The sequence below is a fragment of the Crocuta crocuta genome, unplaced genomic scaffold, assembly GCF_008692635.1.
Source record: "Crocuta crocuta isolate KB4526 unplaced genomic scaffold, BGI_CrCroc_1.0 scaffold87, whole genome shotgun sequence".
NCBI classification, from domain to species: domain Eukaryota; kingdom Metazoa; phylum Chordata; class Mammalia; order Carnivora; family Hyaenidae; genus Crocuta; species Crocuta crocuta.
In genome coordinates this window covers 5621547-5759295 of record NW_027532166.1, presented here as the reverse complement: position 1 = coordinate 5759295, position 137749 = coordinate 5621547, and the positions used below count along the sequence as shown (strand labels likewise).

The following is a 137749-nucleotide window of genomic DNA, read 5'->3' as shown; positions in this document are numbered from 1 at the left end:
GCGTTGGGCTCTGTGCTGACAGCTCAGAGCCTGGAGCCTGTTTCAGATTCTGTGTCGCCCCCTCTCTCTGACCCTCCCCTGCTCACGCTCTCTTTCCCTCTCTCTCTCTCAGAAATAAATAAAACATTAAAAAAAATTTTTTTAAATAAATTCTAGTTTTGTCTAACTAAAAAACCTCACTGAAACTGTTCAACCAGTATATTTTTTAATCTTTAGAAGTCTTTGTTAAAATAAAAAGTATATATATTTATTTATTTATTCAAAAATATCTTCCCAAAAATGTCAGGGCAGTTTATTTTTACAGATATTCAAGAGAAGAGGCTTGCAAACCTTTCCTTGCTGATTCAAGTATGTTTGGCACAGATCCACGAAGTGGAAGGCAAAAGGTCAGCTCTGTATACAAGGTGCTTCCTGTGGAAAGTTACTCACTTTATCCCCAGGGCAAAATAAGGGTAATGCGTTTGAATCCATTTAGAAATCAAAAAGAGAGAGTAGGAGAGGATAGGGTTGCTGATCTAAGTCAATCAGTACCAGGCTTCTCTCCAAACAGTTCTCACCCACCCTCACTCCCAGTCCCTATCCCAGAAGGGAGAGAACAATGCTTCAAAAGGTAAGTAAGTGATCTGGGCTAGCCAAATCTTCAAGTCCAATGACCGGGCTTCCTTCATCTAGCTATTAGTCCCTGCATGTGGTTTAGAAAAGATAAGCCTGATCAACAATACAAACATCTAAACTCTGTTTTCTAACAGGCTAAACAGATGAATACACTTAAGGAAAGGTTTGAGAGGAAAGGTAACCAAAAATAAAGCCACTCAACATTGTAAAGACAGCAGTCCACAGCACTGTTACCCTTTTTGCCACTAACTATATTCCAGGAGGAGCTACTCCTGAAAGCCTCTGGTTATAAACGTTTGGTTATATATCTGGGTGTAAAGTCCTTGACAGAACAGACCCGGTCTTTCTTATGCAGGCATCTTCTAGGGTATTAAACAATAAGTAACTATTGAATAAATGTTTAAATAGCAAGAAAGGATACTTCTGCTGGATTTTCTTGGGATCATATTTTCATACATAATCATTTGTATGTGTGTATGTGAAATCAGCATATTTTAAGCACACTTTAACCAACTATTAAGTTTTATTGAATAGTAAATACTGAGTATCTTCACTGCCTGGTGCTAGTCCTTTCATTTCTTTCAAGGATTTCAGCCCCAAACTGGGTTCTCAAGGTTCCTTCTGACTCCTAAAGGCAGAAAGACACTAGCTGTTAATGTTCCTCTTTTAACATGTCTTTTTAAAAAAAATTTTTTTAACAGGGGCGCCTGGGTGGCTTAGTCAGTTAAGCATCCGACTTTCGCTTAGGTCATGATCTCGTGGTTCGTGGATTCGAGCCCCGCATCGGGCTCTGTGCTGACAGCCAGCTCAGAGCCTGGAGCCTGTTTCAGAGTCTGTATCTCCCTCTCTCTCTGACCCTCCCCTGCTCATGCTGTCTCTCTCTTTCTCCTACAAATAAATATATATAAAAAAATTAAATTAAAAAAAATTTTTTTAAACATTTATTCATCTTTGAAAGACAGCGAGAGACAGAGCATGAGTGGCGGAGGAGCAGAGAGGGAGGCACAGAATCTGAAGCAGGCTCCAGGCTCTGAGCTGTCAGCACAGAGCCCAATATGGGGCTCGAACTCACTGACCATGAGATCATGACCTGAGCTGAATTTGGACGCTTAATCAACTGAGCCACCCAGGCACCCCCTCTTTCAACATTTCTAAGTAGGTTTTAGGTTCCTTTAGTTTCTCTTTCGGTAAAAGAAAATAGTCATAAGATAGAAGAAAGTGTCTAGAATCACCACCATCACACACCTATTTTTCCTTGGGAACAGTTTTCAAGTCTCTGCCTCTGCTACTATTAAATCTTTAGATAGTTTATACTTAGCAGTATCCCTGCTACTTCTTCAGCTTAAGCCAATGGTTCCTTAAAAAGGGTGCACCTAAAAGTTATCTAGGAGTTTCTGAGTCAACAGGAGCAGATCAGGGCACAGGGCTTGTGAATTTTGGAAAACAGTTCTCAGGTGATTATAAGGTGCACCTCTGGCTGAATGTAGCCTACATCTATATTAAATCCCAGTCTACTAAATTCAAGGTACAATGAAGACCTGTCTTATTTAGGATATAACATTAAGATCTACAAAGGTTGTTGAAGTAAGGAACGATCATGATCATTACTGGGAAGATCTAGGTTTGCAAAACTATTTTTCCTTTGAAGCTATAAGAAAAATGTGGTCTAATAGTCTAAGAGATACCAATTTAGTTCGGTTTATCTTATAACAATGTAGACAGTAGTGTTGGATTTTACAGCCAGTGAACTGATTACTGACTTATATATACCTACACATTTCAGCAATAGGTCTTTCTAATTTGCATTCATAATAAAGTTTTAGGATTGAAAATCAAAACTATGTGCAGTCCTAAAAATGAGTAGGCTGGCAACCCAGATCTCATTAAGTGCAAGGAATGAACTGTAAAGCGTTCGTGCTTTGGAGAACATAAAAGACCTAGACTCTAGTTTTAATTCTACCAGCTATCTTTTCTTAATTTGGCTACGTCTTTTTTTCACTTCATTGTCTGTCCATTTCCCAGCGGGGGTTGGGGAAATACGATACCTGGGACTAAAGCAGATCCAAACACCTGTTCCTCTTTCAAAAGTAATAGTATGCTGAAAATGAAAACCTCACATCTGAATTCTAAGAAAGACCCCACATGGATTCAGATTGTTCTTGACGTAACTGGGATTCAAAAATACATAATCAGGTCATATATCCAACAGACCTCAATTGGGTATCTGCTATCCACAACTCCCAACATATGGGCTATTCCATTCCGGCTTCCATTTGATAGTTTACAAATTCTATTCGTACACCTGTCATTTAATTATCACAATGACTCTCTGAAGTAAACTAAGGTTCAGAAAATTAAGGACTTGCCCAAGACCACACAATCAGTCAAACACCAGGCTTTCTAATTCCAAAGCTCTTGCATTTTCTTTTACACACAAATGAAGTGCATAGGAATCACTCTCACTTTGTCTCAATAAAAAACAAAAAACAAAAAAAACCCCTATGATATCCTCTAGTACTGATGAATTTGTGCTAATTATGACAATAGCTGTAGCACCTTTGTGGTCAACATGAAGTCCAAGAGATGGTTCTGATGCTCCTAGAATTAGCATTTTTAAAAAATCACCCTTTTTATTAAGATAGGCTTGGCACTAGCCAACACTTTATACAAGCTGCCTAGGAAAAGAATAAGAATACGAACAAGGAAACTGTGTACAAATGTTGAGATTCTAGGTCTTTAAAAATAATCAATAGGTATAATTATACTTTTAAAGAACGCCCCTCATCCCACATACACCTAAACTTACTTATTTCACAAAATGATTCACTATGGGATATCTTTAAATAACCATGTAATCTAAAAACCACTTAAGTATGTCATGTACACACAGAGTAGATATACCATACTATATATAAAATCACAAAATATGTTATAGATCTTTTTATAAATTAAAAAAGTGAAATCCACAGAGGATTAATGTATTGATGAATGTTAAATGTAGCTGAAGTAAAATACATGCTAAGCAGGCATCAGAAGAATCAAAATTAAGCCTCAGGACTTTCGGCCTAGAGTATTTTCTACTACATAGTGATAGTTCTTATCAGCTTGAAACAGGTTCCTTATCTATCCTTTTTTACAGCTCAATGAGGAAGACTAGCTATGTATGAAATTCTAAAGAGGCAGGAGAGAGGTGAAAGGGACAGAAACCAGGGCCTCTATTACTGTTATATTGGTACATGACTTTGGCATTATCTCTCAGCTATTATTAAGTTAAAAGTGGCAGTGTGATATAGATGTTGGGCAGTGGGAAGGGTGGGCAAAAGGCAGAAGGAATCTGCATGGAACCAGAGGTATCCAGATCGGTCCTGCTAACTTACCTTGGAAGTCATTCCGTACCTAGAGGCCTTAGTTCATTTATATATTCATTTAATTAACAGTCCTCTGTTGAGCACCTACTATGTGACAGGCATTCTTATTGGTCCTGGGAATATGACAGTAAGCAAAGCAGAAAATTCTGGGTTTTTTTTTCCTATTAGAAAACCAGTATGTTTTCAAAATTTTATCTATTTTTTAATTTAAATTTTAGTTAACATACAGTACAATATTGGTTTCAGGAGCAGAATTCAGTGATTCATTACTTACATACAACACCCAGTGCTCATTACAACAAATGCCCTTCTTAGTACCCATGTTTAAAAAAAAAAAAAGTTTATTTATTTATTTTAAGAGAGAGAAAGAGAGTGAGCAAGCAGGGGAACGGTGAAGAGAGAGGGAGAGAGAGAATCCCAAGTATGCTCTGAGTTGTCCCCCATAGAGCATGATTCAGGGTTCCATCTCACAAACTGGGACATCATGACCTAAGCCAAACTCAAGAGTCAGATGCTCAACTGACTTGAGCCACCCAGGCACCCCAAACAGAAAATTCTTACTTTCTCAGAGCTCACATTGTAGTTGCAGTAAAACAATGGAGAAATAAATACCTAATATGCCAGCAGTGATGTTGAGAGTAGCCACTAGCCCTATGTGACTATTAAAATTAAATAAAACTAAAAATTCAGTTCTTCAGTTTTACTACTACATTTCAAGGGCTCAGTAGCCATATATGGCTAGTGGCTAACACAGTGGAGAGTGAAGGTACAGAAAGTTCTACTGGATCGTGCTGGGACAGAGTGATGGGGAAGGGATGCTATCTCAGATGGAATGCTAAGGAAAAGCATCTCTCATAAGGAGACTATGGAACAGAGACCTGAATGAAGTGAAAGAATGGGTTAAGTTGCTATCTGAAGAAAGATTTCCAAACAAAAGATCATTTATTTGTAGTATAATTGTATACACATAACTTAAGGTCTCTTTCAGCATTAAAATTTAGATTTACAGTTCTTTAAAAAAAAAAAAGGTCTGAGGTTTTAGTAGTATTAGAAGCATGGTAATACAAAAGAAATAGCAATAATTGTATTTTTCTTTTGCAGAAGGCAATGATTCCATGTACTGCCTACTCCCTATTTAAAAGCTCTTACTAAAGACCCACATCAGAAACAAGGAATAAAGAATATTTTCCTTTTAGTTCTTTTAAGTCAGACAACTGAATATTTTGAACTTCCTAAACCATTATTCCTTCCAACTCTAAAGGCTTTTATCAAGCCCCTTTTTGAAAGATACATTCTCCCCTCCCTAAATCCACTGAATGATTCTCAATTTATTAGCAACATTTACTCCCTACATTAGAAACTGAAAATTAATTTTTAAGTGATACTTAAGCATCTTAGATTAACCACGTGAATTACTTTTTGTATAGAATATTCTCTGGTGACTGCTAAATCTATAAAGCACAAATCTGAAAACATAAGCCTGTGTATTACCTTCCCAATCAGAAAGTATCATGCTCACCATTTCATATCTTAAATCCCAGGGCTCTCATGCATTCTTTGTGGGCCTCAATTAGGTGTCCACAGTGCTCTTCCCCTTTCTCAATGATGCTATAAAACAAAATGTACTTGTTATCTAACAAAGTAGTCATTAGCATATTAATAGTAAGTATGCATGACAGTAGGGGGTGTGTGTGTTGAGGCAGAACCTGGATCCCATGGAATGTGGAATGTAGCTGGAGTTAAATAATTATGTGTATCAAATATTGCGCTAGTTAATATCCAAGGAACAATACAATTCTCTAATGAAATTAATCATCTGAATACAATACTTATGTTAAACATTTTTTTTAACATTTATTCTTTTTTGAGAGACAGAGTGTGAGTGGGGGAGGGGCAGAGAGAGAAGGAGAAAGAATCAGCAGGCTCCAGGCTCTGAGCTGTCAGCACAGAGCCGCATCCATGTGATCTGCATCCATGAGATCATGATCAAGGCAAAGCTTAACCAAATGAGGCACTCAGGTGCCCCTGAATACAATACTTATATTAAATGAAGGACAGAGAGAGGAACTGAATATTTTGCCTATCACAGAGGAATTAAATTTTTCATCCTGCTCTACAAATAGATAAATAAATCTCCTTCTAATCATAATACACCTAACGATATAAACAGCAAGATCTGGCAGTCAACAGCAGCCTGATGAGCCTCCCTCACGATGATCAAAGAACTTTTTACACAAAGTAAAAACTAGGACCACACATCTTTTATTTCTAAGGCCTGAAAATTTACTTTTAGCAAAGACCAAGTTAAGCCAAATTTAATTACAAGACTAACTCCTGACTATAGATATTTTGGCATAGTAGTCTGAGATAATTAATGCAAAAGCAATTTGAAGGATAGGTTCTCCTTCTTTAAAGATCTAAATAAATCCTACACATCCTTCAATAGCTCAATGAATAGTTCATTCATTGCAAGTGAATGAATGTTTGGTGAAGATAATAGCTAGTATTCCTTGATCATCTTTTGAATACTCTGTTAGGCTTGTATCATTAAACCTTACAGGAATCCTAGAGGTAGACACTTTAATTAGGCCCATTTTACAAACATAGGAGGCAAGTGTGTTAAATAATTTACTCAAGGTCACAAAACTGATGGACCAGATTCAAACCTTGACTCTGGATTCCAGGTTCTTAGTCATGACACCATTTCTGTCTTTAGATTCAGTAAGCGTTTACTGTTAACTACGAAAGCAATTTCAGTATCAGACTGTATTTTTTCAATTCTCCCTTCACAGTATTATTTGCAAAGTACTGACTATTAATAAAAAGCACTGTGTTCCTACAACTCTTAACCCCATTATGCCACTTGTGATTATTTTATATTTGAGGACAAAAGGGTTGGAGGGAGGTGTACAATTCACATTTTCTGAGCATTTCCCCCAATGAGATTTGTTCCACAACAGTGGCTGTATAGAATGAAAACAAAACCTTTTGTGGGTTGACAGAAATTCAGATGTACTATTCTGAACACGGTCACCTATGTCACAGACTGTCTGATTTTTAATCCACCTCGCGGAAGGGGGGAGGGGCGGGCGGGGGCGAGAAGTAAGGGGAGCTTTTCAGTACTTGAGTAATGTACCGTGTCCTACTATGCCAAAATTTTACCAGAAAACTTTTACATTTTTTTCTTGCCAAATCTTCTACCATAGCCCATACATACCACGTGGTAATAGCAATCATTAGTATCTCCATTAACTTTAAGCTTCTTTAAATCAAGTAGCATCTTTATCTGTCTTTAGTGACCTAAGGCAGTGCTTGACACATAACAGATGCTCAAAAACCCTACGAGTACGTGTACGAAGCGAGCCCGGTTCAATCGGACCTCTATCCTAACCCCTCATCCATCTTTCGGGGCTGGGCTACGGAGTCGGTCAACAGACAGGAGACCCAAAGGGTCCAGGGCCCTCTAACTCTCAAAACGGCAGTACCAATGAACGCCCAAGGCCGGGCAGGGCACGGAGGTACCGGAAGGCAGCACATGGGCCTGCCCGCCGCCCCTTCCCCGCTTGCGCACTGACCAAGCATCGCGCGCCTTCTTGGTCTCCGGACAGGCGCAGCAGGGCTTCAGCGGCTTCTTCTCCTGTGACTCAGACGGGGCAGGGCTTGCAGCCGCCAGACCAGGCATCTTTCAAGCCTAAACCAGCAACTAGCACAGGCACCGTAATCTCTACCAGGTTCGGCGAATGCCGATTTGCCTTCAGCCACTTCCGGCAGTGGCTCGCCAAGGGACAGGAAGTCCTGCCTCTTTCAGACGGAGGAGGAGTCGGGGAGGGGGGAGAGGGAGGAGAAAAAGATTAAAAATGGCGCGTGCGCAGAGGGCCTAAATGAAGGGCGCTTCTTTCGCGCAGGCGCAGGGGCGGGATGAAAGGGCAAACAGAGTTCGTCAATCAACTGGGGGAAGATTGGAAAACGAGGCCAGTAGTGAGATAACTCATATCTTTTAACCTCTCAATGCACCAGTGGGAAACCGAAGCCCGAGAAGGTGAAATGACTTGGCCACCTTAAACAAGAGAAACACTAGTGAAAGCTAGTTACCCTTGAGTAACAGATTAGTTCTGCGTATTTCATGCTCGAGTATTATTTGCCTTCCCCTCCCTCCCCGCCCCCACCGCTATCTCTGATTTTTTATTTTTCTGGTTTAGTTAAAAATTATTAGCAGAGAGCTTTGAACAATCCAGTCCACTAGTTTGGGGGGAAAATTCTCATATACCTATCCAATACACTATTTTATAGCTCCCTTTCTGATTTTATTTCAATAGGAATTGTTCAGTCATAGGGCAAATATACCAGTTAGTAAAATTGAAAAATGGCTTTTCCTTGGCATTTCTTGAATTCAATTAGGTATATGAGTAAACTGGCGCCTACTATTTGCAATTGTGGGGATTTCTTTCACGCAGAGAATTGTTGGGGAGAAGGAATGAACTTATTTTTTATCTTATTTTTTAAAATTTATTTATTTTGAGAGCACAAGTGGGTGGAGGGGCAGAGAGAGAGGACAGAGAATTCCGAGCAAGCCCTGCGATGTCAGCACAGAGCTGGAGGTGGCCTCTATCACACCAACTCCTGAGATCATGACTTGAGCTGAAATTAAGAGTCAGTTACACAACTGAATGAGCCACCTAGGCACCCCTGAACTTATTTTTTAAAGCAGGAGTTTAGTTCATAGTTAAACAGTTCAAATAGCTTCCTTGTATATTTTGGGTAATCAAACTTTCAGTGTCACCTAACCAAGGTTTGTTTCTGTATTTCAGAGATTTTGCTCAGGGAATCCATATGTATGTCTATGAACTGGTACTACTATATACTGTTTTGTTTTTGGTGGTTTTTTTTTTTTTTTTTGAGAGAGAGAGAGAGCATGCACGTGGGGTAGGAGCAGAGAGAGAAGGAGAGAATCCCAAGCAGACTCTACACTTAGCGCAGAAAACTAAGGCAGGGCTCACACCAATGAACTGCAAGATCATGACCTGAGCTGTAATCAAGAATTGAATGCTTAACCATGTGAGCCACCTGGGGCGGGGGCTGTGAACTGGTGCTATATAGTAGTAATTTCTCTGTGTGTATTTTCCAAGTTATAAAACATCCCCATTCTGTCATCCAAAAACTTAATAAGCATGATTTTTACTTCATTATGGATTGATATGTTTAATAAATGCAACATGTTGTCCTTATATTCTCCTAAACTCACCCTTATCCACTATTGTCAGTTCTTTCAACTAGATGTTTGCTACTGTTATTTAGTATCTTACTAGTGAAACAGTGCTTCTTGGACTAGCAACATCAACATCCCTTGGGAAGGTAATGTACAATAAACATGGCTGAACAAACTGAAGAAAAAGTGTGGGGCTCTGGATGCCTTAAAGGTCTACATGGGAAAGGTCAAACTAAGGAATCAATGAAAGGTAGTGACAGCAGAGGGGCTTATCTCTTTTTATGAAATAATCGTCCCAACTTTAAGGGTGCCTGGCTGACTTAGTTGGTGGAGTGTTTGACTCTTGATCTTGGGATTATGAGTTTGAGCCCCACATTGGATGTAAAGATCACGTAAAAATAAAATCTTTAAAAAAATCATCCCAACCCTAATAGCATGTCTCTGTTACTTAAGACTCCAAAATACATTAATATAAAGTTGGTAGAGGTTATCTTTATACTGAGGGGTGGTGTGCATTTGATGACACTTCAAAAGCACAAATTTTGTCAACACAAATTGAACAAACTTTTAGAATCTCTAAAAGGAAAAAGAGTTTTATTTGAGCCCTAGTTAGGATAGCTGCTCAGGAAACACGTTCTTCATAGGAAACAAAGTACTCTGGAGAATGAACAATTTTTACGATGTAAAAATTGATACTTCTTTCAATCCATAACAATGTAAAGGGTAGATACTTCTTTACATCTTGTAAAAGCTCAAAAGGTGATAGATTAGCATATAGGCAGGAATCATGAATTTTATTTTAAAGGAATGCAGAAAATAGGAACCTTGATATCTCAAGAACAAGATGGGTTTTCCTTTAGGCTACTCATTCACAAAGCAGATGTACAATGCATGTATGGCAGGCTATATAAATCAGGCTCTTGGTTTGAACAAAGTTTATATACCATCATGCTAACTTAGAAAGAAATCTAAAATGGCTTTCCTTGTCTGTCAGTTCTTTAGAGAGTTTTTCTCTCATCATAAGTGAAAATCTTTATCTTTAAAAAAGATTTTTATTTTTTTAAAGTTTATTTATTTATTTTGAGAGACACAGAGACAGTGCAAGTGGGGAGTAGCAGAGAGAGGGGGGAAAGAGAATGCTAAGCAGGATCTGCACTGTCAGCACATAACCCACACAGGACTCAATCTCATGAACCATGAGATCATTATCTGAGCTGAAACCAAAATTTGTATGCTTAACTGACTGAGCCACCCAGCTTCCCCCAACCCAGATTTTTTAAAAAGTGCTCACTTAGAATACATGAGCAGTTAGAATAACAGCATAATCTTCAGCTGCAGTGTCTTCCATATCTGATGAATTTGTGAACCACTGTTTAATGTTCACAGCCGTTGAGCTCATTATTTACATTGTAGATGAGAACACTGAGATATGGGAAAGATTTGTTCAAGGTCACCTAACATGTAAGTGGCAGGCCTAAGACTCAGCATCTTCTCCCTCTAAGATCTGTGCGCTTTCTGCTATCCCACTTAATTTGTCAAATGTATGGTGAACATTTTTTTTTAATGTTTATTTTGAGGGAGAGAGAAAATGGGAGAGGGGCAGAGAGAGTGGAAGAGAGAGAATCCTAAGCAGGCTCTATATTGTCAGCACAGATCCCAATGTAGGGCTCGAACTCAAGAACCACGAGATTACAACGTGAGCTGAAGTCCGATGCTTAACCGATTGAGCCACCCAGATGCCCAATATTTCTTATTTTTAAATCAATCATTGATCTATGTTTAATGTGCTGCTGAACTTTTGTGCCTAGAAAATGAACAAGGAAGAAAAGAGAAGGAAATATCTAAGAGAAGTTAGGGAGTTGAAGAGGATTGAGGTAAAGTGTAGGCAAATTATAGATCAAAATAATGAAAAAGCTTCTGCAATTGAGAAAAGATTTTTCTTGACCACCTTCCTTGCTCGTTTCAGTGAAGAAAGGGTACTGCAGGGACAACACTCTCTCCAGGGTAAGCTAGTATTGGCAGGCCTCAGGCAAAGCCACTGGGTGACAGCCCCTTCTTACCCTGCCCTCACTTTAATGAGCTGTGTTCAAGATATTAACAATCTCTTAGTTTCCTCCATGAGCACTGTGACTCTTAAAACCTTCCAACAACTGCTTCTTCAGGATGGAATATTCTCCTGCCCTTGAAAAAAAGGACCAAAAGGTATTCCTTTCCAAGGTAAAATATTTAGTTGTTTATGTCCGGCTACTTGCCTCTCCTCTTCTTTCAGAATGGTACAGCTACCCCACACATGTAGGTTACTTTTTCTTCTGCCTTTTAATTTATGAAGAGGTAAGCTTTAAGTTTAATGATTGGTTTTATATTAACATCATTCTTTACTTTTCTTACTCAGTCTAAATGTCTTTAGACTTGTGGGATTGTTAGAATAGGCAATTAGCTAGGTTCTAACAGGGCACCTGGAGGCCAGCACGGAGGAAGTCATGGCCAGCTGTTGGGAAAGTCAGAGGCCTGTCCTGGCAGCAACCCGCAAGAAGCCGGATCTAACAAGACTGGCCCAAGGTGGTGGATGTGTTTCGGGAAACCCCTGACCAAATTAGGAACAAAAACATGAAACATTGTTTCCCATCCCAAGTAATAAATATCTGACTACTAGTTAACAAAGGTTAATAAAAAGACACTCAAACCCACAGGGCACTCATCGCTCTCGCTTTCTTTCTTCCTCTCGCATCTCCAAAGTGTACTTTTTGCTTTAATAAACTTTCCTGCTTCTGTTACTCATCCACTATGCTGTGTGCATGTCCTTGAATTCATTCTCATGACAGGACCAAGAAACTTCGGCAACTCCTTCAGGTCTGGCTGGGTCAGACCCAGGGCGCTGGGTCCGGGAGTCTACCCAGCAACAGGATAGATAGCCTTAGTATTAAAGGAAACGTAGGTGTATAAAACAATGACATTTAATGTTTCCCATTCTCCCCCGAGAAAAATCTCAAAAACTCACTTCCTCCAAGAAAAACACAATTTTAGAGAGCTGTAATTAGAGATTAAATTGAGAGTAGGTAGCATGTGGAAACTAAAATAAGATAAAAACAGAGAGGGAGGCAAACCATAAGAGACTTAAATACAGAGAACAAACTGAGGGTTGCTGGAGGGGAGGTGGGTGGAGGGATGGGTTAAATGGGTGAGGGTCACTAAGGAGGGCACTTTTTGGGATGGGCACTGGGTGTCTTATGTGAGAGATGAATCACGGATGAATCTTGAAGCCAAGACTAAAGACTACACTATATGTTAACTAACTTGGATTTAAATTGGAAAAAAAAAAAGATTAGATTTAACCATCTGTTTTACAGAGGCAACTCAGAGGCTGGTTTGATTAGTACCTTTCATATCACATTCTCGCTTCCCAGTTTTGATTATAATCAGCAATACATTACTATTTTAAGCCCCTGGGGCTCTTTGCCAGTGCTGTTGTAATTGCTCTATTAGTAGGCAGAAAGAGTTGAAATGGTGACTGTAATGGACTTTTTTATAGTACAGTGAGTATGTTATTGTGAAGTACTGAATGGGAACATCACCTATGAATGGCACCAAGCAGTCATTCCGTGGATGATAGCTCTAGTAATGTAACAAGCAACAACTAAGGAAATACTTTCTAAAATACCTCCATGATGAAAGTACTTTTCACACCTAACTAATTCCAGGTGTGGAGACTTCACCAAACAAGGGTGGATAGTTGATGTTGGTAGAGGAGTGACACCATATGCCGAGAGAGAAGAATTACAAGGCCTGAGTTCTCACTTCCCTAGTTAATAAGTTCAGAGGTGATTTTGTATAGTATTTACATTTCTTCCTCTGGGAAGCAGGGGGAGGGGAGATTTCCAAATTTCACAGCTAAATATGAGCTATACATCATGCTCTATAGCTTTTCAAGAACTCTGAAGGGTTTGAAATTTTACCCTATTTTCCTACCACAGTCCCACGAATGCTAATAGAAGCCAGCCAACTGCTAGGTTGGAGATTAAGGATAATTTACTTCTTAACAGCCGTAGCAGCAATGTATCAGCATTTCTGTGCCAGTTCTCTGAGCCCCAGTTGCCACAAAGTGATGTAAATAAGGCCAGATGACATCTGCATACACACTGGGTTGCATTACAGGAAAAAAATAATGAGATTAGGAAACCCCAGTCTTTAATAGTGGGCAGTTAGAATGTCTGCCCTTTGCTCAAAGGGAGATCATCTGAATTCTAAAGCTGTTAGCAAACCCACCTTTTGCTCCAGAAGTGGACACTATCTCTATTGTCCAAGGTTGTTTCCTACACAAAGGAACAGGGCAGACAGCATCCCCCTTACAAGACAAGCAGAAACACAGCCAACTTTCTCCCAACATGGATTTTTTTTATTAACTTACACTTCTCTGCATTATCAAAGTTACCACAAGATGCAGAATGTAATTTCATAAAGATTCCACATTAGTTAATTCTTGCTGTGTGGCAATATTAGCAAAAATCTAGTGGTAATAAACATTTTATCTCAGGTTTTTATAGTTAGGAATCTAGGCACGGCTTAAGTAGCTCCTCTGATCAGGGTCTCACAAGACTACAGTCAAGACCTTGGATGAAATTGTGGTCTTATCTGAGGTTCTAATGGGGAAGGATTTTTTTAAGTATGTATGTATGTAATTGTTTTTAAATGTATGTATTTAGAGAGTGTGAGCAGAGGAGGGGCAGAGAGAGAGGGGGAGAGAGAGGATCCCAAGCAGGCTTTGCACTGTCAATGCAGAGCCTGATTCTGGGCTTGAACTCATGATCCATGAGATCATGACCTGAGCCGAAATCAAGAGATGGATGTTCAACCAACTGAGCCACCCAGATGCCCTGGGAAAGATATGCTCTTAATTTCACTTAAATTGTTGGCATAATTCTATTTCTTGCAGTTGTAGGATTGAAGGATTTGGTTTCTTGCTGGCTGCGGGTTGGAGGCTGCCCTCAGCTCCAGGAGGCTCAGTTTCTTTCTATATGGGGTCCCCAAATGGCTACTTGCTTCCTCCCAGCAAGGGAGAGAGTGAGCAACTCTTGTAAAATAGCCAGTACAGATTATATAAGATAATCACATAGTCACATAGTCACACATCTCATCACATTTGACATATTTCTTGGTTATTGTCTTCCAATGTATTTATGGCGGGGGCAGGTTGTTGGCTACCTAAGATTAATTTATGTGATTCAGTAAGGAAAGTCTTTCTGAGGGAACATTTTAGCTGAGAACTCAAATGATTTGGAGTCAGCAGGGGGAAGATGGAGGGCCAGGGTTGAGGAGCATTCTGGGAAGAATGGACAGAAAGTAGAAATATAGTAATGACAGAAAAATATTATCATGCCATTACAACATTGTATTTTATTTGTTTCTGTGTCTGTTTTCTCCATCACCCAATGAGCTGTACAAAGTATCTCAGAATCTTTAATACCTACTTTATAGTAGACAGTAAACTGTGGTTTTTTAAAATTTATTTTTGAGAGAGAGACAGAGAGAGAAAGAGAAACCAGCAATAGGGGGGCAGAAAAAGAAGAAGACACAGACTCTGAAGGAGGCTCCAGGCTTTAAGCTGTCAGCACCCAGCCTGATGCCGGGCTCAAATCCAGAAACTATATCATGACCTGAGCTGAAGTCAACTGCTGAGCCACCTAGGTACCCCAACAGTAATTTTGTTTAATAAATGGATGGATTTATTCATTAGGAATCCTTTTATTAAGCTTTTATTTACCAGGTGCTTCAGAGATACAAAATGACCATGTGAAGGCCTGTAGCCACAATGAACTCACAGCTGTGTGCAGGAGACTTGCAAACAATTACTAATGCCATGATATTGGTGTTACTATAGCACTTGAAGAAAGGATGAAGACACTCACTCTATTTGGGGGATTTGGGGAAACTACATAAATATAGTAAGGTTAACACTGAGTCTTCACAGAGACCTAAATTAGTTGGAGTGCCTAAATAGGAAAAAGCATTTTAGGCAAAGGAATCAGTTTGAGCAAAGACTTGGGAGTGACAAAGTATATGGCTAGTTGGCAAAAACCCCAAGATGTTTAGGAGTAAACAAAACCAGGAGTATGTGCAGAAAGAGGGATAGCAGGCCAGAAGGTTTATAAGTGTCTATGGATCACATCAAAAGGACAAAGAAGTCAACTCTAAAGTGTGCCACTAGCCTAACAGGATAATTTGAGCATCATAAATAATAATGGATTAAAACACATAAATAAAAATAATGGATGTAAAATGTATGCAATGCTAATGATACTAAACAAAACCTTACTGGTTAACATTGGAGATTGCTAGGGGACCAACTAATTTCTCTGACATTTTATAATTAAAGTGAAAAACCCCAGCATTTATCAAGCCTTTCTTCTAGGATCCCTGTATTTCATGATAACCAATGAGTGGTGAGAGAAAGTTTATAGAAGAATCCCAGGTAATAAAGAAAATCATTGAAAAGTATAAGAAATCTATTGTTCTAGGATAAGACTTAAGAGACATACCAAAATGCAACGTAAAAACTTAAATAAAAATCTTTTAATCGGATAAAAAACCTAACTATTAAATGACATTTTGGATTCAGCCAGGTTAATTTGAATATGTATCGAGTATTAGATGATACAAAGGAATTACTAATTGTTACTAGTGATAATGGTGGTGAAATTAAGAAAATCCATGCCAGTTTGAGATGCAGATTAAGGGTAAAAAGTCTGGGATTTGTTTCAAAATAGTTAAACACAGAGCAGGCAAGGGGATAAAACTAGATGTTGGCAAAATGTTAACTGTTGATTCTTGGCGATGGTGCATGAGGGTTATAAAAGTGGATTTACTTTTGCCTATTTAAAATTTTTCCTTAATAGTTTCAAAAGCAGAACAAGCGCCGCGGGAAGGGGATGTCCGAAATGAAAAACCCTAACTATTCTAGAAGGTTGAGATTTCCCAGGGATTTCCGAAAGAGTTAAGAATTGTAATTATCAAATCGCTGCTGGATTTGAAGAGCAGCCTCCGGCCGGCCTCCAGGTGGGGACACAAGGCTGGCGGATAAGGGCTCACGGTAGTCTTGGGAGTGCAGTGGGAAGTGAGGACGCTCTTCCCCAGCCGCCGCCCTTCCTCCTCAAGACAGCCCTTTCTTTTCCAGCTTCCTTTTCTCTCCGCCTCACACAACCTCAAGCTCCTCCGCCCTCCCCTCCCATTTGCCCCCTTGTTCCCTTCCGGCGCCTCGCCCCACCCCTCCCTTTCCTTCACCTTACTGGTTCTTTCCCACACAAACCCCGCCCCTTCCGTTTGAAGCCCCGCCCCGTGCATTCTCACGGACCTTCCTGTCCTGCTCCTCGCACCGCCCCTTATCTCAGCGCTCTGGCTGAGGTTTCCATAGTTACCGTGCACACAACAGCTAGGCTTTTCTAGGAGGTACTCGGCTGACCGGAGGGAAGAGTCGACACCATGAGCCACGCAGTGACTATCGAAGAGCCCCAGGTCAACCCGCTGGTGTCTCAAACCCGGTGCGGGGTGAAGTCGGGGGCCTGGGGCAAAGTCTCCTCCAGTCGACCGTATGATTTTCTGTACGGTAAGGGCGGCACCGGACCTCCCTCCAGAGTTGTCGACTGTGGCCTAGGTGTGCCTCGGGTCGGTGGGACCTGGCTCTGGGGCGAGGTGAACGGAAGACGAGCCTCGGGACGATCCCCTGACTGCAGTTAGCCTTTGTTGGGGGAGAGCGGCGCGGAGCTCCCCAGGTGGCGGTGCTCTTCCGCGCGCGTCGGAAGCCGCAGGTGCACTCTGCGTCTTCCAACACCGCGCGCAATCGCCTTACTGTTCGCCACCACCTTTTCCAGATACTTTGCACAACTTTAAGCAATCTTTCTGAAACCTGTACTGGGTATTTTGTTATCCAGAAATGTATGCAACGATTTGCAGACTTGGAGATTCACTCAACATTTCTTCATTCCAACTGTATGAAGTGCCAGACAAAAATGACCTTCCCTCTCCCATTTTCTGGGCAACTCCAAATTTGGCTTTACAGATAAAGAAGTACCAGTTTATCTCACCTTTGTTTTTAGTTTCGCTCTCTCTTTTTAAACTTGTTATTAATCACAGCATTGCTTATAAACTAGGTCCACTGGGTTCTTTTGGGTCAATATAGCCCTAGTTTATTTTATTTATTTATTTTTTTATGTCTTTATTTTATCTTGAGAGACAAAAGCAGAGAGTGAGCAGGGGAGGGGCATAGAGAGAGGGAGACACAGACCCTGAAGCGAGCTCCAGGCTCTGAGCTGTCAGCACAGAGCCTGACACGGGGCTCGAACCCACGGACTGTGAGCTCATGACCTGAGCCGAAGTCAGACACTTAACTGACTGAGCCACCCAGGCGCCCCAGCCCTAGTTTATTTTAATGCCCAGCTTGTCCGATTATGTTCTGTCTCTTCTACTGGGCCCGAAGCTCCTTGAGTTCTTTAAGTTCTTGTTTTATATATTTTTTGCAGCCTTCTCAGCACCTATTCCAGTGTTGGTACATATGCCAGGTGCTTCATAAATGTTTACTGAATTTACCATTACAAGAATTTTGAGTCAGTTAAACATGATTTTTTCCCATTTTGCCCTTAGCAGTCCCATGCTCTTCACCTGAACCTTACATTGCTTTTAACCATGTGTTATCTCCTCTGGGATTCCCGGGATCCTCTTTCATTGGCAATCAATAGGTTGCCCATTTCCTGGTATAGGGACTTTATAATGGTTTTTTATGTATTCTGGCCAGTGGTTTTCTTTATTCACTCTTGGTTTCATCTTGTGAAATAAATCCAGTAAACTCCAGTAAACACATCACCGTATTTGTTTCAAAGGTAATTTGGGAATGGGATATACTTCTTTAGTTAAGACAAGCAAATTTTTTTTCTTTTTCTTTTGCAGAGGGATTACTAAATGTTTCCATGTCCCTTGCAAGGAACAGAAACCCACTCAAAACAGGCCAAATAAAGTTTGGATTGTTCCAATTAAACGGCAGTCTCACAGCTATTAATAGACAGGAACCATAATATAGCTAGGACAAAGTAGAACCAAGACAAAGAAGGTCAGGACAAAGGTGTAGTGTCCCTTCTGCTTGATTTCTTGGACCTGTGTTTTTGTTTCTTTAACCTTGTTTAGTTTGTCAGATTTAGCAAGTAAAAATACAGGATGTGCAGTTAAATTTGAATTTGAGATAAATAACTAATATTTTAGTCCCATGCAATATTTGGGATCTATTTATATAAAAAGCTATTCATTGCTTATATGAAATTTAAATTTAACTGAGCATGCTGTATTTTATCTGGCAACTCTAACCCTGCTTTTTCCCCGTGCGTATGTTTCCTTCTTCGATCTGACAGAAAACCAATTGTTAATGGATTTTTCTTACTATGACAGGGACTGGGGTGGCAGTCTACATGGCCTCTTATCCTAAAGCTCACCACCAGTTGTGAGTCCTTGTGTATCTTAGCTGAAAATTGGAGAAATAAGATACGTTGTTGACCAGCCAATGAGTTGACTGGCTTGGGTCAGATTTCCACCTTGACAAATAGAACGGTGGTGGGTAGGTGTGGTGATCAGTGATACACACATGAACACCTTCCCAAGTTTTTTCCTCACACACCCACACCCCGCAAACCCAATGGCCTTTTCACCATAGTTAATTGTCTGCGAGGCTTTTGCTTCTCCACGAAGTTTTGGGTGTCTTCACTAAATGTAATTTTTACTCCTCTGATCACTCTAGCTGTTAATATTAATCATATACCTTAAATTTGTATAGTACTTTAAAGTTAACATTTTTTAGTAGGTCTTCCTTCATGTATATACCATTTGGCAATTTACTCAATTTTTTTTTGTAAATCCTTTGTGTCTCTCAAGTGTCTCTCGAAGTGACCACCATATGTTATGACTTTCTTGAATCTACATTTATTGATGGATTAGTAGCTACACTACTGCTGTGATAATTAAAGTCTTTTAAATATATATTTATTTTTTCTAGCTTCCAAAAATGTTTTGGAATGCTTTCTAGGTTTATCATAAACTCTTTCCTCATTTCTCCCAGAATATGCAACTTGTTATACTTTTTCCTAAAAGTAATCATTATGTCTTGAGGTTTGAAATACTTCCTCTCTCTTATGATTACTTCGTGTGACAACTTCCTAGGCTTGTTAGAACGGTTTCTACAAGATGGGTAAATTGGCTGAGGGGCTTTCTCATGATTTCCATGAGAAACTTTTCCCTATAAAATTCATGGGCTTTCAATAATATAAGGCCTGGGAGCCAGAAGAATTGGAGTTCACATTCTAACCGTCCTTCAGTAAGTGGTTAACTTCTTGAAGCCTCAGTTTCCTCACCTGTAAAATGGAGGCCTAGTGCCTACCTCATTGGGTTTTTGTGAGGATTAAATGGAATATTGCACATAAAGCACTTAACACCTGTGTAGAAATAGGTAAGTGATGCTTGGTGAGTGCCATTACCTCGGCATCTCAGGGTCTTTATTGACTTTGAACAATGATTATGATCACAGTTGTAGGATATGTTACAGAATGTGTAGTCATAAATCATACAGTATTGTGTCATTATAGATGGCAAGAATGTTTCTATAGATCATGTCTTCATACTCCTTATAGGAATAAGAGGAGAATGGTTTATACTTTATTATTCAGAGTCAGGGGACATGCAGGCTAAATTCACTTAAGATGAACAACACAGTTGGAACCATAGACCCAGTGACATCTTTTAAATCACCTGAGTATGAATAGAAGTTTACCTTCGTCCAATACTATTCTCAATATATCAGACACGTTGAAGCTATAGCCTTCTTTCCTTTAAACAGGCGCATTCATCTTGCCTTCAAATTCACTAATCTCTTATTTGAGGCCATAAAATCTGGCCTTGTCATTCCTAATCAGCCCGTTCCTAATTCTCAACTTGAATCATAGAGGTGGATTTGAGTGGTACAGCTAAAGAAGATAATGTCTACAGGTGATGATTCCCAAGTTTGTATCACTGGTCCAGACTTTTCTCCCAAACTCTAGATTTGTATATGAAATTGCCTACTTTGTATCTCCACTTGGACATAATAAATACCTAAGGCATGCTTTCCTAATGTTCTCCCTACACACTTGTTCCACCACAGGTTTTCCTTTGTCAGTTGATACCAAACCCATACTTTAGCTGCTGAGTCCAAAAATCTGGGAGCCATCATGTTTCCCCTCTCTCACTCACACCATTCCAACATGTTAAGGAATCCTTTCTGCTCCACCTTAAAAATATATCTAGAATCCTGCCCTATTTCATCACTTCTGTTGCCACCACCATGGTTCAAACCAACATCATCTATTTTCTGGGCTTATTACATGAGCCTCCTGATAGATCACCCTGCCTCTTTCGTTGCCTCCATGAAGTCGTTTCTTCATGGACAGCCACAATGAACATTTTAAAATGTAAGTCAGATTTTATCACTTCTTGGCTCCAAATCTTGCAGCGGTTCTCCACTTCACTCAGATTAAAGCCAACTTCTTTTCAGTGGCCCACAAAGTGCCATATGATCTAGGTCCTAGTAATTTCCCTGACCTTTTATTTACTATTTTTTTCCCCTCTCACTCTGTTTCAATCATGTTGGTCTCTTTGCCGTTCTTCAAACATGTTGGGCATGCTGCTGTCCCAGGGCATTTGCTCTAGCTGTTTCCTTTGCTTCACATACTCTTCCTTCAGATAACTGTATAGTTAACTCCCTATTTGCAAGTTTCCTTAAATGTTAACCTTCTCAGTGAGGCCTGCCTTAACTTCCATGTGTAAAATTGCAACCTAATACCCATTTACCTGCTCTTTCCCCACTTTTTTTTTTAGTAACATTTAATACCCTCTAACTCGAGCATTATATAATATGCTAATTTGTTATGTTGTTATTTATTGTCTCTCTCTCTCATGAAGTTAGGGATCTTTATCTTTTTGTTGATGTGTTCCAAGCACCTTGAACATAGTAGCCCGTCGTTCTTGAATGAAAGAGAGTTTGAGCCTCTTGTAGCTTTTCAACCTTGGAGGGAATATTAAATGTCTGTATCCAGTATATCGTTTTTGTTGGGTAACTGAGGAATTATTAGACTCTAGGAACTGACATTATCTAAGTTAAATTTAAATTATATTACTTATAAATCACAATACCAATTATTATTTTTTTTAATAGTTTATTGTCAAATTAGTTTCCACATAACACTCAGTGCTCATCCCCACAAGTGTCCTCCTCCATGCCCATCCCCCCCTCCCCCCACATCCATCAGTCCTCAGTTTTTGTCAGCATTCAAGAGTCTCTCATGGTTTGCCTCTCTCCCTTTCCCCCACCATTTCCGCCCTTCTTCTCCCCCTTGTTCCTCCGTCAAGTTCCTCCTAATCCTCCTATACGTGCAAACATATGATATTTGTCCTTCTCTGCCTGACTTATTTCGCTCAGCATAACACCCTCAAGGTCCATCCATGTTGCTACACGTGGCCAGATTTCATTGTTTCTCATTGCCATGTAGTATTCCATGGTATAGATAAACCACATCTTCTTGATCCATTCATCTGTTGATGGACACTTAGGCTCTTTCCATGTTTTAGCTATTGTGGAGAGTGCTGCTATGAACATCACAATACCAATTATTAATTTCTGTGAAGAAATATGCTACCAAGTCATCTAGACTAGTTGGTCAGGGTAATTGTTTCTCAAGAGATGTATACTTGGGAAATCAAATCTATTTCTGAAGGTCGTTTATGAATTTAATGTCTTGTTTAATTTTAAGGGATGGTACAATCAGTCTTGAATATTCTTCATCACTTTAAAGATATGTCTAACAAGCACATACTTACAATAACGGCAATCTTTTGTTAAACTTTGGAGAAAAAATTTAGTCCCATCGTCAATATACTTACAGATTCAAGGAGTGAATTATAGCTGATTTTATTTATCTCTTATTAGAGAATGACATTTTCTTATTATATTTATCAATTCTGAGGTGCCATGTTATGAAGAGTTTGTATCTTTCTTTTGTCCTGAATAGGTGAATTAGTGCCCAGATGTGGTTTTTTTTTTTTTTTTCCCACTCTCAAATGGATGTAGTGGGTGTATACGTGGTCTTTCATCTTAGAGTATTTACTGAGCTACCCAGACCCAGAAACTGGTTTGTTCATTGGAGAGAATACAGCATATTTAGGCTTTGGTGCTTGAGAACATATTAGGCCTTCTTTTTGCCTTCCAGTTTTATAAACTGACTTTGGAATACATTGAAAGAGATGTATCTAATAGACTCTCACTGGTGGTAGAATAAGTAACAAGGCTATGAGTTGCTGCAGAGTTAGGCAGTATCTAATTTTTATAATTTGTTTCCCAATTAATCATTGTTTTGCTATTATTCTCACCCCAGGAGTAGGTATGTTCTGTTCTTTATACTACCTTATGTTTATTTTGCAGATCCGTTATTTATTATCTCAAGTGAGAAAGACCACACACAGGCAAATATCCAAGCTAACCTGATTCGAAACAGACTGGTAGGTCTAATTCATTCGCTAAGGCAGCCTGATGAACTTGAACCATCTAGTTTTGCTAACTGCACTGATTAGATTGACTAATCATCAGATTTCCAGTGGATTTTATATTCTGCAGAAATTATTTTGCCATGATTACTAGGGACAAGGGATCTTGATACTTGTGGCTCAGTCTGAAGATTAATTAACTAATAGGAAATAAAAGATTCATTATAACCTAATTTATTTCAGTGCAAAAAGTTACATATTCCTTTTTTTTTTTTAATATTTTTATTTATTTCTAGGAGAGAGAGAGAGAGACAGCGTGAGCAGGGGAAGGTCAGAGAGAGAGGGAGACACAGACCCTGAAATAGGCTCCAGGCTCTGAGCTGGGAGTCAGCACAGAGCCCGACGCGGGGCCCGAACCCACGAACCGAGAGATCATGACCTAAGCGAAAGTCGGATGCTTAACTGACTAAGCCACCCAGGTGCCCCGAAAAGTTACATATTCCTGTGTTAAAAGAATTCAAGTAGTTCAAAAGCATACATAGTATGAAGTAAATTCTGACCCCCAGACCCCTTCTTATAGTCATCTGTTATCAGTTTCTTGTGTATCTTTCTAGAGATAGTCTGTGCATATACAATATCCCTTCTTTCTATGCCACAGTCACTGTTTTGTACCTTTTTAAAAATTTTACAGTAATAAATGAAATGCTTTAGGAAATCTGATGGTAAAATTTTGTCATTTTCTTCCCTACCTCCTTGTCTTAATATTAGAGAAAAGTTCCCAGGTTTAGAAACATGTTCAGTAACCTGATCCACTATCCAAGATATTCTCTGTGTTGGAGCAAGGCAGACCCTGTCCCACGATTCATCTGTCAGGAATGGAAGGGACATAAGGAGAAACCCAGAGAAGCCCTCTGGCACCTTGCCATGTAAGTGTCAGGTAGTTTCAGCTATTGTTCATGTTTTTAATGAATGTATTTTCTTCTTGAAATTTTTTCTTCTTCATTTTTTGAAAGTACAATTGCAGGGGTGCCTGGGTGGCTCAGTCGGTTGAGCGTCCGACTTTGGCTCAGGTCATGATCTCCTGGTTCGTGGGTTTGAGCCCTGTGTCGGGCTCTGTGCTGACAGCTAGTTCAGAGCCTGGAGCCTGCTTCAGATTCTGTATTTCCCTCTCTCTCTAACGCTCCCCTGTTCATGCTCTCTCTCTCTCTCTCTCTCTCTCTCTCTCTCTCAGAAATAAATAAAACATAAACAAAATTAAAAAAAAAGAAAGTACAATTACAATGTTATATCTAGGTCAATTGACCCCAAATTCTCTCTCTTAACCCCTCTATCCAGTGCAGGGCCTGGGTGGCTTACTCAGTTAAGCGTTCAACGTAGGCTCAGGTCATGACCTTGCAGTTCGTGGCTTTGAGCCCCACGTCAGGCTCTGTGCTGGTAGGTTGGAGCCTGGTGTCTGCTTTGGATTCTGTGTCTCCCTCTCTCTGCCCCTCACCCACTCACTCTGTGTCTGTCTGTCTCTCAAAAATAAACAAACATTAAAATAATACTGTTAACGCCTCTATCCAAAATGAGCCTGATTCAGGAGCAATGGTTATAGGTTTATAAGTTAGTAGATATTCTCAGAACCTTGGAGTGAATATATATATATATATAAAATAACACTTTGCCACCAAAGGTAGAGGTGACTGAATTTGTTTTCTTTGACCCATCTTAGAAATTGCAACTATACCTTTCTGCTAGTATCTAAATATGTTTTTTTGGAGACTTGCAGTCAAAGCACCTTTAGAGATGTCTCTTGAATTCTTTATTCTTTTAATTATTTATGAGTCATACCTAGTAAATTTAAAGAAGCTGTTTTCAGTGTGGACATAAAAATTGTCTCTTAAAACTGTTTTCATATTAATTAAAAGTATGTATTTTTGTATGTGGGATATCCTAAATCTACTCTTTGCTTACTCTTCCTTCCTCTTGTTAGTTCCTGGTATCCTGGCTCAAGGAAAGTAATTACAGCAAAAACTTGCTTTGAAGCATAATTCATTCTGGAAACATGCTTGTATTCCAAAGCACTTGTATATCAAAGTGAATTTCCCTATAAGAAATAATGGACACTCAGATGATTCATTCCACAATCCAAAAATTCATATAAAAATAATTGCTATACGGTAATATAATATAAAATCATAAAGAATATACAAAATATAAAGAAAAGTGAACAAATTAACCTGTGCTTAATTTTGAAAACCTTGATGGCTGGTGTGAGGGAGATAGAAGAGAGGAGGGTTATTGTGTAGAATGACTTTCACTATCACTAATGGAATCACTGCTATCTCTTGGCTCAGTGGAATCTTTTTCTGCTTGGGGGCCATTGTATACACTCATGTGGATATTGACTACAGTAAAGTATTAATAAACTCTTTGTCATTTACTATATTTAATGTAACTGGCAATAAGGCAGCAAAGGAGAGGGTCCTATATCTGCAGGCAGCCTGACCTAGAATGAAGCAAAGCATTCCTAGTCTTACTCTTGTATGGAGAAGCAAAGGACTATCCATAGGTGCTTTGAATTTTTTTAATGTTTATGTTATTTATTTATTTATTTATTTATTTTTCTTAGTTTATTGTCAAGTTGGTTTCCATATAACACCCAGTGCTCATCACAACAAATGCTCTCCCTCATGCCCATCACCCCCCTTCCCCTCCCCCCACTCTCATCAGCCCTCAGTTTGTTCTCACTCAGCATTCAAGAGTTTGTCTCCCTCCCTCTCCCCAACTGTTTTTCCCCTTCTTCTACCCCATGGTCCTCTGTTAACTTCCTCCTAATCCACCTATACATACAACCATATGGTATCTGTCCTTCTCTGCCTGACTTATTTCACTCAGCATAACACCCTCAAGGTCCATCCATGTTGCTACACATGGGCAGATTTCATTCTTTCTCATTGCCATGTAGTATTCCATTGTATAAATATACCACATCTTCTTGATCCATTCATCAGTTGATGGACACTTAGGTTCTTTCCATGTTTGACTATTGAGAGTGCTGCTGTGAACATTGGGGTGCATGTACCCCTATGCATCAGCACTCTTGTATCCCTTGGGTCAGTTCCTAGCAGTACTATTGCTGGGTCATAGGAGAGTTCTGTTAAGTTTCTGAGGAACCTCCATACTGTTTTCCAGAGAGGTTGCACCAGCTTACGTTCCCACCAACAGCGTAGGAGGATGCCCATTTCTCCACATCCTCGCCAGCATCTAGAGTCTCCTGATTTGTTCATTTTAGCCACTTTGACTGGTGTGAGGTGGTATCTCAGCGTGGTTTTGATTTGTATTTCCCTGATGAGGAGGGATGCTGAGCATCATTTCGTGTGTCTGTTGGCCATCTGGATGTCCTGTTTGGAGAAGTGTCTGTTCATGTCTTCTGCTAATTTCTTCACTAGATTATTTGTTTTTTGGGTGTGGAGTTTGATGAGTTCCTTATATATATTGGACACGAGCCCTTTATCTGATATGTCATTTGCAACTATCTTTTCCCATTCAGTCAGTTGCCTATTAGTTTTATGGATTGTTTCCTTTGCCATGCAGAAGCTTTCTATTTTGATGAGGTCCCAGTAGTTCATTTTTGCTCTTGATTGCCTTGCCTTTGGGGATGTGTCAAGTAAGAAATTGCTGCGGTGGAGGTCAAGGAGGTTGTTTCCTGCTTTCTCCTCTAGGGTTTTGATGGTTTCCTGTCTCACATTCAGGTCCTTCATCCATTTTGAGTTTATTTTTGTGTATGGTATGAGAAAATGATCTAGTTTCATTCTTCTGCATGTTGCTGTTCAGTTCTCCCAGCACCATCTGTTAAAGAGGCAGTCTTTCTTCCATTGGATACTGTTTCCTGCTTTGTCAAAGATTAATTGGCCATACACTTGTGGGTCCAATTCTGAGTTCTCTATTCTATTCTATTGGTCTATGTGTCTGTTTTTGTGCCAATACCATACTGTCTTGATGACTACAGCTTTGTAGTAGAGGCTAAAGTCTGGGATGGTGATGCCTCCTGTTTTGATTTTTGTCTTCAATATTACTTGGCTATTCAGGGTCTTAGTGGTTCCATGGAAATTTTAGGATAGTTTGTTCTAGTTTTGAGAAGAATGCTGGTGCAATTTTGATTGGGATTGCATTGAATGTGTAGATTGCTTTGGGTAATAATGACATTTTAACAATATTTATTCTTCTGACCCATGAACATGGAATGTTTTTCCAGTTCTTTGTTTCTTCTTCAACTTCCTTCATAAGTTTTCTATAGTTTTCGTCATATAGATCTCCTATATCTTTGGTTAGGTTTATTCCTAGGTATTGTTTCTTGAGGTAGCCGCACTTATGAGGTTGCCTTCCCAGTGTATTCTGTCTATTTCTCTTCCCAAACCCCTGTGGCTCAGTGTTCCTTGACTTTAAGCCTTCACTGTGAGAGATGGGTGCAAGCGAAACTCATGGAGCTCCCTTCTTCTCCGCCATCTTGCCTCCCCCCGCAATGTTTATTTTAGAGAGGGTAAGACAGAGCCTGAGTGGGGGAGAGGCAGAGAGAGGGATACACAAAATCTGAAGCAGGATCCAGGCTCTGAGCTGTAGGCACAGAGCCCAACACTGGGCTTGAGCTCATGAACTGTGAGATCATGACCTGAGCTGAAGTTGGATGCTTAACCAACTTGAGTCCTGCAGGCACCCCTATCCATAGGTTTTTTGAAGTGACAATAAATACTAGTGCAAGTTTTAGGCACCTTCCAACATTCTGAAAAATAACTGATTTCTGTCAAACACCGTGGTCTGAGACTGAGCATCTGAGCATGGAAGACGATCATCCACAACCCCGCAGTGAAAGAGAGAGAGAGAGAGAGAGAGAGAGAGAAGACTCATTGGCTCAGTTGTGATCATGTGATGTTTGGCATCAGGTACTACTTGTATTGCAAGACATCACTCGTTAATCAAATAAAATTTGTTAGAAATGTTTGCTTGTCTTATGGAACACTCACAGAACAAGTTACAATCCAAGGTTTTACTCTAGTCTAAGATGTAGGTCAGTCAGATACATGTTAGAGAAGACTTTACTCTCAGTCTCAGATACCCTGTGTATCTTCTACTTTACAGATATAAAAATATTAAATAGAAATATTTAGAAATGACATGTAAGTTTTTATTAATGTTTTCATTCTTCATTTTAGAACAGATACATCTTTTCAAATGGCCAAAGATGTTTATACAGATCCTGAAATAACCGGAAAGAATCGCTATAAATACTTTGGAAGGTAAATGTAATTACTAATGAAAATGACCTCTGATGTCTTCAGAGAATATCTTTATAATAATGATAGCAGCTATCACTCTTAATGCATGCAGTGTGCCAAGCACCATTTTAAGTGCTTGATATATACAATCAGTTTTTACAACAGAAGTACAGGATAAGATATATTATCCCCATTTATCAGTAAGGAAGCTGAGACCAGAAGAGGAGAAGTAAATTGCTTGAAGTCTGTTAAGTTAGTAAATGAGGGATCTGGGATATCCGGCTAAATCTGCCTGACGTCAGAGGTACTCGCTGTAAATAGGAACGTATATTTGAGAACAAAATGAAGTCATCAAGTCAAGTGAGATGCAGCAGGACACCATGACAGTCATAGTACGTAAGCAGTTGTTACAAGTGGACATGTAGGTGACATTTGCTGTCTTTGTGTGATTGTTGCCAAAACCAACATGGTCGAAAGTTTCACTTTGTTTCATTTGTGATTAATACTCCTGTGATAATCATATAGTCAAATTAAAATGAGGATCTCCCTGTAGGTTTTGTGTGGTTAGAAAAATAATCTTGATATCATATATACATAAGCTTCCTTGAGAAAGCAAATTTGTAATCTTCCTTATGGAAGTTTTTGATGCTGACTTTTTAAAGAGAAATGTTAAATTTTTAACATGGTATACGCATTTTCTAGACTTTCTGGGAGTAATTTTTAAAACTAAATCATTGGGATTTTCAGAAGGTCTCAAGAAAATGGGAGCTAACGACCAGCTGAAGCCCAGGCATAGGGCACCGCTTCTGGAAGTGTGGCTTGTTTACCATCTGCAGAGAAAACATTGGAATGTTTATTAAAAATGCAGATTCATTAGCTCTACTTTAAATGTACAGAGTCTCCTGGGCTAGACCTGGTAATTTGCATTTTAAACAGTAATTTCCCCATTGCCCAGTGATTTTTGTGTTTACCCAGGTTTGCAGATTACAGAAATATGGGATATTTAAGCTCACTGATTTTAAGGGACTAATATGAGAGTTGGAATAAGGCACAGAGAGTATACAATGCAAAAGTCCCACATGTTTGTGTTCTTCTGTCTCCTGACAGGCCTTTCCTTCCACGTCATCAACAGTTGCCTCTCAGTGTCATTTTTGCAGCAACTCAGTAAGTAATCATTCTTTTAAAACTTTTCTTTTTTTAGTTTTTTCCCATGTTTGTTTCCAGAAGATAGTTCTATAGATCAATATTTTTCAAATTCTGGATCACAAATTATTTGAAAGTCATGAAATATTTTAGTGGGTGATAAACAGCATTTTAGAAAACAAAATTAATGGAAAATAGCCAAAAGCATCAGATACATTGAGGGCAAATTGCTTTTTTGCTTATAACTTTTGTTTTGGATAGATACGTATATTTGTATGTCATAACCATTACATACAAATATATGTATGTATTTCTTCTTATGAGTTATGGTAAAAATAAAGGTTGAAAAATGCTTTAAGTATCCTTTTTGCTTCCCTGAAACATACGCTTATTTGGCAACAGTTCTTCAACATTTTATCAAGAAAGTGAATCAGTTATGAAATAGTTTTTTGAATACTGGAATTTCATAATTTAATAATCATCTAAGTTATATAAGTTAATTTAATGTGCAAAAATCAATAAAGCATGGTTTCTGCCCCAAAGAGGATTGGACCAACATGAGAGAGAAGTAAAGGATAAGGGCCGAACCTGGGATTAATGTCCAGATCCCCAGTCTTTTGTTTTAGGGCTATACCGTTTTGGTATACTGCTTCCTGTATCAGTATAATTTAATGTTTGTATAAGAGGAAAAAATGAAATGATCAGGAAAAGACACTGTTTTTAAGGTCTCAGATTTCTGAATAGAAATTTAGATAGGGCTTGGCTTTCAAACAAGTGTTTAAAGGATACGGTTACCCTTTATTATATAACATTTTATGAAAAGAATGTATGTTATCAAGTGTCTGTAATCCTCAAGATAACTATCAGTTATGATCCCCATTCTCTTCTGATTTTTTAAAGACTGTTCGTTGATACCTAAGGCTCTTACATAGATGGAGAATAGATTTCTTGCTCTCCCCCTTGACAGAGCAACTTTGTGTTGTGTCATTTTACCCAAGGACGGCTGCAGTCTTGTTTTTAGTGAAATGTTTTGTATGAGAAAAGGGGGACATATGAGACCAGTAGGTCCCTAAAGATACCTTTGATAATTTTTTAAATGCAGGCTCACTGGATCATCTACTTTGGAGTTCATAATTACATCAAGTCTAAAAGCTGTTCATTTAATTATTGGGAGTTCTGAGGTCTACACTGATGAATACTGGGCCTCTTCACTTTTCTAAATTAACTGACAGGGATTCTCTATAACAATTAACCCATGACAGTTGATATCTTAGATACTCTCTGTCCTTCTTAGAAGCTTTTAAAGAATCAGTCAGTATTCCTGAATGAAGTTAACTCTGGAATTCTGGCCAGGTTGAATTTCTGAGCAGTGAGGATTCTGAGCACCTTATGTTAGCAGGGATGGGCTTGTCTGGGGACCAGTTGGCCTTCTCCATCCATACCCTTTTCATGTTTAGCTGTTGGAGTCTTTACTTTGGATTGTATGTAAGTTGGTGAAGAGGATAAAAAGTTAATATTTTTTAAAGGTTTAGTGAGTTCCCCATGTAAGGAGCTTGGCAGTTTCCCTCTCTCCTAATAAGTGAAAAGTTGAACAAACTGAAGAAGCAACAACTCTTCTTGTATCTATAAGAAAGAGGAGGATGCAGGGCAAACTTCTGCCCTAAGTTAGAGAGTCAAACAGGTTAGGAATGGCTTCCTAGAATCCTAGAGATTCATGAGTGGAAACCACTCCAGAAACCAAGCCCAGGTAGGAAAACCTGAACAGTAATTAATGAATTGCTGGAGGCACTGAGAACTAAAATACCAGGGAGATCTAGTCACCAGGGCTCCCAAAATTTTGTGAGATTTACCTCCAGGAGCTCAACTAGATTCTCACAGTAAATATTGGGAAAAAATCCCCTCAGGCTTTTGCAGGGGCAGTAGAAAAGGAACCATTTTGAAATATGCCAGAGCACTCTGCTCTTGTTAACGAGGTTAGCTATTAGGGGAAACTAGTTAACCAGCCTAACCTTCTGGGTATTATTAGAGCCTAACTGACCTGGGGGAAGGGAGATATGCAACGCTAGCCCTCTCAAGCCATCCTGCCCCACCTAAGGGGGAAGAAAAAACTGAGAAACATTTATGAAATTCACATTTACATGGATAGGCTCACCAAAAGACTGAAACATAATCATCAAACAACTGAACACTTCTCTTCCCTCTCCTCCCCACTTTACTACCGTATTACTAAAGGCCTATTTACAGTAGTTCTTCTTAACTAGTACATTATATGTAGCAGTCAAGAAACAAAAGGCATACTGAATGTCAAAAAAACAGTTTGAAGGGACACCATAAGTAGAGATGTTTGAATTACCAGATCAGGAATTTAAAACAACTGTGATTAACATGCTAAGGGCTCTAATGGATAAAGTAGATAGCATATAAGATCAGATAAACAGTGTAAGCAGAGAATAGGAAATCTTAAGAAAGAACTAAAAAAAAAAAAGAAATGCTAGAAATCAAAAACACTATAAAAGAAGAGTGCCCTTAATGGGTGCATTAGTAGACTGGACACAGCTTAGGAAAGAATTTCTGAGCTTCAAGATATAACCATAGAAACCTCTAAGACGGAAAAGCACAGAGAACAAAGACACAAAGACTGAAAAAAGGAACAGAATATCTAAGAACTGTAGATAACTACAAAGATACAGTGTATGTGCAATGGGAATACCAGAAGAGAGAAAGGAACAGAAGATAATATTTGAAACAATAATGACTGAGACAGTAATGACTGTTTCCACAAATTAATGTGAGATACCAACCTACAAAGTACACAAGCTCAGAGAACACTAAGGGTAAATGCCAAAAGAAGTTGACTGAGATATATATCTAAACAAGTCAAAGATAAAATTTGACAGAATCTAGAAGACAAAAATACCTACAGAGGAATAAATATAAGAATTACATCTGACTTCTCAGAAATCATGCAAGCAAGAAGAGAGAAGTGAAAAATTTAAAGTGCTCTGAGAGAAAAAAAATCAACCTAGAATTCTGTATCCTGTGAAATTACTTTTGAAAGTGAAGAAGAAATACTTTCTCAGACAAACAAAAGTTGAGGTAATTTTTTGCCATTAGACCTGCCATGCAAGAAATGTTAAAAGAAGTTCTTTAGAGAGAAGGAAAATAATATAAGTCAGAAACTTGGATCTGCATAAAGAAAAGAAAATGGAATAAATTAAGGTAAAATGAAAAGTCTTTTTTTTTTTTAATCTAACAAATGACAGTTCAAAATAATAGCAACAATGTTTTTGGAAACCTATATACAGTTTATAGGTGCGCCCCCCCCCCACACAGTTGACCTTTGAAAATGTGGGGATTAGGGGTATGTACCCACACACATTAGAAAATCCATGTGTAACCTGTGATTCCCCCCAAAACTGAACCACTTGTAGCCTGCTGTTGACTAGAAGTCTTATCAATAATATAAATAGGATATGTGCAATGGGAATACCAGAAGAAGAGAGAAGGGAACAGAAGATAATATTAACACATAAGTATTTTATACATTATATTTATTATGTACTATAGCCTTAAAGTAAGCTAGAGAAAGATATTAAAATCATAAGAGAAAATATATTTAGAGTACTATACTGTATTGAAAAAAATCCATGTATAGGTGGATCCATGCATTTCAAACCTGTGTTGTTCAAGCATCAACTGTGTGTGTGTGTATATATATTTACGTTTATATATATATATATATATATATATATATGCTTGTGTATGTTTATATATAAGTAAAATGAATGACAGCAATGATAAAGAGATGGAAGGGAAGAATTAAGATTATTTTGTTATTATAAAGTATGTACACTACCCATGAAGCAATAGAGTGTTATTTGAAAGTGGACTTGGATTAGTTTTAAGTGTATATTGCAAACACTGGGACAATCACTAAAAAAAGTAAAAAAGGAGGTATAACTGATATGTTAATAAAAAAGATAAAATCATATAAAATATTTGATTAAAACCCCCAAAAGCAGAAAAATGGTAGAAGACAAAATGGGAACAAAGAACAAGGGCAACAAATAGAAAATGATAAAAAATATACTAGATATTAATCCAACTATATCAGTAATCACTTTTGAGCATCAACGGTCTAAATATACCAATTAAAAGACAGATATTGTCAGGATGGATCAAAAAACAAGAACCAACTATATGTTGTCAACAAGAAAGCCACTTAAATTTTTTTCAGTTTAAAAATTTTTCAGTTTTAAAATTTTAATCCAGTATAGTTAACAAACAGTGTTATATCAGTTTCAGTTGTACAATATAGTGATTCAACAGTTTTACACATTACTCAGTGCTTAGCTTAAATGTTCTCTTTAATCCACATCATCTATTTCACCCATCCCCTATGGTAACTTCCAGTTTGTTCTGAATAGTTATGAGTCAGTTTCTTGGTCTGTCTCTTTCTCTTTTTAAAGAAACCCACTTTAAATATAAAGACACACTCCACTGACTGAGCCAACCAGGCACTCCTTAATGTTTCTTTTTTTTTTTTTTTTTAATGTAAGCTTTATGCCCAGTGTGGGCCTTGAACTCACATTCCCAAGATGAGTGTTCTACTGACTGAGCCAGTCAGGCACCCCAAGACACATATAGATTAAAAGAAAATGGGGAGAGTAAAAGACATTATGCCAGCACGAAGTAAAAGCAAGCTTCAGTAGCTATAATAATTTCAGAGCAGAATTCAAAGCAAGGAAAATTATCAGGGATAAAGAGAGGTATTACATAATGATAAAAGACTCAGTTCTCTAAGAATGCATAGCATTCTTTCATGTGTAGGCACCTAGCAACAGAATGTCAAACTACATTAGGCAAAAGCTAATAGAATTACAAGGAGAAACGGATGAATCCATTATCATAGTTGGAAACTTTTATTTATTTAAAAAATTTTTAATGTTTATTTTTGAGAGAGAGATAGTGTGTGTGTGTGTGGGCATGAGTTGGGGAAGGGCAGAGAGAGGGAGACACAGAATCTGAAGCAGGCTCCAGGCTCTGAGCTGTCAGCACAGAGCCCAGCATGGGGCTCGAACCCATGAACCAACCATGAGATCATGACCTGAGCTGAAGTTGGACACTCAACTGACTGAGCCACCCAGGTGCCCCATAGTTGGAAACTTTAACACTCTTCCAGCAGAAATGAGCACATCTAGAAGGCAAAAAATCAGTAAGGTCCCAGTTGAACTCAACAGCACCATCAATCAACTGCATATAATTGATATCTACAGACTATTTCATCCAACAACTTCAGAATACATATTCTTAACCTCACATGGAGCGTTCACCATGAGAAACCACATTCTGGGCCATAAAACACACTTTAACAAATGTAAAAGAATAGAAATCATACAATATCTGCTCTCAGATCACAATGGAACTAAACTACTAATTAATAACAGAAAGATAACTGAGAGGTCCTGAATATGTAGACATTAAATAATACATTTCTAAATAACACATGGGAGAAAGAAGAAATCTTAAGAGAAATTAAAAACTATTTTGAACTTTATGAAAATAAGAATACAACTTATCAAAATGTGTGGGATGCAGTGAAAGCAGTGCTGACTGGAAAATTTATATCATTGAATTCACATATTAGAAAAGAAGAAAGATCTAAAATCGGTCATCTAAGCTTTCACCCTTGGAAACTAGAAAAAGAAGAAAAAATTAAACCCAAAGCAAGCAAAAGAAAACAAATAAGAATTAGAGCATAAATCAATGGAATTGATCAAAGAAATCAATAGAAAAAAGTCAGTGAAACCAAAAGAAGTTGGTTCTTTGACAAGATACTAGAATTTATACCTCTAGCCAAGATAACTAAGAAAAACAATTAGACACAAATTACTAATATCAGAAATGAAAGAGAGAACACCACTACAGATCCTATTGACATTAAAAAGATAATTGAGAACATACTATGCATATTTTCAGATCATGATGCTATGAAACTTGAAATCAACCACAAGAAAAAAATTTGGAAAGTCCCCAAATACATGGAGGTTAAAGAACATCCTACTAAAGAATGAATGGGTTATCCAGGAAATTAAGGAAAAAAACTTAAAAATATATGGAAGTGAATGAAAATAAAACACAATAGTCCAAACCTTTTGGAATGTAGCAAAGGCAGTCCTAAGAGGAAAATAATTGCAATTCAGGCCTATATCAAGAAGCAAGGAAGGAGGCTCTAAATAACCTAACCTTAGCTAGAAAAGCAGAAGCAAATAGAGCCCAACACCAGCAGAAGAAGGGAAATAATAAAGATTAGAGCAGAAATAAATGATATAGAATCCACAAAAACTGTGGAAAGATCAGTGAATCTAAGAGCTAACTTTTGGAAAGAATAAACAAAATTGATAACCCTCTAGCCAGACTTTTCAAAAAGAAGAGAAAGGACCCAAGTAGATAAAATTATGAATGAAAGAGAAGAGATCACAACCAACACCACAGAAATACAGTTACTAAAGAATACTATGAAAAATTATATGCTAGCCAACCAGACAATCTAGAAGAAATGAACAAGTTCCTAGACATTCACACGCTACCAAAACTCTAACAGGAAGAGCTAGAAAATTTGAACAGATCCATAACTAGTGAAGAAATTGTATCAGTTATCAAAAATCTCCCAAAAATGAGAGTCCTGGGCTAGATGGCTTCCCAGGGGAATTCTACCAGACATTTAAAGCAGAACTAACACATATTCGTCTCAAAATTTTCCAAAAAACAGAAAAGGAAGGAAAGCTTCCAAACTTATTTTATGAAGCCAGCATTACTGTGATTTCAAAACCAGATAAAGACCTCCACTAAAAAGGAGAATTACAGGCCAATATCGATACCTGATGAACCTGGATGCAAAAATACTCAACAAGATACTAGCCTATCAAATTCAACAGTATAAGAATTATTCCCAATGATCAAATGGGATTCATTCCTGGGCTGCAGGGCCGGTTTAATGTTCACAGATCAATTTATGTGATACACCACATTGATAGAAGAAAGTATAAGAACCATATGATCCTGTCAATAGATGCTGAAAAAGCATTAGACAAATATAGCATCTTCTCTTAATAAAAATCTTCAAGAAAGTTGGGATAGTAGGAACATACCTTAATGTCATAGAAACCATATACGAAAGGCCCACAACTAATATCATCCTCAATGAGGAAAACTGAGGGCTTCCCCCCTGAAATTAGGAACATGACAGAGATGTCCACTCTCACTACTGTTGTTCAGCATAGTGTTTGAAGTCCTAGCCTCAGTAATCAGACAATACAAAATAAAAGACATCTGAATTCGTAAAGAAGTCAAACTTGCACTCTTCACAGATAACATGACACTCTACATAGAAAACCTGACTTGAACAAAAAACTGTTAGAGCTGATATATGAATTCAGCAAAGTCACAGGGTATAAAATCAGTGTACAGATATCAGTTGCATTTCTATATACCAATAATGAAGTAACAGAAAGATATCAAGGAATTGATCCCATTTATAATTGCACCAAGAACCATAAAATACCTAGGAATAAACCTAACCAAAGAGGTAAAAGATCTGTAGGATGAAAACTATAGAAAGCTTATAAAGAAATTGAAGAAAACATACGGAAATGGAAAAACACCCCATGCTCATGGATTGGAAGAACAGATATGTTTAAAATGTCGATATTACCCAAAGCAATCTACACATTCAATGCAATCCCTATTGAAATTGCACTAGCACTTGGGGTGCCTGGGTGGCTTAGTCGGTTAAGCGTCCGACTTTCGCTTAGGTCATGATCTCGCGGTTCGTGTTCGAGCCCCGCGTCGGGCTCTGTGCTGACTGCCAGCTCAGAGCCTGGAGCCTATTTCAGTCTGTGACTCCCTCTCTCTCTGACCCTCCCCTGCTCACGCTGTCTCTCTCTCTCTCTCTCTCTCTCTCCTGGAAATAAATAAAACATTTAAAAAAAAAAAAAAGAAATTACATCAGCACTCTTCACAGAGCTAGAACAAACAATCCTAAAATTTGTATAGAACCACAGAAGACCCCGAATAGCCAAAGTAATGTTGAAAAAGATAACGAAAGCTGGAGGCATTACAACCCTGGACTTCGGCCTGTATTACAGTGCTGTAATCATCAAGACAGTATAGCATTGGTACAAAAACAGGCATATAGACCAAAGGAATAGAATAGAGAAACCAGAAATGGACCCACAAATATATGGCCAACTAATCTTCAACAAAGCAGGATGGAGTATCCAGTAGAAAAAAGACAGTCTCATTTGCTCAGCAAATGGTGCTGGGAAAACTGGAGAGCAGCATGCAGAAGATGAAACTGGACCGCTTTCATACACCATACACAAAAATAAATTCAAAATGGATAAAAGACCTAAATGTGAGATAGGAAACCATCAAAACCCTAGAGGAGAAAACAGACAGTAGTCTCTTTAACATTGGTCATAGCAACTTCTTACTAGGCAAGGGAAACAAAAGCAAAAATAAACTAATGAGACTTCATCAAGATGAAAAGCTTTTGCATAGTAATGGAAACTATAAAACTAAAAGGCAACTGATGGAATGGTAGAAGATACTTGCAAATGACATATCGGATAAAGGGTTAGTATCCAAAATCTAAAAAGAATATAACAAACTCAACACCCAAAAAACAAATAATCCAGTGAAGAAATGGTCAGAAGACATGAATAGACACTTTCCTAAAGAAGACATCGAGATAGCAAACACACATGAAAAGATGCTCAACATTACTCATCATCATAAGGGAAACGCAGATCAAAACCACAATGAGATACCACCTCACACCGGTCACAATGGCTAAAATTAACAACTCAGGAAACAACAGATGCTGCTGAGGATATGGAGAAAAGGTAACCCTCTTCCACTGTCAGTGGGAATGATATTCTACATGGAAAAACTGACTTGACCAAAAAATTGCTAGAGCTGATACAAGAACCAGTGGTGCAGCCACTCTGGAAAATTGTGTGGAGGCTCCTCAAAAAATTAAGAAGAGAGCTACCCTATGACCCAGCAATTGCACCATTAGGAGTTTATCCAGAGGATACAAAAATGATGATTCAAAGGGGCACATGCACCCCAATGTTTATAGCAGTGCTGTCAATAATAGCCAAGTTACNCTAATTTGACAATAAACTATTAAAAAAAAAATAAAATAAAATGGAAATCTCTTTTTTTTTTGCCATTATAGTTTTTTGTTTATGTAATGTAACCAATTCTTTCACAACTAGAAAACATATTCTTTTAAATGGAAATGGATATGTTGTTTTTCACTTATTTTAATAGTAATACATGTCCGAGTTAAAAAAAATTAGAAAACTAAAAACATGAAAAAAACTCTGTAATCCTACTATCCAGAAATAATTGTTAATTTATTGTATAACCATCTAGGCATTTTCTATGCACAAAACACAGGTTTTAAATAAAAATAATGTGCTCCTTTTGTACATACTGCTTCATAATGTTCTTTTTTTCTACTTTACATTGAATCATGGACATTTTTGTATAAATACTGATTTCATTGTTACTTTTAATAGTTGCATAAGTTTCATTATAAGCATGCCATCATTTTTGATGTAGTTTTTCTATTTATGGTGATCATTTAAGTTTTATTTTTCTTGAAAAAGAGCCACATGAATAGATTGGGAAAGATTTCCATGAAGTATGATTTAGTCAAAAAAGCAACATGCAGTATTGCATGTTAGCAAAACAATAAAATAACACTCTATATGTGTTTGTGTGAGTGTAGAAAAATAAGAGTGGATAAAAATACAGCAAGACTCAAGAATAATTCAAGGATATATTCTAGATCTAGGATATACAGAGAAGGTACTGCTGTGGGTGTTAGACAAGGGAGGAAAAGATATTAGGGGAAGTAAAGAAAAAAAGCAATGTTTAGCACTAAGACATTAACACATATGTGCTATCATATATTTTGTTAATAAAAATTATGTATAAAGTAGGCATATGTTTATGTGACTCAATCTAAAAATTTTTTCTTTACTTAAAAATAGCCAGATCAGGTCATGATCTCATGGTTCCTGAGATTGAGCCCTGCATCAATTGAGCCCTGCTGACAGCACAGAGCCTGCTTGGGATTCTCTCTCGGTCCCTTCTCTACCAGCTTATGTGCTCATCCTCCCCCTCCCCCTCCCCCTCCCCCTCTCCCTCTCCCTCTCCTTCTCCCTCTCCTTCCCTCCCTCCCTCTCTCTCTCCCTCCCTCCCTCTCTCTCTACCTCTATCTGCCTCACTCTGTCTCAAAATAAATAAGTAAACTAAAAAATAAATTAAAAGGCCAGAATAAAAAAATGAGATGAAAATAATGGATCCAAGGTTGATGCCTAATAACCTCAGATGTAACCATTTTTTAAATTGGCCATTAAAAAAGTTTGTAAATTTTGACTCTTACATATCAGACTTTATGAACATATTTGCATATATCTCTGTATACTTTTCCAGTTATTTTCTAGAATAAATTCTTAGGAGTACAGTTCCTGGGACAAAAGTTTTTTTTTCTCCATTTATTTATTTATTTTGAAAGAGACAGAAGGAGAGTCAGGGTCAGAGAGAGAGGGAGAAAGAATCCCAAGCTCAAACTCATATGGGGCTCAAACTCATAAACCACAAGATTATGACCTGAACCAAAAGTAAGAGTCAGATGCTTAACCGACTGAGCCACCCACATGCCCCCAAAAGGGTATTTTTAAAGGTTAGATAAGATAACCTTTAAGATAAAGGTTAGACTGATAAGTTACCTTTTAGTTAGGTTGTGTCTATTTGTATTTCAATCAATAGTTTATGGAATGCCTGTTTCTTCACAACTTCGTCAATGCTAGGTATTTTCAATCTTTCCAATTTTTGAATATGTGATGTAATAAAATAGCATCTTGCTATTTTATTTTTCTTTGACTAGTTATGTTTATTAGTTTTTCATATGTCAGAAGTTTTACTTTTTGTTTTGCAGATTGTTCTTTACCCATTTTCCTTTTGGTTTTTAACTGTCTTATTGATTTACAAGGACTTTTTGTATAGAGAGGCTATTTAGCTTTTATCATATATGTTGTAAAACATATTTCTAAGTGTGCCATTCATATTTTAAATTTGTTTATGACATTTTGAGGTGAAGAAGTTTCGACTTTAATTCTATTGATCACTTCCTTTTATAGTCTCTGGGTTTTGAGTCATGCTGAAAAAGACTTTAACTCAAAAATGTTATATTTACATGTTTCCTATTAGTACTTTTATAGTCTCATTTTTACATTAAATGCTTTAAAATATATTGAATTAATTTTTGTCCAAGGGATGAAGTAACTTTTACGTAATTAACCAAGTGATCCCAGCATTAATTATTGACTTGTCCATCTTGAAAGAGCCTTGCCTTTTTAAAAACTGAGAAACCATCTCTTCTTTTTTCTCTGCTCCTGTATTTCTAGAGGGAAACAGCTAAAATTGGTGTGTAACTAAAAGCAGGGAAGAAAGAAACTAGGAAGTAGCAATTCTAAACATGTTCAGAAGTAACTGTATGACAAGTTAGAATCTACCTTTTATAGCTCTATGTTTAACCCTACCCAATGACACACAGATAAATAGGCACTTTTGTGAATAGACCTGGGCTTTAAAATTTTTTTTAATGTTTATTTATTTTTGAGAGAAAGAGAGAGAGCAAGAGCAAGAGTGAGCACGCGAATGAACCAGGGAGGGGCAGAGAGAGGGAGACACAATCCAAAGTAGGCCTTAGGCTCTGAGCTGTCATCACAGAGCCCGACGTGGGGCTCCAACCTACAAACGGTGAGATCATGACCTGAGCTGAAGTCTGATGCTCAACTGACTGAGCCACTTAGGCATCCCTAGACCTGAGCTTTTATATCCCTTCAGTTTCTTGGCACAGGTGAGAATAGCAAGGCAGTTCTCTTAAGTCCTGGTTGAAGTGGTCACAGTCCTGGTTACACTGGGTACATGAATTTGTGCATGTTTAAAGGGGCAATGGGCTCAGTGAGGCTAAGGATTGACTATGTAGTATTGTAAGTGATTGGATCAGGTTTTAATTTTTAAAATAATTTTCCCTCTTAGGACAGAGCCATATACTTTTCTTCCTACTCCTGCTAAGTACCCACCTATCCCTTCAAAGTATACTGTGGGCACTCAGACTGATTATCGGGATGCTGAAGTTCAAACAGATCCATATTCTCCAGAATATGTAGTATGTCAGGATTCAATCCCTGAGCTCTTGACCCTGGCTACTCTTACTTGGGGTGAGTTGGTAATTGTCTTGAATATTTGTAGATGCCTGTTCTAATAACCATGCATGCTATTGAGTTGCTAGAAATGATGTACTTAGAAGCAACTGTAGTATTAAGTGTTGCTATTTTAAATGTCTTGCTCAACAGAGCTAATTCATGGACTTTTTCTGATACTTAGTTCAAAGAGAGGTATACTCTTTTCATTGTAAGAAGGCTTATTGTGCTTTGTTCCTGCAGACTGAAGTTTTATTTTGACTTAATTTTTGTGGTTGCTTTGCTGACTACTCACCTCCCTGTTCTGTTTTTTTTCTAGTGAATCAATTCCTTTTCATTGAGCAATCCTTACTCCTTCTTTACACATAAGCCTTCTTTGAGTGTATAATGCTGAATGCATATTCCAACATCTATAACAGTATTATCTTTGCTAAAATATCTTGTAATTTACCAAAGCTCTCTTACATACTCTTTTGGATAATTTGGATGATTTATTTTTTAATTAAAAAATTTTTTAATTTTTAAAAAGAGAGAGAGAGAGACAGTGTGAGCAGGGGAGGGCCAGAGAGGAGGAGACACAGAGTCTGAAGCAGGTTCTAGGCTCTGAGCTGTCACACAAAGCCCAATACGGGGCTCAAACTCAGACTGCGAGGTTGAGACCTGAGCTGAAGTCGGATGCTTAACCAACTAAGGCATCCAGGTTCCCTAGATGATTTCTTTTGATATTACCTCTGAAATACTAATATAGTTTAGGCTCAGAAATTCACTCTTAGATGGCATTAAAATCTGACCTAGGTCTATATTATGTGAACTTAGAAAAATTAATAAGAAAAGGGGCTTTTAGAAATGACTGAACATTAGCTTGTTGAACTCACTTGATTGTATCTGGGAAACTGAGGACCAGAGAGGCCACCTCCTCCCAGGTTATGGAGATAGTTGGTACGCTATAATGATTTTTATTAAAATGAGATTAATTTTGTTTCCCAGGTGTGATGATTTGCTGTGATCAAATCTGTGTCATAGGCAATGAAGACTTTCATATCTGAGCTCTAGTTTTGATTCTTGTTTCCTGCCTCACCTTATGATTTCAGATGAAGCATTTTTGACATCCATACTTTATAGCAGAGGCTCTACTTTCAGGCCTAGATGGCAGATTAAAAATAAGCTGAAACCTTTCCCTTCTGCTCTGAGCACCTAAAATATGCCCCCCCCCCACAAATAAACTCTTAACCACACTTTAAAAAAAAAAAAAAAAAGGTAAAAATTTCCATACTTCAGAAGTGGAGACTATGTCCTAAAAGAAAAAAGTAGCTGAGAATCTATGATGGTGAGCAGGGACTGGGATAGTGGGGAGCTAGATCCAAGTTACCTGTCTGGACTAGAGGAAGCAAGCCTTTTCTCTTGACCACAGGTGGTACTGAAGCCCAGTGCCTTCCAATACAGAGGCTGAAGTGTCAATAAAAACCGCTGTGAGTCAGGCCTACTTCCTCATTTGTGAGGCCCTGAATAGGAGTTTAAATGGAGGCCCACATGCCATATGTATAGATGTTTAAATATTATAAATCAAGTTAATATCTATTAAGTAAAATATGTTCTGTATTTTTCACAAATATATCTTTATAACAAGTTGAAAGGACAAGTTTAAAATTCTAGGATTCCTTGGGATTCTGTGGTGGAAGGTAAGTAGCAAGGGGAGAGGCTGCCTGTGGCTTGCCTTTTTCTCTGGCTCTGTTCTACATCCCGAGGGGCCTGTCATGTGTGCATGTGATTTACCTTACCTTGTTTTTCCAATCTCAGTGTACACATCCCTGCCACTTGGCCACCCTTTGGGCTTAAGAGTGAACAAACAGCACCATAGTCTGCTCTCAGAAGTCTGAATCCTGGGAGGAGGTCCATATAGAATTTGGAAGCAAGCATGGGCCATTTGTTCAAGAAATTCCAGGGTCAATAAGAGTAGAGTAGCTCCAGGTGGGCCTAGTCTGTTGAACTGTGATGAAGGGTAGGGCTCTAAAGAATGAGACTGGGGAGCTGTCTCTCTTGCCAGGTCAAAGAGTGCTACTGCCTGGAGTACTCATGAGAGAAATCTACAGATGATCTCAATCCAAGAATCACAAAGCACCTAAGGAACACAGACACCTGGAGTGATAAATAAATAAATAAATAAATAAATAAATAAATAAAGGAAGAATTATTTCCTGAGCAAACAGAGTAAATGGAACAGTCTGAAAAGGACTTAGGAAGTACTTTTTATATCCTCAAAGAGATAAAGGGGGAGAAATATGAAACAAGAGTATAAGCTCTTTTTTCATAAGCTATGAAAAAAATCAGTTGGAATCACTGGGAAGGAAAACTATGAAGTTTGAAATAAAATGAGCTTTAGTAGTAAACTAGGCAGAGCTGAAGAACAAATTAGTGAAATGAAAGGTTAAATGAACAAGTATTCCAGAATGCAACATGCAAAAGTACAATAAGATTAAAAAAAATAAAAAGGTAGGAGCCTTAGGGGGATTAGATTGTAAGATCTAGAAATTAAAAGTAGAGAGAATGGTGGAGAAGCAATGCAAGAAAGGATAATGGCTAATTTCCCAGAGCTGAAGAAAAATGTTAACCCACAGGTTGAAAAATTTCATTGAGGACCAACCAGGATGAATTTTTAATTTTTTTAATGTTTTATTTATTTCTGAGAGAGAGAGAGAGAGCGTGTGCGAGAGAGTGAGCGTGAGCAGGGGAGGGTCAGAGAGAGAGGGAGATACAGAATCTGAAGCAGGCTCCAGGCTCTGAGCTAGCTGTCAGCACAGAGCCCAATGTGGGGCTTGGACCCACAAACCATGAGATCATGACCTGAGCCGAAGTCGGACACTTAACCGACTGAGCCACCCAGGTGCCCCAAATTTTTAAAAATTCGTACCTACTAATAAAGGACAAAGAAGACACTGAAAAGGCTGTTGGAGAGAAAAGTCAGATTACCTACAAAGGGACAAACACCAAATTGACATTTTATAGTATTATTTTTAAAGTGCTATGGGAAAAGAATTGCAAGTCTAGAATTCTTTTACCAAACTATTATTTAGGAGTGAAGGTGAAATAAAGACTTTTTATGGGATAGGGCATTTCATAGGATCTATCTCATAGAATATTGTATAGATGAAGTAAATTCATTTATGTAGGGTATTTATTAGACCAGTGCCTAGCATATAAATAAGCATCTATAAATGTTAGCTTTCAATCTGAATAAAAGAAGATTAAAGAATATACTTCAATAAGGAGAAAAATGGTCTCAAAACAAGAAGCAAGGTTTAAGAGTATGATGAGCAAAAAAAGAGAAAAATATATAATTAAAAGTTTTAGATGTCGAGTTCCTAAAAATCATTTTTTAAAAAAGAAGCAAGTACTAAAACTCTAGGTTAGTATTGCCAAACTATGGTCCACAGGTCAAATTGGCCTATTGCCTTTTTTAATATAGCTTGGATGCTACGGATGATTTTTACTTTTTAAAATGGATGAAAAAAATTTGTTTTGTAATGTGAAATTTATATAAATTAAAATTTCAGTGACTCTAAAGAGGTTTTATTAGAAAACAGCCACACTCATTTGTTTATGTACTGTCCTGCTGTTGCACCATAATTTTTGGGAAAAAAATTTAAAAAATTTTAATTCCAGTATAATTTACAGTGCTCTACTAGTTTTAGATGTACACTATAGTGATTCAACAATCCTATATGTTACTCAGCATTCATCATGATAAGTGTACTCTTTAATCCCCTTCACCTGTTTTGCCTATCCTCCCACTCACCTCCCATCTAGTAACCACCAGTTTGTTCTCTATAGTTGAGAGTCTTTTTTGTTTGTCTCTTTTTTCTTTATTGGTTTGTTTTGTTTCTTAAATTTCACACATGAGTGAAATCATATGGCATTTATCTTCCTATGACTTATTTCACTTAGCATTATGCTCTCTAGCTCTATCCATGTTGTTGCAAATGATAAGATTTCATTCATTCTTATGACTGAGTAATATTCCATGGTGTATATATACACCATTTCTTTATCCATTCTGTGGATGGACACTTGGGTTGCTTCCATAATTTGGCTATTATAAATAATGCTGCTGTAAACAAAGGGGTACACATACCTTTTGAAATTAGTGCTTTTGTGTTCTTCAGGTAAATACCCAGTATTATATGGTAATTCTAGTATTCATTTTTTGAGGAAACTACACGATGTCTTAAACAGTTTTTGCAGAAGTTTGCATTCCCACCAACAGTGCATGAGGATTCCTTTTTCTCTACATCTTTCCCAACACTTGTTTCTTGTTCTTTTTGCCATTCTGATAAGTGTGAAATATCTCCTTGTGGTTTTGATTTGCATTTCCCTGATGATGAGTGATGCTAAGCATCTTTTCATGTGTCTATTGGCCATCTGGATGTCTTCTTTAGAGAAATGTCTGTTCATGTCTTCTGTGTCCATTTTTAATTGGATTATATGTGTTTTTTTGGTGTTGACTATATAAGTTCCTTATATGTTTTGGACATTCTAACCCTTTATCGGATAGGTAATTTGTAAATATCTTCTCTCATTTAGTAGGTTGTCTTTAAGTTCTATTGATTGCTGTGCAGAAGCTTCTTTTTTTTTTTAAGTTTGTATATTCTGAGAAAGAGAGAAAGTGTGAGTGGGAGAGAGGCAAGGAGAGGAGGGAGCGAGAATCCCAGGCAAGCTCTGTGTCAGTGCAGAGTCCAACATGGGGTTCCAGCTCACAAACTGTGAGACCCTTACCTGAGCCAAAGTTGGACACTCAACTGAGCCACCCAGGCACCCTAGAAGCTTCTTATTTTAATGTAGTCCCAGTAGTTTATATTTGCTTTTGTTTTCTTTGCCTCGGGAGACAGTTATCTAGAAAAATGTTGCTGTGACCACTGGCAGACAAAATATTGCCTATGTTCTCTTCTAGGATTTTTATGGTTTCACATGTAGGTCCCTAATCCATTTTGAGTAATTATTTTTGTGTATGGTGTAAGAAAGTGGTCCAGTTTAATTCTTTTGAATGTAGCTGTTCAGTTTTCCCAGTACCATTTGTTGAGGAGACTGCCTTTTCCCCAATATATATGTTTGCCTCCTTTATGGAAAATTTGTTGACCATATAATTGTGAGTTTATTTCTGGGCTTTCTATTCTGTTCTGTTGATCTATGTGTCTGTTTTTGTGCCAGTACCATACTGTTTTGATAACTACAGCTTTGCAATATATCTTGAATTCTAGGATTATGACACCTCCAGTTTAGTTCTTTTTTTTTTTTTTAATTGCTTTGGCTCTTTGGAGTCTTTTATTATTCCATATAAATTTAAGGATTATTTCTAGCTCTGTGAAAAATGCCATTCGTAATTTGATAGAGATTGCATTAAATCTGTAGATTGCTTTGTGTAATATGGAAATTTTAACAATACTTGTTCTCACAATCCATGAGCATGGACTGCCTTTCTTTTTGCGTCATCTTCAGTTTCTCTCATCAGTATTTTAAATGTTTATTTATTTTTGAGAGAGAGAGAGAATGAGTTGGGGAGGGGCAGAGAGATAGGGTCAGGGGATTCAAAGCAGGCTCTGTACTGATAACAGAGAGCCCCATGCAGGGTTCAAACTCATGAACCATGAGATCATGACCTGAGCCAAAATCAGATGCTCAACTGACTGAGCCAGCCAGACACCCCTCATCAGTGTTTCGTAGTATTCAGAGTAGAGGTCTTTTACATCGTTGGTTAAGTTTATTCCCAGATATTTTATTCTTTTTAGTGAAATTGTAAATGGGACTGTGTTCTGAATTTCTCTTTCTGCTATAATAATTTAGTGTATAGAAACGCAACAGATTTTTATATATTGGTTTTGTATTCTGCAACCTTACTGAATTAATTTATGTGTTCTACTAGTTTTTTTGGTGGAGTCTTTAGAGTTTGCTATATAATATCTTGTCAACTGCAAGTAGTGAAAGTTTTACTACTTTCTTACCAATTTGGGTGCCTCTTATTTCTTTCTGCTGTGGCTAAGTCTTTCAGTAACATTGAGTATGATATCTGCAATGTGTTTTCCATATATGGCCTTTATTATGTTGAGTTATGTTCCCTAAACCTACTTTGTTGAGGGTTTTTATAATGAATGGATGTTGCACTTTGTCAAATGCTTTTATTCCATCTATTGAAATACTCATACAGTTTTTATACTTTCTGTTGTTGATGTGATGTATCATATTGATTGATTTGCAAATACTGAACCACCCTCCATCACAGGAAGAAATTCCACTTGATTGTGGTGAATGATTTCTTGGATTTGGTTTGCTAATATTGGTTGAGGATTTTGTATCTATGTTTATTAAAGATACTGGCCTGTAATGTTGTCTCTCTCTCTCTGTCTCTCTCTCTCCTTTTGTAGTGTCTTTATCTGATTTTGGTATCAGGGTATAGGTGGTCTCATAGAATGAATTTGGGAGCTTTCTTTCCTCTTCTGTTTTTTTGGAATAGTGTGAGAAGAACAGATATCAAGTCTTTTTTTTTTTTAATGTGTGGTAGTAGAATTTACTTGTGAAGCTGTCTGGTCCTAGCCTTTTGTTTATCAAAGCTTTTTGACTGCTGATTCAATTTCCCATGCTGGTGATCAGTAAGTTCAAATTTTCTAATTCTTTCTTATCCAGTTTGTAGAGGTTATTGTGTTTCCATTTCTTCTAGGTTGTCCAGTTTGGCATATAATTTTTCATGATATTCTCATAACCCTTTGGTATTTCTGGGGTGTTGGTTGTTTTTTTTTTCTCTGCTTTCATTTCTGATTTTGTATTTTTGAGTCTCTCTCTCTTTTTTATGAGTCTGGCTAAAGGTTTATTAGTTTATTAGTTTATTGTTTCAAACAATCAGGACCTGGTTTCATTGATCTGTTCTATTGTTTTTTTTAAGTTTCTATTTTGTTTATTTCTTCTCTAAGCTTTATTATTTCCTTCCTTCTACTGGTTTTGGATTTTTTGTTGTTATTTTTCTAGTTCCTTTAGGTGAAGGCTGGTTTGTTTGAGATTTTTCTATTTCTTGAGGTAGGCCTGAATTGCTATAAACTTCCCTTTTAGTATAGCTTTTGCTGCCTCCCAAAGATTATGGACCATTGTGTTTTCATTTTCATTTGTCTCCATGTATTTTCTGATTTCCTCTTTGATTCCTTGGTTGACACATTTATTGTTTAGTAGCTTGTTATTTAGCCTATAATGTGTCTTTCCAGATTTTTTTCTTGTGGTTGATTTCTGGTTTCATAGTGCTGTGGTTGGAAAAGATGTATGGTGTGACTTCAGTCTTTTCAAACCTGTTGAGAGTTGTTGCTGGCCTAATGTGTGATCTCTTCTAGAGAATGCTCCATGTGCACTTGAAAAGAATGTGTATTCCATTGTTTTAGGATGGAATGTTCTGAATATGCCTGTTAGATCCATGTGGTCCAATGTGTCATTCATAGCACTGTTTCCTATTCATTTACTGTTTGGATTATATCCATTGATGTAAGTGGGGTGTTAAAGTACCCTACTATTATTATATTATTGAGTACTTCCTTTATATTTGTTATTAGCTGCTATATATATTTGGGTGCATTCATGTTGGGTGCATAAATATTTACAATTCTTATATCTTCTTGTTGGATGGTTCCCTTATACAATTCTTATATCTTGTTGGATGTATAATTCTGTAGTGTCCTTCTTTGTCTCTTGTTACAGTCTTTGTTTTAAAGTCTATTTTGCCTGATATAAGTGTTGCTACCTCTGCTTTCTTTTTACTTACATTTGCATGATAAATGCTTTTGCATCTCTTCACTTTCAATCTGCATGTGTCTTTGAGTCTGAAATGAGTCTTGCGTAGGCAGCATATAGATGGGCCTTGCTTTTTTTATCCATTCTGTCACTTTATGTCTTTTGATTGGAGTGTTTAGTCCAATTACATTCAAAGTAATTTTGGCTAGGTATGTACTTATTGTCATCTTGTTAGTTATATGGTTGTTTTTGTAGTTCTTGTATTCCTTTCTTGTCCTCCTCTTTCAAGGTTTGCCAGCTTTCTTTGTTGATATACTTGGATACCCTTTTCTTTAGTTGTTGCATATCTGTTACCAGTTTTTGATTTGTGGTTACCCTAAGTCTGTATGTAACACCATATGCATGTAGCAGTCTTTATTGAGTTGATGGTCACTTAAGTTTGAACCCATTCTAAAAGCATTAAATTTTTATTCCTTTCCCCTGCCATGTTTTAGGTAGATGGTATCATACTTTATATCCTTTTATTTTTAATCCTTTGACTGATTTTTATAGATGTACTTAATTTTACTGCTTTTGTGCTTCCTACTTTTCTTACTCCTACTTATGGTCTTTCCTTTCCACTTATAGAGTCCCCTGTAACATTTCATGTAAATCTGGTTTAGTGGTCATGAATTTCTTTAACTTCTGTTTGTCTGGCAAACTGTCTTCAATTCTGAATGATAGCTTTGTCGGATAAAGGATTCTTGGTTGCAACTTTTTTTTTTTCCTTTTAGTGCTTTGAATATATCATTCTACTCCCTCCTGGACTACAATGTTTCTGCTGAGAAGTCAGCTAGTTGTCTTATGGTGTTTTTCTTGTATGTAACTATTTTTTTTCTCTTCTTGCTTTTAAAATTCTTTATCACTACTTTTTTTCCATTTTAATTACTATGTGCTTTGGTGTGGATTTTGTTGGGGGCTCTCTGTGTCTCCTGAATCTGAGTTTCTCTTTCCATCTCCAGATTCAAGAAGTTTTCATCTATTATTTATTCAAATAAAATTTTCTCCCCACATTTATCTCCATCTTCTCCTTCTTGGATCCTTTTAATGTGAATGTTATTATACTTGATGGTGTGGCTGAGTTCCCTTAATCTCTTTTCATTTTTTATTATTGCTATTTTTCCCCTCTCCTGTTCAGCTTGATTGCTTTCCACTACTCTGTCCTCTGATCTGTTTGGTCACTGTATCTGTTCTTCTGTTTCCTTTAGTCTACTGTTTTCCCCCTCTAGTGTATTTTTAACTTCAGTTACTGAATTCTTCATCTCTGATTGGTTCTTTTTTTTAATATTTTCTGTGTCTTTGTTGAGAGTCTCACCAAGTCCTTCACTTTTGTCTCCAGTCCAGTGAGTATGTTTATGACCCCATTACTTTAAATTCTCTGTCAAGCGTATTGCTTATCTCCATTTCATTTAGCTTTCTTGTGACTTTGATCTGGGACATATTTGTCTCCTCATTTTGTCTAACTCTCTGTGTCTATTTTCTGTGCATTATGAAAGTCAGCTTACATCTCCTGCTCTTGAAAGCCATGGATGTATGGAGAAGAGCTCCTGTAGTGCCCTGCAGTATACTATCCCCTGTTCACCGGAACCTGGCCTTCAGGGGCCTCTCCTATGTGTGCTGCATGTGCCCTACTGTTGTGGCTGAGTCACGTTTGCCTTCAGTCCAGCCATCTGCAATGGCTCTCTTTGCCTGTTGTGGACAGGCCTTGGTCCCTGTGATGTAACTTGGCTAGTGAGCGGTCTCCTTGAGCTTGAGTTGAGTCTGACCAGGAGTTTGATAGAACTGCAGTACCACCAAACTACAAGGTACTCTCCCTGTGTTGTCCCCTAAGATGTTTTTGTTGGTGGGCAGGGCCTTCAGTTAGTCCAGAAGTCTGGCCCTAGCCCACTGCTAGGGCTGCAGTTGGACTGGTAAGTGTTGTTATCTTCCCCTCTCCCTGGAGCAGGAGTCACTTGGGGTGGTGGTACACCATGTTTGGATTGCTTGTGCAGTGCCAGCCTTGGAGGAACTCCTGCAGAGGGTTGTTCCACAGGAGACACAGGATCAGAGTGAGTGTTGTCAGCAAGGTCGTGTCAGTCTCCAGCGAGGGGACTTGCAGCTGCCAGGGACAGGTCTGCTGAGGCCAGCTGGGTTGGAGGGGGTGGTTCTCCAGAAGACTATTAGGCAGGGTGTGCTGTGATCACTTCTTACCTTTTGGCTAAGATCAAGTGTAGGCAGGGTGTGCTGTTAGCAAGGTTGGTGGAGATTATTCCTGGTGTGCTGGTACCGGCAAATGTCCATGTATCTACCCTGGGGGGTGGGGATGGGAAATGGCTCCTGCAAGCCTCTTTGTTCCTAGAGAAATTTCCCAAAGATCCCTACCCCTTCGTATACTCCAGGTGGTTTTCAAATTGCTGCTTCTGTGCTGTATTTCAGTGGAGCAGTTTGTTATGCTATCTCTTTAAGAGTAGGGACTCAGTTTTTTTCTTACCCTGTGCTCTCCCAGAGCTGAGCCCACTGATTTTTTTAAGATCCAGGTACTAAACCCAACTGATTTTAAGAACTTGCAAAGCCGGGCCTCTCTGGCCTTCAAAGCCAAATGCAGTGGGGATTTGTTTTCCCAGTCCATGGTCCCTGTGCTTGGGGTACCTGTTTATCTCTGTACCCACCTCATTCTTCCCTTTTGTGGACAGTTCTGTGGGTCCTTTTGCTTCCAGTATGTCTTTGTCTTCTTACCCTTCTTGATGTGGCCTCATCTCAGCATATGAGTGTGGAGAGTCTGTTCTGCCAGTTTTTAAGGTTTTTCTTGTTATTTACACTGATGGGGGTGTATCTAGTTGTATCTGTGAGATGAGGTGAACCTAGGATCTTTCTACTCTGCTATATCCCTGAAAGTTCTTTCTCTACATTTTTAAATGTAATGATGATAAGGAAATGCTCCTGGTGGGGTTTGGGAGGAGGCTGGCATGGACACTAAACATCCTGTCCTGCATCTGGCAGTCCCATACAAGATATAATTGTTCAGGAGGAAAGGAGGCAAGATGGTGGAGAAGTAGGGAGCTCCGTACATTTCACTCACCCCCATCTCTCAAACGGAGAAGGCCTGAAGCCATAGGAACCCTTACAAAATCCAGGAGTTTAGGAGGAAAGGGAGACCGAGTCCGCTGAGAAAACAACCTTATAGAATGAGTGCGAACTGGGGAAGATAAAAACGGCCTGGACCAGGAGACACGGAAGGAGGGGAGGGAGCCCCCTGTGCGGGGAGCCGAGGTGAGTCAAAGGGAAAAGAAAGAGTACCTGAAGCTGCTCAAGGAACTGTCCCTGTCCCTGAAGAAGAGAAAAACCTCGGCTCAGTACACAGAGTGATCTGCTTTCCAGCTGTGCAGTTGACCTTGAGCTGGTTGCTCCAGTCCCAGGCGATGCCAGGAGAAACTGCTTCTGTGCTGCCAGCTTGACCCTGAAGGGAAGCGGTGCACCTGAAGCCACTCCTCCGCTCTTTTAGCTCTACTAGATCCCCAATGGGGAGGTGACAGGCTTGAAACTGCTCAGAGGGACTTGGCCTATGGGTTTATTTCGGGCGGTATCAGTGGTGCACATGGACTAAGATCTGGAAACAAGGCATGGCTTGGGACATAGAGCACAGCCCGCCTTGGCTATGCCTGTGGCATACAGAGATCAGACCCAAAAGAGTGAGTTGCAATGCTTGGTTCGAGGGGACTGGGGTGCCTCCATATTTCTCCCCACAACCACCAAGGCGGGACCTCAAGGAGTGGCCCACGGGACACAGTGGAGGCTAAGACCTGCTTACACCAAACCATGCCCATCCCTCTACAGAGCTGCTTTTTTTGTTTTTGTTTTTGTTTTTTACCGGAGCCCGAGGCAAGACCAACATGGATGCACTGCCATGATTAATTCTAGATCAGTTCTTTCTATTCAGATATATTTTCCGTTATCTCATTCGTATACCTCCCCTCTGCTGGACTGGGCACTCTGGTCATTGGTTTGCTTACACAGTCACATTTAATCCATTCTCTAGATGTATATGCTATACCTCTACCACTACCGTTCTATCTCTCTCTCTCTCTCTCTCTGGAGTAATCAGACTATATAGTTTCTCTGAGTAACATTATCTTCATTTCTTTGTCCTCACTTTTACCATATTCTCCTTTCTCTCTGAATTAAAGCCTCTTAGTCTCTCTGTCTGGTCATCGTCCAATTTTACTTCCTCCCTGCCCTGTCACTTCTCTTTGTGCTCTTCTATCAGCACTGCATACATCCTGCTCTTTATTTGTAGCTGGGAATTCTGGTTTTGGGCTTTTGGAGAGTCCTTTGTCTTTTGGGTTTTTTCTTTTTTCTATTCTTTGCTTTTTTATTTTTTATTTATTTTATTTTTATTGTTTGTGTTTTCTCCTTCCTCTGTTTTTTTCCTTTTTCCGTTCTTTATTTTTTTCTTTTCCTTTTCCACCATCAGTTTGTGTGTTTGTTGGATTTGTGTGTGTGTTTGTGTGCCTTTGTTCCCTCTGTGTTTGTCTGTTTTCTTTTCCAGAGCTACCTCAAGAAACAAGTCAAAGTACACATGGTGGAGAGTCCCAAATACCACTACAAGTAGGGAAATAAAATAACCAAAGTCTTAACAAGAGAGACCAAGAGACACCATTCAAAGAACACTTCCTAAACAGAAAGGCCCTAGACAAAGAGCCTTCTTTGATACAGCAGTACTCGCAGGTGCAGAGTGCATAACAAGCTTTTAAAACTAACAAGAGACAGAAAGCTAGCCAAAATGACGAAACGGAAGAACTCTCCTCTAAAGAAATTCCAGGAAGAAATGAAAGCTAAAGAACTGCTCAACACAGATATAAGCAACATAACTGAACAAGAATTTAGAACAATACTCATAAAATTCATCGCTGGGCTTGAAAAAGGCATGGAAGACATCAGAGAAACTAATGCTAAAAAGACTATTGAGCTTAAAAATAGTTGTGATGAATTAAAAAATGCTATAAATGAGATGCATAATAAAATGGAGGCATCCAATGCACGGATTGAAGAGGCAGATAGGAGAATAGGTGAATTAGAAGACACAATTATAGAAAAAGAGGAAGCCAAGAAAAAGAGAGATAAACTGATCCAGGAACATGAACGGAGAGTTCGAGAGCTCAGCCATACAATCAAACGGAACAGTATCTATATCATAGGAATTACAGAAGAGGAAGAAAGAGGGAAAGGCATTTAAGGAGTCCTTGAGCAAATGAGAGCCAAGAACTTCCCCAATCTGGGGAAGGAAACAGACGTTGAAATCCAAGAGGCACAGAGAGCACCCCTCAGATGTAATTTGAATCGATCTTCTGCACAACATATCATAATGAAACTGGAAAAATACAAGCACAAAGAGAGAATTCTGAAAGCAGCTAGGGATAAAAGGGCCCTAACATACAAAGAGAAAGCTATCAGAGTGGTGACAGACCTATCTACTGAAACTTGTAAGGCCTGAAAGGAATGGCAGGAAATCATCAATGTGATGAACAGAAAAAATATGCAGCCAAGCATCCTCTATCCAGTAAGCCTGTCATTCAGAATAGAAGGAGAGGTAAAAGTCTTTCCAAATAAACAAAAATTGAAAGAATTCATCACCACTAAACCAGCACTACAAGAAATCCTGAGGGGGACTCTATGAGGGTAATGTTGCAAGAAACACAAGATACCAGAGACACCACCACAAGCATGAATCCTACAAAGGACACAATGACTGTAAACCCATATTTTTCAATAAGAACACTGAATGTAAATGGACTAAATGCTTCAATCAAAAGACGTAGGGTAGCAGAATGGATACTAACATAAGATCCATCTATTTGCTGTCTACAAGAAACTCATTTTAGACCTGAGGACACCTTCAGATTGAAAGTGAGGGGATGGAGAAATACATATCATGCTACTGGAAGTCAAAAGAAAGCTGGAGTAGCTATACTTATATCAGACAAACTGGACTGTAAGGATGGTAACAAGAGATGAAGGGCATTATATAATAATTACAGGGTCTATCCATCAGGAAGAGCTAACAATTATAAGTGTCTACACACTGAATATGGGAGCACTCAAATACATAAAACAATTAATCACAAATAGAAACAATCTTATGGATAATTTTATGCTAATAGCAGGGGACTTTACTACTCCACTTACAGTGATGGATAGATCAAGGAGACAGAAAATCACTAAAGAAACAATGGGCTTGAATGACACATTGGACCAGATGGATTTGACAGCTATATTTAGAACTCTACAACCTGTGGCCATGGAATTCACTTTCTTCTCAAGTGCACATGGCACATATTCCAAGATAGATCACATAGTGGGACATAAAGCAGCCCTCAACAAATATAAAAAATTGAGATCATACCATACACACTTTTCAGATCACAATGCTATGAAACTTGAAATCAACCACAGGAAGAAGTCTGGAAAACCTCCAAAAGCATAGAGGTTAAAGAACACCCTACTAAAGAATGAATGGGCCAATCAGGCAATTAGAGAAGAAATTAAAAAATATATGGAAACAAATGAAAACGAAAATACAACAATTCAAACTGTAGGGGATGCAGCAAAGGTGTCCTAAGAGGAAAGTATACTGCACTCCAGGCCTATTGCAAGAAGTTAGAAAAAGCACAAGTACAAAATCTAACAGTGCACCTAAAGGAACTAGAAGGAGAGCAACAAGAGCACCCCAAACACAGTAGGAGAAGAGAAATAATAAAAATCAGGGCAGAAATAAACAATATAGAATCCAAAAAAACAATTGAACAGATCAATGAAACTAACTGTTGGTTTTTTGAAAAAATAAACAAAATTGACAAACCTTTCTAGCCCAGGCTTCTCAAAAAGAAAAGAGAGAGTACCCAAATAGACAAAATCATGAATGAAAAAGGACTTAGTACAACCAACCCCACAGAAAGACAAGCAGTTATCAGGGAATACTATGAATAGTTATATGCCAACAAACTGGTCAACTTAGAAGAAATGGACAAATTCCTAAACACACACTCACTACCAAAATTCACATGGGAAGAGACAGAAAATCTGAACAGACCCATAACTAGTGAAGAAATTGAATCAGTTACCAAAAATCTCCCAACGAATAAGAGCCCTGGGCCAGATGGCTTCCCTGGGGAATTCTACCAGACATTTAAAACAGAATTAATACCCATTCTTCTCAATCTATTCCAAAAAATAGACATCGAAGGAAAACTTCTGGTCTTATTCTACGAAGCCAGCATCACTTTGATTCCCAAGCCAGACAGAGACCCAGCCATAAAAGAGAACTATAGGCCAATATCCTAGACGAATATGGATGCAAAAATCCTCAAGAAGATACTTGCAAATCGAGTTCAACAGCACATAAAAAGAATTATCCACCATGATCAGGTGGGATTCATTCCTGGGTTATAGGGCTTANAAATTAACAATAGAACTCCCCTATGACCCAGCAATAGCATTGCTGGGAATTGACCCAAGTGATACTGGAGTGCTGATGCATAGAGGCACGTCCACCCCAGGGTTCATAGCAGTACTCTCAACAATTGCCAAAACATGGAAAGAGCCTAAGTGACCATCAACTGATGAATGGACCAAGATGATGTGGTTTATCTATACAATGGAATACGACATGGCAATGAGAAAGAATGAAATCTGGCCATGTGTAGCAACATGGATGGACCTTGAGGTGTTACACTGAGTGAAATAAGTCAGGGAGAGGACAGTTACCATATGTTTGCACATATAGGAGAAACTTAAGGTAGGACCATGGGGGAGAAGAATGGGACAAATAGTTGGGGAGAGGGAGGCAGGCAAACCATGAGAGACTCTTGAATGCTGAGAACAAACTGAGGGCTGATGGGGGCTGGGGAGAGGGAGCTGATGATGATGGCCATGGAGGAGGCACTTGTTGTGATGAGCACTGGATTCTATATGGAAACCAACTTGACAATAAACTATTTAAGAAAAAAAAAAGGAAGAATTGTTCACTGAAAGTAGCAGTAATATCATTTTGGTTGAGAAATACTGAGTCCCTGCAGTAAAGAGAGAAAAATTGAGGTATAAAGATTAGAAATAAGAAGCATAACTATCTTTATTTGCAGACAATGCACTCATTTGGAAAATCGAATGAAGTAACAAATCACCAGAACTAAGAACCTAAGTCCAACAAGGTAGCTGATTATAGAATCAATATGCAAAGATCAGTATCTTTCCTATATATGAACAACATTTAATTAGAATTGAAACATATAATTGAAAATATCATATTTTTAATACTGACAAATAACAAAGTACCTAGGAATGCCATTTAACAAAAACATGTGCACAGCATTATGGAGAAAAATGTAAATTATTCCTTAAGCACATGAACAAATATTTGATAAAATGGGAGGAATACCATGTTAATAAATGGGAAGAGTTATGCTTAAATACATAGGATTTCTCCCCTAAACATTTTATACCTTCAAGTAATTGTAATACAAATCCCTATTCCGAGCATAGCTGTGCCTATGTAATTCAGTCTCTTTCCTCTTTTTTTCCCGTAAATCATACAAAAGCAACAAGTACAATATAACTACCACAGATTACACTTTCAGTGATATTTTTTTAAAAATCTGTGAACTAGTACTAAGTATTTGTTAGGACTACAAAAAGCAAATGAGGTTAGGCAGAAACAATGTGGTAGGAAGGAAGGAAGCATGGACTGTGGGAGAGCACCAGGGAATCTCAGAAGGCTTGAGCAAAATTATACTTCTGGGAGGCAAATTTGGCAGTATTCAGAAAAATTTTAAATGATTATATTTCATGATCTAGTTGCTAGACTTTTAGATCCTTCTAAGAATTACAGAAATTTGCATATGGGCCTAAGGAGACCAGTACAAGGATGTTTGTTGCAGCATTACTATGTGTAATCAAAAACTTAGAAGCAATCTAAAACATCACTTTTGAGAAGGTAGCTTAAATTTTGGTAGAGTCCTGCAATGTAAGAATGATATTAGACCTCTTGTCTCAGTATGACTAGCATCCACAAAACAAAGTTGAGTAAAAAAGCAAGCTGCAAAATGATACAGGAAAATATGATGGAAATAATAAAAGATTATTATATTGTTACTTATGAATAGTTCATTTTTCACCAGGTTTCCTGAGATATATTTGACATATTGTGTAAACTTAGGGCACACGACACCATGACTTTATATACGTATTTTTTGCAAAATGATTACCACAATAAGATTATTTAACACACCTATTACCTCACATAGTTCCATTTTTTTTTTTTTTTTTTTTTTTTTTTTTTTTTTTTTGGTGTGTGTAAAACATTTAAGAACTGCTTCCTTGGCAGCTTTCAATTATATACTATATTATTGTTAACTAGCATCACCATGCTGTACATTAGATCTCTAGAACTTATTCACTCTTTTGCATGTGAATAAACAATTTTTCCATTACCATTTATTGAAGAGGATATCTTTTGCCTGTTGAGTATTCTTGGCCTCCTCGTCAAATATTAGTTGACTATATATGGGTTTATTTCTGGGCTTTTGATTCTGTTTGTGTCTATGTGTTTATTTTTATGCCAGTACTATACTGTTTTGGTTACTGTAGTTTTATAATATACTTTGAAACCAGAAAGTATGATGCCTTCAGCTTTGTTTTTCTTTCTCAAGGTTGCCTTTGGCTCTTTGGTTCCATAGGAATTTTGCTTTTCTATTTCGGTGAAAAAATGTCATTGGGATCCTTATTAGGGATTATATCAAATCTGTGGATGGCCTTGCATAGTATGAGTATTTTAACAATATTAATTCTTCCAATCCATGAATATGGAATATTTTTCCATTTATTTTTGTCATCCTCAGTTTCTTTCATTATGTTTTATAGTTCTTATAAACTATAAAGTTTAGTTTATAGTTATTATATAGATCTTTTACTTCCTTGGTTAAATTTGTTCCTATTATTTTTGTAAATGGCATTATTTTCTTTATTTCTTGTAGTTTATTGTTAGTATTTAAAATGCAGCTGATTTTTATATGTTGATATTGTATTCTGCAACTTTACTGCATTCATATGTTAGTCTAACCATTTTGATAGCCTTTATAGTTTTATTTTTTTTTAAATATTTTTTATTTATTTCTAGGAGAGAGAGAGAAACAGCGTGAGCAGGGGAGGGTCAGAGAGAGAGGGAGTTACAGACTCTGAAATTGGCTCCAGGCTCTGAGCTGGCAGTCAGCACAGAGCCTGACGCGGGGCTTGAACCCACCAACCGCGAGATCATGACCTAAGTGAAAGTCGGACGCTTAACCGACTAAGCCACCCAGGCGCCCCAGCCTTTATAGTTTTCTATATATAAAATCATGTTATCTGCAAATGGAGACCATTTTACCACTTCCTTTTCAGCTTGGTTGGCTTTTATTTCTTTTTTGCCTGATTACTCTGGGTAGGACTTCCGGTACTATGTTGAATAGTAGTGGTAAGAGTAGGCTGTTGTTTTGTTACTGATCTTAGAGGAAAAGCTTGCAACTCACTGTTGAATGTGATTAACTGTTGGCTTGTCTGTATAATTCATTTTTGTTTTTATTTCTCTAATAGGAAGTATAGAGTAGTACATAAAACCACAAGGGTCAGATTGTCATGTTCAAATCCTGATTTTAATCACTTACCAGCTGTAAGTTACTTTGGTATTTTTTTGCATTTCAAAATACTGATTTGTCTAATATAGGGCATTTCAAGGTATGATTATTCAGTAGTCACAGAATATTTTTGAAATAGTGTCTAGCATGTTATGGATAGCCAAAATGTCTTCTGGCTGAATAACAAGAGGCAGTACAGGGCACAGCTTGTTTCCCAATATCATTTCATCCTGTCTTAACCCTTGAATTTAAAAAGGACAAAACTGAAAGGGAGTAAATTAAATACTGAAAGGAACATGAGTTTGTCCTTGTGTTTCTAAAGTGCTTTGCTTCGTCATCCAGGTAGAGGGCTCCCAGCAGGACAGGCTGAGGTTGAGATGATAGAACGTGCCCGGGAGAAGCGTGCTTGGGAAGCCACTCTTCCCTGTCTGAGTGACACCTCCCAGTTTGAGAAGAGGAGGAGGATGATGAATGCGATGGAGAGGAAGGAATGGGCCTTCAGAGAGCAGGAGATTGAAAAGTAAGTTCTAGATTACCCAGACATCTACACCTGCACTGGTGGAGTCATGTAAATACTTTTTTTTTTAATGTTTATTTTATTTTTTAGAGCGAGACACAGAGCATGAGTGGGGGAGGGACAGAGAGAGGAGACAGGATCACAAGCAGGCTCCAGGCTCTGAGCTGTCAGCACAGAGCCCAATGTGGGGCTTGAACTGTGAGATCACGAGCTCAGCCAAAATTGGCGCTTAACCTACTGAGCCACCCAGGTGCCCCTTAAATACTTTTTATCTGTAAAGGATTTTCCCAAATATGTGGGCTTATAAGGAACCCTCCACCTGTAGAGATAGGAAATTGGGTTGCTGGTTCCTTCAGGAATAATAGCTCTATAATTTTCTCTCTAATAATATAAAAGTCTATAATGCCCTCATTGTGTGTAAAGTTAAACATGGAACGCCGATTTAAAGAATTCCTCAAAGCATTCAGTGATTCTTCACTTCCCTTTTCTCTTTAGGGAAAATCTAATTTAGACTATTTCAGAATCCCACTGCTTTCTGCAAATGTCTTTCAAACTGACTCTTTTTAAAAAATTTTTATTTTTAACAGTTTTATTGAGATACAATTCATCTATCATAGAGTTCACCATTTTAAAATGCACATTTTAGTTATTTTTACTATATTCACAGAGTTGTATTTCCGTCATCACTAATTTTATAAAACTTTCCCCACTCCAAGAAAGAAACGTTAAAGAAATTCTAATCCATTAAAGAAACTTTCCATTTCCCCCTTCCACCATCCTTTACAAATATTCACCTACTTTCTGTCTCTTGGTATTTGTCTTTACTGGAAATTTCATATACATAGAATCATGAGGTATATGGTCTTTTTTAACTGGTTATTTTCACATGTGTTCAAGGTATACCTGCCTTGTACCATATATTAGTTCTTTTTCCCTTTTTATTTCTTTATTTTTTTCTTTTAATTCAAGTGTATATTTCTTCCAATTATTTCTTTTTTTAATTTTTTTTAATGTTTTATTTATTTCTGAGAGAGAGAGAGAGAGAGAGTGTGAGCAGGGGAGGGTCAGAGAGAGTGGGAGACACAGAATCTGAAGCAGGTTCCAGGCTCTGAGCTAGCTGTCAGCACAGAGCCCGACGTGGGGCTCGAACCCACCAACTGCGAGATCATGACCTGAGCTGAAGTTGGACGCTTAACCGACTGAGCCACCCAGGCACCCCTCTTCCAATTATTTCTAACAGTAGTTGGTAACTAAAAAGATTTTGAGCATTTAAATTTTTCAGTAGTTTTTACTAATTTTTTTAAATTTACTTTTTAAATTTACATCCAAGTTAGTTAGCATATAGTGCAACAATGATTTCAGGAGTAGATTCCTTAATGCTCCTTACCTATTTAACCCACCCTCCGTCCCACAGTCCATCCAGTAACCCTCTGTTTGTTCTCCATATTTAAGAGTCTCTTATGTTTTGTCCCACTCTGGTTTTATATTATTTTTGCCTCCCTTCCCTTATGGTCATCTGTTTTGTATCTTAAAGTCCTCATATGGATGAAGTCGTATGATATTTCTCTTTCTCTGACTAATTTCACTTAGCAATACCCTCTAGTTCCATCCACATAGTTGCAAATGGTAAGATTTCATTCTTGTTGATTGCTGAGTAATACTCCATTGTATATATATACTACATCTTTACCCATTCATCCATCATGGACATTGGGCTCTTTCCATACTTTGGCTAATGTTGATAATGCTACTATAAACATTGGGGTGCATGTGCCCCTTTGAAACAGCATACCTGTATTCCTTGGATAAATACCTAGTAGTGCAATTGCTGGGTCGTAGGGCAGTTCTATTTTTAATTTTTTTGAGTAATCTCCATACTGTTTTCCAGAGTGGCTGCACCAGTCAAACTGACCCTTTCTGTTAATTCCCAATGCCATTTTGCCTAGGCCTTTGCCCTCTTCATATCCGTCAGCCTCCTAGCTAATACTGTCTCCTATTCCCCCTTGTACTGGATTCATAGTCAAGATGCCTTGGGTTCTAGCTACAGCTAACAGGGCATTTTCTACTTAAAAGACAAAAGTGTGGAGTTCTCAGTTAGGAAATGAACTCATAAACAACAATATGCTGAGGTACTTTTGGTTTTCAGTCATTTAACTGATGTATTTTCAGTAATGAGGCTGTCCTTGGAAGGTGTGGAAATGATGAAATTCCCCAAATTACAGGTCTACAGCAAGAAAGAAAGAAAAGGAAGGGAACTTGTTGAGGTTGTCCTTTGTTCCAGGTTGCACTGAGGCACTTTGTTACTCATAGCAATGCTACCACGGCCCCTGACAGTGTGCTTGCCTGAAGGAGAGTTAAGACACAGGAGAGTTAGACTCAATGTGATTCTGAATTCAAATTATGTTTATCTTTTTACAGCACCTTCTTTTAATCCTGAATTCAGACTGTGTGATATTTTGGTAAAAGCTTGCAGCTAAATAGAATGTAAAGTACTTTGGGGCAAAGTAGTATCATCAGGTACCCAATTCTGTCTGTAGAAAATTAAATTTAGTGCTGCAATTTGGAGAGGTATATTCTTATCAGAAGGACATTAAAAACATTAAAATATTTCTGGCTATTTCTGCTTGGGGTGAGTGGAGATTTGGGAAAACAGAGAAGGTAGCCTCTGAGCTGGGTGTTGAAGGGTAAGAAACCATCAGGTATATAATAATATTAGTGATGATGATGATGATGATGCTCATAGAGCATGTTACACATGTGGAGTGCTTACTACGTACTGGAGCCATGTTTGTTCCAAGCCAGGAGGTCTCAAAGTGTGGTACACAACCCAGCAGCATTAGCATTACCGGGGAACTTGTTAGAAATGCAGATTTTCAGGCCCCACCCCAGACCTACCGAGTTAGGCAGTAGGCTTCAGGTAATCTGATGCATGCTCAGGTTTGGGAACCACTGTTCTACCACATTGTAGACATTAACTCATTTAATGCTTAGAACAACCTTATGGGATAGATTCTTTTATATCCACTTATGGCTGAAGGAATTGAGATAAGTGATGAAAACTGAGAACTGAAACTTGGATTTCTAACTCCAGAGAGAAAGGTGACTATTGGTGTGTGGCTTAGTTTTTAAATAATACCTGTTTTCCATTTTCATATGTTACTACGTCTACACCTTCCCCTGTACAATCACTTTGAGAAGCTCCACCAGCATGACATTATTTGTTCTGTCTTTGGTCCTTTGAGTTGAACATTCAGCTTCCTCTCCTGGGGCCTCGTTTTTTTCCTTGTCAATGTGGCATCTCAATCCTTGTTTATCCTCAAGACTACAGAGTAAATGGCTCTGTAAGGAAGTCTTTCCTACCTTCCGCGCATCTACTGGAAGTAGTGCTAAACATAGATGCTCTGTCATTTCTTCTCCCACAGTCTTTTTATTCTTTTGGTCCGGTATTTATCTCCTTGTCTTATAAAATGTTAGTTGATATGTCTGCTCCAGTAGAACAGGGCTTCTTTTTTTTTTTTTTTTTAATGTTTTATTTATTTCTAGGAGAGAGAGAGAGAGACAGCGTGAGCAGGGGAGGGTCAGAGAGAGAGGGAGTCACAGACTGAAACAGGCTCCAGGCTCTGAGCTGGCAGTCAGCACAGAGCCCGACGCAGGGCTCGAACCCACGAACCATGAGATCATGACCTAAGCAAAAGTCGGACACTTAACCGACTAAGCCACCCAGGCGCCCCAGAACAGTGCTTCTTGAGAGAAGGTGTTTTATCTTGTTCATCACTGTTTATTTCCTGCCTGGCATATGGTGAGCACTTAATAAATATTTGACAAATGAGTTGCTGAATGAATTACTCTATGAATTTTTAAGTAAGAGTAAAATGTTCAAATTCTATTTTAGGAAGGAAAATCTTGGCAGCTGGGAGGCGCAAGATTGGAAGGAGGAAAGACTAGATTAGCAACTAGACTCCAAGTTAGGAGAGGGTTGACAAAAACATGAGCTAGGGAATGGATACAAGAAGTGCTTTAGAAGAGGAATCAATAGGGGAGGGAAGAAAATATAAGAAGGAGTAGATTTCCGGGGGAACAAAATGAGCAGGGTTTTTTTTAGTTGTCAGGGGATAGCTGGAAATTCAGGTAGACAAGGATTCTGGCTCAGAAATACCTGGCCTTGAGGTACAGATTTTGAAGTCATCTGTACATGGTTGTATACACATGAGCAAATAGCTCTGGGTGAATGAGGGGAAGGTGAGGGGAAGGGAGGCAAAGATTGACTGAGCTCCTGTATATACCAGACCCTGGCATTTTCCCATTTATTCCTTAAGATAGCATCTGCCTCATTTTCTCTTCACTTCTGTTACTTAACCTTCTAGCCAACATCTGTTGACCTTGAACTGTGCACATACATTTTGTTGTTCATTTAGGCCCATCTGCCTAGAGAGCCTTTTTTTTTTTAACCTAGCATACTCTTTTTTGCCTTTCAGAACTACACCCAGACATATTCCTGTTATGGAGAGACCCGCTGTTGAGTTACCTCCCCCAAACACCCAATCTATCTGTCACACTTTTGCCAGAATGTTTTTTTTAAAATACATGAATATGATACCAGTTCAAAGAGAAGATCTTGTTTATGGCAGGTGTTCCCTTTCTGTCTAGTAGAACAGTCTGTTGGAGATACCACATACTTCTTTGTTTGGTAATTTACTCAAAGACTACAGGAGATTCGCCTGGAAGTCCTAAAAGAGCTGCTGAGGAAGCGTGTAAAGAATCAAAATGAAGTGAACATGAAACACTTGAATGCCCAGTGGTCTAAACTGCAGGAAGCAAAGGAGGCAAAATTGGCACGGATTCAGCAGAAACATGTATCAGGTAAAGTCAATATGAACAATGAACAGAATAGGAAAGTTGGCTTTGCTTTGAATCTTTGACCAAACCTGATTTAGATACAATTCTTATGAATCCTAGTGTTATTGAATGGGTAAAGGAAAAGAGTTATTTTCAAAAGTAGAAGGCTGGAGGAAAATTTCTCACTAAGAAAACCAAATAATGATATTCTAACAGGTATTCAAGTTATTGACATTATTGGTGTGTGTGCGTGCATGCATGTGTGTGTGTGAGAGAAAGAGAGAAAGAGAGAGAGTAGGACTTGGGCATCCCATCCATATTAATGGGTTGAGGTCCTGGACAGAGAGCCCGATTTCTCAACCTTTTTAAAAATTATTGCCCTTAAATGAGACATGTAGACATCTTTTCTCCTGCTTACCCCCTCCCATGAAATTTTAATACCATGGATATGTTGTATATCTGTTTATGTACTATATCTGTACACATAAAAGGAGCAGTCAGCGGATGATTAAGTAAGAATGACTATATAAAAATTTTTTTTAAAAAGGATTGTATAAAAACTTAAAAAAAAATTTAACTTATTAGTATTTATAGCTTTATTTGCTTAGTAACTTTTAATATAATTTACTTATAAAACTTTAATGCATCAATTATATATGCAAACTAGCAATTTATATGTATAATAATAGAATGTAATTACAACTTAAATTTGTTATTTTTCTAGCAAAACAGTTGTAAAAATTAATTCCTTGAAATTATTTTTTAGTGAACCTAACTTTAACTTTTTCTTGATGTGAGAAAATAATTTTTGACTTAACTAGATGCTAAGTATACACTTAGATATCATCAACATCTTTTTTTCAGCACTTCACAGTCCTAACAATGGGTCAACTAGCTTTTTTTTTCTTTTTTTTTTTTTTTAACTCCCCCTGTCCCTCCCTTCCTGCCCCTTGGCATCACCTCCCAAATAAACTACCTGCACAATTTCTTTTGTCTCATGCTCTGCCTTTGGGGGAACTCAGGCTAAGACAGAAATGTCACTTCCTCAGGGAGCCCTTCAAGGACCCCACTCCCTCCCCACCTTAAGTCAGGTTCTTATTATCTGCTTAACTTATATGCCCCTGAACTTGCTGTGTGTGTGAGAAAACAACTTTTAACTAGCTTCTAGGTATGTAGTTAGACATTGTCAACATTTTTCTTTTCAGTACTTCGCATAACTAATAATGAGTTGACTAACTTTGGTCGATAAATAACAAAACGTTAACTATTTTTATTTAATTCTAAAACCCCAAGTCACACAGAGAAGCACTGAGGATCAAACATAAACACCCACAAGGCAGTAGTGGCGCGTGCAGCCACCTCTTGCAACAAGACTTCGCAGTCCCACATTATGACTTTGCATGCATTGAGAGAACACAGCGTAGAGCCTTCAAACCGGATTGCTCTGTGATAGGACTGAAAGAAAGAGCAGACAGAGGTAGCAAGCATGACTCCTTGGATGAGTGAACTCTGAATGTGCAGTTGAGCCTTTTCCCTCTGACTGCCAAACCCTTTTGAGGGCTCTAAGCTAGAATATATTGTGCTTTATTCTGTGGTTAACCAAGATGGACAGATTACTGAAGAACCTGTAGTCTTCCCTCCCTTGCAGTTATTCTCCTAAGAGAAAATAAATCTCTAAATCTCCACTGAATATGTATTTTTCAGTTACTTTGAGTTTCTTTTGTTAGCCTGGAAGACTCTTACCGAATACACCTTCTTGCCTCAGAGCTTGGAATGTAGTTACACAAGATTTTTTTTAAAAAAATTTAACGTTTATTTATTTTTGGGAGAGAGAGAGAGCAAGCAGGCAAGGAGCAGAGAGAGGAAGACAGAGAGAGAGAGAGCAAGAGAGTAAGCACAAGCGGGCATGGAGCAGAGAGAGAGAGACACAGAATTCAAAGCAGGTTCCAGGCTCTGTGCTATCAGAACAGAGCCCAACGTGGGGCTCAAACCCACAAACCAGAAGATCATGACCTGAGCCAAAGTCAGACGCTCAAATGACTGAGCCACCCAGGTACCCCAGTTATAAAAGATTTTTGAAAGTACCCACTGAGGACACTAATTGACTCAACTTCTGTCACTCTCGCTTGTCTCATGATCTGGGCCACACAGATGACAGACCTCTGGTTTTAGTGTTACATTCTGTCTGTAGTGAGCGGTCTTCATAACTGCACAGTTCAGTAGCTTCCCTGTGAATGAAAATATAACTGGTCTATTATTATGCATTTGTTCAGAACAATATTTTGGAAATAGTCACGGATGTATGTTTTATTCTAGCAATCAGGAAACTTGTGGGAAAGGGAAAGAATATAGAAGGGAAGTTGGAGAGAAGAAGTATCATCAAGGATTATTCTGACTATGCATCCCAGGTCTATGGGCCTTTGTCTCGCCTTGGTCGTTTCCCTGACAACAACTCAGAGGACTTTATAGTAAAAAACCACTATCTCAACACCTATGAAGGTAAGAAGTTTACATGATTACAAGTCCAGTACAAGAGGAGTATTAGATTAAAGTACTAGAAGAGAAAGAAGTATTGCATTAAAGGCTAAACAACAAATAAAAATATTTTCAAGAAATCACAATGGACACATTTAATATTATTGAGTTCATACAAACCAATAAAAACTGCAAAGACCCAAATAACTGGATATACTTTATAACAGTATATCAGTGCTTAGCTACTAAACATTTAAACATGTTCAGTGTCACTAATAAAGTTACACAAAAATGAAATTGAAAAAGCTTTTATATCAGGTTTCCAAAGCAAAGAAGAAATAAATCATGAAATCAGCCCTTTAGGAAGTGCTAGACAACTAGTGGGTAAGGAAATGAATAACCAGGGGATGAATTCATAGAGCTACACCTCTTGTAAAGTCCAAGACAGGCTTATTTAGATTATTTAAATTTTAGTTGACAAGTTGAAGCATCATATATATGGCCAAGATCATGAGTTGATGGTCACACTCTTGAACTTGCGGCTCTAGTTGATCATCTCCAGAGCAGAATGAGATAAATTTGTGTACATCTACTTTACAGTGATAGTCCCATGTATCATATGATCATTAATTTTCTCTTGATTATTATTGTAGAATTTATTACATTTTTGTAGGGAAATATTTTATTAGAATGAATTTCTCATTTTACAGTCTTAAGTCACTGAGAACATGAGTTAATAATGCAGAAAGTTGCTTTACATTTTGGGGTCACTGCTATTATGTGGGCTATACCTTATCCATATTCTAAATGAAACAACTTGGCAAATAGCTCCCAAAACTAAAAATATACTTTCAAAACGCTAAGTTTAATCACCAAATACTAAAAACATGTACTTGCTTCCTGTAGGATTAGTTGAACTTGAGTCATGTCTCCCAGATTTTGTGACACAACCCCGAATCAGACCTCCAAAGCCAAAAGTCACTACCACGAAAGCTGGTTTTCTCAAGAGGGCAGCAAGAATGGACCATGAGTTGGCAGAGGTTCATAAGGTATAATAATCCTTATTCATAGACAAGATGCTTCTAGTAGGACTTTTGCAGTGAAATATTATACCTCCAGAATAGCAGTGTTCAGTAGTTTTTGACACATAACTCTACATTTTTTTTCCTCCCTAGATTTTTCTCTTCTAGATGTTGCTTGTGCTATGCTGAACAAATATGCTTCTTTTCTTCATTTCAAACTGTAGGAAAATCTCTTGGAAGCTATTCTCCCCATTTGTAGAAGTCATGTTATTTCCTAAAAGTGGTTCTGACTTTAGATCTCCATAATAAAATATGAGACTACATTGAAGTGTAGCAAGTTTCTGGTGTTAGGAATTACTGCTGATTTTAATAGTATAATAGGTCTCATTTTCTCCCTTTTAGGTTTGTTACCAGGGCATCAGTAAGTCACATTCAAGGCCTCTCTGATCTAGTTTAAAGCTCAACTAAATGAGAAGGTGCAATGGTTGTTCCCATGACACAAGAACATAGCAGCCATGAGCTGTGTTTCCCTTTTGTTAATTGAACTGTAGGTATACACAAACCACAGAATTTGTGGTTTATGATAGTGCTGCTCAGTCTTTAGCACGTATCAGAATCCCCCAAAAAGCTTGTTAAAGCACATGTTTCTGGGCCCAGCCCCAAAGTTTCTGATTGAGTAGGTCAGAAGTGGGGCTGGAGTATTTATATTTGTTACAAGTTTCCAGGTAATGCTGATCTCTGGGAACTACACTTTGAGACTCGCTGGTCCACCATAATCTCCCCACTGGTCCATGCATGTTTGTTTGGTCACTTGGTTTTGGTAATAGAATAAGAATCCATGGGAGCCCATACTCACTATAAAAATTAGGACCTTGACAGTAACTCATGTGTATATATGTGGTTTTTCCCACCTCATCCCCTTGTTTCCATTTACCCATTTGAACTCTGCATTCATTATTCTTTCACTTTCTGTAAGATGTTTTCGTAGATACTCTGTATTAGGGTATGGAAGTTCTCTTCTGTTCCTAATTTACTGAAGCTTTTAATCATGTGTTCATGTTGTATTTTATCACATGTTTCAGCCATATCTATTGAGGTAATTATATATTTTTCTTTTTAGAATTATTATAATAAGGAACATTTATAGTTGTTGTTTTGTTTTTTTTAACAAACGTTAATTTATCCTTACATACTGGGATGAACCTAACTTGGTCAAGGTGTTTTATCTTATTTTTAATACATTGTTGGATTTGATTTACTAGTATATTTTTCAGAATTTTGATTGTATATTCATGAGTGAAATGGCCTTATTTTTCTTTCTTATTTTGATTCTGTATGGCATTGGTGTCAGAGTTATACAGGTCTTCTGAAATGACCGTAGAGTATTCCTTTATTTCTACTTTTGAAAAGAGTTTAAGCTTATGATGTTATGTTTCTTCAGTTTGGTAGAATATTATCTGAGATGTTACCTTCATGGGAAAACTTTCACCACTCCTTCATTTCCATACTATTTGCAGATCTTTCTGCATTGTTTTGGTAAATTACAATTTCTTTACAAGGTCCGTTTCACCTAACTTCAAATTTTTTAGCATACATTGATAGTATTATTTTATAATCTTGGTGTTTGTTTTATCTATAATCATGCCTGCTTAAGTCACAATATTACTTATTTGTGCTTTAACTCCTTTTCCTTATTCAGTTTTACTGGAGGCTTATTAATTTTCTTGGTATTGTTTTTCCAAGGAAAGAACCTCTGAATTTGTTGATTTTCTTTACTATAGATATTTTTTCAGTCACATTAACTCCCATTCATATTATGTCTTTCTCTCTTCATTCTTTTTGCTTTGTAGTTCTTTTCCTAACTTAAAGTAGACATGTAGCTCGTTAATTTTCAGGCACTCATCAATTTTATAAAGTATTTAAGGCTAAACATGTCCTTCAAAACACTGATTTTGGTGTATTTCATTAGTTTTGATATGGAGTGTTTATCATTATTAGTTTCTAAGTTTTTTAAACATCCATTATGGTTTTTGCACCTGTGAATATTTAAGTTTTTAAATTTCCAAATATGCAGGAATTTTAACCCATTTTTGAAGTAACTTCTAACTCATTTGCTCTATGGTCAGGAATCCCTATTCTTTGAAATTTCGTGAGGCTTGTCTTGTGAACTAGTATATGAGTGTACATGTAAAATATTCTAAGTCCACCCTCAAGTCATACTATCACTTTCCCTGTAGTGCAGGTCCCTTATAGCAGATTATTCCCAGCATCTTCCTGCTGTCCCTGTGGCATTGCTGTCATTCATGCCACTGATCCATAGGTTGTAATCACCCACTATATTTTTACTATCATTGCTTCAACAGTTATATTTTGGATCAATTAAAAATAAGAAAACATAATTTAACTTCATTTATTCTTTCTGTGCCACTGTTTCTTTCTTTATAGAAATGCAAGTTTCTGACCAATGCCATTTATCTCCTGCCTGGAGAACTTGTTTTACCATTTATTGCAGGGCAGGTCTCCTGGCAATGAAATCCTTCAGTTTTTGTCTGTCTCAGGAAGTCTTTATTTCTCTTTCATGATTTTTTTAGATATAATTCACATACCATAAAATTTACCCTTTTAAAATACACAATTCAGTTGTTTTTAGTATGTTCAAAAGACTGTTCAACCATAACCATTATCTAATTCCAGAACATTCTCATTATCCCAAAAGAAACCTCATACCCATTAGCAGTCACTCCCAATTACCCTCTTCCCTATAGCCTGTGGCAACCACTAATCTTTCTTTTTATGGATTTGCCTATTCTGAACATTTCATATAAATGAAATCATACAATGTATGGCCTTTTGTGTCTGGCTTCTTTAACTTAGCATATGTTTTCAAGGTTCATCCATGTTGTTGTAGGTCTCAGTACCACCACTGTGCGGATGTGTCACAATTTGTTTATCTGCTCATCAGTTGAGAGAAATTTGAGTTGTTTCTTCTTTTTCTCTATTATAAATAATGCTGCTATGCAGATTTGTGTATGCATTTTTGTGTGGACATAGGTTTTTCGATTCTCCTGTCTCTAGACCTAGGAATGGAGTTCCTGGATTACATAGTAACTATGTTTTACTTTTTGAGGAACTGCCAGACTCTTTCAAAAGTGGTTGCACTGTTTTACATTCTCACCAGGAATGTATAAGGATTCTCAGTTCTCCATATCTTTACCATCACGTGTTACTGCCCATCTTTTTTATTATGGCCATTCTAGTGTGTGTGATGTGGTATCTCACTGTGGCTTCAGTTTTAGCATCTTTCGTGTGCCTTTCATTTGTAGACCTTTTTTTGGAGAAATGTCTTTTCAGATTCTTTCCTCATTTTTTAATTGGGTTGTCTTTTTATTGTTTATTATAGACATTACTTTTAATGTCTGTTGTTGAGTTGTAGGAGTTCCGGGTATATTCTGGGCCTACCCTTATTAGATAAATGATTTGCAGATTTTCCTCCTATTCTGTGGGATGTCTTTTTAGTTTCTTGATAGTATCCTTTGAAACAGTTAAGTATAAAATTGTGATCTTTTCAGTTTTGGGTTTTTTTTATGTTTTATTTATTTCTGAGAGAGAGAGACAGCATAAGCAGGGGAGGGTCAGAGAGAGAGGGAGACACAGAATCTGAAGCAGGCTCCAAGCTCTGAGCTGACTGTCAGCACAGAGCCCGACGTGGGGCTCGAACCCACTAACCATGAAATCATGACCTGAGCTGAAGTCAGACACTCAACCGACTGAACCACCCAAGCGCCCCTATGATCTTTTCACTTTTGAATAATGATTTTAATGAATTTACTGAATTTTACTAGAATTCTATGTTGGTGGGGTTTTTTTTCCAACACTTCAAAAATTTCACTCCATTCTCTTCTTACATGGATGGTTTCTGACTAGAATTCCACTATAATTTTTATCTTTGTTCCATAGTAGCTAAGGTGTGTTTTCCCTCTGGCTTCTTTCAGATTCTCTCTTTGTCTTTGGTTTTCTCTAATTCAAATATTATATGCCTGTGGTGTTGTGTGTGTGTTTAGGTATATGTCTTGCATGGCATTTTTTAAGCTTCTGGATCTGTAGGTTGGTGTTGGTCATTAATTTAGGGTAGTTTCCAGCCATTATGATTTCAAATATTTATTCTGTATTCTCTTTTTCTTCTCCATCTGGCATTCCAGTTACATACATTACTCCTTTTGATATTGTCTCACAGTTCTTGTATGATTTGTTCTATGTATTTGTTTGTTTCTCTTTTGCATTTTAGTTTGAGAAGTTTTTATTGACCTATCTTCAAGTTCCTGGATTCTTGTTTTTTTTTGTTTTTTTTTTAGCTATGTAGAGTCTATTGATGAGCCCATTGATGATCAAAAGTAAAACAAATAAAAATGTATGTTGAAATCAGAACACACATACCCTCTTTCATAAGGAAACAAGTTAATTTTCAAAAATCATGATGTGCAGGCCTTCACTGCCAAAGGAAAGCACCCCATTTTGGGACAGTTGCCCTTGAATGCTCCTCAGTTCCCCCATAGCAACAAAACATCAAATATTTCCATCATTTATGGCCCAGGGAGATTTTCTATTGCACAGGCACTTATTCTAAACAGATTATAGGCTCTTGTGAAAGAATAGGAGTTGAGGGTTTTGTTTGCATATATATGACAGAACCTTTTAAAATCTAAAAAAAATTTTAATCCCTCAAATCTTTGATTAAAATGAATAAACCTAGAATACGTGCCATGTTTATCTGGTGGTTAGTTATCTTTAGGAATATCATACTATCCCTTAGGTCACAGAAGCAACTGGGTTTGGACTTTTTCAAACTGTCAGAGCATAGCCATAGATGAGGTAATTTCTGATTGATCTTCAGAACTGTGACCTAGATCTGGTGGTGGAAGAAAATAGAAAAGTAAGGAATGACACTAGTTGGTGTTATTATTCCAGGCAATATTGGATAAGAAGAATAAAGTTATTGAACCAAAGAAACTTCTGCGCTTTCTTCAAAGAAGGTCACTACCTGAACCTCGACTTCCAACTCCAACTTTGGAAATGAGTTCCAATGTAAGTATGAAACTTGATTTGAAATGCTAAATTCAGTTTTGCTGTTTGTCTTAGATACTTTGAGTTAAAAACAAACCTAATTTTTTATTTTTCTTTCTTAGTTTATTGTCAAGTTGGTTTCCATATAACACCCAGTGCTCATCACAAGTGCCCTCCTCCATGCCCATTAACCCCCTTCCCCCTCCCCAACTCCCATCAGCCCTCAGTTTGTTCTCAGGATTCAAGAGTCTCTCATGGTTTGCCTGCCTCCCTCTCCCCAACTATTTGTCCCATTCTTCTCCCCCATGGTCCTACCTTAAGTTCCTCCTAATCCATCTATACGTGCAAATATATGGTATCTGTCCTTCTCTGCCTTATTTCACTCAGCATAACACCCTCAAAGTCCATCCATGTTGCTATAAATGGCCAGATTTCATTCTTTCTCATTGCCATGTTGTATTCCATTGTATAGATAAACCACATCATCTTGGTCAGTTGATGGACACTTAGGCTCTTTCCATGTTTTGGCAATTGANCTTGTGCTTTTTCTAATTTCTTGAAATAGGCCTGGAGTGCAGTGTACTTTCCTCTTAGGACACCTTTGCCGCATCCCCTACAGTTTGAATTGTTGTATTTTCGTTTTCATTTGTTTCCATGTATTTTTTAATTTCTTCTTTAATGGCCTGATTGGCCCATTCGTTCTTTTNTTTGTCTATTTGGGTACTCTCTCTTTTCTTTTTGAGAAGCCTGGCTAGAAAGGTTTGTCAATTTTGTTTATTTTTTCAAAAAAACCAACAGTTAGTTTCATTGATCTGTTCAACTGTTTTTTTGGGTTCTATATTGTTTATTTCTGCCCTGATTTTTATTATTTCTCTTCTCCTACTGGGTTTGGGGTGCTCTTGTTGCTCTCCCTCTAGTTCCTTTAGGTGCACTGTTAGATTTTGTACTTGTGCTTTTTCTAATTTCTTGAAATAGGCCTGGAGTGCAGTGTACTTTCCTCTTAGGACACCTTTGCCGCATCCCCTACAGTTTGAATTGTTGTATTTTCGTTTTCATTTGTTTCCATGTATTTTTTAATTTCTTCTTTAATGGCCTGATTGGCCCATTCGTTCTTTTGTAGGGTGTTCTTTAACCTCCATGCTTTTGGAGGTTTTCCAGACTTCTTCCTGTGGTTGATTTCAAGTTTCATAGCATTGTGATCTGAAAGTGTGCATGGTATGATCTCAATTTTTTATATTTGTTGAGGGCTGCTTTATGTCCCACTATGTGATCTATCTTGGAATATGTGCCATGTGCACTTGAGAAGAAAGTGAATTCCATGGCCTCAGTGTGTAGAGTTCTAAATATAGCAGTCAAATTTGTCTGGTCCAGTGTGTCATTCAGGTCCATTGTTTCTTTAGTGATTTTCTGTCTCGTTGATCTATCCATTGCTGTGGAGTATTAAAGTCCCCTGCTATTAGCACATTCTTATCCATAAGATTGTTTCTGTTTCTGATTGTTTTATGTATTTGAGTGCTCCCATATTCAGTGTGTAGATATTTATAATTGTTAGCTCTTCCTGATGGATAGACCCTGTAATTATTATATAATGCCCTTCTTTATCCCTTGTTGCCATCTCTAAAGCCCAGTTTGTCTGATATAAGTATAGCTACTCCAGCTTTCTTTTGACTTCCAGTAGCATGATATATATTTCTCCGTCCCCTCACTTTCAATCTGAAGGTGTCCTCAGGTCTAAAATGAATTTTTTTGTAGACAGCAAATAGATGGATCTTGTGTTAGTATCCATTCTGCTACCCTACGTCTTTTGATTGAAGCATTTAGTCCATTTACATTCAGTGTTCTTATTGAAAACTATGGGTTTAGAGTCATTGTGTCCTTTGTAGGATTCATGGTTGTGGTGGTGTCTCTGGTATCTTGTGTTTCTTGCAACATTACCCTCATAGAGTCCCCCTCAGGATTTCTTGTAGGGCTGGTTTAGTGGTGATGAATTCTTTCAATTTTTGTTTATTTGGAAAGACTTTTTCCTCTCCTTCTATTCTGAATGACAGGCTTACTGGATAGAGGATACTTGGCTGCATATTTTTTCTGTTCATCACATTGAAGATTTCCTGCCATTCCTTTCAGGCCTTACAAGTTTCAGTAGATAGGTCTGTCACCACTCTGATAGATTTCCCTTCGTATATTAGGCCCTTTTCTCTCTAGCTGCTTTCAGGATCTCTCTTTGTCCTTACATTTTGACAGTTTCACTATGATATGTTGTGCAGAAGATCGATTCAAGTTACATCTGAGGGATATCCTCTGTGTGTCTTGGATTTCAATGTCTGTTTCCTTCCCCCAGATTGGGGAAGTTCTCGGCTCTAATTTGTTCAAGGACTCCTTCAATGCCTTTCCCTCTTTCTTCCTCTTCTGGAATTCCTATGATACAGATATTGTTCTGTTTGATTGTGTCACTCAGCTCTCGAATTCTCCTTTTGTGTTTCTGGAGTAGTTTATCTCTCTTTTTCTTAGCTTCCTCTTTTTCTATAATTGTGTCTTTTAATTCACCTATTCTCTCTGCTTCTTCAATCCGTGCATTGGACGCCTCCATTTTATTATCCATCTCATTTATAGCATTTTTTAATTCATCACAACAATTCTTAAGCTCCATAGTCTTTGTAGCGTTAGTTTCTCTGATGTCTTTCATGCCTTTTTCAAGCCTAGTGATTAATTTTATGAGTATTGTTCTAAATTCTTGTTCAGTTATGTTGCTTATATCTGTTTTGAGCAGTTCTTTAGCTGTCACTTCTTCTGGAATTTCTTGGAGGAGAGTTCTTCCGTTTCGTCATTTTGGCTACCTTTCTGTCTCTTGTTAGTTTTAAAAGCTTGTTATGCACTCTACACCTGCGAGTACTGCTGTATTAAAGAGGGTCTTTGACTGTCCAGGGCCAGTCTGTTCAGAAAGTGTTCTTTGAATGGTGTCTCTTGGTCTCTCTTGTTGAGACTTTCGTTATTTTATTTCCCTACTTGTAGTGGTATTGGGACTCTCCACCATGTATACTTTGGCTTGATTCTTGAGGTAGCCACTATAAGGTTGTTTTTTCAGTGGACTCTGTCTCCTTTTCCTCCCAAACTCCTAGATTCTGTAAGGGTTCCTATGGCTTCAGGCCTTCTCCGTTTGAGAGATGTGGGCGAGTGAAATGTATGTAGCTCCCTACTTCTCAGCCATCTTGCCTCCTGTCCAACCTAATTTAATAGCGTTACCTTCTGAAGATCTTATATGGCATGTATTCTTATGCTTCAAACATCAAACATACACGAATAAGCACAACAGAATCTTCCTAAGCAAAATAGGCATCAGAAGGTAATCCTCATGTATGTCAAATAAAAAAAGAAGATTGAGTGATAATCAGTTACTATAACCATTTTGCTCACATGGTGAGGTGGCTGATGACAGCTGGTGTCAGAGAAGAGTGAAGCACCAGGGATGTCATGAGGACAGGTTGGCTTCTGAGGTAGGACTGGCTCAAAAAGGTCACCCTGACCAGGATCATACCTCACCTTGATAGACCTCCAAACTCTGTTTGGGCGAGGTACCAGTGTCAGGATTTAGGACTGACTCAGACTAGACAGCCCCCACCCCCCACCCAAGAAACTGCTAGAGATACCACAGTCCAAACATCATGCTTGACCAAAGGATAATTGCCTGGTAGATGAGGACATTCCTCTTAGCAAGTCAGCTCATCATCCCGGCATAGGCCGCTTCTCACAAGAAGCCACATTGTACTGAGAAGGTTGTTGGTGGGGAGTTGATAGGAGATCTCATTAGGACCTCTGATGGAGTGACTGTGGAGCAACTGGACATGCCCTTTGCTAGACTTTGTGCCAGTCACTCCCTGTGGTTAACACATTGTCTCTCACATGTGTGAATGCTGTTCATTTCTGTTGCTTTCTTTTGCATTCAAAGGCACCTTAATTAGATTTACAGACTCTGCTTTCTGCTTTTGACACACAGTTATTTAAGGTGATTTTTGTAGATGGCTAATCTTGTCCATTCAGATTTTACCAGCTTATCTAAATTGTTGTGAGAAACACCTTACTCTAGACTCTGACACAGACTAGCTTTATTTCTTGTCTACTCTTGATCAAGCATGAAAACACTATTGGAAAAGGGATGTTATAAGCATTACTTGTTGTTCCAAGAAAGATTTTGCTGGAAAGGAATATAGAAAAATGAAAATGGCTTAATTTGTAGGGATAGCATGAATTTTTTACTTTTGATATGATTTGTAATAATGTCTTATGATTATAAAGAATAAATTTAAACAATACGGTAGCATTTAAAATACTGTATGTTCAATGAGAGCATAGACCTCATTTATTTGTCTTTAAGTCTCTGGCATATAGCGCAGTCTCTTTTGCTTGATCTGTGTCTTCAAAAAAATATTTGATGCTGACTGCTGCTCTTCTCAAGTGGCATGGTTCTCACTTTGTTCTTTTAGGAAGAAGAAGATATAGAGATGGCTGTGATCTACCTTCAAAAGTTACTCCGGGGAAGAGTCATTCAGAACACGGTTTGTAGGGTTCGACCACTGGTCCTGTGCTTCTCCTTTGAGAATGGATTTATAGAATGCATATGTGCTCGGTTCCTCAGGGTGAATTCCCTCGGGCACCTGCCTTCCTATGGAACTCTGTATTCTTGAGTTACCTACCCATTCCCTTCTACTGTTTCAGTTTGTCCAAGTGCTGGCACAGTGTCAAGGAGATAAAGAACCTGCCTGCTGTTGGTCACAGTTGTAACCAGGGCAAGGTGAAATGAATATCCTCCTTAGGACTGCTAAATCCAGCAATTTTCCTACCTAAGTTTTCACTTTTAAAAACTATTTATTTATTTATTTATTTATTTATTTAAGTAATCTCTACACCCAACATGGAGCTTGAACTCATGACCCCAGATCAAGAATTTCATGTTCTTCCAACTAAGTCAGCAGTGCCCCTGAATTTTTACTATTAAGGGATCACAGACCAAGTGGACTCCCTAATTTTACACAAAGTCATAATATAATTGAGTTTGTATATAGCTAGCAAGACCAGAATAATAAATAGCAAAGTAATAATAACTATAGTTTTGAACTCATACAATAAGCTTACATTATATATTCTTTGCTTTACTTATATCACCTCTTTTTTTTTCTATCAATTGCCCCATTTTATAGGTAAGTGATTTGAGTTTGAGATTATGTTAACTCCTAGCAAATTGAACTCTGTTCTTCCCTGACTGTAAAATTATTTGTGCAAGCACACTTCACTTTTAAAGTGAACTAATATAAAGCAACAGCAAAAAATTTTTTTCTCCTCACACAGCTATAACTCATAGAGACTCAGTTATAATTAGTAAGTCCAGGAAGCTGGGTGAGCATCCTGTGTTCAGCTTTATTCTTTACTCTCCTTGAATATTTCCCTAGGAAAAAATTCACAGCTGACTGCATATTACAAACCAGGCATGGATCTCTGGGAAAAGAAAACATGGCCTCAGGCTTTTTAGGGAAGGAGCACAGAAAATGAGGGGAAGGTTCTAGTTTCTTTTTTCTTAATTTTTTATTTGAGAGAGAGAGAGAGAGAGAGAGAGTGTGTGTGTGTGTGTGCGCGCGCGCGCGCACGTGCACGTACTTAAGTTGGGGAGGGGCAGAGGGAGAGAGAATCCCAAGTAGGCTCCACGCCCAGTGCAGGGCCTGACTCAGGGCTCAATCTCACAACTGTTGAGATCATGAGCTGAGCCGAAATAACCAACTGAGCCACCCAGGCGCTCTGGTTCTAGTTTCTTAATATGACTCTGTAGTAACTGCTGGTCTTCGAGAGGCATTTTAAGAAACTGAGTAAACAACTGCTAACTAATCTCTTTCTCTACTTGAGCAGCTGGAAGTGTAGAAAAGGGAGATGCCCTCCAGCTCTGTGGAACACCCCTGCCCTGTGGTCCCAGAATGCAGAACCAAAACCACGGTTCACAAGTGCCTCACCAGTCCAAGCATGAGCCCTGGTGCCCCACACAAGGGATGCTAATTACAAGGGTCTTTTTGATTTGATTCAATACAGATGTTTGAAGGCAAGGAAAAGCGACTGGAGCTGATCCAGGAGCTGCGCACCAGCCATGCACTACAAGAGGATGACCGGCTGCTGAAGAAAGCTGAGAAGCAAGTGACCCTGGCCTTACAGCGACAGAGGAACTTGCATGAGCACAAGGTTCTCTCCTTTTTTTTCCTGTTATGTTTTCTCCTGGATTTGTATAATTGCACAAGCGGCTTTATAATGAAGTAGTAAATGAAATGACAAAAAAAGAAACATTCTGCCCAATTCCATCACTCTATCACAGTCAGCACTTTGGAACAATGGTGCTGCAGAACTGGAATGGGGTGCGTCCTCACTGAGCTGAGCATGGTCTTATATTTGAAAAAAAAAAAAAGAGAGAGAAAGAGGAAAAACCCATTTTAAAAAGGTTTTTGCCTTCCAATTTTCTTAAATATTTGGTGACTATACCAAATTTCATTGGGAGCTTGGCAGAATGAAAAATAATAAATGCAATACAAAAAGACAGACATGAGATTTATTTTTAAAATATCAGCACTTATTTATGAGTCTTGTACATAGTTGTATGACTATTGTATGAGTCTATGTATGAGCTGTACATAGTTCATGCTGGTTAAACTCCATATTAAATGTTAATATCTCATGGTATTCTGTGACTGTCATCAGTGCCACCTGACAATAGCTGGTTATTGCAGCTCTACCCCAGCAACTGTAAATGTTTTTCCTATTTTCTTCTGGCATTTGTCTATATATACAGTTATTAATGTTGCTGACTACAGAGTAGACATACTTTTACTATCTCTCTCACTTATCTGTAAATCAGTATGAAAAAGAATCAATTTGCACAGTATAGTGCTATATGAAAATAAGCGTATACTGAAGTTAATATGGCCCACCCTCAGTAATGGATGTGAATGCTTGTGTCATGTGGAATTGGGCACAAATGGTTAGCAGCTTGGAAATGAGCACATTATTCCTTTTACATGGCATCAGGCTTGTGGATGGCCTCAGTTTAGCAGAGGGATGAAGAAACCCATAGGCTTTGAGACCCAACAGAGGAGCCAGAGAAAGAAGAGAATACGGACACTAGAGTCTCTGAATCTGGAGGTCTGAGGGTCCTGCAGGTGATAGAGACGGGGTGCACTTCTGTTCAGATGGGAGCAGCGTGTCCTGGAAGACCCAGGAACTGGATGGAAAAATGCCCTGTAGGCTTTTTCCTATGCTGTTTCAAAGATAGTTCTTAATGACTTTGAAGTTATTTAAAAGAATAAAAAGGGCCACAGTTTTCTACTTTCATGTATTCAGGATCTTAAAATTCCCCAAACTTGTGTCAAAGGATGAAGCATTAAAAAATTAAAAGGTATCCGGGTGAATTTCTAGGGGACTCTCTTTTTTTGAAATCCATCAATTTTTTTCAGTAAAAACCTTGGCATTTCCCTTCATGTCTGGGAAGATAGAATAACTTTACCTTCTGGATAAAAATGAAAGAAAGAAACACCCAGTTTGTGTGGATACTAATAGAAGTGTTTTGCTAAGTCCTCCTCATAATCTGAGGACTGTAATCTGTCAGTGACTGACTGCACAATCCACTTTCTCACATCTCAGTTTGTATCCTGTTTTCGTAGTAAGAACACTTGGGATGGGGCCGGCCAGGTGTTTATACACTGAGAGCATTCTGAAAGTGAGGTGACTGTCAAGAGTTCTGGGTAATCCAGCAACCCTCCTTACAAATCATCATGCTTAGTAGAACCTGTCTCCTTAAGATGTATTATTATTTTTCAGGTGTCACTGGTTGAAAACCATTTGGCTGGACTGGAAGGAAGAGTGCTGGCAGACATGTTTGACTTCCTGTCCAAAGAGCTGGTGAGACTACAGGAGGAGAGGAGGATCCATGCTTTCGCCATGCTGGCCGAGCGGCAGCGGAGGATGCGAGAAGCTGAGGAGAGTGGTCGGCGCCAAGTGGAGCAAAGGCGCCTGCGGGAGGAGGACCAGATATTTAAGGAGGCAAGTGGGGCAGCTGGATGTCTGGAAGCTGTTTGTGTGTAAGGAGCCGAGTCAAACCAAATGAAACTTGTGATGTGAAATGCCCTTTGTTTTTCGTCGTGTTCTATACAAATAGGTATTGAGTTCCTACGATATGCTAGGCACAGTGGGAAACCAGACGTGGTCCCTTTTCTCCTGGGGCTTAAATACTAGAGGGGCGCCTGCGTGGCTCATTGGGTTAAGCATCTGACTTTGGCTCAGGTCATGGTCTCACACTGTGGGTTCTGAGCCCTGCTTCGGGCTCTATGCTGACAGCTAGCTCAGAGCCTGGAGCCTGTTTCAGATTCTGTGTCTCCCTCTCTCTCTGACCCTCCCCTGCTCATGCTGCCTCTCTCTCTCTAACTCTGTCTCTCTCTCAGAAATAAATAAAACATTTAAAAAAATTTAAATACTAGATAATATGCAGATATGTGTAGAATTAGAAAATATAGTAAGCTTCATGAAGGAAACAGATGGGGCCCAATGATGCATTTTAAACAGGTTACTCTGCTTGGTGTGTGGAGAACAGGTTGGAGGGAAGACAGAGTGGGAACAGGGGATCAGGAAGGAGGCTATTAAAGAAGTTGAGGCCAATGAGAAACAAGAAGTCAAGGAAGATGTACGGTATCTGGATATAGTAACTGGGAAGATGATGGTACTGTTTTTGAGTGGAATTAGTTTCGGGGCAGGGGTAGAAACAGGAATTTGATTTATATTAGGTTTGAGACATTCTAGTGGAGGTGTCATTTCAGCAGGTAGATAGACAAGATGAAATTTAGAAGAGAGGTTTTAGCTAGAGATACAAACAAGAGGGACACCTGGGTGGCTCAGTTGGTTGAGCCTCCAACTCTTGATTTTGACTCAGGTCATAATCTCATGGTTCGTGAGATTGAGCCCTTTGTGAGGCTCCACGCAGATAGCAGGGAGCTTGCCTGGGATTCCCTCTTTCCTTCTCTTTCTCAAAACAAATAAAGAAAAAAAAAAGACATCAACTAGAGTACCAGGTTGGTAAATTAGAATTCTGACCAACATGTAATGAGCAAGATATAAATTCAAGATATAAAGTTGATTGAGGATCTCACTCTTGATTTTAGCTTAGCTTAGGTCATGGGATAGAGTCCCACTTTGGGCTCTGCACTGAGCATGGGGCCTATTTGAGACTCTCTTTCCTTCCCCACCCATGTCCTCCTTCTCTCTTAAAAAAGAAAAAAACCATATACGTGTGTGTGTGTGTGTGTGTGTGTGTGTACACATTATATATAAATGTATATAAAGCCTCAAGTGTTAAAATTGGAGGGGATGATGAGGAAGATTTCTTTAAAAGGGACTGTGCTGTGACTGTCCCCCTCCCAGCATACACCCAGAGGTTGGTTTCTTTTCCTGTAGTCACTGGAGAGCTTTATAAGTATTCTTCCAGTTAGAATGTCTGCCCCTCCTAGGAATGGAGAGGAGGGGAGCTGGGCTAACCAGCTGCTTTGTAGGTGGACATAGATGAGGCTGTATGTGTGGCCAGCACACCCAGAATAGTCAAGGCAAAGGCTGTGTGAGAGTTTCTCTTGGACAAGATGTGGGCCACATGGGAAAGAGAGAAAGCCAATGTGGAACATAAAAAATTTCTTGTCCAGGAGGGCTGTCTGAAATGTATGTATGCATAATTTTGAGCTCCTAAGTTAAAAAAAATATGCATTCATTTGAGATCTTATTTGATCTAAGATTTTCAGGATTTACCCAATTCTCATGAAATTGGGATTGATTTGTGAATAGTATTTTATGTATGGATTTCAAGGTTGGTTTTTTTTTTTAAACCAAACAGATTGCTCTCCCTTTATACAGTTCAAATTTTGAGTTACATGAAGTTCAACTTTTTAACTGGAGGGGCAGATCATCTATAATGTGTATGAGCTTATAATCCATATTCTAGCTTCCTACCGTCTTAACATATTTTGCTTCAAAAAGAGTTGCTTTTTGAGACTTAGTGATATTAGGTAGGGATAGTAAGTTTGGCTAATAATTTCTAAGGAGAAACCAGCTGAGATGAGAGGAATCAACCTGGGGGTGAGAATAAAAAGGAAAGGGACACAGGAACCACTGTGCTCAAAAACACAGAAAGGAAGAAGGAGGTAAAATCTTCTAGGAAGGTACCTTCTAAGTGGGAATGACCCCAGGAAATGTCAGCCATTTCTAGGAAGGGCAAGAAAGGGTTAAGATGACCCTTCCATCCTGATTTAAGGACCATTTATGTAAACAGCATACCACTTTGTGGACCTCAGATTCAAATACCATCCATCACTTAAATTTCTAATCTGCCTTCATATGACCCTTTTAAAGATAAATATGCTTGCACATAAATATACCAAAACACTGAAGTGTATACATTAAGTAAATTTCGAGAAAAAGAACACATTGAGAAATGAAGATACAGAAAGTTCTAGACTCATATTTAAACACAGACACCTGTGCCTGCACATATTCAAAGACATTCACAAGCATAATGCAGGGTATATAGGAGAAACACATGTAAACACACGTACAGCCACCTATATGTTTCCTTATTCATTCAAGCACATACAAGCACAAATGGGTCCAGAAACTGACACGTTTATAAAGGTATTTGTAAACACACAAGTACATATACTGCTAGAGGTGGGCCACATTAAACCTCCCACCTCTGAACTGTTATAAGACTCATCTGTGTCATTGCTCCATACAGGTACAGCTTGCTTACTGAAAAGACTGTGAGTTTGGTGAGAGCAGCCATACAGTATATCCCTTTGCCTCTTCCATAGCACCAGCAGAGATCTCTGCACATAGACAGTCAGCAAATATATTTTGGTTGGTGGGCTGCTTTGTTGATACCATATTAAACTGGTCATTGGGTCTCATCCATAGGGTAGGTCTAGGGATTCAAGGTTATGGATGGTGTTTTACCAGTAGATGTACACTAAACATTACATACTCAGAGTCCTACTGCACTGCCAATCAAGAAAAACTTGACTGAGTTGTTACTGAGTCCCAAAGCATTATCTGAGGTGTAAAGAAATATTCAGACATGAAATAGAAAGGCACCCTTCCCCCAAGAAGCTCAAAATTTGTTGAGCCAGAATGCATATAAAACTAAGTATGGTGCACTTGATGCTTATGATACTTCCTGCACATCTACTGACAAAACAGGCAAAACTGAACTGTACTGTTTACAGTTTCATACTTAAGGAGCAAAACAATAAAGAAATGGGAGTGTTTACCATAAAATCATGAGTGGAAAGGGGCTGTGGTTAGGAAGAACCTATAGCAACCTTCTAGAATTCTCGCAGTAGCTACATGGGTACTGGATTTACTGTAATTCATTACACTGTACATCTGTCACTATGCACTTCTCTAAATGTGTGTTCTATTTCCCAATTTCAGGAAAGCTTAAAGCAGCAGCAATCCAACGTATGATAGTTCAAAAATTCATCAGAGCCACAGGATCCTTGTAGCTTTCTGCTTTTCTTCCTTAAGGCATGGCCTTCATGGTAGTTTAAGATGATTTCTGGTTCTCCAGCATTACATCCCCATGAAATGAGAAATGAAAAAAGAAAACAAATTCCCTTTAAAAATCCTTCATGTACTGCCTCAACCAGAACTATGGGAACTAGAAAATATAGTCTTTATTCTAGATACTTCTTGGCTCAGGGGCTCTGTTGTGTAAGACGAAGGAGAGAAAAGGACATTGGGAAATCCTCTCAGTCTCTGCCACAGTCAGGTAGTTTGATTAAGTCACACTGCTGGTAAGAACAAGGCCAGGATCCAAAACAAAGTTATTGATTGGAGCCAGTGATCTTTCTGCAGTTTGTACTGCCCACCCTGAGTAAGACCCATCATTCTAAAATGGGCTAGATGGATAGGGGCTGCCAAGAATGGGCAGGTAGGTGGACTAGAAAGAGACTGACCAGACAGTTTAAAAAAAAAAAAAAAGGATCAATGAGGGGACTGTTGACTTAACGAACAAAATAGATGTGCTTAAAAAAAAAAAAAAAGTCAACCAATGTTTGTGCAGTTTTTGAATCTTATTTACAATACTATTCCTGTTCTCAGTAATGGGCTTACTTTTGGTTTCTGCAGGTGGTTAAAGTTCACCAAAGTACAGTAACTTCTTATCTGGAAGACATAATACTGAATACCGAAGAGAATACTGCAGAGGAACAAGCCAGGGCAGAAATTGAGAAGATGGCTGTGGAAATCAATGACATTGCTTATGAAATGGAGAGCCGGTTTGTACTGAGAGAACAGGTGGCAGAATGGACCACCTATTTGCTCATATATATTTTTCAAGAGCTTATGATTTTATAGGCAAGGAGAAACAAGTATATAACTTTTGTTTCAGTGTCCATTGTTTTAGCTACATAACTCTTCAGAAGTCAATATGCCTGTACCTTTGTATAGCAGGAGCACTAGAAATACAATTTTTAGTTTTTCTCTATAGTCTGGATTGCTTCCATATTACTTACTTATCACAGAGCATGAGAGCAATGTGAGTAAGTATGTGCAGTATTACTTCACCCCAAAGTTTTTGGCTTCTTATATAAGTTCTCTCTCTAACATTCCTTTCCTGGCAGGCAGGCTAAATGAAGGACAAAGTCAAGCCCTTTAGGAGTCTTAAGAGTTCAGAGTACTTAATCAAAGAAAAGGCAGTGGTGGGATTTAAACAGTGGAGTTTCTTACACAAGCAAGAAAAAACTAAGTATAAAATCAGCAGCTTACGTAAGGCAACAAAAGAAATATTTTTTTTTTTTATTTTTTAGTCGAACTCAGCTTCAGTCAGAGGAGATTGTTGCTGAGTTGGTTTATAGTTTCCTGATTCCAGAGGTCCAAAAGGACTTTGTCAAAGAAAAAGGTAAGCCAAGGGTGACCAGGTGGCTCAGTTGGTTAAGCATCTAACTCTGGATATTGGCTCAGGTCATGATCTTACAGTTTGTGAGATTAAGCCCTATATCTTGCTCTGCTCTGACCTGATAGTATGGAGCCTGTTTGGGATTCTCTCTTTCCCTCTATCCCTGCCCCTCCCTGCTTGTTCTCTCTCTCTCTCTCTCAAAAATCAATAAAATAAACATTTTAAAAAAATGTAAAGAAAAAGGTAAGCCAATGTAAATGCTTCACCTTTTGATTTTTTTAAAAATATAAACTATTTTCAATATCCCTGAGATTTAAAATGAGCAGAAATATTACTAAGTTTTCTTATTTTAGAGCTTGTCAAGTTTTCTTCATGCTGATTCCAGAAGACAGCCATCTCTACTATATATAGATGGGGTGCAGTTCTCGTTAGAGTGACAGACTATCAAAAGCCAAACCTTCCTTTAAGAGGAACTTCCCAAGTTCCCAAAAGAGGTGTATTTTGTGATTTTATTTTTTTTAAACATATAGCAAAAGTTGGGGTGCCTGGGTGGCTCAGTCAAGCGGCTGACTCTTGATTTCAGCTCAGGTCATAATCTCATGATGGTGAGAGCCCCACATGGAGTGTGGAGCCTGCTTAAGATTCTCTCTCTCCCTCTGCCTCTCCCCCACTTGAGTGCATGCACTCTCAAAAAAAAAAAATAATAATAATAATGTTTAATGTTTTATTTATTTCTCAGAGAAAGAGAGTGTGAGCAGGGAAGGGTCAGAGAGACACAGAATTTGAAACAGGCTCCAGGCTCTGAGCTAGCTGTCAGCACAGAGCCTGACATGGGGCTCGAACCCACGATCCATGAGATCATGACCTGAGCCGAAATTGGACGCTCAACTGACTGAGCCACCCAGGCGCCCCAAAATAAATTTAAAAATAAAGTAAATGTTGACAATATGCAGGATTTTCCAACTGTAGTATCCTTTTGGAGGTGGGACACGTGCAAGGTAGGTATTGGAAAACTGGGATACTTGAAGATCCTAAAGCTACTCTGCTGTTCTGCCTGTGCTACAGATGTCTTTTCTTTTCTTCCAGGACTGTATATAAGTATAAATACCTTCACTTACTATTTGTCAAAAGTGGCATGTTTTGAAGATTGATGGTTTTAGTCAATAGAGGCAGAGAAAAAAAATTGTGTTAAAATGAGAATACTCCTCTGGAGCTTTCAGACTATTGGTGCCTGGTTACCAGAGAGAGGGGTGCAACCAGACATGTATTTAAGTGAAATAACTTCCCGGGAAGATGGCCAAGTAGGAGGATCCTAAGCTCACCTTGTCTCACAGATACACCTAGATAACCCCCACATCAGTGTAAATAACTCAGAAAATGACCTGAAGACTGGCAGAACAGACTCTCCACAGCTAAACATATATCCACATCAAAAATAGTAGAAAGGGTGGAGACATGGTCAAGAACTAAACTGGCCCATGAGACTCTTCATGACACCACAAATATGGAGAAAGGAGAGGAGCAGACCCCACACCAGGTACCCCAGGGAAAGAGGACCTACACTGGGAAGATGAGTCCCCATAACATTTGCCTTTGGAAAATGAGAGGGGCTTAACTTCACAAGTTTTACAATCAGTAGGGGTCAACACCTGGAACTTTAAAAATCAATGATTTAGCTCAAGGAGAGCCAGAACAATAGGAAATAGTCTCCACCCTTAAAGAGCCAGCATAACAAACAGCCCCATTGAGATACAGCTTGGAAGCAGCAGTTTGAGTGAATGGGAAGATTTATTTACTAATCTCAGAACATGTGCTGGGGGCAAAGATCTTTAGGAGACTTCTCCAAAAACAAAGCGCTGACATGTGCTATTTCCCTCCCTCAATCCCAAGTTAGACAAATGGACACCTATAATTATGGACCAGCACAGCATACAGACTCTCCACTTAGCTTGCTAACAACATGCTCCACCCTGTGTTTCCCCATGCATCCACCTTCTCCAAACTGCTCCACTCAGTAGGTGTTCATCCAGAGCAGTGCCACAAACCTGGCATTGTACAAACAGCCCCAATAGGTTAACACCACTCCAAACTGACTCCTACTCCAGAGAGAAAAGATAATTACACACACACCAATTCAATTGTGGACCCAGCAGTGGGCAGATGTGGTCTGACTGCAGGCCTTGCCCACCCAACAAAAGCCTTCCAGGGTCAACCTGGAAAGAGCACCCTGCAGCCCCTGCAGACATCTGGGCTGACCCAAATCAAGCCCAAAGCGACACCAAACTAGCCAAATTATAACACAGGGACCAAACTCTGCCCACAATAGGCAGAAAATCTTTGCAGACAACTGGACTGGAGGCAAATATGACTCAGCCACAAAAGTAGGGCACATGCAACACACATAGGAGACACCCTGAAGCACCAGGTTCTGTTGAACATGGAACATTGCACTGCAGGGCACTACAGGACCTCTTCTCCATAAGGCCACTACTTTCAAGAGCAGGAGATACAGCTGACTTTCCTAACACAGAGAAACAGAGAGTTAGACAAAATGAGGGGACAGAGGAATATACCCCAAATCAAAGAACAAAACAAAATCACAGCAAGTGAGCTAAAGGAAAGGGAGAAAAGCAATATGTCTGATAGACAATTAAAAAGTAATGGTCATACTGCGCTTTTTTCCCATGGGGCCTAGTGTACAATGGCTGCAAAGAGTAGCCTCCTTGGCAGTGTATGATTACATAGCCTGTTGATAGTATGGGTGGTCCCTAAGGGACCTTCAAGACATCTCAGATGGCCATAGCATCAAATACATCCCAAATTGTGGCCCCTGGAACAGTGGTGGTCTCAGCACTCATGAGAACCTCAGCACTGGCCCCTCCTTATTCAGGCCCACCAATAAATCCTACTCCTTGTCAAAAATAAATTAATGGTCATAAAGATACACACTGGAGTGGAGAAAATACCTCAACAAAGAGAGAAAATATAAAAAAAAACAGCCAGAGATGAAGAACTCAATAACTGAAAAAGTATACTAGAGGGAAAAAATTGTAGACTAGAGGAAGCAGAAGAATGGATCATTGGCCTGGAAGACAGAATAATAAAAAGCAATCAAACTGAACAGGGTAGAGAAAAAAGAGTAATAAAAAATGAAAATAGGTCAAGGGAACTCAGTCACACCATCAAGTATAGTAACATTCACATTATAGAGATCCAAGAAGGAGAAGATGGAGAGAAGTAGGGGAGAAAATGTTATTTGAAGAAATAATAGCTCAAAGCTTACTGAATCTGGGGAAGGAAACAAAAATCCAGATCTGGGAGGCACAGAGAGCTCCCCCCCAAAATTAACCCAAGAAGGTCAACACCAAGGCACATAGTAATTAAAATGGCAAAAAGTAGTGATAAATCTGCAAAAGAAAATAGTTATATATAAGGGAAACCAAATAGGGATATGAGTTGCCTTTTCAGCAGAAGGGCCAGAAGGAAAACATGATATAAGCAAAGTGCTGAATGAAAGAAACCTGCAACCAAGAATTCTCTATCCGTCAAGGCTTTCATTCACAATAGGAGAGAGAGTTTCCTGGACAAATAAAAGTTAAAGGAATTCATCACCACTAAACCAGCCTTACAAGAAATGTTAAAGCCGGCTCTTTGAATGGAAAGGAAATACCATAAGCAAGAATAAGAAAAGTAGTAAGCACAAAAGCAGTAAAATTAAGTATATCTATAAAAATCAGTTAAAGGATTCATAAAAGGGCATAAAGCATGACACCACAAATCTAGGTGGTGCTTCTCCACCTAAAATGTAGGGAGAAGAAGAGTAAAAATTTAGTGCTTTTAGAATGGATTCAAACTTAAGCAACCATCAATTTGATGTAGAGTGCTATATGCATAGATGTTATATACCAACCTAATGGCAACAACAAATCAAAAACCAGTAATAGAAGGATGCCTGGGTGGCTCAGTCGGTTGAGCATCTGACTTTGGCTCGGGTCAGATCTCACAGTTCATGGGTTTGAGCCCCGTGTTGGGCTCTGTGCTGACAGCCCAGAGTCTGGAGCCTGTTTCGGATTGTGTGTCTCCCTCTCTCTCTCTGACCCTCCCCCACTCATGCAATGTCTCTGTCTCAAAAATAAATAAACTATAAAAAAAAACCAGTCATAGATATGCAAAAAATAGTAAAGAGGAAGGAATCCAAGTACATCACTAAAGAAAACCAGCAAACCATGAGAGAAGAGTGTAAAAAGAAAAGGAACAGAGAAGAACTGTAAGCAAGTAGCAAATGGACATAAGTACATACTTACAATAATTACTTTGAATGTAAATGGACTAAATGTTCCAATCAAAAGATAGGGTGATGGAATGGATAAAGAAACAAGATTGAGCCCCACATTGGGTAGAGATTACATAAATAAATAGCTTTTAAAAAGCCCGTTTACATGATGTCTACAAGAAACTCATTTCAGATCTAAAGATATATGCAGATGGAAAGTGAAAATATGAAAAAACATCATGCAAATGCTGAAGTAAAAAGAAAGCCAAATTAGTAATATTTCTATCAGACAAAATAGACTTTAAAACAAAGACCAGAGGCACGTGGGTGGTTCAGTCAGTTAAGAATCCAACTTTGCTTCAGGTCATGATCTCACAATTCATGGATTCAAGCCCCACACTGGGCTCTGTGCTGACAGCTCAGAGCCTGGAATCTGGAACCTGCTTGGGATTCTGTCTCCCTCTCTCTCTGCTTCTCCCACTCTTGTGCTTGCTCTCGCGCTCTCTCTGTCTCTCAAAAATAAATAAAGAAATTTAAAACAAAGACTATAACTAGATATAAAGAAGGACACTACATAATGATAAAGGGAATAGTCCAACAAGAAGTTATAACAATTGTAAATAGTTCTGCACCCAGCATGGGAACACTCAAATACATAAAGAACCTATTAACATACATAAAGGAAGTAATCAATAGTAATACAATAATAGTAGGGTAGTTTAACTCCCCACTTACATCAATGGATAGATCATCAAAACAAAATCAGTAAGGAAATAGTGGCTTTGAATGATACATTGAGCCAAACAGATCTAAGAGATACTCAGAACTTTCCATCTTAAAACAGTGGAACACATTCAAGTGCACATAGTACATTCTCCAGAATAGATTACATGTTAAGCCACAAAATAATTTTAAAAATTAAACAAATTCAAAAAGTTTGAAGTCATATTATGCATCTATTCCAACTACAATGCCATGAAACTAGAGATCAATCACAAGAAAAAATTTGGAAAGGACACACCTCGATAGAGGTTAAATAACATGCTACTGAACAATGAATGGATTGAACAAGAAATTAAAACATACATAGAGACAAATGGAAATGAAAACACAGTGGCCCAAAATCTTTCGGTTGCAGCAAATACTGTTCTAAGAAGGAAGATTATCACAACACAGGCATACCTTAAGAAGTAAGAAAAATCTCAGCCTAACTTAACATGTAAAGGAGCTAGAAAAAAAACAAAACCTGAAAACAGTAGAAGGAAGGAAATAATAAAGATTAGAGAAGAAATAAATAGAAACTAAAAACAATAGAAGAAATCAAGGAAACCAGGAGCCGGTTCTTTGAAAATATTTTTAAAAATTGATAAACCTTTAGTCAGACTCACCAACAAAAAGAGAATAGTGCATGTGGGTGGCTTAGTTGGTTAAGCATCCAACTCATTGATTTTGGCTCAGGTTATGATCTCAGGGTTATGAGATCTAGCCCCAAGTTAAGCTCCACCCTGTGCATGGAGCCTGCCTAAGATTTACTCTCTCCCCCTCTCTCTTTACTTCCCTACTCCCTCACTCTCACTCTCTCTCTCTTAAAAAAAAAAGGTGGGGGGGGGGCGACTCACATAAAATCAGAAAATAGAAATAACAACTGAAACCACAGAAATACTAAGGGCTATGATAAAATTATGAAAAATTATATGGCAACAAACTGGACAACATAGAAGAAATGGATAAATTCCAAGAAATATATAACCCTCCCAAACTAGATCAGGAAGAAATATCAAATTTGAACAGACTAATTACCAGTATGGTAGTTTGAATCAGTAATAAAAGCAAACAAACCCACAACAAACAAAAGTTTAGGACCAGATGGCTTCACAGGTGAATTCTAGCAAATATTTAAAGACGAGTTATTTTTCTCAAACTATTTCAAAAAATAGAAGAGGAGGGAAAGCTTTCACATATATTCTATGAAGCCAGATATACCCTGATACCAAAACCAGATAAAGACACTGCAAGAGAACTACAGGCCAATATCTCTGATGAACATAGATGCAAAAATCCTCAATAAAATATTAGCAAACCAAAACCAACAATACATTAAAAAAAGAAAAAGAAAAGCATTCACTGTGATCAAGTGGGATTTCTTCCTGGTGATGGTTCAGTATTTGCAAATCAATGTGACACATCACATCAACAAGTATAAAAACAATATCATTTCAATAGATGCAGAAAAAGCATTTAAGTACAGCATCCATTCATGATAAAAACCCTCAACAAAGTAGGTTTAGAGGAAACATACCTCAACATAATAAAGGCTATATATAAAAACCCCCACAACTGACATTATACTTAGTTATGCAAAACTGAGAGCTTTCCTCCTAAAATCAGGAATAAGACAAGAATGTCCACTTTCACCAGTTTTATTTAACATAGTACCAGAAGTTGTAGTCACAGCAGTCAGACAACAAAAAGAAATAAAAGGCATCCAAATTAGTAAGAACTAAAATTTTCACTATTTGCAGGTGACATGATAATACATAGAGGAAAACCTAAAGACTCCACAAAAACTCACTAGATCTGATAAATGAATTTGGTAGGGTTGCAGGATACAAATTCAATATGCAGAAATCATTGGCATTTTTATATTTATTAAAAATGAAGTAGCAGAAAGAGAAATTAAGAAAGCAATCCTATTTATAATTACACCAAAAAGAATTAAAAACCTAGCAATAAACTTAACTAAGGAGGTGACACACCTATACCCTGAACATTTTAAGACATTGATGAAAGAAATTGAAGAAGACACAAAGAAATGGAAAAACATTCCATGTTCATAGGTTGGGAGAACAAATATTGTTAAATATTCACACTCCACAAAGCAATCTACATATCAAAATACCAACAGCATTTTTCACAGAACTGAAACAACTAAAATTTGTATAGAACCACAAAAGACCCTGAATGGCCAAGACAGTCTTGAAAGGGAAAAACTGGAGGTATCACAATCCCGGGTTTCAAGAACACTACAAAGGTGTAGTAGTCAAAACAGTAAGGTACTGGCACAAAAAAACAGACTCATAGATCAATGGAACAGAATAGAGAGCCCAGAAATAAACCCATGATTATATGGTCAACTAATTTTTTATGAAGGAGGTAAGAATGTACAGGGGGGGAAAGACAGTCTCTTCAACAAATGGTGTTGGGAAAACTGGATAGCTACATGCAAAAGAATAGAACTGGACTACTTTCTTACATACAAAAATACATTCAGAATGTATTAGGAACCCAAATGTGAGACCTAAACCCATACAAATTCTAGAAGACGGCACAAGCAGCAATTTCTCTGACATCGGCCTTGGCAACATTTTTCTAAATATCTCTCCTGAAGCAAGGAAAATAAAAGGAAAAATAAACTATGAGGACTGCATCAAAATAAAAATCTCTTGCACCACAAATGAAACATTCAGCAAAATTAAAAGCCAACCAATTGAATAGAAGATATTTGCAACTAACATATCTGATAAAGGGTTAGTATCCAAAACATCTAAAGAACTTTTACAACTCAACACCAGAAAACAATCCAGTTTAAAAATAGGCAGAAGACATGAACAGACATTTCTCCAAAGAAGACATAAAGGTGGCCAATAGACACATGAAACAATGCTCACATTACTAATAATCAGGGAAATGCAATTAAAACCGTGGTGAGATATTCCCTCCTACCAGTCAGGATGGCTAAAATAGAAGGCAAAAACAAGTGTTTGCAAGGATGTGGAGAAAAAGGAACCCTCGTGCACTGTTGATGGGAATGCAAACTGGTGTAGCCACTGTACAGACAGCATGGAGGTTCCTCAAAAAAATAAAAAATAGAATTACTATACGATCCAGTAATTCCGCCAGTGGGTATTTACCCAAAGGATATGAAAACACTAATTTGAAAAGATATATACACCCCTGTGTTTATTGCAGCCTTATTTACAATAACCAAATTATGGAAGCAAGCCTAAGTATCCATTGATAGATGAATGGATAAAGAAGATCTGGTTTATATCCACCATGGCATATTACCTAGCCATAAAAAAGAATGAAATTTTGCCATTTGCAACAACACAGATTGATCTAGAGGGGATAATGCAAAGTGAAATATGTCAAAGAAAGACCAATACCATATGATTTCACTCATGTTACATAACAAGAACAGAACAAATGAACAAAGGAAAAAAGTACATAAGTGGACTCCTAAATATAGAGAACTGGAGGTTACCAGTCAGGAGTGAATGGGTGAAGTAGGTGAAGTGGATTAAGAGTACACAACGTGATGAACACTGAGTAATGTATAGAATTGTTTAATTACTATATTGTACCTCTGAAACTAATATAATACTATATTATACTGGAATTTTAAAAGAGAAAGAATGATCTTTATAAGCCTGAAATGTTCACAATCAAAAAATAATCAAATGGAAAAAAATAGTGAAATAACAGCTCCAAAGGTTTCCATGTTGTGCAGGGAAATTCTGGACAGGTTTAGGTATACCATTTCATATCACCTAATAGAGATAAAGGAATGGTGGAGTTCTAATGCACTTGAAGAGAACAAGGAAATATCCTATTTTCCCATTACATAACTGTACTGTAATTTTAAACCGGTGCCCTCTAGTGATAAACATTTACTTTCTTTCAGTGTGTTTTCCTATACTAGCAGTGTTGCGGTCAATAGATTTTACATATATCCTGGTCATGGTTCTGACAGTAAATTCCTAGCAGCACAGCACTGGAAATAGGGTATATGCAATTTAGTTTTGCTAGATACTACCAAATTGCCCCCACAAGAAGATTGTTCTGATTCATATTCCTGTCAACCGTGTAGGATAGTGCTGATTCTAACAATATTTAATTTTCAGATAAAATAATATTTCTGTGTCACCTGATAGAAGGGATCATGTGTTTTCAGAGCTTTAAGAAAATATGCAACACCTTTTTAATTTTTTGAGGTCCAGAGTGAGGTCAGCCTGCTTCAGTTCAGTTTTACCTGAGGGAATTGAAAAAGGCAAGGAAATAGTGGGTTTAATAGCTACTAGTTTGTGACTCTCTCCCCTAGCTTCTCCAGGCTCTGAGGGAAGAAGCTGGAGGGGTACTGGAGCTGAAGGAATCTGTGGGTAAACTGGGCATGTCCTTAGCCTCTTCCCTTTGTATGTCTACCAAATGGAGAAAGCCATGTGTAAGGGAGCATACTTCTGTTTCTCTTTTCAAATAAGAGAACTATATGTATTATATATTCTCTTTACCCTAAATTAAGATAATATATACAGACCATTTTGTGATACTTCATTTTTCTAAGATGTGATAGATCAAAAAGACCTTGAAGAGACCTGTATACAGATGTAAAATAACAATAAATACCAATTATTTTATTTCTATTTTTAATCAAAATATATTTTTTCAGGAATATAATTTAGTGATTTATCACTTACATATAACACCCAGTGCTCATCTTAACCAGGGTCTTCCTTAATTCACCTCACCATTTCAGCCCCCTCTCTCCCCACCCAGCACCCCACCAGGAACCCTCAGTTTGTTATCTGTATTTAGGAGTCTCTAATGGCTTGTCTCCCACTCTGTGTTTATATTATTTTTGCTTCCCTTCTCTTATGTTTATCTGTTTTGTATCTTAAATTCCACATAGTGAAATCATGTGATATTTGTCTTTCTCTGACCTATTTCACTTAGCATAATATACTCTTAATTCAAATGGTAAGATTTCATTCTTTTTTATTGCTGAGTAATATTCCATTGAATATATATACCACATCTTTATCCATTCATCAGTCAATGGACATATGGGCTCTTCCCATAATTTGGCTACTGTCAATAGTGCTGCTATAAACATTGGGGTGCTTGTGCCTCTTCAAGTCAACATTTTTGTATCCTTTGGATAAATACCTAGTAGTGCAATTCCTGGGTTGTGGGATAGTTCTACTTTTAATTTTTTGAGGAACCTCTATATTGTTTCCCAGAGACTAAACACCAGTTTTTAAGTGCATGCTAAGTTCTAGACACTATACTAAGCATTTAAAAAGTACCTTATCTTGGGGCACCTGGGTGGCTCAGTCAGTTAAGTATCTGACTCTTGATTGCTGTTCAGGTCATGATCTCACAGTTCATGGGATTGAGCCTCACATTGGGGCTTGGGATTCTCGGTTTCCCTCTCTCTGTGCCCTTCCCCTGCTTGCATGCTGTCGCTCACTCTCTCACTTGCTCTCTCAAAATAAATAAATGTTTTAAATAAATATATAAATAAATGCCATGTCTCAATTTCTTACAGTAGCTGTAAGTGTATTCTCATTTTCAGTTATAGAAATTAGTGCTTAGAGACATATGACTTACAGATTTGAACGATGGTCTCTATAACTCCAAAGTCCCCATTCTTTCAACCATAGTACTGTGAAGGGTAAATTGCTGTGTGATTTATCCTATATAAACTTGTTGATACCTGCATAGCACAGAATCCACAGTACTTCTTACTGTCCTTTACTAGCTGTGTGACTTGGGGCAAATTACCTAATCTCTCTGTGTCTCGGCTTCCTCATCTGAAAATGGGGACATTAATAATACTCTCTTTTAGGGTTGTGTGGTGGTTTAAATCAATGCCTGGCATCCAAGTGAAATGGGATGCTTAATGTACTAATCCTTAATAATAAATATTCTTAAAATATGGACTGAGACCACCTTATATAGCTATGGGCTTAGAAACTCATCATCAGTCAACAAGTGTCCTCCATATTAGGAACACAGAAGTTGAGACAAGTTCTCTAAGTCATTTACAATCTAGTTAAAAAACAAAATGGAACTCACATCAAGTGCTTCGGTGCTGCATGGTTTGTATAAACTCAAGTGTGGCAATGGTAAATGTGGACTGACACAGTCAGAGGAGGCTTCTGGAGGAGCTGGGACCTGAGTTGGGCTTTGCAGAAAGGGTAGGATTTGGAGCGCAGATATGGCAGATAAGGGAAGCTGAGGAGGAGGGGAATAGAGGTAAGCGTGGTGGGAGGAGTATGGCTGGACTGAGCTGGAGTGGGAAAAGAGGAGCAGCAGTAATACATTTTGGGGCACCAGGGTAGCTCAGTTGGTTAAGCATCTGATTCTTGATTTCAGCCCATGTCATGATCTTGCCATTCACCAGATTAAGCCCTGCGTCAGGTTCCGTATGCTATCACTGCGGAGCCTGCATGGGATTCTCTCTCTGCCCTTCACCTGCTCATGCTGTGCTTTCTTATTCTCTCTCTTCCCCTGCTCTCTCTCTCAAAATAAATAAACTTCAAAAAAACAAATTTTGGGTCAAGTTACCTGTAGAAGGTATACTTTTAAAACAGCAGTTAATTTTCATTTAATCCAATCAGCCTTAAGCAAGGGAATATGTGGTTTACAAAGTTATCATTTCTGTCACTACCTTCTTGAAAATCTCTGGGAATGATTTTGTTCAGACTTTCAGAGTAACAATTTTTGTCACTTTGGTACAGTGAGGAACGCACAGCGGAAGCATATCCTTGCAGCCCATCAGATCATCCACAGACACACGGAAGCCATGCTCCGAAAGAATTTTGTTGAGCAACAGAAAGATGAGGTTTCAGACACTGACAAGTTACTAGAGGAAGAAACTCAAAATGAGAAAAGCAACTAAGGTGAGTTTGATTTTTCACCTGAAAGGAAGCAGAGAGGAGGAGAGGCAGCATCATTCAGCTCTCTGCCATACTCTAAAAACTGTAATGTGGAAAGACTGTCCACTGTTTAAGAAAGTGAAACACTCCCCTTTAAATTGGCACACTGCATCTAGGTTATGGAATCTTCTATTGAAATTATTAGAGAAAAGAGTTGATATTATAGCAATTGGACTCTTGTGACCAGAAAACAGGATTCCAGATTATTTTTTATGGGTCCTTATGATACATGATGGTACTCCATCACAAATAAGCTATAATATGTGTCTGTGTTAAAAGGAGTAGACAAGCTATCCCTATCTTGCCATGCTAGTTGTAAGCATAGCATTAGGCATAGCCTGCCCAATTCTAGCCCACTAGGAGTTGGTCTTAGGCTCAACTAAACATTCCTGCCCACAAGGCAAACAGACCGGGTTTGATATGATTTGAGTATCAATCTACTCAGAAAGATGTAAGACAGGAACCATGGCTTCAAGCAGGGCAGCGTCAGGTGTTTCTCTCCCTATGGAAGCTCTTGCCATATCCACATACAAGAACACAAGCTATTTTCTTTAGTCCCCTGCTTGCAAAGCTCAGGTGCAAGGAAAAGAAATTCACATTATGTAGGTGCAGGACCTTCCCTGGTTTACATGCCTCAGAGGCCAGTATATCTTGTAATGATTCCATAGGCATCGTTTCCAGGGTCCTCCTAATGGATTCATATAGTCAGAGAAGTCAGCACACTCAGGAAAGCTCAAACCTGTGGTTTCCTATTAGGTATCAATAGTTCATTTATAATTCCTTCCAATTAGATGCTAGTTATCAATCAGGGGTCAAGCAGTGTTGCTTAGTAACATAGTTGAGACTACCTTATCAAATTATTAGGAGAGCAGAGTTAAAAAGTCAATTTCTCATGAGAATTCTCATAAGAAAGGAAGTGAACCCTTTGGCTTTGGCTGTACCTTCTCCCTCAACCCTCCTCTAATGGAAGCACATCATCTGCTATTTTGGCTTGGCATGCTGTCAGGATAGGGAAGGCACAAGGCTTAGGGGCAAATTTGAGCCTGGCATTCAGAAGGTTTGAGTGTTGGCCAGCTCTGCCACTAAATGTATAATCTTATATAATAATTCCCCTTCACTAGAGGTTTGCCTGCACTTATGTGACCAACAGAACATCTGCAGTGGAATCTATTGGGAGCTGAAGAGGATCATGGAAGGAATGTTGAGATGAGGGGGCAGTTAAGAAGGAAAGCAGAGAGAAAACAGATAAAGGACTCCTAAATATCTAGCTATGGCTGTAAATTATAGCAGAAAACCTTTTGTTTTTAATTAATAAAAATAACCTCTGAAATCACTGAAGATATAAACCATGTATTTACATGGAATGTTATCCATACATGTATATAATATAAATTCAAGGACCATAGCATTTTGCCTATCTTATTGTGATGAAATCACCCTTAATATTTGGTCATTTTTCTTATATGTAAATTTAATAAGGTTAATAATGTACATAGTTTAAATTGACTATGTGTGCATTTACTTCTGAGTATAAAGTATCTCTTTACTGCTTTATTAAATGTTTAGAAGAAAGGGGTACATGGGTGGCTCAGTCGGTTAAGTGTCAGACTCTTGATTTCAGCACAGGTCATGATCTCAGAGTTTGTGATTTCGAGCCTGCATTAGGCTGGGAGATAGATTAGCCTCTATCTCCTCTCTTTCTGCCCCTCCTCTGTTTGTGCTCAGTGTCTCCCTCTCTCTCTCAAAAATAAATAAACTTAAAAAAAATGTTTGGAACATGATGTTTAGTTGCCCTCATAGTATGTATTACTCTCTCTCCCCTCTCTGTGGGAAGGAGGGAAGGACAGATGTGAGATTATTTAATAATGCTAAGGGATGTAAACATGGATCATTGATTTAAAAATATTTTTAATCAGCTTGAAAACAGTAGAGAGCTAATAGTGAGGAATTTCTAGGCGAATATCTAGGAGAAGACAAATTAAGAGAGTTGGTTCTGGCATTTAGAACCACTTTTTTTTTCCTGGAGGAATATGCAAATTCTAGAAAATCTGGTTGAAAAGCTGAGTGATGCTTTCACCAAGCTTTGTAAAACTAAGGGGACAAAAACTGGAGTCAAGTTGGAGGCCCTGGTAAGCCACTTCCAATGGGTTGGGACTCTAAAAGACTGTGTGCCAGTAGTAAGGGTTAGTTGGAAATAACTGTCCCTCACAAAGACTACAGTTTAGCTTTCATTCATCTGAATGATCTAAAAAAAAAATCTCAGTTGCAGAAATTGAATTAAAGAGATCATTGATTCCTGTTGCGTCAGAAAACTTGTCAGAAGCAAAACTTAAATTCTCTTTGTAGAAAGCTGACACCATCCTAGTCCTCCTCTGAAAAACAGTTTTTTATATACATTTTCCAGAACATGATCAAGGATATCCAGGTACATGAGAACAAGCAGTAGCAGAAATTACAGGTAATAGAAACAAACCTAAATGGATCTAAAATATTGGAATTATTAGATTTAAAAATAACTGGGCTTACTGCTATGGACTTCTAGCCTCCGGAATTATGAGCAAATACATTTCTATTGTTTTAGCCACCCAGTCTATGTTGTTATGGCTTCCTAATCTAAGACAGATTTTGGTACCAGGAGTGGAAAGCTGCTATAACAAATATTTAAACATGTGGAAGCAGCTTTGGAACTAGAGAATGGCTAGAGGCAGGAGAGTTGTGAGGTATATGTTAGAAATCATGGATATTAAGGGCAATTCTGGTAAGGTGTCAGAGATAGGAAATGTGTTACTGGAAACTAGATGGAAGGCAATTACTTATAAAGTGGGAAATAATTTGGCTGAACTTTGTCGTAGAGTTTTGTGGAAGGTAGAACTTGTGAGCTATGAAATCGGATAGTTGGCTGAGAAGACTTCTAAGCAAAGTATTGAAGGACTGACTTGGTTCCTCCTGATTGCTGATAGTAAAATATTGAAGGGAGAGAGAGGAAATCAAGAAGGAATTGTTAAGCAAAAAGAAATAGGAACTTGAACATTTGGAAAATTCTCAGCCTATCCATATTTCAAAAAAATGAAAAAGTTGGGGTGCCTGGGTGGCTTAGTCGGTTAAGCGTCCAACTTTCACTTACTTCATGATCTCGCGGTTCGTGGGTTCGAGCCCCGCGTCGGGCTCTGTGCTGACTGCCAGCTCAGAGCCTGGAGCCTGTTTCAGAGTCTGTGTCTCCCTCTCTCTCTGACCCTCCCCTGCTCACGCTATCTCTCTCTCTCTCTCTCCTAGAAATAAATAAAACATAAAAAAAAATGAGAAAGTGTATTCTGAAAAGAACACTAAGGGTGTGACTAAATAGCTATTTGATAAGGAGCCTATAGGATTATAAGAGTAGGAATACTGCCAGTTTGAACTGAAGGCAATGGAGACAGGATGAAATGAAAGAAGGCTATCAGACCTCTTGGCTCTGACAGGTTGTGCCAACAGAGCTACTATGGTGCAAAAGCATCAAATTGAGAGATTATCAGGGCCACTGCCTCAGTTTCAAAAGGTCAGATGGCCTTAATGCAGAACCTTAAGGGTAAGACCACCTATGGGACCCTACCCAGGCAGAGGTGCAGTGACAGGACCCTTACCAAAAGTCATGAGGATGGAACATAGCAGAACCAAAGGATTGGGGCCATCCTCCTGATGCATGGGAGTAATGCTGCATCCCAGTGGACCTGGAAGGTAGGACATTGAGGCAGAGAGGATTAATTTCAAGCTTAAGAATCTGATAGAATTTGTCTAGCTAGGCTTTGCACTTATTTGGGACCCATTCATTACTCCTTTCTTCTTTCTGATTTCTCCCTTTTAGAATGAGAATAAATATTCTATGTTTGTTCTGCCATTATATTTTAGAAGTACATGATTTATCTTGTTTACAGCTGGAGACAGTTTTGCCTTAAGATGAATCATACCTTGATTCTCACCCATACCTGATTTAGAGAAAATTTAGATAAGACTTGGTGCTCTAATTAGTTAAGACTTCGGGGGCAATTGGGATGGAATTAATGTATTTTGCATGTGAGAAGGACGTGAATTGGGGGAGGGCAGGACTGTGGTGGAGTGTTATGGATTTGTGTCCTTCCAAAATTCAGATCTTGAAGCTCTAACCTCTAATATGATGACAGGTAGAGATGAGGACTGTGGGAGATAATTATGATTAGATGAGATCATGAGACCCCCATGATGGGAACGATGCTCTTAAAAAAAGAGACACCAGAGAGCTTGTTTTTTTTTTTCCTCTGTCATGTTGGGACATGGCAAGAAGGCAGCAATCTACAAACCAAGAACAGAGTTCACCCCAGAAACTGACCATGCTGACATCTTCATCTTAGACTCCTAGACTCCAGAACTGTGAAAAAATAAATTTCTGTTGTTTAAGCTACCCATTCTATGGTATTTTGTTATGGCAGCCTGAACTAAGATATTTCTGTTCAAAGAGATGAAAATCAATATTGAAATTTTCAAGAGAACTGAAAATGATAAAAATGATAAAGCAGATTTGAAGAAAATAAAAATTCTAGAATCTAAAATATAGTAGTCAACATGAGAAACTCAATGCATGGATTTAAGAGCAGGATAAACACAGCTGAAGTAAAAACGAGTAAATTAGAAGGTAGAGGAGAAGAACTTACCTAAGAAAGAATACAGGAACAGAAAGATGAAAACTACAGAGGAGATGCAGGGACTGGTGTAGAATAACTTAATCCTTAGGAAGAGACAAAAAGATAGTAGACATGGACCACTGATTTTAGATATTTGACTGCTAAGAGAAGAAATATGTGGAGAAATCTTAGGAAATGTGAATTTTCTTTTATTAAAAAAGTGTTTATTTTTGATAGAGAGACAGTGATCAGATGAGGTGCAGAGAGAGGGGGGGACAGAGGATCCAAAGCAGGCTCCACAGTGACAGCAGAGAGCCTGATACGGGGCTTGAACTCACAAACCATGAGATCATGACCTGAGCTGAAGTCAGATGCTTAACCAACTTAGCCTCCCAGACACCCCTGAAATGTGAATTTTCTAAAACCAATGAAAGACTCAATATGTAAGAAGCCTTCTTAGCCCCAAACAGAAAAAATTAAAAATCTATACCTAGATATATTTCAATATGACTGCTGGAAACAAAAGAAAAACTATCTTAAAGGTTTTTAGAAGAAAAGGCTGAATGACCTTCAGAAGAGGAATAATTAAGCTGATGGTTGACTTCTCATCAGAAACAAAGGTAGAAAATAATGGAATGATATTGTCAAAATGCTGAAATAGTGTAATTAAATAGGATTCTATACTTTGCAAATACATCCTTCAAGAATGACCGTGAAAGATATTTTCAGATAAATGAAACAAAATTTGTCACTGGAAGATCTTCACCACAAGAAATTACCACAAGAAAAATACAAGGATGTTTTTCAAAAAGAAGAAAACTTATCCAAGTTGGAAAGTTGGAGGTAAATGAACAGGTAGATAAATATTCACTGACTGTGTAAAACAACAATAAAAAATAGCAGCAATACAGTTAGTTATACAACATAAGTAGCACATAAGTCAGAAATCCATAAATGGATTAAACTGTCCTAGGGCACTTGCATTATCTAGGAGGAAGATAAAAGTGGTATTTAACATTATCTTTGATAACTCAAGAAAACATTCTGTAATCTCTAAGGTAAATCCTAAAGGATAATAAGTAAAAAGATGTAGGACATTTAAACTAATAGAAGAAAATTGAATTAACCCCCCTCCAATAGAAAAGGAAGATAGAAAGGAGAGCAAAAGGAAAGAAATAAAACCAGTAGAAAGCACTGAATAAAATGGTAGGTGTTTGTCATTGATTCATCGTGAATTTATGTTAAATGTAACTAAATGCTCAAAGTCAAAATTTGTCATACTGAATAAAAAATAAGTGCTGTTTGTAAGAGGCATATATAAAAATATAGAATGCTTACAAATTAAAAGGAGAGAAAAAGATACCATGAAAACATCATCCACAGGAAAGGTGATACAACTATATTAATATCAGGCAAAGAAGACTTTAAGGAATAAAGCTCTACTAGACAAAATGAGGGACACTTCATAAAGATGAATTTAATTCATTAGGAAGGTATGAGTCACAAATACGAATCTAATAACATGGCCTCAACCTATGTAAAGAAAATGTATTTTATTTTTATTTCTATTTTTTTAATGTTTATTCATTTTTTTTTGAGAGACAAAGACAGAGAGTGAGTGGGGGAGGGACAGAGAGAGAGGGAGACACAAAATCCAAAGCAGGCTCCAGGCTCTGAGCTGTCAGCACAGAGCCCAACTCGGTGCTTGAACCCACGAACTGTGAGATCATGACCTGAGCTGAAGTCAGATGCTTAACTAAGCCACCCAGGCGCCCCTAAAGAAAATGTAATAGAACTGCAAGGAGAAACAGACAAATCCAAAGTAATGCTAGGAAACTTTAATCTCTCTTAGGAACTGATGGAGCAAATAAAGGAAAAAAAAGTAAAAAATGGAATATTTGAAATATGTAATTAAGAAATTTGACCTAATGCACATTCATAGAATATTACATCTAACAATTACAGAATGCATATTATTTTCAAGAACACACACATTTACAAAACCTGACTGTATACTGTCATAAAGCAAGTGTCAACCCTTTCAAAGAGTTGAAATCATACAAAGTATATTCTTTGATAAAAATGCAATGAAACCAGAAATCAATGACAAGATAATTCTAATATTTGAAAATTAAATACAGATATAAATCTGTTCATCAAAGTGTCATAACAGAACTAGAAAATATTTTAAAAAATGACAAAAATGTATGTATCAAACTTCCAGAACACAGTTAATGTGGCACTTAGAAATTTGTAAGGCATTTGTCTGAAAAGATGAAAATAAAGACTAAGCATCCTTTTCATGAAATTAGAAAAAAAACAGTAAAGTAGACGCAAAAAAGCAAAAGGAAAGAAATAATATAATAACAGAATTTAATAAAACAAAATAGACATATCTTCTGATTCTAGGTAGGATGTAGTAGGTAGCTGCAACAATTAGTGAAAATTATGTTGTAAAAATCATATTTTTAAAGACACTGGAGAGCTGTGGAAATTGAAGGGACTAGATGAACTAAAAGGGGGGAGAAAAGTCTTTCTTAAGTGATCTGAGATAACTGGCCATTTTCTTGCCTTGGGGCATTAGCCAAGTTTGGGCATAAGCTGGGGCTCCGGCTTGCCAAAGGCAGCAGGGTCTTAATTTACTAGGAGAAACAGAAACCAGAAAGATTCTTAAAATCAGTATAGGCTACCATGATGGATTGCACTTGAGAGGAACATCAAATGTAAAGCCAATTTTCTCCTCAGAACATCAGCATTAGGTTTTTGGTGGATAAACCTTTTACTGGTGAAAACATGTTTGAATCTATCATGTGTTATTTAACCAGCTGTTTCAGTGATGTGATCCTCACTCAGTCTCATGGATTTAGCCATTGTTAATTGTAACATGAAATTTTTGTAACATGTTATTGTAACATGAAATTTTTTTTGTCAGAAATAGCTGCAGATCTTGATTTGCCTTACTTCACTGATACTCGATGGCTTAGCAATGTTAAATTTCATTGTGAGTTTTTGAGCTCGGATTGAGATTTTTCTAAGAAAACTGCTCTTATCCACCATCATAGAATCCTGAATGGCCTTGGAAATTAGCTTTTGCTGTAGACTTGGTAGTATTTTTTAATGAGTCAAAACTAAAATTATAATGCAAAACAGAGTTTATATGCAGAACTTACACTATGGCAAAGTCACTTCAATGACAGCTAACATTGAATCACAAAGTAATGGCAAGTGCTTTATATACTTCCTGTGCTATCAAAAGTTAAAACAAGTGGGGTATCTGGGTGGCTCAGTTGGTTGAGCATCCAACTTCATTTTATTTTTTATTTTTTTTTATTTTTTAATGTTTTATTTATTTCTAGGAGAGAGAGAGAGAGAGCGTGAGCAGGGGAGGGTCAGAGAGAGAGGGAGGCACAGACTGAAACAGGCTCCAGGCTCCGAGCTGGCAGTCAGCACAGGGCCCGACGCGGGGCTCGGGCCCACGAACCGCGAGATCATGACCTAAGCGAAAGTCGGACGCTTAACCGACTAAGCCACCCAGGCGCCCCATTGAGCATCCAGCTTCAGCTCAGGTCATGATCTAGCAGTTCATGAGTTCAGACCCTGTGTCCGGCTCTGTGCTAACAGCTCAGAGCCTGGAGCCTACTTCGGATTGTGTGTCTCCCTCTCTCTCCGCCCCTCCCCTGTTCACACTCTGTCTCTCTCAAAAATAAATTAAAAACAAATTTTTTTTAAGTTAAAGCAAGAAGCAAGATTTTAATTCCTAACATATTTGCAGTGAATGTGTTTTGAATTTAAATTACTGAGTTATCAAATATAATGTTAAATAACACTTTTATCTTCCTCCTAGGTAATGCAAGTGCCTTTGGACATTTAATCCATTTATGGATTTCTGAGTTATATACTACTTATATACACTTCTAGGAGCACTTTTTTGGACCTTGAAACAAGTGCAAAGGAAATCTTCCTATTTCATAGTCTCTTTATCTGTGCAATGGAGGAATGTCTACCCAACCTTCAACTGGAAGTGATAATAATATGCATTGTAATGACATGCTTAGAGGGAAATATCAAGACAAGAATCTAATTGAGTTCTGTAAATGCCTTCCAAGCAATAAATATGCACAATAAAAGCATATGCTCATGGATTGATATCAGTATTGACAGCACCTATCTGTGTGACATTTTCAAAACTGAGATGGTTGCAGGGAGGGTTTCGATGCAAATGTTTATCTGCTAATGGTGATATGTAATCAGTTTTGATGACCTGAATCTCAATTAAGCAAAATGTTATCCCCTAAATGAGACTTTCGTTTTTTTTTCATTAGTAGACCTGTATTTTATTAAAAAAAACAAAAACAAAAAAAACTACATTGGGTGCCTGGGTGTCTCAGTCAGTTTAACATTTGGCTCTTGATTTTGGCTCAGGTCACAATCTCACAGTTGGTGAGATCTAGCCCTGCATCAGGCTTTGTGCTGACGATGCAAAGCCTGCTTGTCATTCTTTTCCCCCTATCTGTCTGCCCCTCCCGTTTGAACATGTGCACACACAGTCTCTCTCTCTCAAATTAAATAATTATTTTGTTAAACTATAGTCAATTATTACTCCTGTCTTTTGAATTTTATCAGTAAGAGATTTGTGAAAATTTGTTTTGTTGAGCACTGACATAATATCCTTGATTTTATTGGCCTACAAAGCCTAAAATATTGATTATCAGGCCCTTTGCAGAAAAAAAATTTGTCAATTCCTACTATGCAGCAGTTAAAATGAATGAAGCAGACTAAATACAACATGGATGAATCTCACAAATAGAATAAGCATTGAAAGAAGCCAAATCCAAAAAATAAATCTACAGTATGAGTCCTTTTATGTAAATTTCAAAATTAGCACTAAACTATGGCATTTAAAAATGCATACTTAGGATGCAAAAATATAAAGAAAAGCAAGAGTAGGGAGAGGGTTGTGATTGTGAAGGAATCAATCAGTAGGAGATTATAGGGTTTCTTGACCTGTATGGTAGTTAACACAGATGAGTATTTAACATGAGTTCACTAAGCTGTGCATTGGTTTTATTTTCCTGTATGTATCATATTCCATAATTAAAAGCTAGAAATATGTATATATATGCATATGTACATATATATGTTCATATATATGAATGTATATATGGATGATGCCTACAATATACACAGAATATTTCTGGAAAGATCAATAAGAAATTGGTAAGTATTTGTTGGTAGGCATGGGAACTGGGGGGAAATAGATATACTTTCCTTCTAATAATATCCTTTTGTAGTTTGAATTTTTTTACAGTGTACACATTAAGTTTTCAATTATAACTCTATTAATGTAAACTTTGTAAGTGCTGTAATTTGGAAATGGAGACCCTGTGAGTTAAGATATATTTGGATCATGGGACTCATAACTAGCAGAGCTGGGATATGTTTGGGGATGTCTAACTTCTGAACCAAAGCTCTGTGTAATTGCATCACAGTAATATTTTGGATATATTGGTCTGATAATGATTGTTTCTTAAAAGATGATATAATCATAAACATTTGCATTTGTTTTTTACAGAGTATGATCTTTTTAAAAAGAAGCTGTACAAATTGTCATAAAGAATTCCAATAGGCTGTCCTTCTCCCAGGATGTGCATATCTTACGGGTTTGTCAATGTGTGATTTATGAGAAAAGATATTTATTTTCTATAAACTTCCAATAATTTAAAATAATTTTCAGTAATAATCAAATGAAGGAGCTTTATTCTCTTTGGTGTTTCCTAGATGTTCTACTTCAAGAGAAAATGTTCTCATGTGTCATTTTGAAGAAGAAAGAGGCTTCTTTTATTATAGGTGTCAAATATTGAGGGAACTGGAAACAAAGGCTACAGTAGTTCTCAACCGTGGCTGCATGCTAAAATCATTGAGTACTTTAAAACATTGGTTCTTAGGGGTGCCTGGGTGGCTTAGTCCGTTAAGCGTCCGACTTTCGCTTAGGTCATGATCTCGCGGTTCGTGGGTTCGAGCCCCGCGTCAGGCTCTGTGCTGACTGCCAGCTCAGAGACTGGAGCCTGTTTCAGAGTCTGTGACTCCCTCTCTCTCTGACCCTCCCCTGCTCACGCTATCTCTCTCTCTCTCCTAGAAATAAATAAAAATTAAAAAAAAAAAACAAACCATTGGTTCTTAGACCTCTCCAGGCCAATTAAGATAGAATCTTTAGAAGTGGAGCCAGGCACGGGTTTTTTTGTTTGTTTGTTTTGTTTTGTTTTTTAAGCTACCCAAGTGATCTAATGTACTTTCAAGATTTAGGATAGGAGAAACCTTTCCCAAGGAAACTGTCCCTCCCCAAGTATTTACCATTCAGAAACTTACCATGAGAGACAGGTCTTTAGTCTAGTTTTCGTGATATTTTATTTCTAAAGCCTCAAAAATTCTAAAAATGGGAAAAATTGTAGGAGGAAACATAGATATTGGGCACAACCATAACACTTGTACTTCCTCTGTGGTAGCAGATATCACACTTGATTATAGATAATCATCTCTATAACAACTGGCCTATTAGCTCTGAGGGGAGGGCAGGAGCAGTGCCTCCCGAGTACATTTGTTTTATTCCTGGTACCTGACACAGTCTCTGGCACATGGTAATCTCTAAGTATTTACTGAATGAAATTCTACATACTTAATGTTTGTAAAAGCAAATACTTTATGATGTGATGTCTTGGTATTTTATGGTATGAAATAAATCAGTTTGCAAAAACAAAATTCTAATTTATAATATTCATTTCTAGCAAACAAAGGTTTAACTTTTTGTGATTCAACTGGTGAATGTTATGAAGGAACCAAGTAAGTCTCCTTTCCAAGTACTAACCAAGCCTGACCCTGCTTAGCTTCCGAGATCAGATGAGATCAGGCACAGTCAGTCAGGGTGCTTTGGCCATAGACAGAACCAAGTAAGTCATAAAGGGTGCAGGGGCCTTCTATACTACATCCTCAAGGGAGTTTATCCCACTTACTCTAGACAGAAAACATTTAACAACTTAAGAAACCTCCAACAGAGATTTTAGCGGAAATGCAGAAATGTTCTCACTATTTTTAATAAAGGTTAAAGACATTATATTAAAATATAAGCATTAAGCCAGCTTCTAATTATGATAGAAGAGGTCAACTCTCCTCCACTAATATCCTCTACTAATGATGATGATGGATGGATGGAGAGATAATAGATATGACTAGACAAAATTGTCAAAAACACCTATTTTAGGGCACTAGAAATCTATCAGAGATGGTCAACAAATTTAAAACCTGCCGAAGATTCTGGCAAGAACAGCAACTCCCACCCAGCTCAGTCAGCATGAATGGCAGTCTTCCAACCCATCAGCCAGAGAAAGACTTGATTTAGGGTGGGAAAAAGGGGAGAGATCTTGTGATATTACATGCTAAAGGTAGCACCTTCTTCTCAGTAGTTGATCAAACAAATAACTCATTTAAGGTTTAGATGATTTGAACACTATTTACAGCCTTGATGTAATGCTAATCAGAACACTACACCAAACCGCTGCAAGGTATATATTCTTTTCAAGTGTACATAGAGCATTTGCTGAAACAGGCCATATCCTGTTCCATAAAACAAATCTCAAAAAATTTCAAAGAATTGAAGTCTTCTGAAATATGTTCCTTAGCCACAGAAATAATTAAATTGGAAATCAGGAGCAAAAAAAAAAAAAAGGAAATCCCCAAACATCTGGAGATTAACAATACATTTCTAAATAACCTTTAGATCAAAGGTAATTTAGACTGAAAAAATAGCACTCTGAAATTTGAAGGATGCAGCTGAAGCAGTAGTTAGAGAGAAAGATATAATTATACTCCTATTAGAAAAGAGGTTTAAACCAATTAAGTTTCCACATAGGAAAGATACAAAAAGAAAAAGTAAACCCAAAGTAAGTAGTAAGGCAGATATTTTAGGTAAGAAAAGAAATCAGTGAAACAAAATTTACAGAGATAAAGCCAAAATTTAGTTATTTAAAAAGATTAATAAAACTAATTTCTAGCAAAACTAATTTAAAAAGAAAACACAAGAGGTTCCTGGGTGGCTCAGTTTGTTGAGTGTCCAATTCTTGGGGTATCTGGGTGGCTCAGTCGGTTAAGCATCTGGCTTTGGCTCAGGTCATGATCTCTTAGTTCGTGGGTTTGAGCCTCTCATTGGGCTGAAGCCTTCATGCTGACAGCTCAGAGCCTGGAGCCTGCTTCGGATTCTATATCTCCCTCTGTCTTTGACCCTCCCCCATTTGTGCTCTGCCTCTGTCTCTCGAAAGTAACAAACATTTTAAAAATTTAAGGAGAAAACACAAATGTCTAAATGAGAGAAGGGGTATCACTACAATGAAAGAAGTAATGTCACTATAGACTCTACAGGCATTAAAAGAATAATAAGGCAATATTTACAAACATAATAAATTTGAGAGCTTAGATGGAATGGACAAAGTCCTTGAAACACAGTCCTTACCAAAACATATAACAATAAAATATAATATCTGAATAGCTCTATATCTGTTAAGTACATTGAATTTTTTATCAAAAAATTTTCCCACAAAGAAACCTTCAGGACTAGATGATTTCAGTGGTGAATTCATCAACCAATCAAATAAATAAATTCAGTCACATAAATTCACCAAACATTTAAGGATACTGATACCAATTTTATGCAAACTCAGAAAATAAAGAGGGAGGGTGCCTAGGTGGCTCAGTTGGTTGACTGTTTGACTCTTGATTTCTGCTCAGGTCATGATCTCACAGTTTGTGGGTTTAAGCCCCACATCAGGCTCTACTCTGACAGCAAGGAGTCTGCTTTGGATTTTCTGTCACCCTCTCTCTCTCAAAAATAGTTAAACTTTAAAAAACAAAAAGAGGAAACTTCCCATTATATTTTAAGTGGCCAGTAAAATCATGATACCAAAACCTAACAAAGATAAGAAAATAAAGTTATAAAAAATTAAAAAAGAAAATAAGGCTATAGGTCCATATTCTTCATGAATATAGATGCAAAAGTCATTAATAAAATGTTACCAAATCAAATCCAGCACTACACAAATGAAACACGTAAGTCAAGACAATACATCAGGACCAGTGGATTTATTTCAAAGATGAAAGGTTGGTTCAACATTCAAAAATCAATATAATTCACCATATCAATAGAAAAAAGATAAAAGCATATGTCCTTAATAATTGAATAAAATTCTAAATCTCACACTCATTTAGGATTAGAAATTCTCAAAAACCTAAAACTAAGAACTTCTTCAATCTAACAAAAGAATCTATAAAAAATCCTACAGCTAACATCATGGCCAGTGATGAAATATTGAATGCCACCTACACCAAGATTGGTAACAAAGCAAGGACATTCATCCCCACCCCCCATTCTATTCAGCACTGCATTTAATGGTTCTCATTGGTGCAATAATGAAATAGTACAAAAGCATAAAGATTAGAAAGGAAAAAATAAAACTAAAAACACATTTTGCAGGAATCATAATTGTTTAACAGAACAACCTAAGAAATACTAAAGAACTCCTAGAATTATTTAACAAACTCACAGGACACAGGGAAATATACAGAAAAATATGTATTTCTATATACTAGTAACAAACAATTGGATGAGGCAAATAAAATTAAATTCCATTTACAATAGTATCAAAAGACCTAAATACTCAATAAATTTATCAAAAGGCATAGAAGAGCTCTGCACTAAAAACTACAAAACACTGTGAAAAAAAATTAAAGAGATATACAATTAATGAAGATATATATGAAGAGACATACAATGTTCATGAACTGGGACACACAATATTATTGTGATGTTGACTCTTCCCAAATAGACAGATTCAATGCAATCACCAAAAAGCACAGGCATTTTAACTTTGATAAGTTGGTTTTTAAATTTACATGGTAAAACAAAGGGCTAAGAAATAGCCAAAACAATTTTGAGCAAAGTTTAATAGGCCATCTACCTGATTTAAAAACTTGCTATAAAGCTGATTCCAGAACTTGCTATAAGGACAGCATAATGTTGGCATAGGTATAGATAAATAGATAAAAGTTACAGAATTCGGGTCCAGATATAGGCCCACACCTGACAGCTAATTGATTTTTGACTAAGGTGTCAGAGCTTTGTAATGGGGAAAATAGCCTTTTCAACAAATGGTGCTGGAACAACTGAATCAATAAACAGGGGAATGAGTCCTTGACACCCACATCACACCAAACACAAAAATTAATTCAGGATCGATCTCAGAATTAAATTACAAGCTTAAACAATAAAGTTCCTTGAATGAAACATAGAAGATGTCTTCATGACTACTCTGCAGAGGAACCAGAAAAGACTGATATGCCTATAGCTCCCTCTAGGAGAGGTTGTTCACCATTATGACCAATGTGGACAAAAGCCCAATATGGCAAAGTCTTAGTCTTCTGAAATGGGCTTTTCTTGTTTTATTGATCACTTTTTTCAGATGGAAAGCCTTACTACAAACTACCTGTGTCATTTACTTGTATAGAGAAGGGAATTGAGACATACACAAAGAAATTATGAAATGAGGCATCCACTAGCATTGGTCATATTAGAAAACTGGCAAAGTGGACAGTTCCAAACTCCTGTCCCTCCATAGAAACACTGAAGAGCAAATAGCAACTGTTAGAACCAACTTTGCTAGAACTCTTGAAAAGAGTCAAAGGTTTATAACAACCAAGCAGATGCTGAATCAAGAAAAGGACAACTTAAAAATGGTAGGAAAGTCATCACAGGACATCTGGGGAAGATGGCAGAGTAGGAGGATCCTAGGCTCACCCCATCCCACTGATGCACATAGATAACACCCACATCAGTATAAATAACCCAGAAAATGACTCAGCGACTGGCATAACAGACTCTCTACAGCTAAATGTAGAGAGGAGGCCACGTTGAAAATGGTAGAAAGGGAGAAGACGTGATCAGGAACTGAACTGACCCATGAGACCGTCTGTGGGAGGGAGGGCCCTACAGATGTGGAGACAGGAGAGGAGCACACCATACACCAGGCACCTCAGGCACAAGGGACCCACACTGGGAAAATGAATGCCATAACATTTGGCTTTGAAAACCATAGGGTCTAACTTCATGCATTCTTACAATCAGTGGGGCTTACCACCTGGAACTTACTCCTGGAAGAGCTGAATTCCTGCTCTTAAAGAGAAAGCATTAAAAAAAACCAAAAACAGGCCCGTGGAGATACAGCATAGAAGCGGCAGTTTGAAGAACACCTGGCATATACAGGAGGGAGATTTGTTCACTAACCTCAGAGTGGATGCTAGAGGGGCAGGGATCTTTGGGAAACTTCAGCAAAAACAAAAGAGTTGATAGACACAATTCCCATCCCCTACCCCCAGCTTAGATACAAGGACACCTGCGAGAACCAGCACAGTGTGAACACTCGCATCTAGCTTGCTAACAATAAACCCTGCATCCCCACTTCTGCTGACTGCCCCTCCAGCCTAGCCTCAGCAGGAGTTTTCTCAGGTGGTGACAGGTCCCCTCCTGTAGCAGACTGGGTAGGACATCACTGACACTAAACACACACACCACCACCACCACCACCACCACCACCACCACCACATTTTCCTGCAGATCTGCCACAGCAAACATGCCCTTAACAGGAGCCTACTGAAAGCAGCACGACAAGCCTGGCAATGTGAAAGCAGGCCCCAAAGAGGGCAGCCCACTCTAAAATGACTCCCACCCAGAGAGAAGGGAAGAAAATCACACATACCAGTTTGACAGCAGCTCTAGCAGTGGGTTGGGATAGACATCTGGTCTGACTACAGGCCCCACTCACCAAGGAAAGCTTTTCAGGGTACGACACAGGAACAGCACCTTTTAGTTCTGTCCTATTGCATCTCTGGAAAACTCCTGGTCTGACTCAACTCAAGCCCAAAGTAGCCCCAGCCTGTGCATGAACAACACAGGAATCAAACCCTGCCCCCAACAGACAAAGAGAGGCATTGCAGATGACTGGACTGGAGGCAAACATGACTCAGCCACAAGAGTAGGGCTCATGCAGACACACACAGGAGACAGACACACTTGAAGTGCCAGGTTCTGGTGAGCACAGGACACTGCACTGCAGGCCACTACAGGACCACTTCTTCCTACGGCCATTACTTTCAAGAACAGGAGATATAGCTGACTTGCCTAACTAACAGAAACAGATACAAAGAGTAACACAAAATGAGGAGACAGAGGGATATATCCCAAATGAAAGAACAAGACAAAAATCACAGCAAGAGAGCTAAACAAAATGGAGATAATTAACATGCCTGACAGAGAATTTAAAGAAATGGCCATAAGGATACCCAATGAACTTGAGAAAAGAGTGGAGAGCTTCACCAAAGAGACAGAAAATATAAAAAAGAACCAGTCAGAGATGAAGAACTCAATAACTAAAATTAAAAGTACACTAGGTAGAATAAATAGTAGACTCGATGAAGCAGAAGAATGGATCAGTGACCTGGAGGACAAAGTAGTGGAAAGCAATCAAGCTGAACAGGAGAGAGAAAAAAAAGAGTCATAAAAAATGAAAATAGGTTAAGAGAACTCAGCCACACCATCAGCCATAATAACATTCACATTATAGAGATCCAAAAAGGAGAAGACAGAGAAAAGGTGGGGAGAAAATGTTATTTGGAGAAATAGTAGCTCAAAACTTCCTGAATCTGGGGAAGGAAACAAAACTTCAAATCCAGGAGACACAGAGAGCTCCCCCCACCAAAATCAACCCAAGGAAGTCCACACTAAGACACAAAGTAATTAAACTGGCAAAAGTAGTGATAAAGTAGCAAAAGAAAACAGATACATACAAGGGAAATCACATAAAGATATCAGCTGATTTTTCAGCAGAAAACAGGCCAGAAGGGACACATGATATAAGCAAAGTACTGAATGAAAGAAACCTGCAACCAATAATACTCTATCCATCAAGGCTTTCGTTCACAATAGGAGAGAGAGTTTCCTGGACAAATAAAAGTTAAAGGAATTCATCACCACTAAACCAGCCTTACAATAAATGTTAAAGAGGGCTCTTTGAATGGAAAGGAAACACCATAAGCAAGAATAAGAAAAGTAGGGGCGCCTGGGTGGCTTAGTCGGTTAAGCGTCCGACTTTCACTTAGGTCATGATCTCTCGGTTCGTTGATTTGGGCCCCGCATCGGGCTCTGTGCTGACTGCCAGCTCAGAGCCAGGAGACTGTTTCAGCCTGTGACTCCGTCTCTCTCTGACCCTCCCCTGCTCACGCTGTCTCTCTCTCTCTCCTAGAAATAAATAAAACATTTAAAAAAAAAAAGAGTAAGAAAAGTAGTAAGCACAAAAGCAGTAAAATTAAGTATATCTATAAAAATCATTCAAAGGACTCACAAAAGGATGTAAAGCATGACACTATATACCTAAAATGTAGGGGAAGAAGTGTAAAAATTTAGTGCTTTTAGAATGGATTCAAACTTAAGCAACCATCAATTTAATGTAGAGTGCTATACGCAGAGATGTTATATACCAACCCAATGTTAACAACAAATCAAAAACCAGTGATAGATATGCAAAAAATAAAAAGGAACCCAAGTGCATCACTAAAGAATGCCAGCAAACCATGAGAGAAGAGAGTAAAAGAAAATAGAGAAAAACTACAAAAATAAACATAAAAAAATAGTAAATGGAGATAAGTACATACTTATGAATAATTATTTTGAATGTAAATGGACTAAATACTGCAATCACAAGCCATAGGGTAATGGAATGGATAGAGAAGCAAGATTGAGCTCCACATTGGGTGTAGAGATTGCTTAAATAAATAAATAAAAATAACTAAAAAAAAAAAAAAGACCAATATATATACATATATGCTGCCTACAAGAGACTCATTTCAGACCTAAAGACACATGCAGATTGAAAGTGAAGGGCTGGAAAAACATTAGCCATGCAAATGGAAGTAAAAAGAAAGCCAGCTTAGCAATACTTCTATCAACAAAATAGACTTTAAAACAAAGACCGTAGCAAGAGACAAAGAAGGACATTATATAATTATAAGGGGAATGATCCAACAAGATATAACAATCATAAATATTTCTGCACCCAGCATGCGAACACCCAAATGCAGAAAGTTGCTAATAATAAACATAAAGAAAGTAGTTGATAGTAATACAATAATAGTCAAGACATTTAACACCTCACTTACATCAGTGGGTAGATCATCCAAACAGAAAATCAATAATGAAACAGTGGCTTTGAAGGACACATTGAACCAGATGGATTTGAGAAATTCAAAACATCACATCGGTGGCATACACATTCTTTCCAAGTGTACATGGAAGATTCTCCAGAAGATATCACGTTAAGCCACAAGTCTCAACAAATTCAAAACGTTTGAAATCATATTATGCATCTATTCCAACTACAATGCTATGAAACTAGAAAACAACCACAAGCAAAATCTGGGAAGAACACACATACACAGAGGTTAAATAACATGCTACTAAACAATGAATGGGTCAACCAAGAAATCGAAGAGGAAATTTAAAAAATACACGAAGACAAATGAAAATGAAAACACAATGGTCCAAAATCTTTGGGATGCAGCAAAAGAGATTGTCAGAGAGAAGTATAAGAGTTGTGTTGTATGGAAGTGCTGAGTCACTATGATGTATACCTAAAACTAATATTACAATGTATATTAGCTAACCAGAATTTAAATTAAAAAAGAGGAAAGTTTATAGTAATACAGGATTACCTCAAGAAGCAAGAAAAATCTCCAGCAAAGGAGCAAGAAAAAGAACAGACAAGGGGCACCTGGGTGGCTCAGTCAGTTAAGCGTCCGACCTCAGCTTAAGTCATGATCTCGTGGTTTGTGAGTTTGAGCCCCACTTCAGGCTCCATGCTGACAACTCAGAGCCTGGAGCTGCTTCATATTCTCTGTCTTCCTCTCTCTCTCTGACCCTCCCCTGCTCATGCTCTGTCTCTTTTTCTCTCAAAAATAAATAATAAAGCATTAAAATTTTTTAAAAAAACATTAAAAAAAGAACTGATGAAACCCCAAACCAGTTAAAGGAAGGACATAATAAAGATTAGAGCAGACATAAACAGAATAGAAATTTTAAAAAATACAATAGGTCAATGAAACCAGGAGCTGCTGCTTTGAAAAAAAATCAACAAAATTGATAAACGTTTAGGAAGACTCATAAGAGAGAGGACTCAAACAAAACGAGAAATGAAAGAGGAGAAATAACAACCAACACCACAGAAATACAAAGAAAGATTTAGAAAAGAACATGCTTGCCCAGGTCAGAACACGTGTTCAGAAAAGACCTGAGAAGACCCTAAGCTTTCACCACCTATCTGAGCACATCCCAGAAAACTCCTGAGATTTTGAGAAGGACTACTTGCCTGGTTGATAAACACCTGTTTTCCTCAGACTCCTCTGCTAGTGAAACACTCTTTTAGTAGACTAGCTTTGTTGTTCTTTCTAAATATAAATACTCCTTGACCAGGTAACACATTTCATGAATTCACACTAAGGAAATCCGCTAGGCTAATCAAATCTGCTTTCCTCTGAAGAGTGGCTTAGGAGCTCCATGTTTCTGGTTGCTGCAACAGACAATGTGTAGAAGGGAGGTCAGAGACTCGAATTTCTCCAGGAAACTGCCATGTTCGAGGCTGATTCAGACCCTCATTGTGGGGCATCTGTACGCTGCCCTTAATTACAGTGTCTTCTCCAGCTGTTTTCTTAGCTTAGAGGCATGCCTAATGTTGAGGCTGTGCTTGCAGACTGTAGAGACCAGACAATCCCACAGCCTTCTTTCTGTCTTCTGGTCCATGAGCTTACAAGAGACCCAGAAGATCCCTGCAGAACCTGAGAATAGTTTCTTTGCCTCAGTGATTTTATAACCTGTTCTTAGTTCCCTGTTTATGCTGTAAATAATTCACCATTTTTCTAAGTGAGATAAGGCCAGGCCCTTGTGAGCCAGGAGAGATTTGAGAGATGATGAAAGCTATGTATTTTGCCCACATCCCAAGGACTTCTGGCAAGCTGCCCCACTTGAGCTGGGATCCTGCCTTTTTTTTTTTCCTGGACCCCAAAAATGCATTTTTAAAACCTTTTTTTTTTTTTTTCTTGAGTAGTCATGGATTCGCAAAAAAGTTGAGAGGAAGGTACACAGATTCCCCATATATTTTCTGTTCCTGCACACACATAGCCTCATAGCCTGCCCAACATCTACCACCAGAATGGTACATTTGATACAATCAAAATACTGACACTGAACATCATAATCATCCAAAGTCTACAGTTTAGAGTTCATTCTTGATGTTGTGCGTTTATGCATGTGGATAAGTATATATTGACAAGTATCCACCATTATATATCATACAAGAGTATTTTCACCACATTAGAAATCCTCTGTCCTCCCAGAAAGGCCTACTTTTAACCTCGGAGATAAAAGTTTCCTGGAGTGAGTTCCTAACCCTTTTCAGTCTTCCCACCCCCTGTGGTTGTGGCCTACTGGTCATCTGCTGGGTACCAGATATGCCACCAGGCCCCAGATACAGCTGCAAGGGCACACTAGATAGGCTGCTTCCACTGGGACCCCAATCCAGTATTTCAGCCCCTCTAGATACTCCCTGTCTAACGTCCAAGTCAACCTCCCAACAAGTGGGATTTATAATCCAATGCTTCCCAGCCCTTGCTGAATCCCCCGGACAGACAAAAACTGGACTGAAAGAGAGGAGTCCCCATACCCGTGGGTCCTATTCACCACTGCTGGCTGAAGGTCACTGACAGAGAGATATGTGCACCATCTTACTTCTGCATTTGGTTGAGAGCAAACCATGTGATGAATGTTGACCCTAGGCTCCAATCCTCCAATTTGAGTGGAAGAGAAGAAACCAGTTCAACTAAAACACAAAAACAAATGGATACTTATTCTTGCTTTTCTTAATAGGAAAGCTTGATTAAAACATTAATTCAAGATAAAGATAATTTAAATCGGAAACAAGTGTAAAGAAGTCCAAAATTTCCCAAGAAGTCTGTGATGATTGTTTGGAAATCCTCAGTTCTTATTCCTACCCATATAATTGATCAGTTCCCCCCCACACACACTTCCTTCTCCCCTTCTTCCTCCCCCAGTGACCCAGCTTTACTGTTGGCAGAAGCATGTACCTAGTCCACTCCTCATGTTAGCCACAAAACATCTTTTAAAACAAAGCAAGTAGAAGAAACATAGCCTGTGAAACCTACCGCTTTTGGCTTGTGTCTATTCTTTTCCCTTGAGAGCTAGAATGCTATCAGGCTGCTGCCAGGGAACATAAATGATCAGGCAGATGCGTGAGTGGCTGCTGGCTCTGGCCAAACCTGGAGGACAGAGCCTTGGACCCTTTCTCTGGGGCCATTCTGTGGCTCCTGATCAGCCATCAGTACTGAGGCTGAGCTGCAGGTCACACTCCCCTGCAATGGGCTCAGACCCCTCATTCCTCCCTTTTTCTCTCTCCCTGTGTGTCCCTCTCTTACATAAACATACCGGCCCTCACTCACCATCCAGTACTTGGTTCACTTTCAGGTCAAGTAACACTATCCAGGAAGGTGGCTTAGACAAAGGAAGAAGTGTTAGGAGATCTAAATTTGAATTAACTTTCTTCAAGAGGCAACAGCACAGAGACCCTCAGATGCATGAATTTTCTCAGAATCAGTTAGACAAAGCAGATACTTGCAATATTCCTCCCGGTCTCCTGTATATTTTACAGTGAAGACATGAGACAGAAAAAAGTAGGGGCACATAATGAGAGTAAATACGGTAGTAGGTTCATTTGCTAGTTGGAGCTCTGGACTTGGGACTTAGGAGTGCCAGATGGAGGCCATTCAGAGCCTACATCTGACCTGGACTGAAATGTAGGTGAGAGAGAAGATTGGCTCACATTCTAGGAAATAACCTATAACTAGGAAAGAGGAAGCACTGCCTTACTTTCGACAGGAGCCACAGCCTCTGCCCAGGCAAAGTGTTTGCTACTGCGAAAAGCAAAAGTTTAATGTTCCAGTCTTCACCAAGGCAGCGACTTCAGGGGTACAGAGGTTTTGATTGATCCTTTGTTCCTAGTTATTCAAAGTGGACCCCAAAGGAGAAGTCACAGCAAAGAAGTTGCCACCAAGCAGGTATGGATTTTTTTCTTTCTCTTTTGCTGGGGGCAGACTGCACACCCACATGCAAGCTCCCTGCAAAAGAAGTGTGGGAACACAAATATATCTTAACCTTTGAGGGCAGCATCAGAGAGGGTTGTGTGTCCTGTTGGCCTTGCTGCTGTTTGCATTTCCAGGATGGAATAAAAACATGAAGATAATCATTTAATACAGAGTTCCATTAACCATGCTCCCTGATCATGCAAGTGCCTCCTAAAGAAATAATCACTGGAAATGCCAATCTTGTACCAGCCATGATGAGTCACACATATAATCGGCCCCCTCTCTGTTCCAGGGTTTGTTTCCAGATCCAGAAAATACCAAGGTGCGGGGGACTGGGGGAGCTGGGAACGACTCAGTCCGGGTTCCTTTCAGCCGCTGAGGGAACTGGTAGCCCTCGGAACAAGGCTGAGACACAATAGCATGAGTCACAGGGCCACACCACCTCAGGGAGGGGTCCCTCAGGGGCTTTTTCAAACCCCTATCCAGTCCTAGGGCTGAGTTGGCTTTGGGTCAGTGAGTTTTCTACATTTACCCGCCAGAGTATGCACCTTGTCCCACAGACAAAACCTCTCCTACATGTGCTGGGTGCCCCCAAGCCCTCCTTCTTCCCATATCACAGCCCATCCTGGCTGAGGCTATGGCCAGAGGCTTTAAGGCAACACCACATCTGGGGATGGTCAGGAGTCGCCTCTGAGGGCATTGAACCTCAACTCAGTGAGTCAGCTGTGACAGGCACTATACCACTCCCACATGGGTTAGTTGTGTGACTCTGGGAAAGTCAACGGTCAGCACCAAGACAGCCAAGGTGACAGGATTATTTCCACTGGGATGGGCCTTTGATCTCTGATGATATGCCCAGAGTCCAAATATTCTAAGCAAGGCCCTAGAGGCTACTACTTATTTAATTAGTTATCTAATAGGAAAGATTAATTTTTCCATATACCAAAAATAGTCATCTTAAAAATATACTTTAAAAATATGTCTTAGTTATATAATGAACAGTCTACACCAGGGAGTGGCAAATTATGGCTCACAAGCCAAATCGGAATCACCAACTGTTTTTATAAGTACAGTTTTATTAGAACACAGCCATGCTCATTAATTATGTATCATCTACAGCTGCTTTTGCCTTAGGACAGCAGAGTGGAGTATAGCCCTCAAAGCCTAAAGTATTAACTATCTGGCCCTTTACAGGAAAAGTTTGCCAACTCCTAGTCTCAAACTATCAACTTACTCTTCAATTATTATGGAACAAACATAATAAACAACCACAAAACTGATAAAACTATTGTCAGTAGGTAATAGTTTTTTAAAATTATGAATGTAACACATGATTACATACTCTTTGTAAAATGATGAATCATAAAGTTAAAAATAGAACTACCTTATGATCCAGCAATTGCACTACTAGGTATTTACCAAAGGATACAAAAATACTGGTTTGAAGGGGCTCATGCACCCCGATGTTTATAGCAGCATTATCAACAATAGCCAAATTATGGAAAGAGCCCAAATGTCCATCAACTGATGAATGGATAAAGAAGATATGGTATGGTGCATCTGGGTGGCTCAGTTGGTTAAGTGTCCAACTTCAGCCCAGGTCATGATCTCCCAGTTTGTGGGTTTGAGCCCCATTTTGGGCTCTGTGCTGACAGCTAGCTCAGAGCCTGGAGCCTGTTTCAGATTCTGTGTCTCCCTCTCCCTCTGATACTCCCCTGATCACGCTGTCTCTCTCTCAGAAATAAAATAAAACATAAAAAAAAATGTTTAAAAAAAGAAGGTATGGTATATATACAATGGACTATTACTCAGTCATCAAAAAGAATGAAATCTTGCCATTTGCAATGACATGGCTAGAACTAGAGAGTATTATGCTAAGCAAAAAGAAGTCAGAGAAAGACAAATACCTTATGATCTCACCCTTATGTGGATTTAAGAAGCAAAACAGATGAACATAGGGGAAGAAAAAGAGAGAGAGGCAAACCATAAAATAGATTCTTAACTACAGAGAACACACTGAGGGTTGCTGGGGGGGAGGATGGGCTACATGGGTAATGGACATTAAGGGGGCACTTGTGATGAGCACTGGGTGTTAATGTAAGTAATGAATCATTAAATTCTACTCCTGAAACCAATATTACACTATATGTTAACTAAATTTTAAATAAAAACTTGAAACGATAGATAGATAGATAGATAGATAGATAGATAGATAGATAGATAGATAAGAATCAGCATAGATAAAGCTAAATTCTCCCTAAGCCAAAAGTAACTGCTGTAATCAGTTTGGGGTATTTATTGCCAGACAGTCTCCTTTACATTCACATACACATATATGTGCTAATAAACCATTTGTTGTCATATTATTCTCATTCTAGTTTTCTATTCAACAAACTTTTCCCATATCCATTTTCCAATTGGAGACTTTCCACATCCAGATATAGCTCTACCTCATTAACTTTATATGTATTACACATAGATTATGTGCATTTTAATTTTTGATACTGTCAAATCACCTCCACAGTGCCTGCACCAATTTATCCTTCCACCAGCAGGGAACGATAGTTAGTGTTCCTCTACACCCTGATGCTTGCTATTTATTAAACACTTTATTATTTTCCACTTGGATGGGTGAAAATAGTAGCCCATTTTTAAACTATGTAAATTCTCCTGCTTACTAATGTGTCAGTTTTCCAGGGCTGCCATAACAAAATACCGCACACAGGGTGGATTAAACAACAGACAGTTGTATTCTCAGAGCACTGGAGGCTGGAAGTCCAAGATCAAGGAGTTGGGAGGTTTTGTTTCTACCGAGGTCTTGCTGTGTCCTCACCTGGAGTTTTTGCTGTGTGAGCACATTCCTGGTATCTTGCTATGCGTCCAAATTCCTTCTTTTTACACAGATGTCAGTCATATTGGGTTAGAGCCCACCCTAATAACTTCATTACCTCTTTGAAGGTATAGTTGGAGACATAGTCACATTCTGAGACACTGGGGGACACAAGTCAACCCGTAACAACTAGTGTGATTTGGCATCTTTTTATATAAATCTTGGTCATTGCATTTCCTCTTCTTAATTACCCATTCATATCCTTGGCTCATTTTATATGGGGTCATCTTTTTCTACTCACTGATAGGGGCCGAATATTTACTCTTGATGCTAATCCTTTGATATACATATAATAAATATTCTCGCTAAGTCTGTCACTTGTTTTTTAACTTTGTTTACATCATTCTTTTAGTCAACAGAAGTATTTACCTTTAGTGTTATTGCTATTATTATTTTGACTTACTTGAATTTATTAATTTTCTCCTTTTTGGATTTTGCTCTTTGGGTCTTATTTAAGCAAGCCTTCCCAACTTCCAAGATTACGACAATAACAAAGGTATTAGCACACTTTCTTATAATACCTTTATGGCCTAAAAAAAAAATGGGCCTTCAGTCCTTTATTCCAAGTTAAGTCGGCCCTTTCCCGACCCATTTGAATGCCGCCCTTATCATGTACTCCATCCTCACTTTAACATATATGCTGCTGGATGTCTTTGTTTGTATTTATTTTCTTTCTGTTATAGGAAATATTATAGGGCCAATTTCTATTATAGCTTTACTGTTTCTAATTGATTTTTTTCTGATATGTACAAAAATCTATTTTGTGTTTTGATATTTTGTCTGCTCACCTTACTGAATTCTCTTAAACTTGTGAAACTTTGTCAGTTAATTCTGTTGAAATTTCTTGGTAGACAACCATATTACATATGTAAAATGAGTTTTATCCCTTCCTTCCTCACTTTTACTTTATAGATATTATCCATAGATTATATACATTTGAATTTTTGATACTGTCGAATCACCTCCATGGTGCCTGCACCAATTTATACTGCCACCAGCAGGGAATGATAGTTATTGTTCCTCCATAGCCTGATACTTGCTATTTATTAAGCATTTTCCTGCTTACTGATGTTTCAGTTTACCAGGCCATATATATATATTGGGCGTGAACAATGCAGAGGAATAGTTAATACCAAGGATAGTCTTAGGGATGATGTATACAGTTATGTGAGTTATATACTGCACAATTCTAGGGGTACCATTCATAAACCCTTAGAGGTCCTAGGTATTTTTATCATGTTTCTGATTTTAATTCATTTTTATATCATGCCGTGATCTCTATTTCTTGGAGACTGCTCTGTAGGACTCTTTGACACAGGAAAGCGTGTGGTGCCTTCTAAGCGGTATGATTTGAAGGGAACTGGGAAGAGTTCCCTGTCACCCAATACTTGCTCATCCACCTGCCATACGTCCTAAACTTCTGGGAAACACTGAAATGACAATATATGACTGAAAATTAAGATAAAGAGATATAGCCAAATTCTTCACGTAATGTATGAAACAATTCTCCTGGGTCTCTATGAATGCCAAACAAGGAGTCACACTATAAAACTCTAGGCGATAAGAACACTGCACATGCATGTAAGAGACAGGCAGGTCAATCATAGGTCATTGTGCCCTGTTAAATATTGGAAGATGGTACAGGGTGTACTTTTGACTTGGGCTGATACCAGCTCTCGACCCTGATTCGTGTCTAGGAACAAACTTTCTGACCCCTTGGATCTGATGACTGTATCACAGGAAGCACAAAGGCCACATTTCATTTATGGCCACCTAAAGATAGCAGCTGACTTTTCATATTTGAATTCGTGTAATGTGACCTTTGCTAAATTCCCTCTGGGTGCCTGTCCCATGTCCGGGCCAAGGAGGGGGAGACTTCTGCAATGTTTGATCCATTTCCAAAAAAACTTTAAATATATAATCTCATTTTATCCCGGCGGCTTTTGTGACAAAAAATGTAACTTATATAGTACATAGTATATCCATTTGTACTATAGGAAGAATCAGAATAAAAGGAAAAGAAAGTTCTATCACTTGTTGCCTTTGTGCCATTGGACGCACAGCCCTGATTTCCTCAGTGGTAGATAATAAGACCTGTCTTGCCCTGCTCAACTGTGGAGAGGCCTCGCTCTGATTACCTCACAGGCACGTCCACATGAGATGATGATTTGGAAATCACTTTGTAAACAACAAAACCTGTGTAATATGAGTTAATAAAATTTGCTACCATCTCCCTTCACCAAATAAAGCCAATAATTTATAAACTTCACTGTCAACGTCTTAGAAACCCAATTATTACTTAATTTCCTTTTACCTGCTTCCCCCCCGTCTTTACCCTCTGGCTAGTTCTGATATATATATATATACACACACACATACATACATATCTGATTTTATACATTCACACATAAGATACATTATATATAAACATATACGTATTATAATCCTGCTGTTTCCACTAGTTTCCATTCTAAAATCATGAGTTTTGTATCATTGTCTCCTTCCACCTAGGCTCCTTTTGGCTTCAGCTCCAAGTTGTCCATGTTTCCCTCCCCATAATCTTGGTGACCTAGTTCCAAAGCTTTTTGATTTGATTCATTTGAAGGTTAAATGTATATTCATCTCCTCCCTACACCCTTTCCCTGGGAAGGAGCTATCCCACCCCCAAATGTATATTGTATACATTTACATTTGTATAAATGTATACTAGGCAATTTACAATGCCAGTTATTTCATATGTGTGTTTGATTACTTCCCCTATTTTCTAGAACCCCCAAAATGTTTGGATTGCCTCCCGCTCAGTCATCTTCTCCATCGTGTCTTTTTTGTGTCCAGCTGATTTTCTGTCTGGGTTAGTTGGATTTCTTGGGTCTTTACCACTCCAAGCGTGGACACAGACCAGCAGCACCAGCAGCATCCAAGAGCCTGTGGGAAAGAAGGCGCTGGACCCACCCAGCACCCAGCGACTAGAACATGCATTTAACAGGCTCCCCAGGTGATCTGTATGCACTTGAATGCTGGAGAATCTGATTAGATTATCAGCACGTGCTTTGGGTTCCCTGAATGTGGATTCTGAAGCAGACGGACAAGAGAAGGCAGACAGCAATCTTAACTGCCACAGATTCCCAATGTGGTTCGAAAGCTAGGGTCATTCAAGCTCAAATGCAGCTTGATTGTGACCTGGTTATCTTTTTATTCTTCACTGTAGTGCTTTTAACTACTGTTGCTTCTTCTTTCCTTCACTTCTTTAACTCCCTCCTCCTTCCTCTCTGCCTCTGCCATCTGCCTCCTCACAGCCCTGCCTGGCTCCGCAGCTGCCTTCTCTGTGTGTACTAGGGCGGCCCACGCAAGGCAGGACTGAGATATGTGGCCACTCACATCAGTCTAATATTTGGGCTTCCCTTTTAATAGTCTTTAAATATATTTGATCAATGAACAGGGCGCCTGGGTGACTCAGTTGTTTGAGCATTCGGCTTCAGCTCAGGTCGTGATCTCACAGTTTGTGAGTTCGAGCCCCACATCAGGCTCTGTGCTGACAGCTAGCTCAGAGCCTGGGATCTTCTTCAGATTCTGCGTCTCCCTCTCTGCCCTTCCCCTGCTTGCACCCTGTCTCACTCTTCTCTCTCTCTCAAAAATAAATAAACATTAAAAAATTTTTTAAAAGTATTTGATCAACATTTATTTAGTGGCAAATGATGCTATTTTTAAAAAATATGGTAAAATACATAGAAAATTTACCATCTTAGCCATTTTTAAGTGTACAGTTCAGGAACGTTAAGTATGTTTATATTGTTGTGCAACTGATCTCCAGACCTTTTTCATCTACTAAAACTGAAACTTTACCCATTAGACAACTGCTTATTCCTCTCTTGCTCCAGCCCCTGGAAATCATTCTCCTACTTTTTAAACCTTTATTGAGGAATAACTGCAAATAAATTTGTATATATTTAAAATGTACAATGTGATGATTTGCTATACACATACATTTTAGAATGATTACCAACATTGGAATAATTAACTCATCCATTACCCTGCACAGTAAGTAGACACAGTTAGTTAAGTGTGTGTGTGTGATAAGAATGCTTAAGATCTGGGCGCCTGGGTGGCTTAGCCGGTTAGGCGTCCGACTTTCGCTTAGGTCATGATCTCGTGGTTCATGGGTTCGAGCCCCGCGTCGGGCTCTGTGCTGACTGCCAGCTCAGAGCCTGGAGCCTGTTTCAGTCTGTGACTCCCTCTCTCTCTGACCCTCCCCTGCTCACGCTGTCTCTCTCTCTCTCTCTCTACTAGAAATAAATAAAAACATTAAAAAAAAAAAGAATGCTTAAGATCTTCTCCCAGCAGCTTTCAAATAAACAATACTGTATTATTAGCCAACTAACTACATTATTAACTATAATGGCTGCACGTTGCCACCATTCTACTTTCTGTTTCTATGAGGTTAGATTTCTATTAGTTTAGGTATCTCGTACAACTGAAACCATATAGTACTTGTCCTTTCGTGACTGGCTTATTTCATTAGCATAATGTCCTCAGGGTTCGTCCATGTTGTAGCCTGTGTCAGAATTCCCTTCCTTTTCAAGGCTGAAAATATTCCATTATATGTATATACCACATTTTGTTTGTCCATTCATCTGTTGATGGACACTTTGGTTGCCTCCACCTTTGTTGTGAATAATACTGCTATGAATGTGGGTGTGCAAATATCTCTTCAAGACCCGGCTTTCAATCCAGGAGTGGAATTGCTGGATCATATGGTTCTATTTTTAATTTTGGGGGGAACCACCATGCTGTTTTCCATAGTGGCTGCACCATCTTACATTCCCACCAGCAATACATGAGAGTTTTAATTTCTCCACATTCTTGCCACACACTCATTTTCTGGTTTTGTGACAGCAGCCATCCTAATGGATATAAAGTGAGGTCCCACTGCATTTCCCTAATGATTAGTGATGCTGAGCATCTTTTCATATATTTGTTGGCAAGTGATGCTTTTTTTTTCCTAATGCAGAATGTGTATCATGTACTTCATGGTCAAAATAAGTAATTTCTTCTATCCCATATTCCAAACCAGGCAACTTCTTAGAAGTCATGTTTAAGTGTTTCAATAATATTCTACTCATTCCCTGAAAATAGCCCTCTACCACACGATTCTGTTTCTCCCTCTGTCTGCCAATTTGAGCAGGTTATTCAGGGTTGTCCAGAGGCTCATCCTCAGGTGGTTGGCTGGGGTGGTCCAGCATGACAGGCATACGTGTGTCCCTGATTACTCCACAGGGACTAGTTTGCACTGTCAAGGAGTGCTTAAATCTCCGCCTCAGGATGATTCCTTTCAGTAAGAAAGGAAACAACTTATGATTTACCTCATTTCTGATTTGTTCTAGCAATATTTTGATACCCTTTGAATATGGTGGCTCTCTAGTCAGCAGCCCAGTCAGTCAGCCCTTTAAGTTGCTCTGTCTGTATATCTGCATTCAGTGTCACTAGGAGAGGATGTCAGTGGGTCACCGGATCACTTGTCCCTGAGAGAAAGCCATAACCCCATCCCACACAAACCCCCAGAAAGCCTATGGACCCTTTGTTCAGGATCCTGGACTTCGTCAAACCAGGAGCCCCTGAGGGCATTTGCAGGTGGGGAGGTCCTGCGCATCCTTGCCCTGTGAGGTCAGGCTGGGTGAATTTAGGAGTCTCCTTTATGAGGACAGAGATGGGAGGCTGTGAATACTTGTCTGCAACATCATTTCTTCTCATGTAATTGTCTTACAAATGTCGGCATTTTATCTGACACATCCTGTCTTCTTTTGATGTGAGGGGACAGGGAGGGGGTAATGCTTTTTTCCACCCAAAGCTTTCCTTGATCTCTGTGCTTAAAAAAAGTTATTTATAATGGCTCTCCTTTCAAAACCCCAGATAGGACTTTAACTCCCACACTGCTGCCAACCTCCGCTTCAAGACAGAGTCCACTCTTTCCCCTTCAGAGTTATCAGATGGAAAGGGAAGCCTCAGTTCTTGTCCCTGAAGAAGATGAAAGAGTTAGTGGTGCAGCAGGGAGGCAGGACAGGGTCAGCCACAGGCCAGGCAGTCCCACTGTGCCTCATCAATGGAAGGAGCCTCTCTGAAGACTTCCTGTTTTGCCATTTTTCTCAAGGTATTTGGACCTGACATAAGCATCAGCCTGTAACACAGAGAAGACTGAGCAGCGAAGGCTCTGTCTGTTGGTCTGAGATGTAGTCTCTCCTGGAGACGCAGCAAGTGTGTAGCTTGGTTTACAAGGGCAACAGAACCAGAGCAGAGATTGATTTTAGCTAATGAAGCTTATGCTTCTGGGCCCCTTATTTACCTAGGTTCCTTCCCATGGTCATGTGCTTTTGTAACATTTTCAAAAGTAAGATAGTTAAGCATGGTTCTTTGTAGGCGATTTCTACTCCACTGTCCTGTTTCCTCTGAAGTCGGGTATTGATGCAAGTTGGCCATGGGCTCATTGGAGATTAGTCTAAGGGCCGCCGAGCTGGGGATACATGTTGTTTGGGTGTATTCCTATGGTGGCAGTTACTTGTGTGTGGAGTTGAGTTACTGCTAACCATCCAGTGTAGCAATGGCTCCTAGGAATGTCCCACGCTGCTGCTCGTCCGCCATCACTGCAGGTGTTCAGCACAGGCCAAAGGAAGGGAATGAGGTTTGAAATGTGTGGAGCTGGAGCCTAGACTGTGCAAAATTCTTCCCAATATGAAGACTTCTATGAAAGAATCTTGATAAAGGTTTTCTTAAGTTTGACAACAATCCTCAGCTAGACAGGAAGATCAAAATTTTTCCCATTATCATAATAAAAAGCAAATTTTGATCAGTGATATTAGAGGAAAAACTTTATTATCTTTCTGTTCTTGATGTAAAATGACATTACAAAATCACTGTTATATGAGGAGGATAATTTGCTTTCTATTGCTGCTGCAATATTACCACAAATTTGGTGGCTTAATATAAAATTTGTTATCTTATAGTGCTAGATGTCACAAGTCCAAAGTCAATTTCATTGGGGTAAAATCAAGATGTTGTCAGGCTGGTGCCTTCTGGAAGGTCTAGGGGAGAATCTGTTTCCTTGCCTTTTCCAGCTTCTAGAGACTTCCCGGATTCCTTCACTCATGGCCTCTTCCTCCATCTTCCGACTGGTAATGCGCATCTGTCCGCTTTCCCATTGTCACATCTCTTTCTCTGACCAAACCCAGGAAAGTATACCTGATTTTCAGGATTCGTGTGATTAGGTTGGGCCCACTTGGATACTTCTGGATAATCTCCTTATTTTGAGGTCTGTACCCTCAATCACATCTGTAAAGACCCTTCTGCCATATAAGGAAACACATTCACAGGTTCTAGGGATTAGGACGTGGATATCTTTGGGGGCCATTATTCTGTCTTCTACAAAGGACAATATTAATATTTGTAATTCATTGTGATTTGCTTTCTCAATCTTTCTTACAGATACATACCTTCTTTGGTACCTAATTATGTATTTGCAGTGAGTATTCTTTTTCTTGAAGAAGACCCCCCTCCAATTGTACAAGACTCAGACCCACATAAGCTAACTACTGCCCACCTCTACTTGCCCATTGACTAAGTGGAGAATTTGGTGAATTTTCCCCCCACACCAGCAGGGCAGAGTCTGCCTTGGCCGAGTGAAAGAGGAGAGTGTCCGTGTCTCACACGGTGACCCAAGAGAATAACTTACCGAGCAGAGTGCAGCGTGTGGACATGCAGGGAGGGATGCCCCAGTGAAGACCAAGCTCCAGGGGGTGGGTTGCGGGACGCACATGGCGGAAGGTAGAAGAGCTTCTGAACTGCTGGACCGGGAACTTAGTAAACGCCCTGCACTGGCAACTGCCATGGTGCTCTTCTGTTGACCCAGTCACTCTTTCCCTCCTGTTTGTGACTCCAAGATGATCATGTCCAGCTTTCTCTTGGATTCTTTTCTGGCCCCAGTATTAACTGAAGTCTCTCTTCTTTTCTCATGCTGTCTTATGAAAACACCCATCACCCGAATCTCCCTTTGGCCATTTAATCTGCCCTCTTCATGTCTTGATGCCCCACCCCCACCCCAGCGCCTGTGCCACTGGTCATGTGGATCCCTGAACTTCTTTCTCTCTGCTCTTGACTCTTCCTAAATAACAACTTTGATTCTCACTTCCTTAGTGTTCTCTCTTTCCCAGATCTACCTTGGGACCTGAGCAAGGGCTTCCCTCCTGCTCATCTTCCTTCTTCTAGCCTTTCCCTCTTCCTGCTCTGGTGAGAATGTTCTCCTCCACCTCCAGACATCTCTGCTAAACTTGGCAACCCCAAGGTAATGTCGTGGGCCTCCTAATGGGCCTTTCCTTCTTTCTGAGACAGTTACTTCTCATGTCTCTACCCAGTATCTGGCCTAGATGTATCCATAGCACAGCTCTTCGTGCCCACACACACACTCCCTCAATATCCGGATCCAAAGGTCGTGAGTGGATGGCTTTCCGCGCCCCCTTCCCATCCAAGGCACTGATGCTCTCCCTGGAGCCTACCTTTCACACGTTCCTGCTGCAGGGGAGGAGTGTGTATATTCAGATGCTTTTCTGATTTTCTTGGTCTTTCATGGTGACCAGCCATCCAGCCCGTATCATCCAGGTTGTGTAAACATTCAGGCTGAGTGTGCTGCCTCTCACAGCTCAATCTCCCTTGATCAGCAGGTGTCGGGTTTGTGGACAGGGTCTCATTCAGCTTCATTCTTGAACTGGAAGCTACTCAACCAGCACTGCATGGGTGCTCTGCAAGGGTGTCTGTGTGAATCTCCTGTAGCCACTGTCCTCCGCGATCACAGCTCGCCCAGGGGCCATTCAGTTCTCAGCCGCCGAGGCTGCCTCTGTGGTCCTCTCCTGGCTCCCCTTGCAGCCCCGAGCCCTCCCCCTGCCCTGCTTGAGGATCCTTGCTCCTTCCATAGCACACACTTCACTCATGTTTCCTTTAGAATGTCCCTCCACTGTCGCCTTGGGATGCACCTTGCTCCTTCCTTTCTCTCTCCCCAAGCTCAGACTTGTCTTCCCTGTAGTGCACATTCTCCGAATGCTCAGATTACCAACCCCAGTGAGGAACAGGTGCAACGCCCAGAGCAGACACAACTGGATTCGATGTAAACTACATGTTTAATTCGTCTTATTAAATTCACATGAAAGAGAGATGTGGCTGACACATACCAGTCACTACGTCATTGTCATTTTCCTGCCCACAGGGCACCATGCTGTAAGGACTGATGTGAGGGGGGAGTAGGGACAGAATTGCAGGCATCAGCTGGCACCCCATTCACACTAGGTCAGATCTATTTCTAACAAAACTCTAGGGGTTCTGTTTCCATTATCTCTTGCCATGTAACAACCTCCCCAAAATTTACTCCCCCAAACCAGCCACCATTTAATTTCTGTCATGATTCTCTGTTGGCAGAGCTCAGTCGGGAGTTCTGCTCCACATGACATCAGTTGGACACTTCACTAGGCTGGCACATCCGTGAGGGCTTGTTCATGTGTCTGGGGCTTGGCGGGGACGGCTGGAAGCCTGGGGCAGTGGAGTCTTTGTCATCTGGTCAGGTCAGAGCTCTCCCTCTTCACAGGGCCCCTCCGTGTGGTCCCATCAGGGCGTGATCACTCCAGCGGCATAGCTCAACTTTCTCACACGGTGGGCTAGGGTTCCCCCAAAGGGCAAAAGCAGAGGATCCTAGGACTTCTTGTGGCTTCGGCCCAGAACGGGCACAGTGTCACACACCCCCCCCCATGATTCTACTGGGTAAAGCAAGTCACAGGCCCTCCCAGATTCCTCGCGGGAGAGGACGGAACTAAGGTGTGGCCCCCAGGAGGCATGGTTTGTTGGGAGCCACTTTGGAGCATAGCTATCACGGGGTCTCTTACAGGGGGTTCCTGATCATATGAGAGAATGAACTACAGAATGTACCAGATCTGTCTATTTAACAACAAGCTTAGGCAAAACAAAGTAAAAATTACACAAATGCTCCGAGGTGAGACTCTGGCATTAATCCTAGTACCGTCTCGTTACGGAACTGGAGAATTTGTATCAGTCAGACACAGCACAAGTAAAAGCGCCCTCCCCTTCGTTCCTTTGTGGACAATTCTTTACATGTCTAATTCTGCTGTAAGGTTTTGCTGGCTCTTGTTCAGGGTGCTGTGTTAGTCTTTGTCCATGATTTGTGAGTTTTTGCTCGTATTTCTTAAAAACTACTTGTATGATTCTTTATGCCTAGGTGAAAAGTGGTTCTTTTAGAGAAGAGGAGAGTGTCTGCCTCTGAGGGTGTCTGGGAACACTGCCCACCCAAGAGCTCTTTAAATAAAATCCTTCGCTTCAGGTTTTTGTGAATACTCTACGTTTTGTCTGCCAATCCATATGAGGTCAGGGTTATGATCTGAAAAATCAGGGGACACTCCCTGCACACCTGTTCAGTTCAAGTTTCCTGTCAGCCTATTTTATTCTGTTTTCTGGAGAGCCAGGTTTGCAGGACAGATTAATTTCTATTTCATCTTTACAGGTGAAACTGCTTGCTGTCATCTGCCATGGTGTTGGAAATAGAAACTTGAGTGTTGAAATTTTACTAAAAGTTTTATTTGGGGTTTAGAAAAGGCAATGTCAGGGGTGCCCAGGTGGCTTAGTCGGCTAAGCATCCGACTTTTCGCTTAGGTCATGATCTCGCGGTTCGTGGGTTCGAGCCCCGCGTCGGGCTCTGTGCTGACTGCCAGCTCAGAGCCTAGAGCCTGTTTCAGTCTGTGACTCCCTCTCTCTCTGACCCTCCCTTGCTCACGCTGTCTCTCTCTCTCTCTCTCTCCTGTGGTGAGCGACCACAGTGAGGCCTGCCTCAGCATGTCTCTGTCCAGCCCCTTCATTCCCTGTGGTTTTTTCACTTCTAGCCCAAGGGGCCCGGCAGCAAACCTGGAGGAGAGACCTGGAGAAAGCTGGAAACATGCTGCCCTTGTGCACTGCGAAGAAGCAGATTCAGCTCCTGGGAAGACGGGTGACAGCACACATGAGGGAGATGGGCGTCCCCAAATCTGCCGTGTATGCGGGGACAAGGCAACTGGCTACCACTTCAATGTCATGACATGTGAAGGATGCAAGGGATTTTTCAGGTAGAGTCACCTGTCAACATTTACCCCCCTGCCACCTCTGGCAGTGGGTCATGTCTGACTGGGGTTCTGCCCTTACCCGCTGGGCACTGCTGCGGGCCTCAGCTTCACCTCTCCCCCGGGGTCAGAGTATGGGGCAGTGGCCCATTCAAAAGCCTCCTAATGTTTCAAGAGAGCCATGAATATCTCAGGGGAATTCTTCATCTTCCATCTTGCTACCTTTTGCAAGGCACCTTGCAAAAAAGGAACCTACCTTTTGCTCTTTGTTCTCTCACAGGAGAGCCATGAAACGCAACACTCGGCTGAGGTGCCCCTTTCAGAAGGGCACCTGTGAGATCACCCTGAAGACCCGGCGACAATGCCAGGCCTGCCGCCTCCGCAAGTGCCTGGAGAGTGGCATGAAGAAGGAGAGTGAGCAGCGGGAAGCGCCCTGGGCTGGGCTGGGCTGGGGTGCAAGGGCACCGAGTCTGGGACAGGTGTCCCTGGGGGGCTGAGTAGGAAGGGAGCACGGGGATGTGTACGAGCACATGTACAGACAGGCACCGTGAGTGTGCGCGTGCACACAGGTGCATGTGGCCTGGGTGCGGCTGGCAAACTCGAGGAGGAGAGCTTGTGGGTCCTCTGCCCGCACCAGCACAGGCCTGTAGTAGAGGGACTTGACAGATACAGGGCATTTTTATTCTCTGCTCTGGCAGGTGGGGTGGGCATCTCATGCCTCTTGCTCCCCTCAGGAGCCCTCGCATGATTCTTTTTGTCCCCTTCATAAGTGTTCTAATGGTGTTTTAGCCAAATTGCGCGAAGTGAATTTGGGAGAAGGAAGTCAGAGACCTATGGTGTGATATGACCCCCAACCTCCCAGCAGCGGGTGCCCATCGGCCTCCCAAACCCGGTGTCCTACCGAGGAACTGTTTGCAGACAGGTGCCAGGGGATGCCCTCATTCTACCTGCCAACCTTTGGTATATCATTGTGTTCCCAGGTCACTCTGAGATCAAAGCTAATAGGGAAAAGGCTGGAAGCTTCCAGTGTAGATTTTTCTCCGCTGGTCACAGAGCGGGCAGCCTCTTTCAGGGGACAAGTTCTCTAGCCATGTGGACAGAGAGCAAGGCTCTCCGCTGGCTGTCCCTGCCGCTCCTCACACCAGCCCCACAACTTTGCTCCACGCACATAAGTGGGCTCCAGAAATCCATGGTAGGCCCTAAGGCTGCGGGCTACATAGGAAGCAGCTGGAGTTGATATTTCTTGCTAAGCAGTCCAGCTCTCTAGGGTCTTGGAGACCCAGAAACCTTGGAGTCTTATTGCTACCTAATCCACAAAAAAAATGACACGATCACATGCCACTGACCACTTACTACATGCCAGGAGCTGTGTGAGGCATTTTCCACACAATGCCCACTCCAGACTATGAAGGAAACTGAAGCCAAGACCTGGTAAGGAGCTTGTTCAAGGTCACTGCTAGTAAATGGCAAAGCTGTCGTGCAAACCCAGCACCTTTTGATTCTACAGCCCGAGCTCTTCCCACCATTCTACAACATTTTTCCAAACCCCACTGTGGTGGGCAGCACAGCAGCTACACCTCATTCTCCCCCTTTAACCAGGGGAGCCCGCGGTCTAGGAAAGGCAGGGATTTTGTCACCAGCACTTCCCCTCCTGCTGCCACAAAGTGTGGCCAAGCTCTGGCAGGCGCCTGAACTTGCCCCTGGTTATCCCTGCAGTGATCATGTCGGACGCGGCTGTGGAGCAGAGGCGGGCCTTGATCAGGAGGAGAAAGAGAGAACTGATGGGCACTCAGCCCCTGGGAGCCAAGAGTCTGACTGAGGAGCAGCAGACAATGATCAGAGAGCTGATGGATGCTCAGATGAAAACCTTTGACACCACCTTCTCCCACTTCAAGGATTTCCGGGTAGGAGGATTCTAGTGGGCTCAGCCATTACGCTAGCTCTTCAAAACCTCAGTCTCATGCCCAGGGGTTCTCAAAGAGCGACTCCTGCCCCAACAGCAGCAGGGTCCCTGGGAAATTGTTAGAAATCCTAGTTCTCAGATCCTCCCAGAGCTGCTGAGTCAGAAACTCTGACGGGGCGGGGCGGGGGCGGGGGGTTTGCGGCAGTCAGTGTTATGACAAGAATCCCTAGGTGATTC

General features: G+C 39.0%; 3 protein-coding genes and 1 pseudogene across 5 annotated transcripts in view; 3 read left to right on the top strand and 1 right to left on the bottom strand.

Moving 5' to 3' along the window:
• Window positions 1-7764, bottom strand: part of COX17 (cytochrome c oxidase copper chaperone COX17) — a 9711-nt gene extending 1947 nt beyond the window's left edge. Inside the window, exons 1-2 of the mRNA XM_077776682.1 lie at window positions 7559-7764; window positions 5503-5591 (exon numbers count right to left, since the gene is read on the bottom strand). Coding sequence (XP_077632808.1) covers window positions 5507-5591; window positions 7559-7665 — 192 coding nt within the window. The 5' untranslated portion in view covers window positions 7666-7764 and the 3' untranslated portion in view covers window positions 5503-5506. The remainder of the gene's footprint in view (window positions 1-5502; window positions 5592-7558) is intronic.
• An 8785-nt stretch (window positions 7765-16549) lies between these two features.
• On the top strand, window positions 16550-109321 carry CFAP91 (cilia and flagella associated protein 91). 3 transcript variants are annotated; one of them, XM_077776681.1, is made up of 18 exons: window positions 16550-16786; window positions 22670-22746; window positions 23500-23657; window positions 27927-28010; window positions 29097-29153; window positions 41256-41437; window positions 60199-60376; window positions 65076-65233; window positions 67526-67708; window positions 68591-68733; window positions 73672-73788; window positions 78246-78317; window positions 79837-79983; window positions 81610-81831; window positions 85951-86099; window positions 86631-86722; window positions 98513-98674; window positions 108917-109321. In XM_077776681.1, exons 1-17 carry the CDS (start codon window positions 16663-16665, stop codon window positions 98671-98673), a joined length of 2304 nt encoding a protein of 767 aa, XP_077632807.1. In that variant the 5' UTR covers window positions 16550-16662; the 3' UTR covers window position 98674; window positions 108917-109321. The 3 variants fall into 3 exon arrangements, with proteins under 3 accessions (XP_077632807.1, XP_077632804.1, XP_077632805.1); XM_077776678.1 differs by lacking the exon at window positions 108917-109321 and adding an exon at window positions 107189-107486; XM_077776679.1 differs by lacking the exon at window positions 108917-109321 and adding an exon at window positions 101115-101173.
• On the top strand, window positions 89370-89509 carry LOC144242024 (small nucleolar RNA SNORA70; annotated as a pseudogene).
• A 23927-nt stretch (window positions 109322-133248) lies between the features above and the next one.
• NR1I2 (nuclear receptor subfamily 1 group I member 2) overlaps window positions 133249-137749 on the top strand; it is a 9362-nt gene continuing 4861 nt past the window's right edge. Inside the window, exons 1-4 of the mRNA XM_077776755.1 lie at window positions 133249-133619; window positions 135397-135615; window positions 135890-136023; window positions 137326-137513. Of these exons, the coding sequence (XP_077632881.1) occupies window positions 133249-133619; window positions 135397-135615; window positions 135890-136023; window positions 137326-137513 (912 nt within the window). The remainder of the gene's footprint in view (window positions 133620-135396; window positions 135616-135889; window positions 136024-137325; window positions 137514-137749) is intronic.

Excerpts from the sequence above, each read along its gene's own strand:
- CFAP91 (XM_077776681.1), top strand. The coding sequence starts at position 16,663 with ATGAGCCACGCAGTGACTATCGAAGAGCCCCAGGTCAACCCGCTGGTG. Across the intron at positions 23,658-27,926 it reads GCCCTCTGGCACCTTGCCAT|AACAGATACATCTTTTCAAA; the intron begins GTAAGTGTCAGG and ends TCTTCATTTTAG. Across the intron at positions 79,984-81,609 it reads GGAACTTGCATGAGCACAAG|GTGTCACTGGTTGAAAACCA; the intron begins GTTCTCTCCTTT and ends ATTATTTTTCAG.